Source organism: Danaus plexippus, chromosome 4 (assembly GCF_018135715.1).
Source record: "Danaus plexippus chromosome 4, MEX_DaPlex, whole genome shotgun sequence".
Classification (NCBI taxonomy): domain Eukaryota; kingdom Metazoa; phylum Arthropoda; class Insecta; order Lepidoptera; family Nymphalidae; genus Danaus; species Danaus plexippus.
In genome coordinates, this window is record NC_083538.1 from 2,284,690 (window position 1) to 2,428,868 (window position 144,179).

A 144,179-nucleotide genomic window follows, 5' to 3' on the forward strand; every position below is an offset into this window, starting at 1 on the left:
AATGTCTATATATATACATACGAATATTTATAGTATCTGGGCTTCTTACTCATTCATAAATTTATATATAAAATTTTGAAACATGAATTTTTATTTCAGTATATTCTTATATTTATATCCGCCTGCAAAGATGGCGACAAAGAAGGTGACAGCGTCTCATGATGAAGGCCTATTTACGGCTGTATCATAATTAAAACTACATGTTTTTAACAACCTTTAATATCTTTTGTCGGAGAGTGTTACGGTGGTAAGTATGAACGCGGAAAAATTATCAATCCGGATCTATTGATGAATTCGGAACACGTTTAGAATAAAAACCCCGATCAGAATCCAATGTAGCTAAATGCTCACATTTGTATTCATCCTTACTTGTGATGTGCTTGAATTTTTCACGTGAAGTTTAAGTATAGAAAAATTCTAAATAGAAATGAAAAATTGGTTAACCAGTAAAAGTTAAGAAATTATTTTCATTTATTGTAAATAACTTCAAACTAATCAAGTAGTAAAACTAATCTATTTCGATAAAACCCTCTCCTTGTGTTCGTGAGATATAATATGACAGATAATTTAATCACTCCTTTACAAGAGTTAACTTAAATATGCCACATACCCTCCATTTTAGTATTTTTAGTAAGTAAAACACATTTTTCTTAAGCACAATACGTCATGTGTCTGTGATACAGTCCTAAAAAACAACTCACAATAATGTTATTTTTCCTGAGTAAATTTGAAGAAGTTTTAAACAATATTTTAATGAAACATGAATTTTAAAGATAGCTTCAACTTTTAGCTGTTTATACTTTTATGCTTGTAAACGTCGTTAACCAACAGATTACAATTTTATTGGCTATTCTCGCACCAATTTTTAAACGCGTTTCTGGACAGAAATTGGCTACGATTTTGGTTGACTATGAACAATCAATGGTAAGAACAAGGCGTGTAGTCATGGCCCCGAAGTCTTTCATTAGATCGTCATCAACCATAAAGCGGTTGCAATATTTTATTTCTTTGCTTTTGACTAGCACTGAACCCACGACCCTCGCTCGTTTTTCTTTCTTAGTCCCTAATCTGGAAGTCAGTTTCTCCATTAAATTGTTGGCTGCTACTGTGGTAGTTATATATTTATAAATTCTGGAAGATTTAATTCTTTGATCGTTTCAGTTTCTATAGCCTTCTCGAGTTTTGGTCATTACTTCGACTTTTGGTCATGATAAAAGTTGAGCAATTAATAATTGTAAAATATCTATTCTATATTTTTGAACGTGGTAGAGCCTAGCTGTGGTCACTAATGCCCATCAAGTAGGCCGTCTGCTCGTTTGCCACCTTTTACATAAAAAAAAAGTATCATGGATATGGATGGAGATACAGCCTACCAATAAACGCATACACGGAGTCTAAGTAATAAGATCTCGTTTTACCCTTTTTAATAAACAAAGTATAAATATCTCAAACAAGACTAAAAGCTTTCAAACGAGTCACATATACGATAACATACGGTAAGTAAACATTTTAACTAGATTAAACAAATTAAAGAAGCGGTATAAATATATGAAACAAAATTCTACAAACAACGTATTTAAAATAAGCAAAAAAATAAGAAAGGTTTTATTACTGTAAAGTTTTATTTAATAAAAACCAAATAAAAGTGCAATAGACGGTGAGAGATTGATTAAAAGAAAAATATAGATACTCTCAGTGTTAAGTTGGCTTTGTATACTTTTACTAAACATACTACACAACTTTATTTTCATACAAAATTTAAACATATATGTGTGGTATTTATGGTTACGTGTATTTTAATCTGATTTACAAAACGAACGAATAGATTCGATTTAACTCAGAAGGAGGATGCACTGAAAAATAGTAATCGATGCAGGAACTAAAAATATTTCCTTTCCTCTTATCTAAATATGGTATTTGTGGTAGCGGATATAAGCATCTTGAATATAAACAGAATGAACCAAATCGATTTGAGTTGGAATGGGATACACTGAAAAATAGTAATCGCTGTACTTGATAAGAATATGTCTCAATCTCTTATCTTAATCGAGTAAGAAGTTACATTACAATTTACATTTCAAGTTTCAAATAAGATTTAAGTTTGTGCTACATTTAAATAGCATACACAATATGATTTTAACATAAGAACATTGTTATGTAGGTATAAAATTAAAATTTCATCTGCCAATGTGGAATAAAACTCTCATGGATACGTGGAAATTTTGAATTTACTATTAAAAAATCTGCTCGTCGTTGTCGCTGTCGCTGATTTGGAACCTGCTCGTGTTGAGGAATTTTTCAGTTTTTATGTTCTATTTAAATATTAATTTAGGCTATAACCTATTTTTAGTAAACATTTTGATTGTTTAAGAATATCGATAATTGTGGACTCATTAAACTAAACTTTCATATTTGAAGTTCTACATAAAACGCCGGGTCCTATTTAAGATATAGAGACTCATAATTCCCTACCACAAGTTTTTACCTGACAGCTTTTCCCAAAACATATAAATCATAATGCATAATAAAAAGAATTTATCATTCAGAATGATCTATAAATATATTATTTTTATTTAAGTCTTTAAAATCTTAAAAAAAATATATTCTTACGGACTCATTATTATGAGACTAATTTGAAATGTTGGACAGACAAGAGGTTGTAGGAAGTCATATTGTAAAGTTGTGAACGAGTATTAGAATTGTGAAGACTGGCGAATAAATAAGTCTCGAGTTTAAGATACTTCCGTGTGAGTCTATAGAGCCGATACAAGGAAGAATTTGTAATGTTAATTAAAGATCATGTCGTCTAAACTGTAATTATCTAGATTCCCCATAGATATTAGGAATCAGTTAAACAAGTTTGTTTAATGATCACACGTCAACAGCTAATTCATTATGTTAACGAGACACTGCGGACGGCAGTGATGGATTACTCTTTCCTTTATAAATATGGGAACAAGGAGAATGGCAAAAAATGCCTTATAATATATTAAAATCTTGAGCACGCCGATATAACAATAGATATATTATGAAAATTACATTTTTAAATAAGAATATATATATATATTTTGTTAATAACTAATCATCTTTTTGTATGATACTTTTTTACAATACAACGCTTCTTTAATTGTAGAGAACGTGGTTAGGTTAGTTAATTTTCTTGAGGGCTATTATTACGGTTTAAAATGAAGTCCGGATGTATGATCGTGTTTCACAAGTGGGTTAACCGATCTCAACATGTTATTAGATGCGAGCATGGAACTTTAACAACTGTATTATGTACATAAATATTAGAAACCTTAATAATTAAAATTTTTAATAAAAGCTCTAATTTCATTTAGCATATATGTATTATTATAAAAAAAGAAACTAAAATGACGTAATAAAATAAGGACATATTTTAGGAAGTTTAAATATACTTCAACTAAATGGCAGTAAAAGAGGGAAATTCATAAATAACACAACTTTGTAAGACAACACTTCAAAAAGGTTATAAATAAAATTATGTAGAATCACATTGATAAAACATAATAATATGTGTAAGGTGTAATTTTCTTTGCATTCGATTTTTGAATTTTGAATATAGAATTAACAATATTAGTTTTTCATTTACAGTCATCATTCGTGTTTTAGATGTAACATTTCATATAAAGCTCTTAATCTACTTTGGCTTAACCGGTATCTTATCCATCAGGTTTAAGCGGAACGTAATTAGGCTTATTAATATTAGTTCCTAATCTATTACAATAGCTTGAGTGTAGTAGTGTATAGAGTTCAAAATATCTTAGAACAATAGAACCTATGGGATTCTGCCAGAACTACTATATGAAACAACAGCTTTACTTGTATAATTTTTATTTATTACGTAGTATAAAGATATTTTCATAAGGGTAAAAATTGTCCAGTTACAAACCAGATTAATAAGCAATGTTATTTTATTTGGCATTGAATCACAACAAAAATTGAGACTATAAAACTTCAACCATATAAAAATTATTCAGCATTAACTTTAGAATTTTCATTAGTAACTATGGTTCTTATGCGAACACGGCATGCATAAACGGAATATATATAACGTATCAGAGGGACGTTATAGCAACTGAAGTGTTGACGTAAAACAGGAACAAGGCAATTAACTCGATCGCTACCCTATTAAAGGTTATGCCTATAATAAGAGCGCTTCAATCGATTATACCGGCAATTTTGTATACGGTTTTATGAACATTGAATATTATAGTGTAACACATTATGTCTCCGATAAATTACTTGAACCGTCCATTAGAAATGTGTTAATGAGGAAGTATACTAAAATTTTATTTGTGTTTAATTGTTCGTCGAACGCTGTTTGAGAGGTCCACATAATGTAAGAGAATAATAAAACATTTGTTCATACTGGGTAATTTATTGGGAAGTTGACGTTTTATTCTCACATAACGTATATAAAAAATAGAATGAAAAAACACGATTATTACGAAGTTATTTTATTAGGAGCCACTTTTTGTACAATCAAGGATCAAAATAAGATAATTTATGGTACAATTCCAAGTTACTTTACACGCGTAAACACACAAATACGTCTAAGTCTCCAGTTTGACATTTTCAATATCTTTATGTAATAGACTATGTTCTGTCAGTGCTTTCTTTTCATGAAAAGAACGTTCACAGTGTTCACACTTATGAGCCCGTATCCCTGTATGCACACTTTTGTGTCGTTTCAACTGTTTTCCAGTTGGAAAACCTTTCCCGCAATCTAGACATTTGTGGGGCATAAAGCCAGTGTGGATCCTCATATGCAAGTTCAATTGCCCCTTCGCTTTGTACTTGGATCCGCAAACTTCACAAGTGTAGGGCCGCTCTCCAGTGTGCCAAAACATATGCTTTTTCAATATATTTTCAGTTAAAAATCTTTTAGAGCAGACTTCACACACAAATAACTTATCTTTGACAATTTTTTTCAAATGTAAGTTCAGTTTAATATGACTTTTGTAGGTTCTCTTGCAATGGCTGCATTCCACAGGAGCATTTGGGAAGTGCATATTTGCAATGTGTTCCTGGATGAAAATGTTACATATATATAGGTTTATGATGACATATATAAAGAAGACATAATGATCCAAAAAATGGGAATACAATTTACACAAATACATTTAAATAAATCTTAAACTGCTTATTAAAAATTTGTAATTTTAAATATGTGAATGCCATATGCGATGTTTGGTTGGATATTTTTCTGAGAAAACTTCTTGAAATACAAAACTTCCAAAGTTTAGTTCCAACCCGTTGTACAATACATCTCAATAACGGGTCAATGTTAGCAACGATATTCAGTATAAAACTTAGGTTATGAATAAGTTTCTGGACACAATATATACAACCAATTTGATAATATACTTAAAAATAGAATGTTGAATATTTCTACTCACTTTCAAAGCGGACATTCTTTTAAAATCTTTTCCACATATTTCACAAACGAACTGTCTCACATTGGAATGATCAATAAGATGTGATTTGATTTCATGTCGGTACAAAAATCTGTGAGCAAGATAATTGAGGGTGACGTTATAAAGTAGGTCACGAACTTTTAGAATTATTTAGATACCTATATCGACCTATTTGGATTGAGGGTGCTATTTGCGTTGGTGACGTTTTTAGGAGGAAAGCAACGAACAACACGAGTAATTGAATTTAAATGTGATCATGCGAAGCCTAGAGTTTTATAGAATTAAAATGTTTTCCTGAAATATTCTGTTATTTTGAAATCTACATACATTTTTAATTTGATAGTAGCAGTGATCTGTTGAATTTGTTTTATCTTTCATTTAATCCACTATAACTAATAAAAAGTCGTAAGTAGATATCTTTTACACAAGAACTTTTCAGGAACTTATCACAAAATAAGTACATGCCTATAATTATAATTTGCGTACATACTAATAGCTGTACTGGTGTTGTCGATTGACAACAACAAAAAAAAAAGTCACTACAAGTCTTTTATCGCCAAATAATCAAAAGCGCAGTTTCATGACCTGATATATCATATATTAAAAGATTTATTGTACGAGGTAGTTTTATCACCCTGTATACCTGTATGAATCGTGTGTGCTGTCCGTGAAGTATTTTTAGAATTAAAAAAAAGTTAAGCTAATCAATTAAATACGAGTTTCCATTTTTATGAAATAAAAATGGAAGTAAAAAAAAAAGTAAATGTGAACATTTGTCATAGGAGTTCAATTGGGCTGTTATCTTAACTCGATAATCGGGTCATACGTGAGAATATTCGAAGGAGACAAATATAAATCTTATGGCAAGATTTATACGTACATTTCCGCTCCATCTTTTGAAAATAAAAAAAAATCAGTTATGGTAAGAAATATCACATAGAATTAAATTCATGACAAGCGTGATATACATTGGCCCCTCCCGTTTATTTCGGACGAAATGAAATCACACGCTTAAGAAAGAAAGGCCGATTTTTGGGGCTTGCTTTGTAAGGTCTAATTTGGATGTCCAAAAATATATTTTTCATATAAAAAGGAAATCACGTGTTTACATTGTATGAGATAAAAAATTATTGCAAAATGTTGGTCCCTTTGATATAAAAATATTAATCAACGAAATTATCTCGGGTTTCATTCATATCCTGTTATATTGTTGATAAGTTAATTGAAATACAAGTTTTATGGTTGGCTACTGAACCCTGTGTACCTATATTACACGTCAGAGAACTTAAAAGAGCATAATTTTAAATGTAACAAAAAGCAATCCGTTTATTTTCTTTGAAGAGTACGCTTGTAATAGATAATCATACTTTGGCTTAATATCAAAAATTATTTATAGATTATATTTTTGAACCATAGATATATAAATATTTTTCTTGCAAATGAATATGAATATAGATATAAATATATAAATATAAATATAGATAATGTCTTTCACGTCCCTCTTTTGATTTTGAATATTTTTTTTTATTTATGAAAACAAATAAGTAGCTTTCTTTGTACAAATATTATAGTGAGGAAATCCCGGAGATTTTTGTAACATAAGCTTATTTTAATAGACATAAACGATAAGTAATGGAAGGTAATAAGCCGAAATAATCTTTATGGCGGGGAAAATAAGACTAAAATTGGTATATAGTGTGTAATATTTAAAGCCTGTCAAAACCAGAGTAGCGATAAAGAATGAGTTAGTTATTTCCCCGCCAGACGTGGGCTGGTGTAACCTGAATCTGGCGCAAAGCCTGGATAAATTGCTATTTCAGAACATATACTTTAGGATCATTTCTTTAAGTCACACAAATATTTAATACAGAACACGTGTAGTAAAATATATTCCTCATATTAAATACTTTTGATTATTCAAGATTAATATAGCATCAAAATCAAATAAAAATTAAGAACATGTGACGAAAAATGTAGTTTCTGATAATTTTTACCTTTATGCTGTCCGTGACCTATATTAGACATCTTCGTATTGCCAACTTGAAAAGGAATTATTATATATAGGATATAAAACTATTTTATTACCGCGTAACTGGAACCTTTCACATATGGTGATTTCGATTGAAGTGTATTGTCAGAAGACTTATATATGAACATAGTGTAAGCTATAGTAGGATATCAATAACTGAAATTTCGACCTGCGTTTTATCTGCTACAAAACATTGCTTTAACATGCATGAGAAAATGTGAGCGAAAATGTACATACATCATATCGATCTTTCAAATTTTCTCTTATAGTTAATACACATGCGGTGAATCCTATCACATGAGTTTTTTTTTTTTGCATATATTCATTCTATGCATACTCAATAGATTTAAAATCACCTTTGTATTTTCAAGTTTGCACATTGGAGAACGCAATGAAAATATCTTCTTCCATATTAAATACGTTTAAAAAAGTTTGGGGATCATAATGACTGGTCCACTCGTAAACAAAGTTGGAACTATTTAATTAATTACATTTAATTAAATCTCGATGTCACCAACTTACTTCTTTCCGCAAATATCGCAAATGAACAGACTGTTTTCTTCATTATGCAGCCGTACGTGCTTCTTCCAAGTTTTGAATTTAGCGAAAGTTTTACTGCAAATGGAACATAAACCTCCTGTTTTGTGCAAATGTACAGATCTAAAATGGAACTGGAGAGACAATATGGACGCCTTCTTTTTATTGCAAGCATGACAATATAATTTGGTTTTCTTGCAGTGTATATGTCTGAAACAATAACTACAGATTTAGTTCCAAACTAGCAGTTGTACATACACATTCACATATTATGCTCTATAAAGTATAGACATGTGGGTATTCCAATTACAGGTGTACTGTGAACTGTACTTCAAACTAGACTGTTATACAATACTGATAAATAGTACTAAAGGAAATCAAAATAAATTAACAAGGCTATACGTAAAGGTAAAAAAATTTGTTTAGATATATAAGTTTTTCTCTAATATTTACAGTCGAGTAAAATGATTAAACTTTAGCATGACAATAGAATAACAATCTAAAAAAAAAACTAAAAATAACAAAATACGTATAATTTACGGTACTTAAGGTTACATTAAAGCTACCAGAAGTATAGCTACAATTCAACCAAAAAAAAAATTATAATGTGATCTGGGCCAGTACCACAATATTTGTCATCCGTTGTCAACAATGGATAAAGTGACGGTAGACCTTTCAATGTCGGGTATGTCGAAATATCTTTCACCATAACAGCGCTAACATTCCCATTTCATATTGGACTTTTATAAAGCTCATCAATAAAGTAGGGCAAAGACTGAAAAAATTACCACATTTGGTGCCTGTGTGCAAAGACAGATTCTTAATCAGATTAAAAATAAGTTCCTAAATTAACCTCAATTTTATGTCTTGCGTTCATATGTCCCAAGCCTGCGTAACCACCTGTGTAGTCAGTCGCCTATTCAAGTGCAGTGACAACAATGAGTGTTGGTTGGTATAAATAGAGGCGAGGGTACAGATAGAAAACATTCCCGCTCTAGCCATTGCAGGGATCGAGCCTCATCAAAATAAAGGATTCCACAAACAGTGTACAACGTTATTTTCAATAGCCTGAGAGCCTGACAATAGTCAAGAACATAGGCATATGCGACATCAGTAGTGCTGACGTCACTTTCTTAAAAACAATAAAGTGATTTGAAATCCGACATTTTTGTATTGAGTACAACATCTATTTGTCAGAAATTATGTAGGCGAGCAGAATGTCCGTTGTTGAATCTTATACAATCTCATTAATATTGAAGCGATACTCTACCCTGAGTCTTTTTATATAACAGGGCCAAACGAGCAAATGGGTCACCAGATTGAAAGAAACATGCCGTCACCTATGGACATTTGAGAATAAGAAGACTAACAAGAGTTTTGCGGCCTTTAAAGAAAAGTCTATTTTGTTTTCCGTAAGCGAGTACGCTTACATACTTTGAAAAACATATGTAACACGTATGTTTAGTCTTTTGTCTAAGTTTTTTTCATATATTGTGTGTATAGGAGTATCTTCCACCAATATCGTGTAAAATGAAATGGAATGTCCACACAATTTGTAAATGTCTCATGCTTCAACAAACGCGAACATTCATTACCAACATTTTAATGACAAATTATATATATAGAAATATTTGACTACTTTGAAATAATTTACAAATAAATTAACAGGGACAAAACCGAAGTTTACATTTCATTTTTAAAAAACAAGAAAATGCGTAAGGAAGCAAAGAATAATGAAAGAGTATAAGAAGAATAGTTTTGTACAGCTAAATATATTGGTGTTAATCCCATATAGGTAATTTAGTTACGAATAATAGACTCCATACAAATAAACAAGTATAAATATCCGTAGGTCTCAATTAGTGAGAATGGATATACTTCCAGAAATGCCAGATTCTTCGACAAGAAACGAAACCACTATTAAATTTCAGTATATTCTTAGATTTAGGAGACCAGCACTCTGTATTATGTATTACTATTTAAGGGACTTTAAATTTATGTCTATGAAGTGAAAAATGTTTGGTATTAAGTAAATTTATAAATTACGTACTTCGATTACCATGAGAGAATGATCTATGAAATATGTAAAAAACAGAAAAGTCAGCTGTAGCGGTTTTTCAAAACGGGAACTATACGGAAATATACTAGTCTTCGCCACTTTTATTTTAGTTTATACTAAAATAGAAAGTGGTAACGATCCCGCTAACTTGGAACCAATACCAAAATATTCCATTTGATTTGTAAAGTAAATGACAGAGAATAGGTGAAAATTTCGACACTTGATTCGCGATTTTATGTTTTATTTGGTTAACAATAAAGTTAGGTTTATGATTAGTTCCACCAAGAAGTAAATGACATTTTTGTCATATTAATGAAAATTGAAATATGTCATGAATTAAACTAATATTTTCGTATTACTACACTACAAGACCAACTGACAGACATTCACATCTCGTCCGCCCGTGATCACGGTTGCTGCAAAGTAACCGAAACGTCGGGAGTATGTAGTTTTAAAATAACGAAATAACCCGCAGTAATCCTAAAATACTATTTTTATTTAAATGAATACTCGCGAAAGTTTTAGATCTCATTATATATCATGAAAATTAAAGTTTCTCATATCTGCTCTACAAAGCTATTGTACAGTAAATATGAGAAGTACCTGAAGTTTCTGAACCGTAATACTAGAACATTTATCAGAATGCACTCCATATCAACATATTTCTGTATATTCCGAGTGTTTCGTAGAATTCTCGAAGCAACCAGGTTTAGATCTATAGTTGGATTTAGTGTATCCAAGCGTATATCGATATCGAGACCTAGTATCGTAGATAGATTGAACTTGTCATTAGACAATATAACTTATCAATTATACAATTAAATTGTTTCCGATTATGTTTTATTAAGACGTTTTGTTTCCTTGGAGTTTTGTCAGTATTAAAATGTCAATAAGGAGGATTTGAATACTGTATTTTTAACCAATTTCAAAAAAGGAGGAGGTTATCTATTTTTTTTTTGTTACCTAACAACTTTCGACTTGAAAAGGTTATTAGATGTTACGAAATTGCTGATATTTAGTAAGGTATATATAAGTACGAAAGTAAATAAAAATAGTGTATATTTATCTATATTACGTATTTAGATGATTGTACAGATATTTATATCATTAGATAGGGTAGGTTTGCAAGTAGTATTTAAGTCTAAAATTATTTTTGCTTCTTAATAGCTACGTTCCTATATTGTTTTTTTGCAATCAGTTCTTTTTAATTAAGAGTATTTTGTATCGAGTCACTCGTGTTTATTTGCTATATTCGGTTCACACAACATACATAATGACTTTATTCGGTTCATTGAACTTTTAATTTAAAACAATTAATTTGAATATATATGCAAAACATCCTGTTGTCGGAAATTTTTGTATTTTCAATCATGGACATTTAAAATTTAAAACCTTCTAATTTGAATATTTGTTACTTATATGGAATACTTTTTATACTTACGCATTTTCATTGTTTTATTTTAATGTGGCAATTATAATATTAAAAAAGTTATACATTTGAAAATGAAAAAATAAAATAAAAAAACAAAGATAAAAAAAAGATTAATTAGATGAAATGCTACCATTTTCCAAAATTAATAATTTAATAAACTATATTTACACTTATATATAAATATTAGGAACTCCATAAAACTCTGCTAATTTAAATAAAAATACAGATGATAATCTACAGTCACCGATTTAAATATTAATAAGTTCAAACAATTTTTTTTTACAGACGTTGGGCTAGTAATAATAAGCTATTCGATATAACAAAGGTTGTTGCTGTGTAAGAAAATATCATAAAAAAAAGGATTTATTCAAAACATTTATTTTACAGAACTTACCCGCAAAGACTATTTAAATTTGCACAGCTTCGCTCTAAAAGATTTGCTTTATAAATTAGTGTCAGAACAACCATGAGGTTCAATAAATTTACTGTCATTTTAACTAAGTTGAATGGAAGCATCGGTAATTTTATAAGGAAGCCATTCTTTTAGGTAATGGTGAAAGAGAATTGTGAAGAATAAAGTAAAAGTATAACTTGTGCTAGTTGCAGCGATGTCTAATGTTCAGCTACTTAAGTTTAAAATTAACGTATGCCTTAGACAAGCTAGGTACACAAATTCTAGAGTCGCAGCAGTTTGTTAAGCCATTCTCCCGTTAGATCACTAAGCTTAGTTTTAGTTGGTATCGTCACATACATACGGAGCGTTAAACGTTTCTAAGTCATAAATCTTAGCACATTAGAAGAATTTATATAATTAATATTGTGTTTTGCATGGAACCGGGAAAATTTTCATTTAATGAGATCGTAGACTTTCGCGAGTTTTCTTGTAAATGAAACTAATATTTTCGGATTACTACGCGTTAATTTTTTATTTTTTTTTTAACCACATACTCCCCACGTTTCGGTTACTTTGCAGCAACCGTGATCACGGACAGACGAGACATCTTGTAGTATTAGAATAAATAAATAAAATAACGCGTAGTAATTCGAAAATATTAGTTTAATTTAAACGCTTCATTTTTAATGTGCCTATATAAACTAGGATTAAGCTCAAAGCAAAAGTGTTTGGTCGACATAAATTTCTGTCTTAATAGACATAAAGTTCCTCCAACGTCTTAACTACCCAAAGAAAACAAAGATCCTTTAGAATGATGTAATAAAGAAAGGCTGAAATGGCGTTGAAATTGATTTTGCATTTGGTCGTTGTTATCGACACTAATAAGCTGCGACTTAACAGAAGTAAGACAGTTTGTATGACTTACTTCCAAAACAACTCTAAAAGCAAAAGGTAGGTTTTACCTGCAGATGTAAGTATTGCTTGATTTAATGCTGTAGGTATAACCTATAAAAATATCACTATCGACAGCGAGTCAGCCAAATGTGGCATGAACAAATAGAAGAAGGAAGAAAGGAAATGAGAAGAAATATTTGTTGTAATGGCGAGTAAGAGATATATAATATATCGCCCGTAGAACGCTGAATAAGAGACCACGGGAAACTCGAGTGGAATGGGAAGACTTCCTTCTTGAACGCACACAATGTGGTCTAACAGATAAGAAGACACGCAAGCAGCGTATCAAATCAGAGGAGATATTGAAAGACTGCCACAAAAGATCATGGACAGAAAGACAAAGACAAAGGCAACAACACTGAAAGTCTTTCTGAAGGCTTGCTAGGGTAATACTAAGTTTTTGCCCACGTAAGTCATTACTTCCTTTAACATAGTTGTAACTGTACCTACAGAAGACTAATCGGAATTGGGAAAGTTAACAGAACTTCGATTAATAGGTATTTGATTATATTGACTATACGCTGTGATGCTTTGGTTAGAAAAAAGAAAAAAGAAATTGGACCACAATCGAACGAAGTATACTAATTTGATCTGTATATCTTAATCAACTTTGTTTTTACGACATTAGCTAGTCGTTAATATGACATATTTTGATTTAAATTCTGAAATTGATATTTTTTATTCGTTTAAATGTAATTATATACATAGTGTTTGCAATTTAAAAAACACGCTGAAATTTCAAATTGAAGTTAAGTTCCAACTATTAAACACAAAAATAAAACGCAAAAATGACCAAAGTAACAAAAAATTTGTCCCAAAAATTAAATCTAATATTTTTTATTACTCCTACTGACCCACCTGTGTGTTATCATATCAGCAAAATCCCTGCCAGTGTAATTACATATTTTGCACAACAAGTCATTGTTATGCCAGTGTTCATCCAAATGACTTTTTATATCGGTCAAAGATGTTTGACATAAACCTAGAACAGTATCAGTATATATGACAGAATAGGATAGAATGATACATTTTAAATCATTGTTAGAAAAACCTTATTGAAAATAAAAACAACTGCTGTTCTAACAAATACATACCACAGTTCTGAGTTGATTCATCATCATCTCTTTTCACATTCTCTAGCGTGTCATCCTTATATTTATCTTTGTAACATACATTCCTTTTATGTGTGACTAACCATTTATTACTACCTACAAAAAATATAATGTATATATATAATAAAAAGTACTCATTTTGCATCAATTTATATATTAATAATCAATGTAATTTTAAGACTGAAGTCTGCTACCTAAGTCCTATTCGGGTAGGAGACCATTAAATTTGTTTTTTTTTATAATTTATAAAATAATTCACAATAAATTCTATGTGTAAGATAAAAATATATTAAATTAAACTTACTATACTCTTTATTACATTTAGTACAGAAGTATTTCTTTTTGTCTACACTGGAATGTTTCTCATTGTCCTTTGTGTTATTTCGGCTGTATGACTTAAAATCTTTAACAATTGTAGGAACTATGACAGATATGGAACCTTTGACTTTTGATTGCTTTATGCCATCAGCGACCAATTCATTATATACCTCCTCATTATAAGTGCCTTCACAATGTTTTGTTTCTTTCATTGCATTTGTAATGTTACATTCAATCTCATTATTATATTTCTAAACAGAAGAACAAATCACATAAATAGTATATTATTTCTTTTCTAAGTATATAGATATATTAAAGAAAATTATTATGTCCGTGATTTAAAAGATCAAAAGTTTTTTTTCAACTGCTTGTTGTTTTTAACATATGAATATTTATTGGACGAGAGACATTTTTAAAGTGACATGGAAACTCTCTATTATTTGTAAATCTGAATTTTATATCTTAAATGCTAGGGTTGCAATTTTTGTTGCACTAAAATATGTTTCTTGATTGCTGGAAATTTTTAATATTTTAATAAAGGTAACTAACTAAACTATTAGAAAATTATAAAAAATATTACGAGGAATAAGGATATACCGTGATATATTTTTCGTTAATATAATATTGTCTTTCATGAATTTTCCTTTCTTTTCTGTATATTCCAGATATTATTTTACTAAATTCACATTTACTGTATTGAGTCAAAAAAATGATTTGTTAAATATAGTAGTAGTTAGACTTCAACACTAATTAAATCTTTATATAATGAAATAAAATTTAAATACAAAGTACAGTATGAGAGAATCAACAACACGATGATCTGATATCTCAATTGTTTCAGCAAGTGGAACATTGTTCTGGAGTGTGCAAGTTCAAATCCTGCTTCTATTGATGAATTTTTCATACTATACTTTCTATTTGAAATACAGTTCGAGTATAATTTAACATTGCCTTTTATCTAAAAACATTATATCAATATAATAAAATAAACCACTATAATAACAATAACTTTCTTCATACATCGTAAACTTATTTCATACCAAATATACTATGATTTTGGTGTTCATCATTGCTTCATTCATATGAAACGTCCAAAGTGCACATATTAACAGATTGCTCGTAAACAAGCAAGTATTATTATGTAAACATGTTTTTATTAATTTGTTAAAAAAATAAATAGAAATATAGAGAAAAACGCAATATTAAAGACATAAAAATTAAATCAGTATCATGGAAATTGAATGTAAAAAAAATATTGCATACATTTGTCACTTAATAGATATAAAATAAGGAAAAACCTCATGCAGATCCTGATTTGCACAAGGAGTTATTAGTTACTTTGTTGTAGCGATTAAAATATTGATAATTAAAGTAAAACTTACATTAACAGATTTCCATAGCTCTTCAGATTCTATACACTTACGTTTAAACTTTGCAAATTTATCTATTTCTTCAACACATTTCTCGCATATTATTTTCGGCGCAAACGTAAGATCTACCTAAAAGAGCCAAAGATTTTAAATTGTATAACGAAAATAATATTGAGATCCTAATTTATTGAAATTATAAAACATACAGCGAAATCAACGCAGAATTCTAATACTTTAAGCATTTCTGAATTTTTGTCAAGTTTCACTCCTCCGACATTTGTGGTTAAACATATTCTACACGAATTACTTTTCATTTCTGTTGACATGTTTAATTAATAAATTAGAAATTTAAAAATATTTAATTATTTATTTTGTAAACACCGGACTTGAACTGCAATTATTAACTGTCATATTGACATTTGAAATTTGACTGCAACGGTAAAGATAAAAAATAGGATATTTAAACAATTAAACTAGGTTTATTCCTTTTATTATTTAATTAAATGATAACTACAAAATTATCAATTAACAAAAAAAATATCAGATTTGATAAAAATATGTCTATTATGATATTAATCTTTCTAAAGCATAGTAGCATAGGATAGTCTTGAAAAACAATGTTTTAAGGAAATATATACTTAATTTTAGACAAGGTTTTATTAAGATTCTTCTGTATACAGTACAATATAATATAATGACAAATAAACATTTTAAAAAATCTAAATTATTTTATCCCCTTGATTATAAAACTTGTGTCCGATATATAAAATTATATCTTTCTGTGTTCTCTCTCATAAATGAAATCGACTAAAAATTACTTATCTATCGATTAGGGATTTTTCCTAAATATAATTGCATTTTAAAATAGATCTAGAAATCTTTACAAGGACAAAATTGTTATTTTTCTAATCTATGTCTCGAATTAAAATTAAAGTATTTGTTCCTTAGTCTTTTGGATTGTTATAAGATTTGCAATTAAGTTTTCAAAAGTTTTTTGAGCTCCTAACTTTATTAACTAATTTTCTTGTTAGTATTACTAAGTACTTTACAAGACGCTTATATGAATACTTAATGAATTTTAAATAAGACCTAGATTTCACTTTGATCCTGAATTGGGAACTTAATTGTTACAGGTGCTACTATTAATAAAAATAAGATTCTTTCTGTTCTTTTGAAAATGTATAACTATTTATGATACATATTTTATAGATAAATTGGTGTAATAGAATAGCCCGATATTCTTACCAACTAAAAGATAAATCATATTTAAAATGCGTTGTAAGTTATACCTATTGGTATTTATAATTCTCAATGAATAGAGGAAATGATTGAATAATAGTGTTCATCTTTTCTATTAAAAACTTTAAATGATCCAAATAAAAAAAAATTGTTCCGATTTTTGTTACCATAAACAATGAAATTCTTCGGTAATTAATTTTTCATATGATGTACAAAGGGAAATAAAAAAAAAAATAGATACGTAGGCAGAAGTATTAATGTTATTATAAAAACATAATAACATGTTTTAAATAGTGGGAAATTTTGTACGAATTGAAAATTATAGATAATAAGTAAATTAAGTTTAAATCTAGAATTTTATGATATAAGCCATAAACAAACTATAAATATTCTTGCGCATGCTTGGGTATAGGTAGGTAGATTTTGGCTTAGAGTGGAACATTTATATTATAAATCATCCAGCATTTTCGACGACATGACGTTAATTTATATAATAAATTCGTGCTTCAGAAAACAGTAGCGATAAAAAGTCCCTCAAATTATAATGAATTAGATTTCGTTAAATTGTACTTTTTTATGATGCTTATGTTCTCTTTGTTGTGTTTTTTCTCAACACTTCTCCTTGGGCTATTAAAATACATTAATGTTATTTCATTGTATTGTGATTTTATAATTAATGCGAGTAAAATCTTAAGACACGGATATAAAACAGATAGTGCTGGAATTTATTAAAATCTAAATATCACTCGACCCTCTACATTTGGGTCTAGACCTGTAGGCCATTTCAATCTATCAGAGTTTTCAGTTCGCTGGTCTTATTCGAATTAATGCCCTAGGGAGGCGATAGAGAAAATGTTACTACCGTCCGATCTCCAACGTACAAATACGTATTTACAGAATGTAGAGTATTGTGACATTTTATATATACTCGTATGATGCTTATTTTCATGAAATTGTTTGGTAATATCTTTTTTGTTAAGACATTAACCGTTGTCCCACATGTTTCGATACTGTTGAAATCATTTATTAAAATATATCATTAAAAATATACCACATAGCCGATAGCTATGTATTTATAGACACAAAATTCTTTATAACAGTTTTATTTTATTTATAAAAACATGATATCTTAATTATACGCTGGGTATGATTAAAATTGTGCAATACGAGTATTTATTAAGTGATGCTTAAATATAGGCTAGCTTGATAAAAAAAAATACAAAATACTGTAATTTAAATAAAATAATAATTATTAAAATTTCTATTTAAAAACAAACATAATAAGAAACAAACATTACACTAATAAAAAGAATATAATTGGACATTTGATGTATTTTAGTACTTATTTCTTCAATAATCATGGAAGCTATTTATCCAGCAGCTCTAGCTCTTGAGATTTTACAATTTACTTGCTTCACGTACTTAATGAGCAAAATAAATTTAACTGAAAGCAAACAAATGCATTTTATATTTTTTGTTTTAATCACTACACTAAATGTAGGTATAACATAATGTTTAAATAGATGAATATTCAGAAGCATTGGAAAAATTTGCATGTAAGAATTTAGAAAGCGCGAGTATTACACAAATTAAACAAACTGCAATTAAATAAGTACAGATAGAATGAATATAGAATTTTATAATATATTTTTTTTATAAAATGTACTTAAATGTTATGGAACTTGAAAAGAAATTTATAGATGCTTTACCAGTCAATGAGTTAAGAACGATTAAGGAAATTTACTTTTAATTAAAATGCAATATTCCTCATTACGATAAACAATTCCAAAGCAATTCGAATCTGTATATTTCTATTCGAATAAATAATCGATAACTGAAAGCGATTATTGAAAAAAAAAATCGTCGTAAAAATTTTTTTTTGCTTAAAAAATTTTGTGCAACAAATAAGAAAAAAATTATTTGGAAATAATGCAACTTAGTGAAATCTCAGGCGTTAATTATAAAAATTACTCTTCAGAAAAAAAGTACCTCCAAGTAGTTAATAGTTGCGGTTGCAGGATTGACCTTTTTGCAGTGGTTAGTTTAAAAGTTAAGTTAAATAAGACAGTTCAACTTGGTTCAGTTAAATCTGCTCTTTTTAAATTTTTTTTTGTATTACTATGCTGTATCCAATCATTTTAATTTACTAACAAAATAAATTGAAATCGTATAATATTTTACACTTTGTTTTGCATGTTTCCAAATAAAACTAAACTATCAAATCTGAAAATTAATAAATTGGATTGTCATATATAAAAAAAAATATTTTTTTCTATATAACTTTCAAATCATTGTATCGCTTAACAACAATAGGTGTACTAAATTTAAGAAATATTTTTTTTTTGTATTATTAAATACGATACTAATTCTGATTTAGAATATTTAAATCTATGTAATATTTGTACTTAAGTAGATATAATATAAATATATATAGGTAGTAAATGATTTACACTTTCAAATCTATTTTTCCTCTTTTTCTTTTAGTTCCATAAGCGAAAATATCGCTAAAGTACGTAAAGCCTGTAATGGGATAACATATTAAATTTTATGCTATGACAGCAAATTCTAGAGATAAAAATGAGCGAATCCACCTGAAACGATCGTAAGATTTTCTTGCGCGTTTTACCTCAATTTATTCAATTTACTTAAAACGGCTTCTGAAGGTCTTACTTCCGCATATTAAGTTTTAAATGGCGACATATCGAATATTTTTTCTTCTACATTAATTCACCACGTTTTCTCTGGTTACTGTATTTAAAAATGTACTAAGTAGTCGTTGTCGAATACGCCATCTACTTACAATATTTAAAAAATAAACTTGAATTTGTAATTTTTTGTGACATGTAAATGTTTAAATTTTATTAAATATGTCGATAATATCTTCTTTCTCTTAGTTAATATTATTGTAATTAAAATGCATGTTATTCGTATTTTTTTTTAACTACAAGAACGATGTAAAAAATAAATGGTCGCAATATTGAAACATAACTCGTATTGTTTTCAGCAATGATTGATAATTTTAGTGGCATGAACGTAACAAGTAACATATTCAAAACTTTGCTTCTGTTTTCAATGTAGTAAAATATGAAAATTACTTTTATTTAGATTTAAATATGAAACGTCTTGAAAAATCAATGAAATGATTTTAGAATGAGACTATCGACTAAACTTATTAAAAATACGTGAGCCAAAATACATTGAATAGTCTTTATCTATCATAACATTATATTAATTGTAAATATTTGTGATGTCATAACCAATGCAGTAATGTTAAATAAATTATATAACAAAAACAGATGCTTACATAAATTTTCTCTCAGGGTTCAATATGTTATCTGGTACAGTGTTTGTGTTAGGAAAATTAGTCACTACAAGTCTCTCCGATGTGTGTGATGCTTTGACGTACTCATGTTTGACAAACTCAAATCTAATTTTACTTGATAAATAATAAATTACATTTCTTGTAAAAATTTTATAAATAGAAACCTTTTAGACGGATGTATTCCTATTCAATTTAAGCAATTATTTTAGTAATTAAAACTATTAAAAATAGTCCTCTTAAGAGATGTCCTACATAGAAAATTACAAAGGCGCACGTGTTCCGTGTTTCTTACGGGAGAAAATAGAATAAACAACTAAATTAATTAATTTATCGTTCATTAGAGGGTGGTCTTTACGTCATCTTGCTGGATGTGTCACCAAAAAATTATTATATTTCTAAGGTACATAGTGTTATGTTACAAATCTTCACTGCGTGCATAAAAATGATTAATCTACTAATGGTTTTAAATCAATTGCTTTGTAATCGAATTAAGGAAAGGAAGGTAAACGCTTCACACTTTAAAGTTGGGGCCATAAACATTAATGATTTCTTTTAGGTGATTTTTGTTGCTGTTTCTCTATCAAAAGTATTTTTATTTTCTGCAACTGTTGTGATTTATATTAATCGTAACTTAAAGGTATTTGGCAGATAAAAATAATAAAATAATTTCCATCACTTTCACAGCAAGCTCGAGTAAAACAAAAAGTTTATAGAGACGGGTCGATTTCTTTTTAATTATATTGAATTTTCCGTTATTGTTAATATTAAATTTGATTGACATTCTCATTACTTCAAATACGGCGGTGTCAAAACTTCGTAACGAACGGTTCAAACGATTAATAGGAGACGTTGAAATGACACACTTACAGCTTTGTAGTTCCGACCCGGTGGGTCCGGGGGTGTAGAATTATTATTTGGTTTATTTTTTATTTCAATCCGTTCGACATCTCTACTCCAGAGATTCATTCACAGCTCTCAATTAAAGTACAAACAATTTAGCCGGTGACCGTTTCTATTTACCGTTCCATATTCAGGCGTTTATTCTCTGTGGGCGGGCGTTCTCTTATAGATCGGAGAGCGTGCGATCAGTTTGTATCGGAGTAGCGACGCGCGCGGACGTTCCGTACTCTCACCCTTAATAAAACGAGACACACATAGACAAGTTACAGAGTAGAGCAGGACAACAGGCAGTTTTCAACAGGTCGTTATTGTTCCACTAAATGGTGATATCGTGTAATAATTCACTTCAGCTCTTTATTTTATAGCTCATCCAAAGTTTTCACTTTTTTTTTTGTAAATAATGTTAGTATTTTTTTAGTAGTAAGCCTTTTTATTGGGTGACTGCTTGCTGTTTGTGCATGTGTTTCTGAGTACACTTCGCCTTTATGATCGATATACCTCTGTGATGTAAAGTTTAAAAAAATATTTTGCGCTTGGATCCATTGTTGTTTCACAATTTTCTTTCATAATACATCATACGAAGTGTGTAGGAAGTAAACATTTTATTTTGAAATACTATTTATGTATTTATAAACCTAAATTTAAATATTTTTTAAATCATCTGAATATCATTCAATCAGCCTTTTTAAAAATACAGAATATACAATTCTGACAAAGAATAAAATAAATTTCCTTTAAATGCACTTAATTTTGAAATGTTAAAAATCATGTTAATCGTATCCAATAATATATATAATCATGATTTTATAGTAGTAGAAGTATTTTAACCTTTAGATACTAGTATAATAATATTTTAAGATAAGATATTGAATACGTTAATATTAATTACTAGTAAAGATAATTAACTTAACAAGAAATACAATTATATTATTAGTAAGTAAATTTGTACGTATAAGAATTCCATTAGACATTTATATTAAAATCGACCTCCTTTACTTACTTTTTTTTGTTTAATATTTCGCTATGTTAGTAGTTTTTTATAAGTCATTATCTTAAATTGTCGATGTAATGTGTGTCGAGATATAAATTAGTCAGTGGGTTTTGTCATGTCCATCGGTCAGTGGATCTGTGATAGTGACAGGCTGGTCATATCATACTGTCAGACGTAGCCCAACCCAATTATTAATTAGAATGTGTTGATTGCTAACAGACAACCAAGGCATAATTAACTAAAATAATACAATATTTTCAGATATTACCTTTTATTGATCATTTATGTAACTCGATGACTTAACAGCAATCGAGTTAACAGAAAGATGAGATAAAAAAGAAAATTATAGTTATTTACAATCCATTGAAATAACGTTTTCATAAAGGCACTTTATACCATTTTTTACTTCTTCGATCTTACGCTTACATGTTTTCTTTCTTTTTTTTATCTTTTGTCCTCCTAATTCAAGATGTTCTAATTCTATTGTGATGTTCTAATGTTAGAAATTCTAAGTTTCAACTTGAAGCTACTTTATGAAACTTATAATTTATGTTCATTATTTTCTTAATATTAACTAAAAACTTAATTTCTTCTGAAATGGCGAATGTCATTGAAAAAAATTGTCGGTGAAGGCTATAGGATCAGTACAATATCTGGGAAAGTCTCTTTATTTTGTGTTAAAAGTTATATAAGTGAAAAGGGCGTGAATTCAGATCTACAAGAACAAAACCTAAAAAAACACAATAAAATAGTGATTTTTTTTGCGATTAACTAGCCATCGATTTTTTAAATGTTCCACTAACACGTTTTGTTTCCTTTTATATAAAGTATTATTTACCAGCCTTTTCACTAACAAAAATATGTACGATTTTATTTATGTGAAATCTACGCGAATTCTACTGATTTTTCCGAATATATTTATATGGGGACGGAAATAAAAAAAAATACTCTTTATATCTAGTGCACGTTCAAATAATCAGAATAACTATGGGGTTGAGTTTTATACCAGATTATACATATTTTGATACAGTAACAAATTACTGGAACGGCTGATCATAATATTTTAAACAAATTTAGTAGAAAAGATTTCAAACATTTTTTTTTTAAAGAAATTAAAATGAATATGATATACAGTTTCATACTTTCTAATCTGCAACTGATATTATAATTGAATAAATAGAAAATAATATTATGGAATGTTTGGGTGACTGAGTTAATTATATAAGGTGGCAACCGGAGGTTCCAGGAAAACTACGAAACATACTTATATGTATATTATAATAAAAATTACATATTAAAACTTATAACCTATACCTAAGACTACATGATTGCCCCGATGTTAGGATAGCAATCCCATTCCATAGCTTGTGTGGTATCAGGAATCTTCTGGTTCACACGGCTTGGTGTTCGTTCCGCGGAGTCAGCGGCGTCACTCGTTATATTATATTTTATCCATACAACGATGTTGCCCCGGCGATGTTCATTTATTTTATAATATGTAGCGCGTACGTAACAAGTCGTTCACATGTGAATGTATTTCTATTACGATCCTAAGAACTATTGTTGGGTTTTCTGGCTCCGCATTAAATTATTTTTATTGCTCCTGAGTTTCTGGAAACATTGTTATAACTAGTGGGAACTCTAATAAGTCTCCATATGGAGTGATATTTTATATAGCTGGCTTATCTGACTATAGGTGTAGAGTGGCACATGGAAGTGTTTCAATGTAATCCGACTTGGTACCCGAGCATTCAATTTCCGAGCACAAATTGTAGTTTACTGATGCAAAGTGTTTTCAGGATTTATTTTTCAGCCTATCTACAGCGACTGCTTCTTTAAGATTTGTCCTTACATTGCCAAGACCTTTTATTACTACATGCCTATTTATAACCATAATTTTGTATTAACTTTTTATGCCCCTCCTTATTTTATAAAAAAAAATGTTCCCAGTTTTATTTTACTAAAATGGTTATACACAAACTTTATTAAAACGAAACTTTTATATCTGGAAGGCAGGAAATATAAAAATCGATATGTAAATTAGAAGTACATGTTAATTTTTTAGTCCTTTACATTTTACATTGGCGTCACTGAAAAAGAAACATCCAAATGGCTAAAGTAAAATGAAAATAAAGAATATTTTGTTACCAAGAGATTCCAAATATAATAAAAAAATAAAATCGGAATGATAAAATATTCTTGTTTTCATATGCAAGTTTCAGATACTAATAAAAGCGTAATTAAAACGCATTCTTGTAAAGTTGTAACAGCTTTTCTTAAGACATGAAAGCAATCAAAGTTTTATCAGCGTCGAGACTAGAAAAGAATTGTTTTGAGGATGGTTAATTGAATATAAACTTTAGATATTTCTTTTCATATATTACTTATGATATTTTTGTTTAATTGTATATTTATACTAAAAAATGTCCATCATACTACGTTTGTTTGGTTTTAGGTTTTTTTATTTCTCTTTATAAAATAAATAACAGCTGTATTTTATAAGGTTTATTATTTTGTGAGGGTTTAATAAAAAAAGGGAAGACGTACATAAAGATATTTATATTTGTTTTGAGTCACGGAGATAAAATAAAAATCATTACTTCTTATACATTTCCAAGAATGAAATTATTATTGAATATAATATTGGCACTGACTATTATTGGCCCCAAAATATGTATTCTTAAATATATTCAACGTTATATTTAACATTAAATAATAGAAAACTGGAAAGAAATTTCCATAATACATTAGCTTAATTGAGGCAGCGGTTCGGATAGGCAATCATTATAAACTATTATTGTCCACTCCCTACAAAAACGTTGTTTTTGTTCAATATCGATATTTTAAAGAGGTCCTAGTATTATTTAATCTAAGCCACGACGTAAACTACTTACAAAATTGAAGTTATTACAAATGGCCAATATAAGTGATTTACGAAAACACTTGTATGTGATCTTGGCATTTATGTGATATTATTGATGTAGGTAGGACAAGTTTAATAATAGTAATAGGTTAACTGTTCAGCTTTGATTTCTTTGGACATTAAGTGTCACAAAGTAAATTTGTATTTTAAATATGCTTTTTAGCTTTCGCTATTAGTGAGTATTCTACTTTGAGTGTTTTAATTTGTAGAACTTTTGTTGATTACATTATCTTATAATGTAATGTAAATAATTGTTTTGGATACCTGCAAAGTTTAATGTATATATATATATATATTATATATAAATATATTATATATATAATGGAGTAGATTAGTTTGTTTATAGACGAATTATGTTAATCAAAACTGTCACGCTTTAGTTAATTTTAATATTCGGAATAGATATTAAATAATAAGATTTAAACAATTTTAACAGCTTTTATGAACTGATATCCTCAAGGGAAATTGGATTGGACAGGAGTAATAGGGTCAATCCATTTTAAAATAATTACAAACGCAATAAGGGCCCATTTTCATTGGTCGATAAGGCCCGCATTCGGGGTGCGGGAGATTTCTGTAACGCATGCCATAGGGCCAGCAAAGAGTTTATCGTTTTCACTGGTCGTCAGAGCCCGCATACGGGGTGCGGGTGATTTCTATAACGTATGCGAATTCCGTTATTCCGGAATGCGGATATCACCCGCACACGTTTAATCGACCGAGTTATCGACCAGTGGATTTCATTGGTTGTTAGCTCGCATGCGGGTACTCCCCGCAATCGGGCTAACTACCGACTTATCGACCAATGAAAATGCGCCTTAAGTATAATGTCAGACAAAAAAATATTCAATAACTTATCCATTCGTTTCTTTGGCTTTGCTTTGATCCTCAAAGTCTAATACATAATATATCATCTGTGACTTGAGGTCCTTAAAATCTAATACTAAATCTGTCATCTAGTATTTTTAAACCAAACATAAATAAACCTGATTGATTATATAATAATAAAATTTGAGTCTATTGAATTAACGGAAGATGAACATATTTTGCTTATTCTGATTTCGACTTTGGTTACCAAGAGCTCGTAATTATTAGGAAAGTTCACAATTTTTACTAAATATAAGAATAATTTAAAGGTCTCCGAAACAGAAAAAGAAAACTTAACGATTTACAATTTAAAAAATAAACCATTCATATTCCAGCGTTTATTTATAATTTATACAATGAAGTTCAATATAAATTAACACCCAGATCAATATAAGAAGTAAATTAATAAAACCTCTAAAACTACGCTGGAGTAAGTTTACAAATAAATAATGGCTTTGTGGTGTATTTAATGGGTACTTTTTGGAGACAATATATTTTCATTGTATATAAAATAATATTTCTTTTTTATAATGAAATACTCGTGTATCAAATACCAGCTTAGGAAATATTATGATTAAGAAAATGTTAATAAAAACCAACGTTAACTGTACTGAAGTAAAAAAAGAAATTACAAAATCAAGTATAATATGACTGGGGATATGATAGTATTTATTATTATGTTTACTGGATTAAAAAAGAGTATTCTTAGCGATTTTTTTTAATGTACAGAAGATTTTTTTTATGCTTGTATATACCATACTCTCGATAAGTGATTGATGTAAGAGGAAAGAAGGAGGAAAAGCTTGGAGTGGAATATAAGAAGGGAATTCGCACTCCTAACATATAAAAAAAATAATTGTGCTTGAGTCCCTCCCTGAAAAAGTTAAACTTCGTAATATTGTAATGAAAACCGGAAAGGGTAGAAATTGACTTTTAAGGAATTTCTAGTGTTTCTTTAAGACAAACTTTATTAATATTACTTACAACTCACCATTAATGGCCCGCTTGTGTTCGAGCGACACGCATTCCCTCTCACTCAGTCTCTTTTTATACCCCCTCCAACTCAAAGGAGCGTCAAAAGTTTTGCGCAACCTGGTTGAAAGTCGCATAAGAAGTTTTACTACAACATTTTTTTAAATTTTATGCTATTAAGAATGAATAGTGTGACAATGACAAGAAAATTATAGAAACCTTAAAGTAATCTCGGTTTTATATTTTTTTAACGATTGTAATTTTAAGTTACCGTACTTATTATAAGTGTATCATAGGTAAGATAATAAACAGTAGATGATTTTCAAGTTTTTCGTTATATAACCTTAAACTTTCTCTGGAATTGTATTTATAAAGTAACCTCAAGCTGGTTTCTGACCTGAAGGAGCTGTTTCACACGACTTAAATAACAAAAGCCTGGCGTGAATATGTCATAATTTTTTTCTGACTATTAAATTTCATTCATTCAGAACATCTAGTGTGCTACTGCTGCTTTTTAATTTTATAACGCCGGAATTTACCAATAACAAAACACAATACCCATAAAGTGGAAAAAAATATTTGTTCTTATTTTAAGTCTTCAATTCATCACTTGCTTTATTCGTATAACATTTTTCTTTATTATCATAACCTGTGATATGTATATTGAAAATTTTAAATAATTTTCATCGATCACAGACACTCGTGTTACCTATAATTAGCTTTGCTAATTATACCTAAATTAGTTTAAAATGAAAACATGTTGGATTAGTAATTATAACTGTTATATAAAGTTTTAATTTTAACATAAACGATTTCAGCATCAATATAATATTATGTTAATTAATAATAATTATAAATTATATAATTTACAAATATTTATTTATTTTTTAACTTATTTTGAAGCTGGCAATATTTATTTGTGCGTGTTTTCTTGTCTATATTAACATAGTATTCGTACATCATCATCAATATACATATTATAAAACAAAATCCCTCACCGCGTCTGTCTGTCCGTCTGTTTGCGATAAACGGAAAAACTACTGCACCAATTGTCAAATTGTTTTCACCCCTCGAAAGCGTGATTCTCGAGAAAGGTTTTAGTATATCATTTGTGAATTTTTTGTATTTACTTGTGTGTACATTAACGATATTTGTTGAAGATGTCGAGAAAATATGAGCCTTCTGAGAGCTTTAAGCGAAAACGCTGCCTAAAGTATTTGAGATATAACAAAATTATATATGGTGGAATTGTGTATCTTATATAGGTCTACAGAAAAGGCCTCGGTGGAATATGTCTTAAAAATAGCATACTATATCCATTTTACAACTTTTAAAAATTAGCATTAATAATGAAAGCATTTATTGGAAAGCTATTTACATAAATACGGTATTTAGTTTTATCAAAATAAATTTTTAAATCATTTAAATTGGGCCTACCATTTGAAAGTTATCATAAAATATGTTTAATAATTCTCAAAATTAAATAGGTTATTTTCTATTTTTTCAAGAGCCCATGTGAAACCGGGACTGGTACCTAGTATACTGGTACATATATATACATATATATATGATACTACACCTCGGTGCTGGTAAATATTTAACGAGTATTCTTTAAAAAACTAATTAAATAAACGTTTTTATTCCATTCGAAAAACTCTTTAATGTTTTCTCCACACAATACTCAAGATTAAATATAATTCGTCAGACAAATGAAAAAGTCGACATTGGCAAAAAATTTCACAATTCCAGTGCGAATGAAGCCATAGCATGAAAAACAAGATACTGAATAGTGATTATAATTGTATCTTCGATGGTTCGTAATATTGTAGTGATTTAAAATTACGTTGGAAGAAATACCTATTAAAACCTATGTAATAATTAAATTTAGTCGTGGTATCACAGTTCTCTGGAAACCTATAAGAATTGGTTTTGCCTGTTTTTTCAACACAATCATTATTTTTCCCTGAATAGACTCCATCTTTACTTGTTATTGCGGTCACATATCAATTACGAGTGAGCTTACAATTTTAAATTGACCTGTATCTATTTCATAGACCATCTTAGCAACTACTTCTGTGACAGCTTATGACTACGAGAAAAATCAATTTTTATAAAATCCCAGTATGTCTTCGAGGTGATCATATATATGACTCTAAATTGATTTTTTTTATTGAGTAAAAGTCTTTACTATAGAAATTCATGTCAAAATATATACAAGTTCATTATTATATAATAAAAACTAATTTAAACTTATTTATATTATTTTTAGACAACTCCAGAAGTCACCTTTTTGTCAGATCGAAATCATCATCATCATCAGCCTATATTGGTCCACTGCTGGACATAGGCCTCTCCAATTGCACGCCACTGAGATCTATTTTCGGCTACTTGCATCCAGCTCCTGCCAGCTATCTTGCGCAAATCGTCACTCCACCTTGCCTGAGGACGTCCTACACTACGTTTGCCGAGATGCGGTCTCCACTCAATAACTCGTTTACCCCAACGGTTGTCGGTTCTGCGGCTAATATGGCCAGCCCACTGCCACTTCAGCTTGCTAATCCGGTGGGCTGTGTCGATGACCTTGGTTCTCTGCCGAATCACCTCATTTCTGATGCGATCCCTCAGAGAAACTCCGAGCATAGCCCTTTCCATAGCTCGCTGAGCGACTTTGAGTTGGTGAACTAGCCGTACCGTTAGTATCCACGTTTCGGCACCGTAAGTCATTACGGGTAGGACGCACTGATTGAAGACTTTCGTCTTTAGGCATTGTGGGATCGACGATGTTAAGACTCAGCGTAACTTCCCAAACGCTGCCCAACCCAGCTGAACTCTTCTACTCACCTCGTCCTCGAAATTGTTTCTCCCCAACTGCAATACTTGCCCCAGATAGACATATTTTTGAACAACTTCGAGAACGACACCGTAGACTGCAATCGGTTCCGGAGGAACATGTTCATTGAAGATGACCTTGGTTTTGTCCAAGTTGATCCGTAGGCCGATGCGTATAGAAGAGTCAGCCAGGTCATCTAGCATCTGTTGTAGGTCCTGCAACGTTTCTGCCATAATGACGATGTCGTCTGCAAATCGCAAGTCAGAGATGTGTTCGCCATTAATGTTGATACCTCGTCCTTTCCAGCGCAGCGTCTTAAACATATCCTCCATTGCATTTGTGAACAATTTCGGGGAGATAACGTCCCCTTGTCTCAATCCTCGATGCAACGGTATGGGACTTGTTTGCTGATTCTGTACTTGGACGGACATGGTGGCGGCTTCGTAGAGACATCTTATCACTTGGATATACCGCCAATCAACTTGGCAACGTTGCAGGGACTCCAGAACAGACCAAGTTTCAATCGAGTCAAAAGCTTTCTCATAGTCCATAAGTCCAGACAAAGGGGCTGATTGTACTCTTCGGTCTTCTGTATAATCTGCCGCACCGTGTGAATGTGGTCTATGGTGCCGTGTCCGCTCCGAAACCCAGCCTGTTCCGGTGGTTGGAATTCGTCGAGTCTTCGAGCAAGACGATTTGTGATCATTCTTGAAAACAGCTTATAGACGTGGCTTAGCAGGGAAATGAGTTGATAGTTCTTAGTCTTCAGCAGGGATTTGTCTCCCTTTTTGAAGAACAGGATGACCACACCCCTACTCCATGCCCCCGGAGTTCTCCCTTCGAAGAGGACAGAATTGAACAGCTTTTGGAGCTCCCTGGCATTCAACAATTCTGTTGTTATGCCGTCCTCTCCAGGGGCTTTTCCATTTTTAAGCTGCCATTTTTAGAGCGATCTCGATTTCACCAATGCTGACTTCTGGCAGGTCTTCGGAAAAGTGGCTTGTTAATGTGGCTCTAGGATCCTTACACACGGGATCAGGCCGAGATGTCTGCGATGCGTAGAGCCGGCTATAGAAGTCTTCTACTTCTGAAAGGACTGCCAGCATTGAAGCAACGACTTCTCCACTTGCTGTAGTCAACTTCGTCAGGTGGCTTCTTCCAAGATATTGTACGAATACTTTTGACCCCCGGTTCTGCTCGATCGAAAGAGTATTAGAGCACCGGAGATCGTGTCGTACGTGTCTACGGATTTTTTGGTTTAGAGTCCGCCTTGCCGCCAAAGTGACGGGTGGGTTTTCACGTCGTTCCTTCATTAGACCTAGAGTCTCCTCAGAAAGTTTGGACTTCCTGCCTCTGCGCTGCGTTGCACAGAAACTGGAACCCCCTTCCCTGAGGATCTGAACTACATTCCCGAGGTTTTGGTTAACGTCCGTTGTGGTTTCCACGGCAGCGAATCGGTTCTCCAGATTTGACTGGAATGTTTCGGATCTTATTATGGAATGGAGCAGGGTAGGTCGGAGTCTGGATTTCATCAGACGGACACGTTCAGCCTTAAAGTTGATATTCAGAGAGCCTCGTACAGTCAGTGATCACTACCGGTATTAAACCTGTTGATCACGCAGACGGCTCTGAATATGTGCTTCTTGTCCGTCATGATGAGGGCGATCTTATTTTTAGTCATAGTATCGGGGCTTTGCCACGTCCACTTCCTTTGGGGCTGTTTCTTGAAGAACGAGTTCATCAAGAAGAAATCGTTCCAGAAAGTTAACGAGCATTTGCCCCCTATGATTCCTGCTTCCAAATCCATGGGATCCTACTACCGATTCGTTGCAAGTCCGTACTCCCACTTGAGCTTTAAAGTCTCCCATAACAACGTTGTAGTGAGTCTTAGTAGTATAGTGGAGGGCCTTCGATTTATCATCGAACATTTCTTCCACTTCACTATCCGAGTATGTCGTGGTCGGAGCATACACTTACACAACCTTGAAGCTGTATCTCTCGGTGAGCTTTACTATGAGGTACGCTACCCTGTTCGACAAACTAGACATTTCCACAACGCTATCGGATAGGGACTTATTTACCAAAAACCCAACGCCACCTTGGGATTGTTGGTCTCCCTCGCGAAAGTATATTAGGTGGCCCGATTCAAGGAACTAAATTTATAATGAATGAAGATGACAATTTTAATTTAAGTACACTGTACATATAATATATTAATTTTGAAAATCCATAATGTACGAGTCTTATAAATTATTTAATTTAGATATTTTGTAACAATCCGCGATAGAAGCTGTAAAGTGACTTGAATAATGAATATAATAAACAAGTTTACGTCATAACATGTCACAGCGTTGGGGAAGCGTGAAATGAGCGGAAATTTGATGACCCGGTTTTAAAGGTGTATGAAGGAAAATTAGTTGAAATGACTGTGCTTATATCGTTATTGCTTAAAAAATTATTGCTTTATAGCAATCATTCATAAATAAATAGCGGGCTAGTGATTATGTGTTATCTCTAGGTTATCAACAATTAGCATTAAGCATTTAGTTTTAACCTTAATTGTTTGTCACGAACACAAGCATGTCGCTGTTCGAATTCATTTATGTTGCTATAAAAACATGTTAAACTCGTCGTATATTCGGCAGCAAAACCAGCTAAAAAACTATCGAAACTTCAATATGCTGTGCATTTTAATAGCTGGTACGAATAAAAAATGTAATAAAATTTAAGTGAAACGAACATCAAAGTGAATCGGAAAACGTATAACTCCAAACATTATTACTTTTCTTTGAATGTAATCAACGCCTCTACCAGAAAAATATTTCCCTTGAAAGTAATATAAACAATATAAAATAATACCCCAATATTTTTGGGAAAATATAAAATTGTGTGCGGAACTAAAGTCAAACTAAATATATGTGTAAACTAGTGGGTTCAACTTTTTTCATATAAATCTCTAGTTTGTGATATAATTACTTTGTTCTTTTACAGTAACATGTGCAAAGGACGGGTCAAAGAAATGACTAATTGTTCTCTAACGTCAGGTCACCACGACGTAAATAAAGAAGTATATAACTAGAGAAATTGATTAAAAATTATGGGCTAAATAACTTATTGTTTTATAACAATAATATTAATCATTTATTTTTAAAATACATACAATGAAACGAAACTAAGCTGTAAAAAGAGTGTGGGTCTAGTATCTCTTTAGAATAATTAGTTTAGAATATACAGAAACCACAAAAATAAGTTTTTATTTGTTAGTTTTAATAATCAATATTTCAATTCGTCAGTAAATATACATTTTTTTACCCAATGGTTAATGATTTCAATCTCAAGATTGGAATTTATATATATATATATATATATACATATGGCTGGCTGACTGGCTTACAGTGGGAGTTCTTAACAGAAGACTTACTTGAATCTGATGTAGCTACTGGCTCTGGAGCCATTAATCAATTAAATGGTCTTTCAAATAGAATGTCAAAGTTGCAAGAATTCTTAATTTGTTTCGGTAAAGTCACAAAGTAAACATTATCTGAATGCATATAATTTATTTGAAAATGTGTTTGTTGTTGTGATTGTATGTTTTCTATTTTATGCTAATTGCCCTTATATGAAGGATTGAGATTTTCGTTTACTATGTACATACATGTACTATGATACAGATTGGCATTATAAACAACTAGAAAACTTGTCAGAGGCTAAATTTTAGTAGAGAAAAATAATCTTATATAAAGTATTTATATAATTTTATATAAGTTCCAATTGTAGGTAAAAAGAAATTTTGTAAAAATTTAAGCGTTTGTTTATTCTCACATAAATAAATAAAAAATTGGTCCAAAAGTAATAACGTTCGGGAACTTGTACTCTTTTTAATCTTCAATGGTTTTATAATAAAACCATATTCCGTATCAAGATTAAGTATTATGGGCTTCCTTTTTCAATTATTAATACATTTTTGTTTTCTTTACTTTTTCAAAATCTTTGAAATCAAAACGGGATTACGTTTTTTTTATATATACTTAATTGACATTGAGCACTCATATTTTTTATTATAATAATACAACATTTCTCGATAGTATCAATCTATTTTGTTTATATGTTTATTATAGCCGGTGACAAAAAAAATATATTCTCAAATTAATTATTGGTGTCGGTATAAAAGGACGTCAATTTTTAAATAATAAATAAACAATCCCATTAAAAACTATAATTGTAGGAGAGACAAAACCTCTTAGCATTCAATGGATTCACCGTGCTGGTGCCGGGTCCATCGCGTTGCAGGGAGAGGAGCTTTAACAGTGCCTGGAACTTGCGACCCAGGTGTAGGTTTAAGGTCCCCTATCTTATTCGCGTGAAACGCTCACCTCCACCATCCAATCTTCTCTCTCTACCTAACCAAATTTGAAAAGAACCTACTAGGGCTGCCTTCGAAGTACGTTCCAAGAATGATTTCATATTAGTTCTGGACTGGGTCTTTTAGTAGGTTGTAGAGAGATTTTGCCGTTTTACCTCTCGCTCCCACTTCTACCGCCTACAAATCCACGACAAACCTATTTCGAGTGAGTTCGTTTGTGACCTCGTAATATTTATTGACTTTGATGGCATTGTCTTTGGGGATTTTGGTTTTCGAACCGTAAGCTGTATAATCACAACGCGTTTTAAATTTCGCGAAAACATAAAAATATCTGTTCTTGAGGACGACGCACAAATATCCTCTTTGATTTTGTATTGTTTCTCATACGTATCCATCATTATAGTACAATTCAAAGCCGCTTTAATGGTAGAATAAGGTTTGGAGGTTCATTTTGTAGCCCTAGTGCCTTCTCTCACGAAACCTATTGATCGCTCGTTTGTGGTTATTTCCCTCTGCGCTCTGGCTACCGAAAAACTAACCGCTTCACGTATGATTCCCAGAACCCTATCGTGACAACGCGAGTATTGACCACTATCCAGGAGTACCTTACATCCCATCAGCAAATGCTTAGCAGTTCCAACTACCTTCCCACAGATATAGCAAGTTTTTGGTACCTTTACTCCATCTTACCAAATTACTCTGATCTGGCAGAGTCATTTGGAACGCATTGAGATAAAATTTTAGTAATGCTGGCGACCAATCATAAATTAAGGTGCGCCATTTTAGTCCTAATGGGATACAAAAATCTGCTATGTCTAACCACTCGTTCTGCATCTCTAAATTCATTGTATGAATGTTATATTTCTAATTATCTGGAATTGGAGTCGTGACTCTAGCTCTGGGGCATCTTTGTCTTTTGGGAGTGATGTAACGACTTCATCCTAGGATTTCCCCAAGATATATCTCTTGGAAACTCTTAGGTGTTTATAGAGCTTCGATGGCCTTTTTAAGACTCATCCCAAAACTATTACGTTCCCTGAATAAAGCCGATGAATCAGCCGTTAGCGCGAACCCGAGCCACAACTTCAACATCTTTGTGACGCCTGCATCTAAATTAGACAAAGGGGTTTTATTAAAATCATAGACGAAGAAAGGCCAATTTAAACGTGAAGTTAGCTAATTGTCGTAGATCCAAGCTTTTTTGACGTTACTGATCTGTTGGCTATCTACCTTGTTAAGGTCGTTTAAAAAGTAATCTACTATTCCTTCTAGAGATGGAGTACGACCTCTATTATCAATCTTACGACCGAGAAATTTAAATGGTGCATTTTCCGTAACCGTAGAAACGAATTGACTGCCTAACGACAATCCCGGATCGTATGAGGTATATCTTGTATTAATCATTAACATTCGTAGCAACTGTCTAAAACATCGTCTTCTACAAATTTCAAGTATCAAGAGTAAATCTTATAAAATCGGCCTTAAAGAACTTAAAAAAACTGAAACATTACCGTTTGATAGATAATGCTAGGTATCGCTTAGTAAATTGATTGTAGGTTTTAATGGTGTCACGAACCTACATTAAACGATAATAAACAGACGATCCTTACTTTCTATAACTGGACCCCTTTTTAAAATTGATGGTATAATTTTATTGTATTGATTTTTTTTACAGTAAATATAAAATATACTTTTTGAACTTTACCTTCCCTACCTTTCAGGAGATTCAAATAAATAATATATTCATACTAAATTGATAACAAAACTAAGTTATATTAAAGATATTCATTATTTAAAGTATAGAAGTAAAATAAAAATACTTATGTTAATGTTAGAATCGGGGAATCCTAACTATCAGTAGAATGTTTCCATTTATTTGATTCTATGGCTGTTTTGAGATCATTGTATAAGATTCAATTATGCTAAATGAGATCTGAGACTTTCGTCAGTATTCGTTGAAATAAAACTAATATTTTGCCGATTTACTGCTCTTTATAACATACTCCTGAGTTTAGGTTACTTTGCAGTAACAGTGATCACGGACACACAAGATGAGAATTCTCATCTCGTCTGCCCGTATGTTGTTAAAAATAATTATGAAAGCGTAATAAATCCGAAAAACATAACTTTTATTTCAATAAAATTATACTAAGAATACAGATATGTTTATAGATATTTTTTTAATAGGCGAATGTTTTCATACATTTGGGATTTCTAAAAAAGCATTTCAATATTGATTTAAGTGTATACCTAAAATATAAATACGACTTTGTCCTACAAGTAACATTATATACTACGTATTATTTTAAATAACCCAGGTGTATAGTAGTCATTCTGCTAAAAACAGACAAGCGGCCAGTGATATAGCACCACTCATTTACATAACAGTCTAAACCTGAACTATAAACCTTTTCATTGTGTCTACTTATTTGAGTACATAAATCGTATTGTATTTTTTTATTACGTTACAAAAAAGCCTTAAAAAGTTTACATTAATTTAATATAATAAATTTTTAATAATATTTAAAAAAAAATTATATAAAAAAAATCTACTTGTGTGTGATTTTATTTTAAACGTAAATAATTTAATAAAAAGGATTCATTGCAAAATTCTGAACATCATCAACAAAAGCTCTCACTGTTTTTATACGCAATAATAAATGTGAAGTCACACAACTAGCAATTAAAATTTTTATTTGAATCGAAAAATAGAATAAAAACTGCGTAGATATTTTAATTTTGTCGGTATTTTGATGATGGAATAAAAATAAGTTAGGATTTGAAAATAATTTTGCAGTTTCTCTTCAGTCGTTTTTAATTATCTATTTAATGTTTTTCCATTTATAAGACTTATTCTATGTAAAATGGTTTGAGTAAGTTTTTATAGAACTATGTATTAAAATTTGGTTTGTAGTCGATTAAATATTAATTTAATTGTGAATGATTAAAAAGAAAATGTTGTAACCGGATTCAAATATAAAGAAGTATAAATCAATGTTAATAATAAGAAAATTTGTGTATTATTTTCAAAAGCAAACAAAAATTATTCCTACAAGTATTTTTCCATCATTACAAGTTTTGTTCTTAATACTAAATCCATTTTATTTTGTTAACTTTTTACTGTTTGATCATGACTCGAAGAATTTTTAACGTAGAATGATTTATAGTGCTATATCTATGTTCTGAAGTTAGAATAAATAACTTTTTATTTTCTTTTCGTATATGTTTATAGCAATTAAAGTCCTTTATCACTAATATCAAATTGATTGTAGTGGTCCGGACCAAAATAACTAAATTACACCCTAATTATTCCAGGCCCCATACCATAACTTATCGATTTATTGATTGATATTATAGAACTTATACATGTGATACTATTTTGAACTACAATTACCTTTACATACATATATCAAACTCTTACAAGCATGTATTTCTATTAATGTGTATTCCCTAAGCTTTTGATAATGTAAATGTTATTTTATATATCAAATATAGAGGAGACAATTTACTCGAGGTTTTATTATAATGTCAGCAAAGCAATTCTCTCTTGAGTTATATTAAGCTATATGTACGTACACGTTCGCTTACTCGTATAGGCACATGCTTTTGTAAGAATTAAGAGATTTGTAAATACGGTTATCTCTGTCAATGGATCTTTTCTTCTTATGTTTTCCTGTATGATATTTTGGGATTGGCTTTATCTGGTCTCTGTGTGTGTTTGGATTAGGACGTTTTGTTTGATGTTACAAAAACAAAGATACATTACCAGATGTATAATTGTATTGAATTAATGTGTTGTATTTATATCTTTTCAGGTTTAGCACTTGAAGAAATATGTGCTACTTTAGCATAGTCATAATAATATTCGAGTACCGAGACGTGTGAATAAACAACAATCACTATGACTTTAAGGATTCCAAAGCAGTTACTCCTTTTCCTGTCCTATGCGCTGGTTACAGGTATGTATTTATTTAACATCACCTGCATTACCTTTAAAAGGCTTTCAAAAAGATCAAGTTACTTTTTATGTGCCGTGAATTGATCTTTATCTTATTGTTGTCATTCAATATGAAAATGAGATCAATATAAATTCGTATTCATACGCGAAAATCTCACTAGACACTGCTCCGACGAATTACACATAAAAATAACAATGTTTTATATTTTATTTTAAAAGGGTTTTACAAATTATTTCGTATTCAATTCAATTGTTATAGAATACACTTTAAAACAATTTTCGAATAGTGTGAATAAATATTTATGAGTTTAATTTTGTTATTATTTTATAATGAAACCTAAATTTTTATGAAGAAAACTATCCTTTAAATTAAAAGTAAAAGAAATAGATATTGCTTTATGATAACAGACATTACTTATCTCGCAATGAAATTGATCCAGAGTAAAATAATGGGATTGAATAAAAACAAAGCTATCTATTTCTTTATAACAATTTAAAGTTAAACAAATCAATTTTCTTTTTTAAGAAACAAATTGAAGATTATTTACTTACCTTTTTGTTTTGTTGCTCTCAATTTACTTTTTTTTATTTTTGTTTTAATAAAACGGAAGCTTAACTAACACATAAACTTAAATTTTATAAAATGTAAATGTAGTGAAAAAAAAAAAATTCTTATACATGTAAATTATTTCAAACCTCAAACTATTTTGCTATCAAAAGGGCCGTAGTTTATACTCTTATGCATCATGGCTTTTATTTTTAAATTTAAGCATAAAATGACTTTTATAAATAATCTCTCAATTCTTATAAGAAGATTTAGAAAAGCAAAAAGTTGATACTAATTGAATAATTTGAAATTGTATGTAAGATATAAATTATGATTATCTTATTAAAAAAAACTTGCCTTGCTTTGTTTTATTTATAACATGAAATTGCAAGCTCCTTTTGTTTTTTATAGTTATTTTTTGTGTTATTTGCCGTACAATAAATAATTTAACAAAAATAATCTCACTGAAAACAAATTTATATAAAAAAGGAATGGGAGATAACTGAAAATATTATTTACGATGAAGTTGTTTTGTCGAAATTTGATATTACATTTTTGTATAATAACCACTATACCTGATGCTATGATTGTTAATCTCACGAGAGCTTACAGAGTCACGTTCAGCCTAGCAATATCTGATGATCGAATGAATTTACCTAGTTATGAAATAAATATAGTGTTCAATTAATATTTATTTGACAACACTATGTTTATAAGATACCTTCAGTTGTCTGTACAAGGTTATTTCCATGAAACAACATGCACGAATATTAACAATGTAAAATTTTTGGCTCTCTTATATACTTAACTTTTGTATTATATTCAAGGAAAATTATTTCTCCTAATAGTCACGATTTCAACAGGTTTCCAATATTTTCTCACTATCTTCATTGGGTCATTAGTTGAAAGGACGATGATTTGCACTCGTACTTTAGACAACTTGGTTTTTTATCTTGTCATGTATAAATCGGTTCTAAATGCGATTTAAAGTCACTGAAAGTATTTTGAACCTGTTCATTTAATGTGTTTTGTTTGCAATAGTGATATATGGCTAACAATATTTACACCACCGCCGTGTCCCTGTCTTAAACGTCAGTGTCTATATATGAGATTAAATCGTCTATTATGTAATAAAACTGTCATGCAAGCAGCATTACAGAGTCTAATTGTCAAGAAGAGAAAAAGAAAACTAATACATTTATCAAAATTGTCTATAACGATATACTATCGGGTACTATTTTAAACAAGTTATACACGTGAAAAACATAATATTTAATGAGCCAATTGTAGTCATTGGGGTTATTCTGTCCTCTTAAAAACAATATTACACTTCGTCTTCATTTACTGAACAGTGTCATAAGTAGAAAAATGGTAGTACGATAACATCATTTTTTAATGAGATCTATGACTGTCGCGAGTTTTATTCATTTTAATGAAACTAATATACTTTCGGATATACTACGCGGATAATTTACCGTGATCACGGTTGCTGAAAAGTAACCGAAACGTCGGGATTGTGTATTTCTGAAATAATAAAATCCGCGTAGTATATCCGAAAATATATTAGTTTCATTTAAATCATTATTTTAAGTTAATATAATTATTTTACCCTCTCATTTACATCATGACATTTACGTAATTGAAAACAAAACCTTTGGAAGAGCTAATAAATTCTAATATAATATCAGCTTATTTCTGTTTAATCCTCAAGTTTCCATGTTCCAATATTCCGATTTTTTACAATTGTTTTGCAGTTCGGTCACTTTATATAGCGCAATTTTAATTCCCTTAGGGCTTATTCTATTATCTGATTCCACATACGCTGTTGTGAATTCTTTACAAAACTCGACGAGTTTCTGCCTGAGAAGAAGTAATTATAAAATCCAAGATTAATTTAGTTAGAGGATATTAGAATTCCAGTAGCAAAAAGATTAAATTTCAGTATAATTTTCTGAACTGCTTTTATAGAATTATCCATTTTAAAATATTTTGGTAAAATCTACAAATGTTAAGTAATATCTTTTGTTCATATAACAAAACATTCAACATCAGAAGAAAGCATAAAATAAAAGAGTGCATGGATAGTTATAAACGATATCCTACCATCAACCATTAAGCTCTCAAATTAGTGTTGGAAGCAAGGGATCTTGGATCGTATAATCTGCTCAGATTAGAACTTGATGCTATTAAAATATCGTCAGCTTTACTGCACTACGTGCTTACGAGCTTTCGTCTCTCATTATGAATGTCTAAACGTAAAAGGTAAAACCCAATTTACAGCCTTTAGAAACAGTACATTACAAATGTAACAAAAAGCTTCAAATGACTTTATAAACTAGCATCTGTTTGCTTAAAGTGTACGTATAACATTTGTAACCAACTAAAAATGAGTCTTTCATCCAGCTCTAACTTCTTTTTCAATTAACCTGAGCCTTCGAATTGTGAACGAGGAACTATAGAATTTCAAATTGACTACTTAAAACGGAATCATGTAATTACTATATACTTCGGGATTAATAGTAGTATTGTTCAGCATTTCAAGTGAATTTTTATTACATCTAGTATCTATAACAATAAATTGGTAATGCACATGGATAAATAAACATGTATTTAGTCTTTTCTCTCTAATAATATATATTTTGATCCAACATATTTTATCAATGAAAGTTTTCTCATAGGAAAAGTTGGTACGCCTACACCACTTTGATTAATGCGACTTCACTAAAACTTTTTCTACTAATTACTCGATTGCGATAAAAACGAAATATAGAAGTTTTAATGTGCGAAAGTTAAATTGTATAACTACATACTAAATTATTTATTTCTGATTATGACAAGTGAATGGCTGTAATGAAAAACATTGATGCTCATGATATCTTGTTTCATATTCTAATGTTTATATTAAACGAAATAAAATAAGAATATTAAAATTTAATTTTCAATAGTACTGTTTTCATTTATATTTCATATAAAAAATTCATTCGTCATATTTAGTCTGTACGGTCTGTAATTAAAAGGTAATTGATATGGTAAATATAATGAACGTCTGGGCAACCGTTTATATAACCAATATATGTCTATTCAAATCAAATAAGGTTTTCCAAAAAATGTATTACCCAACAGTTATTTGACATACACTAAAGAATTAATATGGACCTAACGCCACAGACAGTGATACATTATCTTGCCACGAATAGAAAGCTGACTTAAAACTAATTTTGTTTCAAACTTTTCTCTTCAAGTAATTCAACTCAATAAAATTATAATTCCATTTTTATATTACTAGGTACATGTTTTATTTTTCGAACATCACATTGTTTAAAATATTTAAATAGAATATATACACACTTACTTTTGTATGTCTTAGTTATCACAGAATTATTTATACGAGTATAGAAGGTAGAGAATCGTGTTTATCATGAATTAAAGTTAATTATAATTTATGAAAAAAAAAATACAGAATTTTTTTTATTTGAAATTTTTTAAATAAGAAATCTATATAATTTTCCATAAAAAATATTCTAACCTATTTTAATATTCGTTCTTTATACATAAATGTAATAAAATTTGTATGAGATGCAAAAATGTTTACAAATTTATCATAATTGTAAGAATGGGGTATTAAATTTGGTTAGCCTTTCAAAATAGTACAATAAGCAACCATTTATCATTTCCTACTTCAATAGCATCTTTCGACCCTTGAAACCGGAGACTCATTTTTTTAAAGAAACTTTGCGGGTCATAGTATGAGAGAAATATCTGAACTTTGTGATATTTGTTTTGAAGAGCCTGGCTACGTCATGGAAGAAAATTTTATTTAGATTACGTGGACACTTAATTAAAATTTAAAACCCATGTAAATTTACTTATAAACAGGAATATTTTACACGTTTCCAAGTATAAATTGAAACTCGACAACGCCGTCTGTATTTATTATTTAAATGCTGACATTATATATAATTGATTGTATTGATTTATACATTTATAACTTTCTAGTTCAATATTTAATGTTTCATATATTTCCTCTCGTTTCTAATAAATATTGTTCTATTGAACAGTTTCCGTTTATACGGAACATACAACTTTAGCAAAGGGGATTCTTTATCTTTCTTATTATAAGTCGTATCTTAAAATCAATTTCTATTTAATCATGATTGTTGAAAATTTTATTAAATAGTAATAATATGTTTAGAGTATTTTTTCAGTTTATATTTATATATATATTTTTTTGAAATGTGCATTGCTGTTAGCCCTTCGGCTTCTACAGCGTCACCGGAAGAGTAGTATTTATATTTAGTCTGAAAAACATATTTTTATTTCGACGTGGTATATAAAAACTATGATAGAATTTTAAAACTAATTTTTTTTCCTTACCAAACAAAGGATAGGAAAAGGGGAATTTTAACCTACTACTCAGATACGAGTATGTCTACCCTTAAATACTCCAACTGAGAATATAGCAGCTTCTAATTAACTCTAATCACATGATTGCAGTTTCGTTTCTATTTTATATTCTCTTATTTTTGTGTATTAGAGCCCAAATCTAAACAGATGATTTTAGCTTAGTACTTACTCTTAGCTCGTAAAGGAACTGGCTTAACAAGGGTCACACCAAAACATAATATCGACTTAAAGCAGACATCTACTTTTCATTCAATTAACAATATTAAAACGTTTTTATCGTCCAATCCTAAAGGAACTTTCCCTATTCCTAAAGACCCTTAGGGGCAACACCGTTAACAAATATATATCCCGGGGCCACAGTACCATAACATTAAACATACTTACTTAAAAATAATATAAATTAATACGATTGTAATGATACGTTCTGTATGTCACTTATGTGTTATCACAGATTATAAAAGGAATTAATATGAGCAATAAGTGAAACATATCAATTGATCGTGGTTATTGTTTAGGCATAGCAGGCAAGACAATTGATGCTCACACAGATCATTTTAAAAAGATGACATTTTTGTGCCTTGGAATATTAAGCTCGTATTAATATTTATTACACATAATTCTTAACTCAGTTAGTTAACATCATATTTTTATTTATAGTAAGTATTTTTCAAAACGGAAGGTTAAACACATCTAAAAAATACTTATTAAAATTCCCAAACGTAGCTATCGCACTTTTGATGGCAGTTTTAAAATGAAATTCCCCATCGCAGCTGCCTCCGTCTTAGGTAAAATCGGAAATCTTTGAAATGTAACACGCACCCGGTGTTGCAAATGGCCGGTCTGAAAATAAATTGGCCTTTATTTTATGGAGTCCCTCTGCAAGACGGTGCAATACCTATCGAAATTGAACCAAATGAATTTCCTATCTAACCCAATTAATATTATTATAAACAAATATTTTCTTTGTTAACTAATTCATTTTGTTGTTCAAAACACTTAAGGGCTTTTGTAAGAAGTCTTACAATTTAAGTGTGAGAGCTAACTTTTTAACGTGAATTAGAGGGGATTAAATTTTTTTATTATATTAAAACAACAAATAAAAATCAGTAAAGAACCCTTGTCCTTATTTAAAATAAGTATTTCAATTTAATTTTTATTTCATACAGTTTTCCATCCAATAAATAAGAAAAAGCTTCCTTGCGCTTTAATGAACGCATAATTTTAGAGCGCTTTTGTGTCTGTAGCCTGAAGGATACTTTGTCGAACTTATTAGTCTTCATTTTTCTTACTTTAGATATCAAAAGAGGCAAAATGCAATTTTTAAAGCTTTGTCTAAAAGAAAGATATGATAGTTCGGAGTTGTTAGGACTCGTTAATGCTCGTTCAAACATTTATCTATTTACTAAACTAGTACCAGTACCAATTGGTATCGAATAAATTTGCTAAGGTATTAATAGTAACAAAGTTTGTACAAATGAGTTATAATTTTAGGTATTCACTAGCGTAATCATCAATTAGTTAAATTATACATTTATTGAATTATTCATGTAGTAAATCTGTTTTAATTTATAATAATTCGATTCTGTATAAAATTTTAACACCTATTCACATTATCATACAATTAGAAAATACATTACCTAAGGAGCGTAATCTGTAAATTCGGTCACCAAGTTGTTGTCACGAATTAAGAAGATTATACTTGTCCCGAGAAAGCTGCTAATGGTGGAGGCGAACGAATAAATTTCGTTATAAAAACGACCAAGTTTGTAAATGAACCTGAAGAAAGTTACCAGTTTCTCGGCACGAACATAACTTTAATATAACCGAAATAGTTTTTTCATCAACGGTTTTCTATTTTAATAAAAATAAATAAATTAAATATAATAATCATTATGAACTCGTAATATAATCATCAATCGATTTTTAATCAGACTAAGTGGTTTATGGCCGCTTATTATTGAATATTAATTCTAAAACAGCGTCTGCCTCGTATTTTCATTAAAACTTTGTCCCGCGGCATATACCTTAACGTGATCGTTTCTGCGTAATACAATAGCTGCTTTTCATCCAACTTCTTCCTCCTGAACAATAAGTTTTAACGTATAAAGACAATATGATAAAAACCTACTTCATCTTTAAAAATCATACACATAGTAATGCACCCTTTTTCATACAAGTTATATATATATGTAGTTATATACACATGCATATTTATTAAGGAGTCTTGATGTTCTTTCGGTTAATTTTTATGTTTGTGACAATGTCACGAAGTTATTTAGAATTTCTATAGAAATAGAGATGACTTTGGCAAATAATGCATTGTTTTTTACATTGAAAAATATAATAATAATTTTCGTCGTTTCGTTTCTAAAGAACTTATTGCTGTATAAATATATGTTCATATATTCCATAATAAATAATATTTGGAAAGTAATAATGGCGAGTTAGTATTAACAAATACTTATAAACATTATAATATATTCAAATAATAAGTTGCGTTGAAAAGAACATTATCATCAGGGTTTTCTACAAGGGATTTGTAAATAGCATCCAGAGTATTAAATTTACATACGACTTAGAAAATTAAAACCTGATAAGATTTGATAAGCTACTTAAGGGCATGTTGTAGGTACGTTATACTGGTTTAATGTAACTAACTCACGAAATTTCTGCGACCTCTAAAACATTCCTTTTCATACTAAGCTCACTGAAATAGACCGTAATTAGACACGAATTCAAAATGCTAAGGATAAAAAAAATATTAATAGAATAATTTTATTTCAATGACGAAGTATCAGTTAAAATATTTAACTATAAACAGCATGTCTAACGTTTATACAGTTTTGGGATTTTAAAAATATTCTCACTTAAATGTTTTTTTTTTTATATTTAATAATATCGTAGTAAAATTGAGCCATAGCTGATATGGAGCGTCGTTTTTCTACGTCACATCGATCTCAGTGTTTCTTCGTATATTTTTTGCATAAAATTAACCTGTTAAACAAAAATTAGTAGGTCACTTAACAGAATAAAATCTTAGGTGTTTTGTTGTATTAACTAATATTAATTTTCGTAATGACAGCGAAAACAAGTGGTTGAAGTTTATTCTAGAGAAGTAATGTTTTTCTCATTTTCTAATGCATAGCAATATTATTTTATATACAAAATAGTTCAGTAGAACTAGGTCATAGTCAAAAATTTATTAACACAGTAAAAAATGTATAATACTAACAACTTTACGAGAGTCTATAAAAAAAGTATATATTATAATACTAATAACTGTAACATAAAAGTTAAACTATTCAACAAGGAAAATTATGAATATAAGAATGAAAAACAAAAATATTATAGTAGCAATATAATAAATAATAATCCCGAAAATAAACTGTTTTCTCGTAATTTTAACTATTGAAATATGAGTCGGAGTCACGTAAAAATTATGAATAGAGTTTACATTTCATGTTTATTATATAGAGCTGTTTCAATAATGAAATTATCAGATAAAGTGGTTAAATAATGTGATAACGCTTTTAACATAAGTTGAATGTTTAAAAAAGTTTTTTTTTCTTTATTGAAGGTTTACTTTCAAGTGTAGATGTTGAAAATCAAATTGAGTATTCATTTTAATGATCTCGAATTTAATAATTACTAATTAAATTGGAATAGAGGTCAACATTATAGTAAATTAGTATATTTCATAAATATAAAATCCGTTACAAATAATAAGCATGCAGTTATCATCATCATCATCGGCCTATCAGAGCCCACTGCTGAACAAAGGCCATGGCCATGGCCTCACCACGCTTGCTCAAGACGGGTTGGCGATTTCAATCTTCTAATTTGAATATAAAACCAGGTTTCCTCATGATGTTTTCCTTCACCGTCCGTCAGTGGTGTCTAAATACTCTTAGAAAGTACATATGACTCGGAAAAAATTACATTGGTACTTGCCGGGTTTCGAACCAGCGCCTTCACGTATGATGATTTAACCTCCAGGCCACCACGAGTTCATGCAGTTATATGAGAGTAAAAAATAAACTACCTGATACTGTGCTAGTATTATATAATGATTTAAAGAATGTTTATTTCTGCTCTTTATTATAAAAATAAACTGAGTCTTGTGAAAGTGAAATATATTTCATGATACTTTACTTATTTTTCGTGTTTTATTATTAAAAATAGTTACTCATAACTTGTATGTGGTAAACGTCATCAGTAGCTCTACAGGATTGTTAGTTTATACATATTTAAATAAGACACACCTACATACATACACGTGAGCATGTGTAATGGTGTCATCTCATGACAATTACGAGTATGTAGGTGTTCATACTGTGTCCTATAAATTAATGCTTACTTAAAAATAAATATAAGCCATATGTTTAAATAAATTTAAATGTTACACAGTCCTTATGTTATGCTACTCGTAAATAAATGTTTGATTTACCTTCAAAAACAATAGATAAAGACAATAACTTCGACTAAGTTTCTCCTTATAACCTGACAAATTGCATTCAATTTGAATGATATGGAAATTGCATAACAGTCTGGAATTCATAAATAATTTATCATTATGTATATTAATATGTTTCCGTAACAAAATCTAAATGTTAATATTTGAGCAATCTTGCTATTTTTCTGTAGGCCTAGTAAGTAATGTAAAAGATTTTCTGTGTTTGGGAAATCAAACATCATCTTATTCAACAATATAATTGTAATTAAAATGCAAAATATATAAATAACTCGACTACTTTTGGTTTGTCGTTCCGCGAGCAAAAAACTTTCTGAGAACTATTCAACATACATTTGTCTCAGTAGGATCTGTAAAAAATTTTAAACATGGATTTTAATAAAAAAAAGGAAACAATGATCGACTTCAAAACAGTTCACAATCTCTGAACATAAACTAGTTCTGTAATTCTTACTTCTTGGCATCTTATACCAATGTTCTTTATATGCTTGTTTAAATTTTTTTTACTTAGTTGTATATATTTTTTCTATTTGCTTTAATTGTTCAGTATATGCTTGGGACGAAATAAATACATGAAAGCTAATCGGTTGTAAAGGTTTAATAGCGACCGCTCATTAGGTTACGGTTGACGGAACATCGGAAATATGAAAATTGGTTCCGGAGACGAAATAGTTGGATGGCCGGTTTAGGCACTTTAAATTTTATTCAAAACAAATAAATCTTCTGCGGCCACGTGTTGATTGGTCGGTTGTAATTCGTTTAAGAGATTTAAGACCTTGATATTTTCTTCAACATATTTTTATTGCAGTCTATTAATCTAAGCCGCCTGAATCTAAGTAGATCGGTGACTATTATATTATTTTGGTGTGCTATATTTATAATGGTTTAAAATAGATGACAAATTCGAGATCAACTAGCTTTTTAATTATTTGCACGTTTAGTTACATAACATTTAATGAGTTTAACGGAAAACATTTATGTACATAAAATGTCTCGCCTTCTTAACTTTGTCATGTGTGTGTAGCAAAAGCTACTTTTACGTAATTTAAGTATAAAGTTTCGCAGACCTCAAGGTAACTTTTCAAATTAATATCAAACACCGCTCCGAACTCAAAATATTCACTCGCTAAATTGTTAAGTAACTAAAAACTATATTGTTGATTTATTATAAAAGATTGTATGTTTGTTTTTGTTATCATTAAATTGATGGTGTTACGCTGTTGTTTTATTTCATTGGTAAATGAAATAAGATCAAATCGTGTTTTCTTTTACGTTTACTATTCCCATCATTAGTATTAATAAAATTGTTAACAATATCTTAAATATATAATGCATGAATAAATAAAAACGGCTCCCAAACATTAAACAAATAGACCGCGCGAACCAATTTTGATTACATATTTGTGTCCCAATTTTAAGTATATTTTTGTTTTAAGAATAAAATGTCCAAATATTAAAATTAGCTAGAAGCCATCGTCACTTTATTATTACTCTCCTCTGTTATATCGAATATTTTAAGCACGGCGAAGCATACTTAATTGCGACCCAAGTATTTTTCACTATTTTTGTCTCGTAAAAATTTGTCTTATTAAGAAATTTTTTAATTTATTTATTGTGGCTTTTGAAATTAAAAACAAACTACTTATAGTCATTGTACTGGATCTGCACTCATTTTTATTATTATGTTGGAAGTTGTAATTGGAAGTTGTCATAATATACGAACTAAGCTTACAAGTATCTAGGACTTATCTTAGGAACAGACAGGCAGACATATTGGCCTCTGTGATGTTTTTAATATTTGATGTACAGTGTAAATACTGCTTCTGTGTTTCAGCAGTTTTGGTATGAGAGCAGCTTTAAATCTCAGAGGGATGCTGACTATGAGGTCAGCCTAGATATGTACTTATATTTTGAGTGGTTTTTAAAACGATATCTAATTGTCTTGGATTTTGATCATTTCTGCTTTTTCATAAAATAGTATGTATGAGTTAAAAAAAAGGAATTTTAACACTTTAAGTGTCTTAAATTATCTGTGGGAAAAATTCTAGATGACGTAAAATTTTCATAATTATCGAAAATAAAAATGAGATTTCGGGAGAGTTGAAGTATATTAAGGAATAATATAATAATGAGACGAAACCTCTTAGCATTCAATGGATTCACCGTGCGGGTGCCGGGTCCATTGCGTTGCAGGGAGTGGAGCTTCAACAGTGCCTGGGACTTGCGACCCAGGTGTAGGTTTAAGGGGCCCCTAACTAACGCGCGTTAAACGCTCACCTCCACTGTCCAAGCTCCTCTCCCTACCTAACCATATTTGAAAAGAACCTACTAGGGCTGCCTTCGAAGTACGTTCCAAGAACGAATTGATGTGAGTTCTGGACAGGCCCAAGTCTTTTAGTAGGTTGTAGAGAGATTTAGCCGTTATACCTCTCGCTCCCACTTCTACCGCATATAAATCCACGACGAACCTATTTCGAGTGAGTTCGTTTGTGAGCTCGTAATATTTGTTGACCTTGATGGTATGGTCTTTGGGGATGTTGGTTTCCCAAGGAACCGTAAGCTCTATCATGACAACGCGCTTTAAGATTCGCGAATACATGAATATGTCCGGTCTGGAGGCCGACGTACAAATATCCTCGGGGATTTTGTATTGTTTTTCACACGTATCCATCATTATAGTCCAATCCGTAGCCGCTTTAAGGATGGAGTAAGGCTTGACATTTGTTTTTATAGCCCTAGTGTCCTCTCTCACAAAACCTACTGATCGCTCGTTTGTGGTTATTTCCTTTTGCGCTCTGGCTACCGAAAGTATAGTCACAATGTATTAATAGACAAAACGAAAAATGTTCGATATGAAGCTTGTTCACGCTTAGATTCTATGAAGCGTTGATTGTTTTAAAGATTTCGAGAAAAAATTACAGTAATAAACCGATTAATTTCAAAATAGGAGTTTTGTCTGAAAATTTTAAAGATCTCTCTATATCTTAGTATTAAAAGTGGTTAAGTATCTTGGTGTCCATACAACGTATAGTGATATTGAATTTGTGAATTAAAGCAAACGAATAATAAATAAATCAGACAGACCTAAAGCATCGATAGTAAAAATAAGGTGTTAGTGATTTAAATGATTGCATGTTATGAGGTTTGAGAAAGTAAAGTGGTATTCCTTCGGAAGATGTTGACTCGCACCGAATATTCTTTATTAATGAAATTTTCACAACTTTATTGCAAACTTACTAAAGAACAAAGTTCGAGCTTCTGAGAATGCCTATATATTCGCCTAGACTATAAATACCACTTTTTTTAAAGTTCGAGTGGAAGTAACAATAGTTCCTACCACATATCACCCCACGTATCAAAATTAAACGACCATATTTTTGACAAATCTTAATGATTTCAATTTCATTTCTAGTGATTTCAACTAAAGGTATTTGTTTCTTTCTAAAACTCTACAAGCGACTATGAATACTTGTGGCTATTAATATTTAAATCAATTTTATAAGGTTAGAAATTATTTTTATTTTATACTTGGTCATCTAGTTATAATGGTAGGAGTCTGTTGAAAATATACTTTCAGCAGATCAATAGCTTCTAGCTTTAAAGTCAATGCATAAGATATTAAAAAAAAATTATATTGATCCCATTACTGAAATGATTTTTCTTTTATCCGACTATACTGATAGTAATGATGATTTAGAAGATATAAATTGTAAGGATACTTTAAATAGCTCAAATATAGATGGAATTGTTAATATATTTTTTAAAACAATAAAAATACTATTTTATTGTAAAGGGTTTTTAAAAAGTAGAGAAGAAAATAAAGATTCTTTGTTGACATGGTGCGTAAATTCTTACGTATGTAATGTATTGCTCATTACAAATGAAAATTACATAACAATCTAAAAGATTATGTCGATCTTTCCCATTTAGGGAAAAAAAGTTATATTTTGATGATACAAACAATTCAATAAATATAAAAATAAAAAAGTGTTTTTTTTTTTTAAAGTGCCTAACTATATAGTGTAAGCTATCCAAACCATATTTCCAGAGGAATTTGTAAAACAGATTTTATATACGAAATTATTCATATGAAAAACTATTGGACTAATAAGTTGGAAGTGAACAGCTACAACCACAGGCTTACTTTTTCAGACATCTTTAAATGCATTTACCCAATTTTCAACTGCATAGAAAAACCCTGAAATACTACACGAAATAATGATATATTTTTCTCCTCCAATTTCTAAATATCTACCACCAAAACTGCATGGATTTATGAAAAAATAGGTTCTACAAAAAACAATAAAAAAAATCAAAGTTTCCGAATTCGTGGGTTTTCTGAAGATTTCATTTTTAAATGTATGCATCATAAATACAGGTCTGCATAATACGTACAGATTTTGAAAAAGGTTTTGATAGAGTTGGTACTATTATTCTTTTGTAAAAATTACTATAATTTTCTAAGATAGTTTAATTCCTATCTCACAATGAGAGGCCTAGCAGTTTTATTGACACACCACCTGGCATTTTACAGATTTTAAATTTGGATGTATTTTCACCCGTCATATAATCGCGGTACTTTAGTTCACTGATGATAAATAATACCTCCTTTCTACAAAATGAAAACATAATTGTTAGATAAGTGCAGAAAATTAAGGAATTTGAAGCATCTCTCAAACTGAATGAAGTTAGTTTAGAGATAATTCTGTTCGAGATCTGGGAGTCTAGACAAACAAAAAATTTACATTGCTAGACCAAATTAATATAACAACACACAAATTGTACAAGTATCTATGAAGTTTGTGACGTAATTTGTGTAGATGCTGTTAATAATTATCATGTATGAAGTATTTTAGGATTCTCCAAAAGTATCTGACCTCACTGTCAGTCTAATTTCAAGAATAGACCGGCGGCAAATGAGAATAAATTTGTATACTTTTAATACTTTACAGATTAAAGTTTTTAGGCATTACAATATAATACCGTTTAAGCAATAGATGTCGATATCACAATGTACCTTAATTACCAACATATGGGTAGGTGACATCAAATGTAGTCGATTGCTCTAAGCCTTCTCTTTCTGTTTTCGCAGTCATCAGTCTATCAGTAAACAGTCAATATGCTTCTAATTAAGTATCAAATCGTCAACCTTCCACGTTCATTAATATAGATTAAGAGACTGTTGATTGTTTAAATATTAACAAATGTGAATTCGGAAAGCCATTAACTAACTAAAACATTCATAAACTTACGCACACACAGACAATAATACGAACGCACACATTCACGCATGCACGCGTGCACGTATGCTCGCAGGCATTCGTGCATTCACGCGCACTCACAAGCGACAGCAAAAATTATTTAGCACAATATTTATTCCGACTTTGTTTTCTATTTAGACACAATAAACGGTATTTTAAGGAAATGTCGACCCTTTTCGGTCCTATTTTATATCATTCATAAACTTATGTATCTACTGTTAAGTTACTTAATGAAAATAACATAAAAAGTGAATCCATAATGACGTGGCAGCGTGGCACATATTGACAAAGGGCGGCCCCTTTGAAGGAATATAATTTCCAAACGCCTCAATAATATTAATTGTGCGGCATCATAGGCTTGTCGCGCCATACTGATTTTGTTATTTGATATTTGTATACATTTTTCGAGAGCATAAGAAAAAGTATGCAATATTTTTTTTAGCTTTGTTGTGCACTTTCGTAAATTGTAATTGGTATGAGTAAATAATATTAACATATAATGTAACGAGAGATTTAGTGTCAAGGATTTGAAACGTTTACAGTGAAATAGTCTGACATTGTAAGCCCTCAACTATTTATATGTGGAATACATTAAGAATGAATAGTGTTTATAGTCCTCAGGTTAATTCTAGTCACCCCCTGAGGTATTGAGTGGTAGGACTGGGGAGGCAAACACATGTCAATCTAACTCAGTCTGAACTCTGCCGTCTACTATCGCAACGCGTGACGGTTATATTATTTGGTTTTTTGCTCTAGTTTTGTAAGCCACAAGAAATAAATATCCTAGGATGGTTCTGACAATAGCGTGCAAAGTAATAATTTTATTTTATCTATATTTGAAATACAAATACAAAAAATCAGTTATATTACAGCTAAAATACTCTTTTTCTTAATGTGTTTGGTATATTTTTATATACTTTATAAATATTTAGTAATTGATATGTTAGTATAAAATAATTTCAATCGATTTTTTCCTTATTTTTCAATACTATTCTATTCCAATTTGTGAAATTATTATAAGGCCGCATTAAAAAAAAACACCAAAAAAGAACTCTTTAACTTTTTATTAAAATCAGTTTAATAAATAATAAGGAAAATAATATTATTAGCCATTTCGCATAATTCGCTTATTTAAAACTATTTTCCTACCTCATTTCACCACTGACATACTCGTACTTTACGAGATAATTACCAATAGATGCGAAACATTTTGTTTTTTCGTATTCAATTTATATTAACATTTATAAAAAGAGTTTCACTTTTATAAATACTCGATTCCTGGAATATGTCTTAATCTAAAACCTTTTATTCTTCCCTCTGTACAAATTGCAAAAGGTGAGTACTACACATTTTTGGAAAATTTGAGTAGATTACTTTCCGACCTTCGTTTGAAGGTCCAAATGAAAGTGGACAAGAAGGAATAAAATTTTTTCAGATTCCATTAACGTACTTTCGCAACTTATTTTTTTTTTCAGTTGCTTTTTGAATATTATTAAAAATACTTTAAGATGCTTAATTCTAATTATTAATGAAAGTAAAATAAAAAATCTTTCCCTTAATTTAAAAGTTGCAAGGGATTTTTATGAAAATGTTTTTCTTTGTTGCTACTAAAATCGTTTTGAAAAATGATTAGATTCAATAAAATTGATAGTGAAACACTACTTTCTTAATCTTTTTTTATAAATTTTGTATTATCAAATTACATACATTAATAAATTTTTTTCTTTAAATCATCGACATATGCCAATTTAGGAGGAAATTTTTTGCATTTTATATAAATTTTCCTTAGAAACCTTTTTTCGAATGAAATTCGTCAAAGATTTTTATTTAAATAAAATTTCCTTAGAATTCCTAACTACGACAATAGAATAATGATGTTTGCTCACATTTATTCACAATAGAATTACTCGAAGATCAATTATACAAAAGAATTCAGAAATGGTATTCCGATTTTTTTCTTATTCAGTAAGCCGTAAGAATATGTAAATAGCCATATCAAGTGCTTGTTATAATTTGATTACAGTATTTATGGTATCTTATTCGGACCAATTTTAAAATCTTTTAAATAATGCATTTTTTATTAAAACTATATTTGACGCTTTAAACGTTTATTGGAGAATGTATTATCATACATCATTGGACGATATTTTTAGTTCTATTTCAAGTAACTATTACATATTAAACTGAACTTAGTGTATTGTGCTTACTTTCTTATACCTGTATATTTAACGGACTGTTTTGTTCCGAATGTATGCCACGCCCTGAAACTATGGAAGCCGTTGAAAATTCATTTGCTAGCTATGAAAATGGATCAGACGATTGAAATTATTAGCGTTAACAAAAAGTAACCTCTTTATAATTTCATAATTGCTTGCTTTGCGCACCTTTTGATTTAAACACTTTATATTTCATATAGAACGAAAGGAAGAAGAGTATTTGAAACATTTTAAAATCATTTACGATGTATATATTCGGTATTAAAATTAAGTTACGTCAACAAAATAAAAAAATAAATTTAAAATTTGATAAATAGTATATATATATATAAATAATTAAAAGTATCTATTTATTTAAAGAGAAACTTTGAAAGAGTTGAATCGATGGAATGCAAATTCAAATCGCTTTGACGTAAGAAGGACTTATGGCCGAATTGTAACAGGCATTGAATGAGATTCTACTTAGTCTAGAATTCCTTTGTCTCTCGGATTTCCAATCAGATGTTTCCTGTTCTATTAAGCAATGATATTTTAATCCTAAGTGGTACCTTTAATAATGAAAGCGAACGGTTCTATACTTATAATGTATTTACTGAAAAGTTTTGAAATGCCTGGAGTTACTCGTACATATTTAAATATTTCAGAATTTAGTCTTGTCTTATAAATCATAACACAAATTATGCGACAGTTAATTAAATATCAGAATACAATGTAAGATCCACCATTTTCAATAAAATCTATTCTGGCTGTGCTGGCTAGTCATTGTAGCACTACTTAACCGCAACTTCAGCCCACAAAGCGAGAGATTTGTTTAAAAGTCTGTCATTTTAGTGATTTTCAGTGCATATGATTTTATTTACGTTTTTTTTTTAAACATAACTCTGTATAAATTAACATAAATAAATAAAGAAAAGTGCTGTAGTCTGCACTGTTTTCTAATTTCCGATTGAATTTTGATTTATTTGGTTGCAATAAATACTGTTTATAGTTATTATAATTACACAGATAATTAATATAAATAACATGGGAAATAAAAAAGTTGTTTTCGTAAATTGGAAAAAAGAGTTTACAACCTGCGTGTTGTATTTCACGGCTCTGAAAATAAATAAAATACACCTCAACTACACGAACGGGGTGGTAATTGAGAGTTTAGTCTGTTAATGGACAGTTTCATACGATCTTCAAAAGAAGAAGTAGCAGTTTAAAGATATAAAAAGGTTTTAGAAATATTAATTTATTTGACATGAAATTAAAACCTAAAGAGGAATCAATAGCGAGCAATTTCAATTAACATGTTTTTACAGAGTGTAAACAGTAACATGAAGGTTTACAAAATGCATGTATTTTTTCATTTATTTATCATAAAGAGATTAAATAACTCATATTCCCTGTAAATTACATACGTCAAGTAATATATTTAATAATATACTAATATTTCAATTCAAATGTGAATAGAACTTAATTCAACTAAGCCGGCATCATTACACATCCTTGTAGGGATTCCTTAAACTGAATACAGTTTATGACGGCAGAAACATGGAGATTACGTAATAAAACAAAAACAATTTCCCCAAGACTACATATATTACGTTTGTAAACCCTTCTCAGAAAACATTAATTTCTGGTAGATTCGTCGTATATCTGAAATATATAATTTTCAGAGGTTCAACAATGATGATATCAAGTCTCGATAACAAACTATTTTGTGTCTTACTTACCTATTTATTACTTTTTGTTTGCACCTTACTTATTACTTTTATTTATTTTAATTCTAATCAGCCTAATAACTTATTGATTATAATGGACTTAATATTTTGTCGTTATAATTTGATAATTTCAAAAGTGTTGATTGGAATGTTTGATTGAGACGGTATTTATAAAGAGGGAATAACTGTTAACACTACAACAGGTATAAACTTTAGTGTGATAATATTACTGAACTTATTGAAATTACTTGTTAACAAGTAAAATTTAAACGTATGCAAGGCTTCAATGAAATGTGAACTGTAGATTATACTTTTAAAATATCCACATAAAAAAATATCAGAGTATTTTTTGTGTTTGAAGCTATGTTGAAGTCTTTATAAACATAATGTTTTTATTTTATTCTTTTACCTACTGCTAAACAAGCTGGTCGTTTGCCAGCTGTTTTATTGACAGACATGAGAGGAATTATTCAAATACTTAAAGGTGTAACGAGTGAAGTTTTTCATAATAGATATATTAGTTGCGTACCGTACCGTGTGCAGTTGCGGTTAAGTGGCAATATTACGAGTGTTAATTATTGCCTATTATTTTTCATAACTAGCCGACATTATAGTAATAGGTTACAATAAAGGACATGTACATTAAATATCCCAACATAAATTCACATGTCAGAATTCTAATTAAAACAATTGAGTTATGTGTTGTTAGAGCCTATACATGTTTTTGTTTTCATTTTTAAATTCCTACTATTTCCAGTATTTTAAGTTTGTAAATTTTCATACAAATTTATTGCTACATTGAATGGTACGGTTTCATAGTGTTTGCGGTTATCGTAGAACGTTAAAAACGGGTGTTAAAATCATTATTATGCTTTAGTTAGTCGGATCATAATGTTTATGGTTAGAAAAGCAATCATATTATATATTTTGTACTTCCAACCTAAATCACACCTAAAACATTATAATCTCTTTAAAATTTATATATGTATATTAATTTATTGAAATAATTTATTGTATTGTTGACGAATAAGGTGAGATTAGAAGTAACTAGTTTAATAGTAATTGTAGTAGATTCATATTGACAATGTCTATGATTCTTTTTTATTTGGCCAAAGGACATCATCGCGATTTCATACATTTTTGGTCCAAATATGAAAGTGCCGGCCAATGAAAAATTATGCTGTATTCAGTTAGCACTTGTCACTCTTGGTATTTATTATTAAGACACCAAAGCTGTAGGACCATTGTCCTTGATTTTATTGGAGTTCAAAAATTTAATATCTTCATATATTTTCAGTGAGTTTAATAAACAAAAACAAATGATTTGTTCTACAATATTTTTATTTTGAACATCGTTTACTAATATATATTCCTTCTTGACCTATTTCTGACAAGATAAAATATTACACCTCATTTAAACCACTAATGTTACTGCATAATTGGCTGGGATGCCGGGAGTTTTTCCTAAGAAATGGCAATAACAATGGCCGCGCAGGTAAATACTTACGCGAACAATGGAATACGGTGCAGCAAGCAGATACCCGTCTCTTTACCATCATCGTATTACCGCCATCGTGCCATACTCAACCGTTTGCTCGCATTCGAAAGTAACGCTGTCGTGTGTGTCCGTGTGATGTCCAATAGTTGTGGTCCTTTGCTTTGTTTTGTTTTCGTTATTTCCGTTGTTAAGTTTAAACATTGCTGCGAGTCATGGCAGAGTTGTGTATCTCGTGCCGAGTGTTGACAGAGAATCGGCGAAGATATGATTGGGTTTCCAGAGAAATGCAACATCTTGATATCGCCCAAATAGTGATAGAAGATATAGTAGCTCGACAGTTGGAGCCTACTGAGTGCATTTGTCGACCCTGTTGGCAAAGAACGGAACGAACGCACTAGCGACTTATTTGGGAGGCTGAACAGCAAGCTGATCATGACCGTGATCCATCGGAAGTTCCAAATCCAAGATCAATTTCACTGATTTTGCCAAGTCTTCTTCGTGCTCCAAACACCGCAAACAGTTGCATTTTCCAACATTGTACGAATGAATCTCGCTGTCGTTCTCCAGCGAACATAATTTTTCACATGGTATGTCGCTACACCTATTTCGTGCCAGAAAGCGCACGTGTCCGTAATGAACAAGTGGAGCAAAATCTGTGGCATTTACTTCCTGTACGAGACAACTCTTCTAAGGAATTCACTGCAGCTCAAATAATGACTATTGTGTCGATGTTACAAAGTCATATTACGGAGGAAATACTTGATTTTGAGCAGTTTGAAAATATAGCACCGGCCGAGTTCATTCTTGGACAGGACTAATTCAAGATCAGTTTACTGAATTATTAGACAATTTACCAAGCCTGAGAACTAAAAAGAATAAAAGAACCGTACTGGAGGCAGTATTAGTCAATTTAAGAACAGGTGACTCGAACGCGCAGCTGTCTAATATTTTTAAACGTAGCGAAACAGCGCTTCGCTTCGCTTCATACGTGGTTAAAAATCGGACGCAACGCTCTGTTACAAGATTTTGTGCCCTTAAATGTTGGGTTTGACCATATTTTCCGTGAGGATGTAGCACACAGGAACCTTTTACCCTGCATATATATTTTATTTATAATCCTTAAAAACACAAAACAAGATCAACATGGCCAAAACAGGTCAAGAAGCAATATATCTTACTAAACATTGTTCAAAATAAAAATATGGTAGAACAAATCATTTGTTTTTGTTTATTAAACTCACTGAAAATGTATGAATCCAAGGACAATCGCCCTACAGCTTTAGTGTCATAATAATAAATATTCAGGGGGACAAGTTCTAACTGAATACAGCATAATTTTTTATTGACCGGCACTTTTATATTTGGACAAAAAAAGATGATGTCCTTTGTCATCTGTAGTTACTTATATATATAATTTCTATTACTTTAAAATATATTAAAAGAACACCGTGTCAACATGAGATCCTTTATTAGATCGGGATCTAGACGCTTGAGTTATAAAATATGAGTACCTAAAATACCGAGTATAATTTAATCGAAAAAATATAATTTAAGCTCTGCGTCCGGGACCAGTTCAGAAGCTACAAAAAGTAAACAGAAAACCATAATCATATACGGTTTACACTCTGGTAGAGAAATATTTTGTAAATAAAACAAAAAGTTAAAAACTTTTCAGATTTCGTTAAAAATCTCTTTTTATTACACATTTTTATACAAATCAGATATTTCCACTTGTTGAATGTTTTTTACTTATTATTTTTTGTTTATTTCTAGATAGCGCTCGGCTAATATTTTCATAATTTTATGTGAAAGCTTATTTACTCTTATCTACCCTTAAAGATCTCCAAATCGTAAGTGGATGGAAATAAGGACCTAAACAATATATTCAAATCTGTTTTGTGGGTATGAAGAAGCGGAAATGTATCGTTTAGTCTGAATGCAAAAGATCCTTATACTGTAAAAAAAAACCCTAGGCACACTCTCCGAACACTATAAAATTCCGAGAAGAGAGCTCCATCACACATGTTCTCAAGTCTTAGATTTTTTTAACGAAATACTGGTCAACCTTAATCCTTTTTTACTTTTCTCCAGGGATTCTAAAGTCACGAGATGTCTTTTTGCAGGTCCTGCCTAAAACTTACAAGCGGTTTTTCGTACACCGCAGAACCTATGTTTAGACGTAGACATTTAAGAATTAACATTCTCACAATATATCTAAAGAAACGATAAGTATCCATAAGACAAGGAGATGTAATTTAAAAAAAATAAATTTATAACAATAAAATTATTTGTTATTCGACCTTGATATTAAAGTTTCGTCATTATTTATGAAAATTCTGTAACTCCTTAAATTATGGTTTGGCAAGAAGGGTTGACAAACCTAATATGTATGTTGTCTTGGGATCATTGTACTTGCTTTATGAAGTAATTTCCACGTTACGGCCGTAATAAATTGTTCCTACAGTTTAAGGAATCCCTCCTTTATATTGTGATACCAGCTTAGAAAAAAAATAATTAAGGTGTTTAAATTGAAATTTTGTATAATATGATTACAACACTAAAAATCCTGGATACACGGTTAAGGACCAATAATAATAAACAATAATTTCAGAATGAAGATAACCTCTTAAAAATATAATAAATAATAAAAGACATACATTGTATACTTCTTCTTCTTCATTGCCTCTTCTCACATTAGGTGGGGTCGGCTCTACTTGTCTTTTTGCGTCAGGACAATCTACACATTGTATACAAAACTAAAAAAAAGTAATGAGACCTTAAACATAACATTTCAAAACACAGCAACTCAGTAATGAATAACTGCATTTGTCAGCCAATTTACTAATTATTATAAGAACAATGGAAAAGCCTAGTATCGACATCTACTGTGACCATCACATAGCACCCGGAATAGCCAACAATGGAAAATCTATATTGGGTAATTTGTACTCACTTATTCGATGAATTAAAATTAATATTGAATGAGACTGTTTCGGGGCAGACTAATTGATCGCTGGTTATTGGAATAAAATTTTTAATTAAATATACTTTTCTATATAGTACGTAGAGTAATAAAAACTTTTTATATACAACGAAAGTTAATATTTAATGAGTTTTGGCTGACTATAAATCGATTAAAGGACTCAAATTTACCACTTCCATGTATTTAATAGAGATATATGTTATTTATTTTCAGTCGTTAAACACAATACGCAGGCTGTAAATTCTTTTTCCCGGTTTATGAGGAAAAGACTTTTTTAAATTCCATGTAATTCCATTTTATTTAAGTTATATTGTATGCAATTATAGGAAATGCTAACAAAGCCTGTTAAATCCAATTTAATTGAAATTTAATCAATGATTGGCGTATATGATATCGTTGGTCGATATACGGTATAAATAATGGTTTGTATGCACATATTTTTTGCCTTATAAAACTTGAGCAATGAAGAATTTGTTTTAGTATATCCATTGTAAATGAATTAAAAATTAAATTACTCTCATAGACACATACAAATTTAAAATATATTTTTTTAAATAGTAAAATTTTAAACAGTTTTGCTTTGACTCTGGTGAAAACATATGTTATTTATTCACTTAAGAAATATGAGATTTTAAATAAAAGCACTGTTTGAAATATAGGACTTCTTTTTTGCGCTTATTTCAGCCAAATTTGAGGTTTCCAGGTCAATAGGAAGCCGTCATAGGCCTTTTTAAGAGGGCACAGTCTTACACGAAATAACATAATGATAAATTATATAAATTACGTAATATTTTGTTAGTGTTTAGACTCCTGAGTTATTTTGGTTGTTTTCATACTTTTTTGTTTATAATAAGTATTAAAAGGAGGCACTCTATCGATATTTTTTTTCTTTACACAAAGGTCTTATGTTATTATAATAAAGGACTATCACTTGTTCATTGTAACATATAAATAATAAAGTTATGTCTTCAAACCCACATTTAGTCTAATATATTTATTTTTCTAGTTGCCGGTATGGAAGACGTATGGGTGGAGCTGCGAGCTCCAAGGTTTGTCGTACATGGTCACAGTGCTGTGTTTAGATGTGAGCATAACGTCGACCCTCAAACACTCTACAAGGTAATTCTTTTAATTTTTAAACTTCGATATTTATTATGTTTAAACAAACATTATATATTTTAATGATATCTATAACGATGGACTTAAAATAGACTTAATATAGTTGTAATAATTTGTTGTGGGGAGACGTCATAAATGATAAATCATTGTCAGCGTTTTTTTATTTGCCTTATTGGAGTTTGTTTTTGAAAATAATTATCATAGGCTGGGTTAATTAGACTAAACAGACATATAAACAGACCGGAAGAAGCTTGAGTACTCTAAAAGTTGATAAACAGTTACATGCATTTATTTCAATATACTCTCACCATATAAAGCTGTGTATTCACCTAGCTAGGAAAGTAAGTTAAAAAAATTTAAGAATTTTATAAAATTTACGAGATTCGACTACGAAGAACATTTTTCGGTTCAATTGTCTATGAAAATATCCTGTCATTAAATGCATGTTCGCTATAAGATTTTAGAGCTTCAGATTCATCATCTCCATCCTCATCGTTCTAAAGAAAAACCTTAAACCGATCTTATTTCATTAGAATCAGAACCATTCAATACCAGATACTTTTTTATTTTTAGATTTCTGACAAAGTAATTCAATCCAATGGAAATAAAACCTGCTGTTAATCAAATTGTATCCATGGTGGTATTGTAGATTATTAGTGCCGTCTTGTTACTCGGTTTTTGCTAACATGGTTTGCCTCAAGAAGAAATAGTTCAAAGAAATATTCGTGGAACTTAACAGTATTTTTCGTGTTTATAGTACTTATAGAAACACTACTGGTTTAAACAGTAGATAAAAATTATTTTCGAGTGTATTTGGTGAAATGATTCATATCTCGTCATGAACTTTTGGAACGTCGAACCTAATGGTTGGGATCTAACTTCTATTTCACTGCTAGCTCCTTTGAGACCAGAATAGTCATGAAAAACGATTTGCTCAGGGCTAGCACATTCAGCGTCTTATCTTTCACTATTCTTACAGCTAATAACTTGGAAAACTGTGGTAGAATAAACAGTGAATAAAGGAACTACACAATAATATAGGAGAAGTGAATATTTAATAAAGATTTCCTTATAGAATAACATTTAGAACTTCATCAGGGCAGACATAATAAAAAGCTTCACATAATCGTATTTATTATACCCAGCCGAAGAACGTGGCAGCCCATAGTAATAAATGCTTATTAAAAAAATCACTATCCTGTTAGCAAAAAACTATATTTTTGTTGGCAAGTAAAATAAATTATGCAGATTATATATAAATGAATATATCAATCAAATTTTCCATAAATGCATAGAAATTTCAAGATTTAAAAAACAAAGTCATAATGAGTCAGGTTTAATTAAATCTTCCTTATTCCATTAAAAAGCTTATGGCGTTATTACAACTTTAACAACGCTAATTCTCGGTAAACTGTATTAAAGCAAAACAGCCGAGAATAAATGCTATCGGCATAGCCACTGAAGCAAGATAAGCGGAACGCGAAGTACATATATAAGCTGTCAAACACAGTTAGTAGCTTCGTAGCATTATTGGAATCTCAGGCCTTGGCTCATAGATCTCACGAATGTTTCAAGTATCGTGACCTCTAACTTGCTTTATCTTATTTTTCACTCATACTTCAAAAACATATTTGACGCTATTTTCTGCCTTCTAACATTGGTCTTTAAAGAAATGAACCTCTTGAAAATCTTTTTTTTTTTCTTTATATCTTTTGATGATTTGCCATTTTTACTATGCAGGCAACCAATAATAAATTATTTTTGTTGTTCATATGAAACATAATGTTATGAATGATAAATACAAAAGTGTGCGAAAATTTCATGACAGTTAATTACAAAGTCTACTGTAAACACGGCGCGTGTTACAATATTACCAAAATGTTCAATCAATCACTTAAATGCATTTTCCATAAATACGTACATATTTAAAATCAAAGAAAAAATGTTTGTATACTTTTTACTTGGGGTGTTAATTAAACAAAATTGTGATACAAAATTAAACTGTAGTGTAATCGCATTTGACGCAAAATTATTCATACATGTAATTAGTCAATTACAGTAAAGGTAATTAATTGATCAACGTTCAATTATTTTATTACATCACTGAAATAAACCCTCCATTATTTCACTGCGTACGACTTTTTTTCTCTTCCGCTGGATTTATACATTTTCATTCTTCACTTGTGTAACTTCAATCGTGTGATTTTTATACAGGTGGTGTTTTTTAAGAGCGGTCAGAGGATAATGCAGTACGTACAAGGACGAGACCCACAGTTTGAACGATATAACTTCACAGGAGCAGATATAAATGTAAGTAACGCATTTAAATTTTAAAGATAATAATTATTATTTAACATATTATATGAGTTTTCTGAAGAACTGAATAGCGGGGATATTTTACAATTCCAAAAAATTTTGCGTACCAATGATATTTAATATATTTCTTTTTGAAGTCAATGAATATTAAAACAATAGTCCTGATTCACAAGATCGGAAACATCAATCAGTATCGAATTGGAATTTTATAAATTCTTAGGTTTTCATTGTCTTCCTTTATTCCGAGTATTTAAATAAATAGTTACAGTGTTATTTGTATTTAAATTGTTTATCCCTTACAAAGAAATTGTATTGTTATTTTTAACGAAATAGTTATATCCCGGTTTAGTTACAAAACAATAGGATTTTAACGATCAACTTACATATTGTGACAATGCAAGTACTAAAAATTTATTAACATATCAAGACCTCTTCTCGGCGAAACTTGATAATTATGTGTGTTAAAATTAAAATAGCAGTAGATTTAAATATTAAACAATACGAAAATATAATTTAAGCCTGTAACTTCTGTGATATCGCATCCCAGTTGTTAGGCTAATAAAGTTATAACGTTTTCAGACTAGAGTCGGAAAATATGAAAAATAGAATTTATAATTTCTATTTAAATATTAATTTAAGCGTGAATCGAAATTAATTGATATTTGAAACATAATTATTAGCCCATACTATTTACCCAAATTTCATAATATTTACATTATACATTATTTAGCCAAATTTCATAAGCAAACATTTAGTGGCCAAAGTGCTTTTATCTGCACTATGTGTATTTTTTTTAGTTACCTAGTTTTGTTACAGTTAATAATTATTATTTTATTTATATGATATTCAGGAAAGTCATAAATAGTACAAAAGATTTGTATATAAATCAAAATATTTAGTAGATAGACGCATTACCTTATCTTAAATTGAAATATCTTCTCGGTCGTGGCAAAATCTATGTTCTTATTTCCACCGTCTGTGCATTCTTATCTCGTTCTTATAATCTATGATGACTTCTTACATTTGAATTGTATCTCGTATTACATGAACTCGGCGAACAGTTCGCTTACTTACAGGAACATCTTGTTTATCAAAAAGCTGGTGAAGTAAATTAAATAAATATTTAGCGAAAAGATATCAAATACACTTTCATTTCTTTTTGGTTTAGTTTCTACTCTTGTTGTTTTGTAATTGATTTGATACTCCGACATAAAATGAGAACAGTGTGGAGGCGGTGTTATTTTAAAACTGTATCTCGAGTAGGCTTGAGCCAAGGTCGTTTTCTTAATCATATAATTATTTTGTCTATGGTCTCTATGTAAAAGACCACTAAAGCCAAGGATCTGGTTGATCTTCCTTAAAAATGTTTGAGAGAGAACCGGAGAGAGCAGTTTAAACGTCATTAGGTAGCTGTAAATGTATTTAATGTACATTATACACACGGCTTCTATTTACAGGTCATACGTGTATTTTAGAATGTAATCTAGAAATATCACCTTCATGTTTGATATTAGATTTAATAGCATTTATTAATTTTTAATATTTTTTAGTACAAGGAAATAATTCGACATATCTTTGGATTCAAACTACTTACCTTATAATGTAAAAAATAATAATTAAGATTTACGAGAAATTATGAAGAAATTTTACAACTCATTAATTGTCATTTAACGATTTTAAAGGCACTTTGTTTCACTTAAACGAGTATCAAAACCCAAAATTACCTTACATAATTTTGGAAAACAGCTGTTAGACCTATATTCCTTTTTTTTTTTTTTTGTAACGAGGGGAAATCTTCTGAAAGACTTCCGACCGAGGGGGAACCCGGTCGGGGTATGTGGGATTTTTACCCACTAAAACCACCTCGACGTTCTCGGCGCAGTGCGTAAGCTAGTGTAACGGGGACGGCCTGCCATTCATCCGTTCACTACGCACGAGCCCCTAAAAGGGGACTCCGCCTTCGGTAGGAGAGGTGGGCTCCACCCACACCCCCCTTCCTTCTCCAAGAACTGCCTGCCAGAACGTAAGGCCTGCAGCTCTCCATTTGCCTGGATCATCGGGCATCGGATTACCCCTCCGACACCCGCAGGCTCCTCTCACTGGGGAGGCATTCGGCGGGCATAAGCCCGCTGCCTACGACCCAGCCTACGTCGGCGCATCGGCGCCGAGGAGGGATCATCTTCCCTCCCCCTTTCGGCAGTCTCCTTCCGCGAGATGACAACCTCACAGAAAGAGACCACCGCCGCCCAGGCCCTCTCACTACCTACCATAGCCTTGACTACGGCCGGCAGCGAAAGGTCCGCGCCAACTTCGGTGATTAGTTGGCGACGCTCCGCTTCCCACGAAGGGCACTCCGCTAATGTATGGTCGGGCGTATCATCCACGCAACTGCAATGGTGACACGCCGCCGTCGGCTCTCTTCCGACTATGTAGCACAGATACCGCCCGAAGCTACCGTGCCCCGAGAGGATCTGCACCAGCCGGAAGGTCAAGGAACCGTGTCGGCGATCCACCCACTCCTTAAGGAGCGGTCGAATCGCCTCCACAGTGCGCAACCCGGCCACTGGCTCGGAGAGCCGCCGCCTCCTAGACCTATATTCCTAATCTAACCTAACCTAAGCTATAAACCACCACAAGGAAACTGGCTTTCAAATAAAAATACAGCATCAAAATCGGTAGACCCATTTGGGAGCTGCGAGCTACAACACAGACGCACGCACACAAACTCGCCCAGACACACGCACACGCATGCATGGACACACGGGAAACTATATGGACGGAGTCGTCAGACACCTCACTTTTTGTGTCGAGGATTAAAATTTTATTCACCTACCAAAATAGAAAAGTTGATGATATTTCGGAAGATTAAAATTTTGATAAAATTTAAAATAATATGTAAATTATTTTGATATTTGTTTTGTCTCTGCTGAAATTAAATAAGTTATAACATGAGAATTTTCCTTAAACGTTTCAACGTTTATCATAATTATTTTTATAATGTTAGTTTGGAATCAAATAAAGATATTCTTGGTTATTAAATATTTCATTATCACTAACTTGAAATCAACAGCTACTAATCATTAATAAACGATGACCAGAATTACTAACAAACTAATTGTAAACATTCAAATGTTTTGTAAAACTTTACATATTATAACGGAACGGAAATTCTAAAAGTAAAGATGTAAATAATGTGTTCGTGTTACCAAACACAGGGATTGTTAAAGGTCACGTCGCGTCGTTTACATCACCTTTGTTATAACCTTTTATGTCTCCTTAACATTAGTGCTTCTTCAAAAAGCAACAGCATCGTTTAGTGTTTACAATGCATGTTAAAATGTATATTTTACGTAGTAGATAACAACCAATTTTACAGACATAAAGATGAAAACTGCTGCTAGCTTTGCTACCATTATAACGTTATTTATATTTATATATGCGTACTGTTTCTACTAAGACAATCTTATATTTTATTTTTATTTAAGGAAGTACATTTTTAAGAAAAGCATTGGACAAAAAGTGTTCATTTTTTAAAATAATTCTTTGCATTGGTAAGTCATTGTGACTGTATGGATTATATGTATATGGACTATTCCAATATTAAATTTATTTTTAATATCAATTTTTTTATCTTTGATTTGGAAAATAAAGTGAAAATTATATATTTTGAACTTTTTATTATTTGATTGTAGGAAGCGAGTTAATTTATAAAGTTACTTTCCATGCAATTGATTGATTTCAATCAAACAGTTAATATCAAATACATTATATAAAATTACAAATTTTCGCAGTATATGTTTTTGCTTTTTTAAAATGACTTTTAAATTTATTTTTTTTATATATTTAGCTGTAGATAACGCAATACTAATTTTCAAATTGTTTTTTTAATAGTCTCATGACCTAAACTTGCGATTATAGCTAGTACGAACTGCGATGCCATACTAACAATAAGAAGTGGAAAACTTTCCAGTTCAAAGTTTTTTGTAGTTGATATGATGTCACTACAATTTGGGTCATGATAGTAAAATATGTAATATTCTAATCTCCTTTCTTTCACAAGTCCATTAAAGGCCATCAAGAGGACCATGTGAGTGCATTAACGGTAATTCATATCCCAATGATTCACACTCCATAGGGTGACAGGCTTTGACAGTTAAAATCATAATTCATGGTATGTTATTCTTTAAAACCGTGAGCAACTACTCTACGGATTGCAAGCTTAAAAATTAAAAGTGATTAAAGGTGAGTGTATTGATAAATAAGCTCACTGTAACCCCTAATTGATCAGGCCCCGGATCAAGTGGAAGTCACAGCTAAAGCAACTACATGCCCAACTGAACTGTTATATCAACGCAACCAAGAACAGTCCTTCAAAACCAGTGAAGTTCTGTCAGGATAAATAGACTTCGTGAACTTTTCCGACCTGTCAGGCTTGGGGATACGATTTTTATGAGTGCAAATATTTTACAGAGTAGTTACTGTTCGGTTATCTCAAGAATACGACACTGCACTTAATTGCAGTTCCTGGCTTCATCTTCTTAATTGGACGGTTCCACTTTTATAGTTCAGTCTATTCTTGCTTCTTACACAGAAAAAAACGATGATTAGACGTACTGGGTATTCCGTTGCTGTATTTATGTCTTCACTATTAAAGTTGAGTTAAGAGTTAATCAAAATGATAATCTTGTCTCATGACTATAATTCTATAGGATATTCGTTAGTTATTTGTGTTATCATCACTAAAAAATGTTACACTAATAAATAAATAATAATAATTCACAATATAATATTTAAATATAAATTAATTTAATTCTCTAATAACCACTGGTCATTGAAATACATTGATTAAATACGAAAGCAAAACTAAGAAACACATAAACAGGAATTCATTAAAACTATAAAGCACAAAATCTTTAAGTTCGGCGCATTACCTTTGAAATGACTATTTTTATAATGGATAAAAAAATATTGTGATATAAATTTAATAGTTGTATGCTATTAATAAATATTTTTTTCAAAGTAATTTCAATCATATGAGTTTCGAATAAAATTTAAAGTAACGTCAAATATGCAACCAGCACGTGTTTTTCCGGCAACATTTTTTGACAACATAAATCGTTCTGAGCTCAAAATAAAATCTGCCGTTATATGTTTTATTTTTTTGTTAATTTAAGCTTGTTTTATATTAAATTACAGAAATGAATTTCCATCGCATTATTCTACAGTATAAATTAAGAAGACGACGGCTTTATGTAAATTAAGATAAAAAATACTTTCAAATTATTGTTAATTATGAATAACTAAAATTTGATTCATATTTAAAAATATATATGAGGAATTCTTTATTCAGGACTAAAGAAAGTTTTCCATAGCTGTGTGTGAATTTAAATACTAAACAAATCAACTGTTAATAATAATTATTATACTCAATTATGTTATACTGATAGGTGACGTATAGATTTAAATATTTCATGATATGAAATGATGATATAGTTAATGCCAAGTGGAAATATCCTTCAATAAAATACGAAAGTAAGACAGCAAACTGAAATATGTTTCAAAGTGCTTTGAGAACAAGAATACAAATAAGACATTTCGAACTACAATGAAATTCCATTACATTTCAATGCGCAAAATAGAATGGAGACAGAAAACTATTTATAACATATTGTGAACTTGAGATATATAAAACATTTAGCGTCCTATAATCCTTTGTATTTTATAAATCCATATACCAAAAGCATGTAGATATTTACGCATACTGTTACCCTTGCACATTGCACATAATGGCATTTTATTAAACATGAAAAAAATATATATAGATTAATAAATAATTAATTATATATCCTCCATTAAAGCCAGATAGGATAAGACCCAAAACAAATATTTATTTTTTAAGGAAATTAAAATTTATATAAAATAATCCTTCATATTAAAACCCTTCATATTATGGCATAATCTAAAAAATACCTACTACGATTATTATAATTAATTGTTAGAGAATGATAATAAAACGATCTTTTAGAAAATTCCCGAACATAAGATAAATTGTCCTTTGGGGCCTAAATTCCATGTTCTGAAATTAACTCCTTGTTATTTTGAGATTTACAACTTAAATTGAATTTTGTCACAGGAAAGGTGTCGGTATCCTCTGATTATATTTCAGATTCCTTTTCGATTTAACGAATTTGTTCGACATGGTTATTAAAATCAAAGTACTTTTTATAACTTATAATTAAATTGTGTATATAAGCGAAGACGGTGGATAATACATCTCCACAACATATAAAATAAATTAAAGATATTTTTCTTTAAATAAAGTTATAATGCACTAAAATGAAAAATAAATTAAATACTTCAACTACATAAATAATAGTTATGTAATTACTGTGTCTTTCCATGAAAGTAAATCTCAAGAAAAGCTTTTAAATAATGAGATCTAAGACTTTCGCGAGTCTTATTCATTTAAATGAAAGTAATATTTTTCGGATATGCTACGCGTGCTTTATTTTTTGTTAAAACTACATAATCCCGACGTTTCGGTTACTTTTCAGTAACCGTGATCACGGTGTAGTTTTAACTAAAAATAAAGCTCGTGTAGTATATCCGAAAATTATTAGCTTCATTTAAAAGCTTTTAAATGATGTATATGTTTTAATATACATGTAAGAGCTTTAAAGTCAAAATTTCCGTTTTTTAAGTTTTGCAGATTTTTGTATAAGCCAGTTTCTTATAAGGTTTTTTATTATTAATTTATTTTTATTTTTTTAGTTATCGTTTTTATTCTTAGCAGGCCCTTTCATTTTCTCCCTATATTGTAAAAGTATATGAAAAAGGAGTCGTCTGTCATCTCGACTATTATGTGGGATTAAGCATGACACAAAGTTAAATAAGCATTTTAGTTCAACTGGTTGAAGATATTTATGTTTAAAATTGAGTTACAAGATTTCGTTGGAACAAATAAAATGCAAGCGTATATTTATACTCAAATGAAGCCGAAACTAAATTTATACTTGCAAGTTAATAAGAGCTTGTAAAAAATATGGTTAGGTACATTAGAATACTATTCGTCATGAGGACACTTAAATTTTTTGGTTCTGTTCCTTCTTTGAAAAAGTTGCTAAGACATATTTTGTGTATTTTTTATTTTTGGTATGGTTCTTTTTCTTCATGTTAAATGTAAGAGGAAATTCATAAACGCCAGGATTTTGCCATCTCACTCATAATGTCAATTTGTTTACTGGGTAATCTCTTTGTTTCAGCTACTGACAATGACCCCAACATCAATAACTCTGGAGAAGATGGATTTTCCAGCTTCCGGTCCCTACGCCTGCGAAATTGCATTAGAAATACCGCTGTATTCAAAAGCCTCGAAAATACACGAAGTGAGCGTGATTGGTAAGAAAGGCCCACCTTAAATCAAAGTAATTTTGCACGTAACGTTTTATTAGGTAGGGTACAGTTGTCTTTCATGTTTAAATGGATGATAATAATAAAATGATTTTGATAGCTTTAACTTCTTATAACCATTCTTTTAGTAAATATATAATATAATATATAATTATTAATCATTTTTTTAGTAAAACTTAAAGAAAAATGAGGAGTAAAAGTTTACTTAACCTTTTTACCCATATGAATACATCGTGTGTCCGGAGATTATATGGGTATCTGTACAAAATAATTCAAGTTTATCTTCGTAATTATGGAACCGCTTCACAGGTTTAATCCTTCTAAGCAATCGAGTTACCATGAGATTCCCACAAAATGATATTACCCTCGTTTTAAATATTATAGAGGTTTTTTTTGTTTACATATTAATTTAACATCTGCAGGAAATATTTACAGTTTAAATTATATTCAATTTATTACCATAAAACAGTAAGCAGCCTTTCTTCGGCATTTTTTATAAAGGCTTAGTTAAATTGACGACAAAAATTCTATTATAGTTTAAAAACGATAAATTTTTCTTGCAAATATTCTTGTTGGATAAATTATGTTAAGTAGACATATACAGTTAGTTAAATTGTATCAAGTGAATAGCCGTCAAATTTTGAGAGGAAACTAACAAATTCAACCAGGAGTGCTTTCGCCGCAACTGTATTAAACCCAGGGTAATCCATAATAATGTTGGATATTGTGAAAAGACCAAAAAATAAGAACCACAACCCGTTTTTTGAGTATGAAGGCGGTTGAATTTTGACTAAGATTAATTTCATTTCGTGAAAAATTCCCAATAGTTTTATCTGCGTGGAAAGCTGATATAGAGGGCTTTTCAGGAAAATAGAAAATTTAAGATTTCACGTTTTCTTTGTCAATTACATAAACAAACTCCAACTTATTATAAATCCTTATCTTCCAGGATATTATAGAGAATATTACGTTCAAATTGTGGAACAAAAAGATAAGCTACAAAAATTTATCGGTCGAGAGAGAAAAATAAATGTGACATTATCAAAAGCTACAAATTTATTACAATTTTATTGATTTAAGAAAAAAAGAACTTTTATAAAAAAATATTATTTTTCCAACTATTAAGTAACGTTTATAATTTTTTTTAGACTACAGCTTTTAAAATAGACAGACAAATTTACAACGGCTTACAAAAAGAAATTGTTTTTAGAAAGTATCAAAATAAATTGAGAAATAAAAGTAAGGCAGAATGACTATGACTTATTGAACAACTTGCAATGCTGCAAGGGTTTCAGCAGTGTCTGGCACAACTAGGGAATTATTAAAAAATAATTAGATAATTATAAATCTAAAGGTGTATGAATTCATTGTAGTCATAATCAAAATTTGTATTTTTTATGCCAATAAAAAGTGGCGTAACAAAATTTATCCGAAAAATAACCATATCCTACATGAAAATCCCTTATTTTTATACTTACATTTAGGAATATGGTCAGTTAATGCTACAATATGCGAATGTTTTTGAGTGATAAACGCACAGCCTCAGTTTTTTTTTGCATTTAACGGGACCAGGTACGTTATAATTTAGACAGAAACGTGTTCAAAGAAAGGTATTGGCTATAAATTTCTTTCTAGTACTTTTACTCTTAGTCTATTTTTTTTTGCGTGCTCGTCAGTGAATGTTTTTGCTATATAATATGTATGTTGCTACGCAGACTCAACAGCTTAGGTGATATTGATCGTTAGGGCATGTCAGTGTTATTAGTCTGGTGTGAAGCAAAAGTCATTGACGCCGACCTTTATGCTACGATTCAAAAGGAGGTAGGCTAACAACCTGATTAATTCTTCAGGTATGAAAGTAACATTAATAAAAGTGGTCTTTTAGCTCACTTGAAATTCTCCACATAGCGAGACATTCCAGGTGGAGTTTATTGGTTTTCCATTTCAAACTATGACTTGGTTTTGCTGTCTCACTAAAAACTAAATGTAAATTCAACTGCCTGGTTTTTCTACTTCTGTTACTTATTCTGTTACTTCTGTTATTTGCTTAGCACTTTTTATATTAAATACTCTATGGTTATTATTAAGATTTATCAAAAACTTGTATATTAAACTCCTTTTTGTAATATTCGAAACAAATTGAAAAGTCAAAAAACTTTTGATGAGATCTAAGACTTTCGCGAGTTTTATTCTTTTAAATTAAAAAACTATTGATAACTATAAAAGTATTAGAATACCCCATAAAGTATGAACATTGAGTAATATAAAGGAATAGTACAATAGTAATATAAGAGTTACCACGATCATTGGGCAATTGAAATCAAACATTTCAAAGATATAACCAAAAATTATGACGTCATAAATTCTACCGCAATGTCTCAAGTACAATATTTATTTCAAAATCTACAGACACTTCAACGGAACCGCTGGATCTGCATAACCAATAGGATGCTATAAATGATTTGATTCTCTTCTTTACATAGCCATAAATATAAAAGGAACTCTGATTAATAAATATTATTACTTACAATTAAATTTAATGCCATGTTTCTTACTGATTAAAATTGAAATCTAAAGCATTACAAAAAAAAAAGAATATCTTTTGCTCTGTTTGTATATTTTCGAATATCAACTTGAATATTTTGTAGACTTTTAAAGAAACTGACTTCCATCCAGTTTGATGGAATGGTGACCAAATCTATATATGATTAACAAAAGGTTCTAATAGGCGCGAAGCTCCTAAAGGTTGTTAATTTTTTTAATATATAAACAACAGAATATTAAACCATTTAAGTGACACAATTTATACTACCTGCGGCATCGGATGTGGCATAAAAATAATGTTTTTTTATCTTTAGGGGAAAAGAAATTCACTACTTCATTTTAGGATCTCAATAAAATCTTTGAAACTATCTTTTTTCTACTCCTATTACTGAAACCCGTATTTCTCAGAAGACGCAAAATGTAGAATGATAAATTGTATAAAGCAAAAGTAGCGGAATCGGTTTTGAGTTTTGATCTCATTTTTTTCTAAAATGAACTCAAAATTGTGCTAATAAAAAAAAAACACACCCTTTTATTAACAGAAACTTTATGTCTACAAAAGGTAAAAAATAGTCTTCACGTCGTTGTGAAGAGCGTTTACCGTCCATGTTTCATCAGCTGCTACATTTTTTAATACTTGGTGTCGCGCTCTTTGTACATTTTCGTTTGTTTTGATTTTGATAGAGAGTGCATAAAAGGTTTTCATTACTGCTATAACGATGACAACATTAATCAGAATATGTTACTTCAATTTAGTTTAAGTTATGGTGATTGTATTATTTATTCTTAAACCATATACATATTCCTGGAAATAGTTTAAATACGCGTAACTTTTCGAGTATTTTTTGTATTAATTTACATTATTTCGTACAGATATGTCAAAATAAGAACTGAATCCAATAAGTATAGCAGAATATATTTTTATGTTTCATACTTTTTTACACATACAATAAATCTTGTTTACAGTACGACAGAAATATCGGCCAAAAATAAAAATCAAACACAAAAAGCTATCCTCTAGTAACGATCTGGAAGCCACATGTCAAAGCGGACCTGCTTACCCCGCACCCCACCTTACCTGGCTCATAAATAATGTTAAGGTAAGAAATCTCTTTAAGGTCAATTTAAATTCGTTCCAAGCGAAATCCAACAGAGAGCAGTTTTAGAGCGTACCAATATATTATACGACTCTATAAGTTACAAGTGTGCTTCGTTAAAATCATTTCATTCGTAGTATTCTTTCATAAAAATTTATCTAGTACGAATAACTAAGATATGAATGAAATAAATTCATACTAAAGATTGAATTATATGTAATTAAAATACTGAAATATCATATTGTTTTTTTATTTATTGAACATATATTTTTAAATGAGCTTGCTTTATCATAATATGAAGGATGTAATAAATTTTCATTATTTGATTTAATGCATCTTGAAGGGGAATTTAAAAAAATTATTTATAAATCATTGACACAGAAAGTTTGAATATAATTTCTGTTTTTTATTATTTCACCGTACAGTGCATTATTAAATAGATTTTATGTAAAACCACGTTTAATGCCATGTAGTATGCTCAATTTAAATAACAAAACCGCATTTGTTCCACCAACAGGTTCTTTTAAAAAAAATCAATCCAGGTATTATCATTTCCTTTTAAACTATTAGTTTTCTGTGTAACGACTCATAAGCTTAAACAACTTTTAATTTGAATTACCGTTAACATAATAAGATAATTTATGTAAATATTTATTTAAACCTGAATATGTTGGAAAAAAATATATTTATATTTCATAATAAAATATTATAAATATATAAAAATGCCTTAATATTTTTACCTCTATTGTTGATTACCTTTAGCTATTTTCATTTAGTTACCAAAATAGTAAATTACATTAGGATTTAAAATTCATGGCAGTTTTAAATTTTCTGTATAAAAATGATAGCAAAAATAATGTTTGCTTGCTATTAACACAGAGTGTACGAGTTAATAATTATCAATCGCCTCTAAGCGTATTACAAGCATCGTTGGATGGTGTACATTTTTTATATCCCTAAATCCCGCGTAGATTTAATCTGTCGGATAACGAAAAAAAAATGCTATGACTAAAAAATTTTTTAAAATGGTAATTTGGATAACAATATGAAATAGCTTTAATGATTTTTTTTTTGATAAAAAGTTTTAAATAAAATTTAAGGCTTCAACTGTGTTCAACACAATATTATATCAAATATTAGCAAAAAACTAACTACTAATACTAAATGTTTTACCTTAAATATAGGTCTGCGTACGGCTTAATTAATATACAAATATTTCTGTTTTCAATAGGTCGATGAAAGGTTGACTATTCCTCATGGTACAGTCAACGTACATCGCCACCACCATGGAATGCCCTTATCTGTAACAAACTCTTCACTCCGGTTTCCATTAACAAGTCTGCAGCTTCACCCGAACCAAACTGTTGATATCACCTGCTTGAGTACTATCCCTAGCTATCCTAGTACAGGAGAGGGCTTTGCGGACGTTCAAAATCACACTGTAACAGGTACACTATATATATAACCTACTTATTAAAGTTATACGTATATGTATATACTGTTTAAACGATACCTATTTTCAGTAAACGTTATACGTATGGAACCTGCACCCGTGCCAACACAATTGCCGGTGAAAATAATAAGTGCTGAACAAAATCGATCCACTTACTTGAAGATTGGTAATTATTGGGTTGGTATACTTTTATTCAATACAATTCTGAACGTTGTAGTAAATACGAGAGACTAGAGTACATATTGAGTTTTCCGATGCTTTTGATGTTCGATCACGTTTAAGAGTAAATGTTAGTGTTAAAATTAATATTAATATGTTTGATATCATTGAATTGTTTTTTATTTATTAGCAAAATAAATGTTTTCGAATTCAAATATTATCAGAACTAAATTTATATATCCGGTACAAGAATTGCTAAAGAATAAGTTTATAACATGAAACTCTGTACAGTATTCATATTGAGTATGATAATTTATACGAAAACTTTGAAGCAATTTGGATAAAGTGATGTAATAATTTTGTATGAATTAATTTTAACAGGTTCAGAATTCTTCTCATAAATTATAATTTTGTAAATGGATACGATGACATAATTATCAATCTTAATTATTATCCTCATTCAGTGTAATTTAATTTTTGGATAGAATTGTTCAGTTTATAAAGTTTCATATTTAACATTCCATGTTATTAACTTATTATGGTAATTTTAAATCTAGCATATTCTCTTGTACCTACCTCCTATAAAAAATTGTTCAGGTTAAAAAGATACAGTTTTAAGAGAAAATTAATATCAGATAGATATCAAACATATAGATAGCGATTGTGAAAAAACATATGTTGAACTACATATGTGTATTATATAACTTGTAAGATACGTGTCTATAGTCTCATAAAATAATGACTCGTGTTTACTGTTCGTTGTAAATATATTTTTTTCATATTAAAAAAGAGGAACGCCTCTACCGTTACACTTTGAACTTGTTGAAGTAAAACATAAATCGACTTAGTTTTGATTTAATTTGAATTTGATGGCGAAAGAAATATTTTGAAATAGCAGAGAGAAATTATAATATTATCTTTGAATTGGAACAGTAATCACAAGTCAATTTAGATTCTGTTTTCGGATTCGAAACAGTAATTATACGGTAGAGTTACGGTTTTTTACTCCTAATTTTTACATCCTAATGCGAGCGCTTCTTCTACCTTTGTATATTCACCCTTTATTGTGTACGCAAATATGAGACTGACTTGACTGTTGTCTGTAATAACTAAAGATATCTCCATCGCCGTTCTTTGAAATACCCGCTAAAAATATAAGAGACACTGCGTGTACTGAGAAAGGAATAATTGGATTTCTAATGCTTGTTTTTTTTTATTATGAAATAAAAATAATAAGTTTGCTTCATTTTTTATTAGTTACTTTTTATTAGTGTTTAATAATTAAAGTAAATTAAAAGTCATCATAATTGTTTAGGATTAAAATATATCGTATGGTTAGAATTCGACCTTCTTATTGTTCGGTTAATTGAAGCAGAAAAATATGGCGATAACAAAACATATCATGGAGATGAGTGAGTTTATATAAATATATAATTGTTGTGTGAGGCTTTAAGCTATGTGGTTCCAGGGTGGTCCAGGTGTGTGTGCAAGTTTTTTAGTGAGTAGTACATATGCTTAGTTTGAAAAGCTACACCTTTATTTCACGCAGTTACAAGAAAATAAAATATTAATTTGCATTTCGAGATGTATTCAAAAGTATCCCCTTGGAGTGTGATAGACCTATAAGGATCTACAATAATCCAGGAACGCAGTAAAATATCACATTCGAGGAAACTCTCCAAGACGACACAATCTTCTTTAGAAGAAACATGTTGTCTCTATGTTTTTCTTCATTTTTTTGGTTTTTGTCTTAGAAGACGTAATATTATAGCGCATTAAATCAATATTTTGATTAAATTTTCATATCATATATTATTGTAATTATTTAGGTAACATTGTACAACATTAAAGTTACGATATTTTCTATATTGTGAAATAATTCATGCAGGCTATCGATGTCTTCCTTATTGCTATACTCTTTTATATAAGTAATGGTCTTATAAACGAGTGCATAACTAAATGTATTGACCTTGTCTCGCAGATTTTTGTGAATGCGAGAAAAGGACAAAACGAAATATAAGTTAGATTATATTATAAATGGTTGTTAACTAATGTGAATTGCTAAATGTAATTATTTACGAAAGCTTTTCGTGCATTGGCTCGTTGACATAAAATATTTGAAATAAACCCCCAAAAAAATACTGCATTAGTTAACTCGCAATTAAATTTATGGAGAGAATATTTCAAAGAAGTTGTAATGTTTATCATTAGCATTATTATTAAACATATTTCGTTCGTGATTTATTTAAAAACACCATTAATTTCAAAATTGCCATAGTTTTTATATAAAAACTTGTTATAATTATATTTTTATTGATTGTAATATTAACACTTAAATCACTTTAGGCTGGATATTGTAATAAAAGGATATTATGTTCAGATTATTTTGAACTGTGTTTGAATTTGAATTTTTGTTTTTATGTCAACAAAGTAAACATATTTAGTTTAGAAACGTTGTTGTAATAAAGATAAAAATATATGTATGTAAACAAAAATGAACTACGAAAATATAATGTATCTGTAAAAAAATTATATCTAAATTTTCCCGGCTGACAGTAGTTGTTTAAATAAATAAATGTTTTTAGCAATGTTTGAATGTACACAGCCGCAACTGAATTTCTATAAAAAATGTATGATATTTACAAAATGTGAAAAATTTATCTCTTTATAATATAAATGTATTACACGTTCAATTTACACGGAAGGTTGTTTTATTTACTTTAATTTGTGATATGTTTTATTTTGGGTCTAAGATTTGTGCTTCATGTAATTCCGCATATGAACCTTTTAAATAAATGCTAAAGCAAAGAGCAGCTTGGAAGTTTGGTACATTCTGACAAAATTAAACTGTCGTCCTGTTATTATAAAAGACGATGGACCTCAATCCTTTCCGGAAGAAGAAATGCGAATTTTCCTTCCCAATGTAGACAGTATAAGGATTCCAATAGTTTGCCTGTCTGTGTTTCTTTAGAATTATAATTTGGAAGTCTTCAAAAAAATACTGAATAGGCTGTTACTGAGTTAGTACGTTCACCACTTATCACTTCATTATAACCTACCAGCGAGTGAAATTACCGTGAAGCGCCATCCAGTCCAAATTAATATATAAACGTTAACAAATAACACATAATCAAATTATTTAAAACTTATATCTATTTAGTTCCAACAACATCGTATTAGTTTCAAAAATAATATCAGGTTTAAAGTGAAACGCAGTGGTCCTTGTTAATCAAGACCCACTGTTTCTCACTTTTGAAATAAGATAAATAATAAACTAAATAAGATAGATGCATAATAAATAGAAAAAAAAACAACAAAAGTATAGTATCAATTATTATCAATGTTCGCTATATTAAAATCTTTTTTTTTATTTTTTAAATTTAGTTTCAAAAACTTATGATAAGACAAGAATCTACTTCAGAATAGCGCAGATACAGCAAAGTCATATTATCTTTATAAGTAGGTATGTTAACGACGTCGTAGTGTGACATTCCAAATTTTTAAATTTTGTATAATTACGTATATTATATTACTTATTACTAAGTAACGGTTTTATTATGCTATGTTTTTAAAAAGAAATACAACAAAGTGTTTTAAGGTCAAACCTTTTTTTGTTAATTCCACCTTTGTCAGACTCGTCCCCTCAGATTTGAAGTGATGTAAACACTCGGATACCCACACTTTATAGGATAACCCGTGGATCAGAGAGGCGTTGCGGGGACAAATTGATCTCTTTGTTTCTAACCCACGCCCGCTGAAAATCTCATTACGTTCAGCCTTGTGCGTATAAATATATATCATGGGAAGTCGAAGAAAAAAGTTTGTTTAATATCGTCATTATATTTGAATGTATCAAAAAATTTAGTCAAAACTATAATATTACGATAGTATTATGAAATTGCAACAATAACAACAATAATTTCTTTGTCCCAGTATCACTTTAGCCAAGTACAGGCCATCGTTTAACATGTCAATACTAATTCCTCTTTAATCATCTGGGACAATAAGCGATCATTACAACACTAATAAATACAGTTACATTTTATGATCATAATCGCAAAGATTGCAACAAATGTTAAGTTTTGCAGTATATAGCCTGCAGGTAATTTAGGTAATATTCAAGCTACGACGGGTGTTGTGGAAAAATATGGCACTTTGTCAATAATTTGTGATTCGATGTTCCTTGCACATATCAGCATCAACGAGGTTCCTTAATTACATTTGAGGGCAGTGAATGATGCAATAAAAATCAATTAAACTTATAAAAATTATATTCCGATAAATATAGGGTTTTCCATTAAGGGCGCTTGATCTTTGAAATGCAAAAAAAAATACATGTAGGAAAGATATTTGCAAATTTTTTTTTTATTTGGAAGGTCTATCGACCCCATTATGTATGGAATATGACATCATTCAAATGACCGCCATGGCTTCGGTTGGTGGCGCGCACACGAAAGGTCCAATTTTCGATGACTCTGGCGCACAAATCGGGCTGTATTTGATCGATGGCGTGGCGTATGTTGACTTTGAGGGCATCGGTGGTTTGCGGCTTGTTGGCATAGACCTGCGACTTAAGAAAACCCCACAAGAAAAAGTCCAGCGGGGTCAAATCGCACGATCTCGGTGGCCAGTTCACGTCGCCTCCGCGCGAGATGACCATGTCCAGAAATTGCTCGTGCAGAACTTCCATCGTAGCGTGTGCTGTGTGGCACGTAGCGCCGTCCTGTTGAAACCACATGTTGTCCAGATCCATATTCTCGATTTCAGGCCAAAAGAAGTTGGTTATCATCGACCGGTATCGCTCACCATTGACGGTGACGGCCACACCATTATCGTTTTCGAAAAAATACGGACCAATCACGCCTCCGGCCCAAAATCCGCACCAAACAGTCACTTTCTGCGGATGCATTGCCACTTGGTGAACCTCGTGTGGATTGGTCTCGTCCCAAATACGGCAATTTTGCTTGTTGACATAGCCATTCATCCAAAAATGCGCCTCGTCGCTGAAGATGATTTTTTTGCCAAAATCGGCGTCAACTTCCAACTGCTCTAATACCCAGTCAGCGAACAAACGGCGCTGTCTATGGTCATTAACCTTGAGCTCTTGGGTCAGCTGGATCTTGTACGGGTGCAGGCTCAAGTCACAACGCAAAATTCGCCAAGTTGTCGTCTGCGAAAGGCCGAGTTCCTGTGAATTGACTGCCGCGGGTTTTCGAGGACACTGTCGCGCACAGCGGCGATATTCTCGGCAGATCTCGCGTTACGTTGACGCACGGGAACCGGCTGATTGTTAACTGACCCGGTTGACTCGAATTTGTCCACCAATCGACGGATAGTCGACTCGGCAGGACGATCATCGCGACCGTAAAACGGGCGAAGTGCGCGGAAAGTTGCTCGAACTGAAGACCCATTTTCATAAAACAATTTTATGATTTGCACGTGCTGCTCGACACTGTAACCTGCCATGGTGATTTGGGAGGACGGAATGAATATAACACACTGCATTTGACAGCTGTCACTAAACAACATGGCCGCAATCAGCTGTCAAAGTTCAAGCGTCCCTATTGGAAAACCCCATATTATGCACTCGTACCTTATTAATTATGATTTTAGTTTAAACCAAGGACATCATACTAAGCCTCGTGAAAGCTAGAATGATCTGTAACTTAGTTATTTCTTGTGATAAAAGATCAACATTATCGCTAACTATGACAATAATTTGCCCTGAATGAGGGTATTAATATTTTCTAGTTTTCTTTTCATTTCACGAATATTTGTAAGTAAAGCTAATAGATTGTTGTGATCTACTGTTTTACCCTATGTTTGGTCAGGTTAACACGATTTTTAAATTACGTTAATTATTTTTAACATAACCATACTTCAGTGGAATCAAGTTTTAAGGTTATTATACTTTTCATTGAGGACTCGAGTTCATTAACGAGACCTTATAGTATGGCTAACTTCAAAAGTCTGCAATTGTTCGAGAACGATTTCAAGCTTATGTTTAAAATATTCGATGTGTGGTATAAATAGAATTATATTGTTAACATGAGAGATTTTAATGTCTAACAGGATATGAACTGCATTCACTGTATATTGCAGCTCTTGGATATCGATATATTTTAAAAAGTTTGAGATAGGTACTATAGAACAGACACCAAGTTTAAAAGGTACTGGGGTAAGATTAATATTGGGACTATCTGGCAGATTATCAAATTTTATTTCCAATGTTAGAGAGCTGGATACAGGAGCACTTGGAGTTATTACTCCTATTGGATAGGCCTGCAACGATTAAACACTTTTAAAGATTTTCTTTGGTCTATATTTAGCTACTGGCTCGAGCGTTTTGTTTATATATGAAACTTTTTTTAGAAGACATACCAAGGTTTTTAAAAAAAAAGACTTGTTGCTCGGTAGAGTGCTACTTTTCAGTCTTTCTAAACTCATTATATGTTAACTTTCTCTTATGCATTAAAGTATATTGATGAATTTAATTGTAAGTCTTATTAATTTAATCTTTATGTTCTACCGTATACTGTTAGTACAAATAGGCAGGCTTAAATAGGTCTAGGTATAAAGTAGGAATGTCCAGTAATAGTGTCAAATTCTCTCTATTTCATAAAACTATCTATTGAACTATTATAGGCTAAGGCATAATCTATTAAATTAAGAATAGGTTTATTCTGTAATACCAATATTGATTTACCTAAATGATCTAAAAGTTTTAAGTGAAATCCTTTAATTAATTTCGTTAGGAGTGTGGGGAGCTACTTTATTAAGTCGAGTTTTATGTAATCCTACAAATTCAGCTAAATAAGTGTTTTGTCAACTCAGGGCCGTAATCTGTCGCTTCAATATAATGTATACCAAGACGAGTACAGTATTTTAGAAATCTCTGCACTATATTTACTGCTGGAAATCTCTGCACTATATGTGCTTTATATAATATGTTGTCAAAAGTGTATCACCGATTAAAAAACTTTTCACTATGAGTGGTTAATAAATCCAAACGAACAATTCCGAATCGCTTACACGGTGTAGAGCCTACACAGAATTGTTGTTTTAAAGGATTATGGTTATATCTGGCATAACTGCATAATTAATTAATTTTGTTATGTTATTTTAATTGTACAAGGATTTGAACTTGAAGTTTTAGAAGTTTTTTATTTGGAATAACAAAGTACAATGCTAATCAAGGATTTGTAAGTTAGACTGTCTTAATTTTTTGATGAACATTTGCTTTGATATCGTTGATGACAATTTTAATTAAGTTTACTTGAATTTAGGGTTCTACAGGTGCAAGCAACAGGTTTATCTGAACAATTAAGTCTCTCACATAAGCGACATCTATTGGAACGTTAAATACTTTAGCCGTCGGTAAAAATTCTTTGTTAGTCTGGGTCTTGTAAAATCGATTGTTTGTCAGTAAGGTCCTTAGTATTTGGAACAGTTAATGAAATTTGGATCGCAAACTACTTAAAAGTGCTTTTAGTGGTCTGAGTTTAAGATTTTGAACACAAGAATGCGTTTAACTTCAATAGTAATTTAAAGCTATGGAAAGTTGTCTAAGACATTTATTTTATTTGATATCAGTTCAACTCCATTCTTATATACTGTTTGCTCTAACAACTGTGTCTCTAATTTGAAGAACTCCAACTTATCTATTTAGATCTTAAAATTAGATTCAAGAAATCGTTTCAATATCTTTTCCTAATTAATCGCATATTCCTGTAGGGAAGGACTAACTACAGAAAATTATGCAACAATAACGCAAAACTCTTTGAAAAGTTGCATTCTTAAAATTTCAGAATGTCCATTTTCAACATTTAAAGCAGTTTCTGTATGTCATCAAGGTTTAACTCTACTTGATTAAAACCACTAGCAAGGTTAAGAGTTTATAGTATTGGCATGTTCGTAATTTATTTAATATGTCAACATAATTGGGTAGGGGATATTTTTGGACATTATTTATTTTTCGTTAACTTTTAAATTCTATGATTAAGTGCTGTTTGATTTTACTGAAATGGTTTTAATAAGGAACTACCCAGATAGGGTAGCTCCAAAGGGAGGCCGAATACCTAGTGATATTATATCTTTTATCCCCTATAACTGTATAGTATGAAAGGGTACAGCATCTGTCATTTTGATTTTATTTTTGTTTTGTTCGTAATGTTAGTTCTCTTTCGAGGCAAAACACATCCGAATAAAGTGCATATTTGGTTTACAAATTAACTCGTTCCACCCTGTTCAAATAGTCTGTACGGTCACGATATAAATTTTCTTTAATAGTATTATATACTAAATGTTTATTTTCAGTTTTTAATATTTTAGCTATAAAAGAATGATTCCTGAAGAAAATCACATAATTATTTGAATTACTTGAAAGTTGTACCCAGCTCCGAATGTTTTGTATGTTGAAACAACCAAATATTAAACACTTGCATATTATCTGGTTAGGAAAAATTATGTCCTCATATTATAAATTAATAGGCAATTTGAATTATTTAGATGTTGGAGCTGCTATTATCTCTTCGTAAAGATAAGTAAGTATTTTGAGCGTCATACGTCATTGGTATTTTGATATTTCTAGTAATGAATTTCTTATTTCTAAAATTAATGTCAGAATCGTGTTGAAGAGAACAATAACAATAACAGCTTATTCACTTAATACAAAAACATTAAAACATTAAGATTAGAATTCATAAAGTCATAAACAAAAATAAGGTAAAAATTTCATTTACCAAACTGTTTCAGAGACAAAATTTTAAAATAAAATTCACTATTCTTTTTTAGTTCCAAATAAAAATTTTTGTCGTGAAAAACAAGTATCATTAAAGCAGTAGTAAAAAAGATTAAAATAGGTTTAAGGTCTTTCTATCTCCTGTTTGTATTATCTAAATTGATTTAAAGAGTTGTTAACTGGTAGATGATCTCTTCCTTTGAACAGAGTAATTTGATTTCTCAACAGAAGTCTGAATTTAATAAATATAAGAGTAAGAAATTACTAAACGTCAAGGATCTCATTCAGTCATAACTTTATTTTCAATTTATATTCATTACCTTACGTTAGCTATGATAATTTTCACCACGTATAATAGGTGTGATAATTCTCTTATAATTTAATAGAATGTATGAAAATCCTCAAATAGTCAACTGATAGGAAAGTGGTGTACGTTTTAAAACAGAACCTCTTATCTTTTGTATAGGCGTGCAGAGAACGTTTCTTTCGTAATATCATTCATAATAAATTTACAGATTATTGCTAAAAATTTATACCAACCAAACAAATAATGTCAATCAGGATATAAGTAGTATTTTACTTCCCAGAATTCAAGATTACTTGCTCTATTAATTTTAATATATATTATTAAGGTATAAAAGAAGAACTTATTGGTATTAGTTATGAGGGAGAAAATTATGTGAAAAAAAAGAAACTATTTAATACTTCCTATTGCTGAAATGAAAAATAATAATAATGAAAAAAACACTTTGTAACAAGAATTAAGTAAAATTAATGTTTTTGTAAATATTGATAAATTTACCTACTATTACTAAATAAATCACCTCTGGAAACCTGTAAATTGGATTTAATATCTGAAATGAACAATAATTAATGTTTGGGTTTCAACTTCACCTTTAGCTTTAGTGATTATTCATTACTCGTCAATATCTATACTATGAAAATTAATAAGTCTTAAACTGTATTTAGCATAAAAATAATATTTTTATAAAACAAAGTTTCTGGTTTTACTCAAATTTTCGTTCTATAATTTCGTTACCATTAACTAGAAATTTCATTAATTTATTAGAACGGGAAGAAGATAAAATTCTAAGAATTTATTCAGAAAATTTTGTAACCTTAATTTAACATCATAATGTAAACTTAATTTAAGTCCCCCTTTCCATCTTCAACATTACATCTATTTAAAATCCTGACTAACCACAACTCTTAATATTTTTTACTTGAATTATTTGGAATTTATTTTCAGATATGTTTGAAACAACATGAATAAAATAAGTGTTGAAAAGACTTCAGAAGACAAAGTAAGCTGGTATATAAATTGTATAATAAAACATGCAACAGCAAAATAGAAATCGAAAATCGAATAGTCAAACCTTTGAAGTCATAATCAAAAAAAAATATATAGGCAGATTAAGTCAGATTATACAAGAATGGGAAATGAAAAAATTAACACCACCTCAGACTAGTATAATGCTGCTCCTATTTCTTATAGTGCAAAACAAAATAAAAACTAATTAACTAAAAAAGTATTGGTCCAACATTTGGGCATAATGGGTAAGTAATAATAGTAAAGCAGATACTACAAAACTTCTGAACATATGGTTCTTCAGCAAATGTCTTTATAACTATTTAGTACTGTTCAGAACATAGCTTAAATGAAACACGTCTCTTTATTCGTAGCATTATAAATTATTGATATAACATGTTTACATATTTTCAGGCTTTAAACAAACACGTTAATAATTAGTTTAAAATTCTAATTTAAAAGCCACACACGCAGTAAATAGTATACAGACTACTAAAATATGCCAATCATTAAATTAAATAAGTCGATTAAATGAAAAAAAAAAAGATTTCAAAATTATTACACCATACACGACACGTTTTATTTCCATAAGTTAAAAAAAGAATAAAATGGAGAATTCCAATAAAAAAAAAAACAGAATAAGGAGTCAAAAAGTTAAACCATGGACGTAGAACTCAACTTAAAATAGATGCTACAATATTTCGGAAAAAGGTTTAAATAATATTTAGGTTCATTCGGAGCAGCATGATTTCGTATTGTTTCTCACATATTTTTATTTAAGTCACTATATATCTGCATATATGCTCATCCGCGGCACTGATGTCTTTGTGTTTTAGTCTCAAAAGAATAATCTGAGTCTAGTTTGAGTCACTGGATAAAATAACATTGGTGTAACGTTATTTAGATTTTCGCGTGTATTCATTTAAATAAAACTAAGATTTTCGGATATATTACATGTTTTTTTATTATTTTAAAACTGCATAATCCAGATATTTTGGTTCTTTTGCATCAAACGTGATCACGTAGAGACGAGATAACATTTCAAAAATTATAAAAATCGGGTAGCACATCCGAAAATCTTTGTTTTTTTTAAACATTGGTGTGGGTGATGTTGACAATGTTTTTACATTAAGGAGATGATACGAATTGATGATTAATTTGCATAAATTCTTATATATTTATATTAAACATTATAGGTGTACGATAAATTTTACTTAGTATGTTTTTGTGGACCTCATTAAAGCTGTTGGCGCGCTGTTATAAATTGCTTATATAATTTTGATAAACGATATTCAGACACGTATTTTATTTCAATAGAATTTAACAATCTTGTAAACAAACGTGATTAGCTGATATTGACAGAAACTGGTCTAGCTCCTAATGATGTCAGTACTTTTTAAGATACTTTAATCTTAATTCATATATTGAAGTATTTATATTTAAAAAATACTTATTTTATTCATATATTGTTAAGTATTTAGTAGTGAGCTTTTTTAATGAGTTTTGAAATGCAGAACGAGTTACACAGTTTACACATAGGAGATTTTTGCTTCCCAATAGCACTAAAATTGCGGATTTTAATTAATGAATGGTCCCCAGCACTGCAAAACTTTTATCTAATGCGTTCCAACTGACTCTTACAGATCAGACTAATTTAGCAAGATGGGGTAAGATACCAAAAAACTTACTACATCTGTGGGAAGGCAGTTGGAACACTTAACCATTATGTGGTGGAATGTAAGGTATTCCTAGATATAGGTCAATACTCGCGTCGTCACGAAAGGGTTTAAGATATCATATGTAAAGCGCTTAGTCTTTCGGTAGCCAGAGAGTAAAACTAAATAACCACAAACGATTGATCAGTAGGTTTTGTGAAAGAAGGTACTAGGGCTATAAAATCAAACGTCCAGTCTTACTCCGTTCTTAAAACGGCTCAGGAATGGACTATAATAATGTATGAGTTTGAGAAATAATATAAAATACCACAGGATATTTGTGGGGTAATTTCGAGACCAGACATAATGACGTATTCGCGAATTTTAAAGCCCGTTGGGTCAATGGAGCTGATGGTTCCTTAAGAAAAAAACATCCCCACAGACCATGCCATCAAGGTCAGCAAGTATAACGAGGTCATTAACGATTTAAAAAAATCGATTTATTTGTTCCTTTCCTAGTTCCGCCTGCTAAATAACAGGAAAAAAAATGCAATTTTACTGTTCAGTTTTATCTGATTATCATCACAGCCTGTTGAATAAGCTTTCGTGTTGGCTATTATCAGATTTTTTAATATTTGTGAGTTGGTTAAAGTTCAAATAATAATGATTGTAAATATCTTTATATATATAAGAAAGTTGTGTTAATTACACTATTTATAACTCAAGATCGGCTTTACGGGTGATGCTGAAAATAGGTGGAGAGATAATTTAGAACCAGGTAAAGGATCGAAAAAAAATTATAAAATCTTATTTACTGCCTTTAAGGAGGAATAGAGTTCGCCCGTTTCTAAGTTTGAAAGTAACGCCGACGAAGTCTCGGGCAAAAACTAGTTCATTATATATTTATCATATACAACACTCACCTTTCAAAGACAAATAGACTTTGTTGAGTAAAAAATGATAGTGTCTTTTGACAAATGCAATAAATTTTCGTGTTTAAAATAATTTTAGGATTAAGGCCATATTTAAAACAACCTAACCTTAAATTATTTATAAAATAAACATATATACACAGTTGTTTAATGATGAAAAGATTGTTAAGACCAGTGGTGGGTTCATTGAGATGTGATTATTATCAGGACTGTCATTCAATTGTACGTAAAAAGGGAGTAATCGTGTTCAATTCCTTTGTTTACAAAATTGTCAAATTCTATTGAAATGAACTATAGAAACTCTCATACCCTTATATATCGAATATCGTTAAGGAGTATATTAAGTTTAATTGAAAACATATGATTATTATTTACTCCCACTATAACAGCAGATTAAGTAATAGTTGTAGCAGAAGTAGGTACTTTAAATTATCAGATATATGCAATTAAGGTATTGGAACATATCGAACTTAAAAAAGATGGTTCATAAAAAAGATACGAGTACATTACGAACAAGAAAAAAAATATTTTTATTTATTTAACTTTTTTTTCATCCACAGGAATAGCCTTTAATGATATAATATAAATGTCGGTTAGAATATGTTATTATTTGAATAACTAATAATTGAGGGTAGTTACTATTATCATGTGTCACCCGCATAACCACGTGCGTAACCACCTGTGCAAGTGTAGTCACAACAATGTTGGTTTAAATAGAGACGAGAGTACAGATTACAGGGAGTCTCGCTCGAGCCGTTGCAGGATACGGATCTCTTCAAAGTATTCGTCAAATCGTCTATGGGATAATTTTCAAAAGCCTGAGATCCTGACGATATTAAAGAATAAAGTCATCGGTGACGTCAGTTATACTGACGTCAATGTTTTCAAAAACGACTAAATGCTTCCTACTCCGATAAATACATATATTTTTAATCTTTAAAACGATTAAACGATTACTAGCGTAAAAGTTTGTTTAATGTTTGTAATAATAAAAAGCTTTTTATTCAACTAATTTTGAATCCGGGAGACTGATCTGAATATTTTAGATTTTTAAAAGAACAAAAGGCTCATAACTTAAACAAGTTTCAGTCGTTGACATTTCAAAATCTCGTTTGACATATAATTAAAAGAGCGCAATGTGCTGAAACTATTTTAAAAAAGCAATCCAAGCAAGTCTCTTGTGTAAATTCTGGTTTTAAAACTTAAACATAGTAGGTAAGCGATCTAGTAATCCTCTATGCTTTGCCATTTATATTCCTTTAATTGACAAGTACCATCTATTATAAATGTTATAATTTCTGTTTCTTAAGTATATAAGAAGTAAATAAGAATTCAAGGTACTTATATAATATGTGATTTATATGTATATATGCATGTAGTTGTTATATGGCACATAAATTTAGAAAATCGTATGAGCTCACGTATAAGATAAAGTCATAAAATGTTAAATTGATTCGGGGATTTATGTCACCGATGGGATGGCACTGCGAGCAGTGGTTCAAGAATAATTACTGTGAGATTCTTATTCATGTACGTTTTATGAAAGATTTTACATGATGAACATACGACCGAATTTATTCAAGAAAATTTTGTCGGAATTCTCATCAGACGGCTCATAAAATAATTCTATGAAATTATAATAAAGAAAATGTAGATTTCTTTATCTCATTCTTGACTAATCTTACTTCTTCATTTTTTTTTCCTGTAGGCTGCAATATCTGTGTTTAACAACTGGCATCTTATTTGACTTGTGAAACCAACGGTTGAGATCCTGTATAACCAAAATTTAGATCTTGTATTTTATATTTTGAAGCAGAAACAGTTCTCTTCCCTAGTCTAATAAAATATTGACAAACAGATAGACACGCTTATTGTTTTAGTGGTGGTTAGGCTTTAACTTCATGAAATATTTGAAATAAGTTTTACCTTTCATTTGAAATAAGTTTTATTTCATACATTTGGAAGATATGTGTGTTTTGATATTAAAGAAATCTGTACCTGTTTATTTCTTCAATTTAAATGTATTTTAAATCATCAAAAATGTCAACAAATTTCAATTACGAATTAAAACAATGAGCTTTAAGTAAAAATTTTATGATAAAATTAATTTAAGTTTCATATTTTTTCTTATCAAGGGTTTTCATACAAAATTTTATTATTCACTAAAATTATGTTTATGTAATCTAGAGCAATTTCTATAGGTCCTGGGGCAATTCTCCTCGACCTTATATTTTCTAAAAGGGTCTTGAACTTTATACGTATCCAAAGGACACGCATAAAATTGCCGGGATTGTGTGCTGCGCTCGCTGGATGAGTATTGACTTTATGTTTCACATTGACTGCCAGTTTTATGAGCCCCGTGTGTTAAGACCTCTATAAATAGCAGAAGCTAATAGAATAGTGCTTAAGTAAAACTAAAGTTTAATCAAAAGATAAGAAAAATCTAAAAGTATTTCGTTTTTTAAAAATATTGTAGATTCTGTATCCAGCCTGTTTTATATTTTCAATGACAGCTAGTGCCTTACTATATGTGTATGATTTCAAATTAAATTAAAAAGTAATGTAGTCTTCTAACAAGGTTTGATTAGCAAAATCCCATAAATAGTTGCGAAAGTTATACTTGACTTGCAAAATGTACACCTATTTAAAAATGTAAGGCTTAAAACATTTTTTATATGTAGGTGTTTTTCTATAACAAAAAATATGCAAAAATTAAATTAAAGTGTTTACTTTAAAAATAAATAATTTAAAAATAAACCTTACAATTTTATTTACCCTTGTGATTGTTAAAGTTATTCGATTCCGGAAAGTCGATATGTGAAAGAAGTCCCCTTAAATGTTATGTTCCAAGTTGAGGAATAATAGCCAACTGTTTCCTGAAGTAGTTGTTTGTGTCTTAGTTTCTCTGAATCTTAGCTTATATTCTTTACATTTCAGTAAGGAGAGAACCAACTAAGAATATTACAAAAACCTATGAAATTTAATAACTTATACGTATGAAATCCCCGTATGATTGTTTGTTACATACGAGGAGTAATGAATTTCAACATTGACATTACATACAGACACAATATTGTCACTCATATCTCGATGATTTCAAATATTAATTATCAACACTTGTATTTAAAAATCCTATCTTAATTTGACACATTACATATAAATATATGACAAAAAGGTTTATGCGTTTCAACACAATATGAGAGGAAGAGTGCAATTGTAACGTGATGAGAATGTTAACCTTAAATATTTATTGTCCTGTAATACTGTAGCCTCTTTTCATAATTTCCAGAATAAGCAAATATTTTTAATTAAATCAAAGTTTTTTTAAATACCTGAAACAGGGAAACAGATGCTGAAAATCAAAAATATATAGTTATTTAATTTTTATATAGATGACAGGTTTTATGAAACATAGCGTTGTTATACTTACAGCAAAACATTAAAGAAAACTAAAGTTCCATATATCTAAATTTATGAAAGTAAGTAAAAACCATTTATTAAATAATTTTCACCTTCAAACATCTTAAATGCCAGCATAATTTAAAATAAATAAACTAAAGGATCCTTTGGTCTCAGGTCCTTGCCCCTGGGGTTGATCAACAACATTGTAAATTATGCTTAGTCAACGAGGCGACTAGAATTTCAATGAGGGGTCTGTTTATTTATTCGTAGTTCAATCATGAAAATTTTCAAAACATATAGGTACCATTTTATTTATATCAATAATAAAAACATCAGACTTTTATTGTTTTTTTTCTAAAAAGTTATTCGATATTATTATTGAATAACTTTTTTGTGTGGTTATAGAGAAGAAGCAGGATGTAAGTATGTAAAATACTTTTGGTATTATTTTTTAATAAAAAAGGATGTTATAGACTTTCACATACACACACGTACGATTCCTTATTTACAAACGTACACGATACTACCCATCTACTAAATCAGACAGATTCATTATATTTACGTGTTAAAACAAAAATAACATATTATACCCTTAAAAAAATATAAACTTTGTATTGTGATAAGGAGTAAAACATAATTTTGTTTTTATATTGCCAGGTATAAAATTAATAAACTATAGATAAAGTAGATAATCTACTTACTACATAAATGTAAATGTGAGAGCAAAAACAGAGAGGTGAAAAGTCAATCACCTAAATTGAATAATAGTTATTATGAGTCGAAAAATCAAATCAAATAACCTCAAATTAATTTATAGATTATATTAATTTGTTACGTAAGTATTAGCTGTTCTTGGATCCACTATTATCTTTTTATATTATCAGTAAAACTAAATAACAGTTGTGTATTGGAAAACATAAAGTAAGGAATATAATTTTTTGCAAAGTTGAGAACTGGAGTCCAAGAACGAAATAGAGTCATAAAATATTATAATGATTTAGGATTTATGTCAACAATACAACCCTTATAAAGTGTTTTTGGAATTATTATATTGAAAATATAAAGGTAACTGATGCAACATATTTCTTTCGGAAACATTAATTTTCAGGCCATTTTTGGAAGTGTTTTAAAAAAACGCGCAACTAGCAGACAATATAATGAATGGATTGAATGAATTGTTTAATCATCACCAGCCTATCGGAGCCCACTGCTGAGCAAAGGCCACTTCTCACATGGAGAAGTTTTGAGCATTAATCACCACGCTTGCTCAAGACGGGTTGGCGATTTCAAACTTATAATTTGAAATTATAAGTCTAGGTTTCCCCACGATGTTTTCCTCCAGCGTCTATCAGTGGTGTCTAAATACTGTTAGAAAGTACATATGACTATGAAAAACAATATTGGTACATGCCTGGTTTCGAACCCGCGTCCTCACGCATGAGAGGCGGTCCTTTAACCTCCAGGCCACCACGACTTCCTATTGTTTAATTGAATGTTTTTAAAAGACTAGCTTTGAGACTTGGGTAAAAACAATTTTTCTTTAAAAAAAAAATAGTTTTCTGAAAACCTCTTACAATATGTTTAATCTTATCTTAGATAATTAAATAAGCGACATTGAGTACAAATATAAAATATAATTCGAATATTTCAGTATTTTACTTCGACTACTTGAAAATAGCTTATATTGTTAACACCTTAATGATTTATCAAAATGACTTCCCGTAAACCTGCTACGCCTTTTTAGAATGGACATTAATAAATATGAATTATTTTACTCAAATAAAACTTACTGCAAAATATCGCTAAAAACTATCACTGTCATCTTTCCTTTATAATGTGCATATTGAATTTAACCAATAGACAAGAAAATTAAATTAAAAACCCATAAAATATTCCTGTAGATAATTTAGTAAAATTTGAATAAATAATCATATTTTGGAGAGCAAAGTGACATTTCAATTCAGATGCTTAGAAAAATAGGACAAAAGGCTCTTCAATTTATACCTCAAGGTGTGCGCCAAAATAACACATTTTCAATTTGTCGCAAAAATACTATTTATATCTATATCTATACTAGCTTTTGCCCGCGACTTTGTCCGCTTTAGTTTCATAATTATAAATAAATAGCTAACTAAACGAAGTGTTTCGATTTAGAGGCAGTTAATAAACAGATTTTATTAGCAAATTTTTTTTTTTTTTGGTGGAACGAATTCAAAAGTATCTTATGTTCGTCTTTTGATTCCAACCTAACTCCCCACAAATTTTCAGCCAAATCCGTACAGCCGTTCTTGAGTTATAAATAGTGTAACTAACACAACTTCCTTTTATATATATAATTTTAAATTGTCACTTTTGTATTTATGTTTAGTAAAGCATCATCCATAAATAATACTGAATGAAAATTTTGTAAGAAATTTTAATTCTATATATTTAGACTATTATAGTAGATAATAATTATTATGATATGGATAATTGTTTTCAATCATGTCATGTAAAAGTTATGAATATTGTAGTACTATATTAGATAGAGTCCAATAAATAAAGGAACCCCAATGAACAAGCGATCATTTAAATGGAAGTTGTAAATGTATACAAATTTGAATGAACCAGATCAACTTAATTATAAGAAAATAGTTCTTTAAACGATCCTTTTGAAGCATCCAAACAAAGAAATCGGCTTTGCCGAGAACAAGCTGTGATAAAGATCATACAAGATTTTTTAGTTTGAAGTAGAAGAAAATTTCTCAAATATTACAGTGAAAAGGGATTTATTATGACTTGTTCAACGACCCATTCAGATATTGCAATATATCATAGGATGGAGAAATGCAGCTGTCTTTGAAGATACAGATATGAAATATAACATATTTATATTATTGTAGTTTTATTTTAAGCTAATATCAAAAGGTTTTATATAGAAACGATAACTGGGAGATCAAACTCTTTTCTTAATATTTTATGCGATGTAGGTAACTGTTAATAGCCTTAATTTCAGAGGCTTAATATTTCTAACCTCTATATCTTTTTTCACTAAGTTTTATTACATTAAAATAAAACCACAATTTATTACATTGCTAATGATATTTTTCACAGTTTAAGCCAAAGTATTTGTCTTGAAAAGATTCATATGCAGAAAACAATAAATAACTTATGATTAATCCTCTCGACGTCACCGTTTTTAAAAATTCCTACGACCTTTTACAAAACTGTCTTTTGTTTTCCTTTCATCCATCAAGACGTCGATACTAAAAACTTAAAAGTGACAAAAGTTGTCTTCCATAATAACTTTAAAGTCCTTTCCAATCATCATCATCATCATCATCATCAGCCTATACTGGTCCACTGCTGAACATAGGCCTCTCAAATTGCACGCCACTGAGATCTATTTTCGACTACTCGCATCCAGCTCCTGCCAGCTATCTTGCGCAAATCGTCACTCCACCTTGCCTGAGGACGTCCTACACTACGTTTGCAGAGACGCGGTCTCCACTCAAGAACTCGTTTACCCCAACGGTTGTCGGTTCTGCGGCTAATATGGTCAGCCCACTGCCACTTCAGCTTGCTAATCCGGTGGGCTATGTCGATGATCTTGGTTCTCTGCCTTTCCAATACAATAATTAATTTCCTTTGACATGTACAGGTTTTCCAAAATGTTATGTGCAATGATGTCAAAGTGTTAAACTTGAATGTTTTATTTTTTTTACATAGAAATAATTCGTTAATTCAAATTATTCTGGTTTGTAAACTAACCTTGTTATAAATTAATCTATTATAAAATATACTAAGCGAGTTATTGTTAATGTATTACATACATTGTATTAGGGACAGACAGTTACGTGTGACAATATTATTTAGATTCTTATATTTCATTTGAAAAAAGAAAAATAATTTATTTTACATGTATGGATAACACGGCTAATGGTTTCCAGATCGACGTTCCATACATCACTCTGTCAGTTTGTCTTAAGAGACAAATTGAGCACACTGAAAATATGGACTTGTGTGAAAAATCTCCAAACAACGTGACAATTATTCAAAACTAGATACATATATTTGCATTTCATTCCACAACAAAATAAAACTTCCAGATATGATTACTATTAATAGCTACCGATAGTATTACAAGCTAAATGATGACACTGTGTATGAGGGCAAAAGTAGTTGGCTAAGAGATACTCCTACATTGCCATTGCTTCAAATTAAAAACAGAAAGATTAAAAAAAAAAACAAATATATTTTATGCCTTAACGAAGATGGAAAGGTTTTCATATATTTTTTAAATATAAAATTAATTTAATGTAAAGAATCATAATATAATAAAATAACTTGAGTTTTGCTTAGCAGTTTTCACATTTACCAGACTGGAAAGATAATGTTTTCATGAAATAAGCAACAGATTCCTTTTACCTGTTAAGGTAGTATGTTTAATTTGATATATTTTATTCCTAAGAGTATACTAATTCATGCCGGAAACTGCTATACTTTGGGTGTCTTTAGCGCCATCTAGCTATTAGAAGTTTAACTGACAATACACGTATATTTACTTCTAAGTTTGCCTTAACTCTAGTTAAACCATAAAATCTTGCACAGATGTCACTTATTCAATTTTAATTAGATAGTTTTCAATTTCAACTTATTTTTGTGATTTGCTATTATATCGATATGTTTTACATATCATATTATCAATAACTATAAAGAGTAATATTTTTATATTTTATAGTTATTCATTATAAGTAAATTACTATTGTTCGAATAGCATAATGGTAAGCAAAACAGAATGATAAAGTTTTACCTCAAGTCAGTAAAACAGCGTATCAAGGTGAATGATGGAAAATTATATATAACTGTTTCTGAACACCTAAACGTCTGAAGCGATTTAAATGATATTCTTTATATGTACTTCAGTGGCGCACCATATGGTTTAGGTTTACAATTTATTCCGGCGGATGGCGCTGCAGTCGGTATCTAGGTTATTTAAAATGAAAAGGTTGCAACGTAGGCTACTATGGATATTGTTAAAACACACTATACATTTCTCTTTGAGCACAATTCTGACATATTCATGCGGACGGAGTAGCGTCCAAAAACTGGTTAAAATGTATATTTCTATAAAAAAAATATTTTGTTCTGAATAAAAAAATGTATATATTTGTGTAAAGCTACAAATTGAAAACAAAACTTCGTTTCCATGAAGCTATCTATTCTCGATATTAAAAAAGTCCTATAAAAGTATGCCATTAAGTAACTTTTTGTATATCGTTAATGTTCTGGGTGTTTTTAAATGATTCTTCCATATAATTTATCAATATTTTATTTCAAGTGAAGAATCATTTATATCGGTAAATAGAAATAATAAGATTTGAAATGTATCTGTAGATTCTAATCTTCCTTTTATAGCATTGTATTGCACTTCAATAATGTTGAAGATAGGAACTTTAAGTAATGTTCCTGTTTTCATTCCCACTGAAAGAGGTAAGATTTCGTAAACATATGTATCTTTGGAAAGATTACTATATTTTTCGTAATACTGATGTTAAAATTAATAAATTCCAAATATTGTGGGACTGAATTTATATGTTTCTTAAACTTTTGTTTCGCTTTCAATACTTATAATAATTTAAATTTGGGTTGATAACGAAATAAAATAATTTACTAATAGCAGTAATGTAGACAATTTTCTTATAAATGTATGGACAGACAGGTTTTATTGTAATATTATACTGTAGTTTTAAATATTATCACTTATACATACATATTTTTTTTTATTATCTGTTTATAGCAAAAAGTTATCACTATTAACCAACCAAAGTAAGTAATCGAGTTGAGGGTAATAGTTCATATATACATAAATTTAAAACCAGCCTTATGATAGTTTCGACGGTATATATTTTCCTTGTACTAAGTGAAATTTCTCATGAATTTATACATTTTAAATTTATACGCATAACCCATTTCTTTGACTCGCAAAATGTAAGGGTAGCAAGTAAAATGATAGACTGTGTAATAACTCAGTTGAGCTGTAACTGGAACGGAATCAAGACATATCTAAATAAAATGGTTTTTAAAATACTTTTTATATCAACTTTCCGTTGAATTAAATTTTTGAACCAACGTAAAAAAACTTAAACTCCGAAACCGGTTAAAAAGATAAGATTTATTGACATCACAATGTGTGCATTATGTCATACACAATTACGTAATTTTATTTAATTCAGTATGCAGGAAACATGTGCGGTTCATCTCAGTACGTAAATGTTACGCATTTGCAAGTTGCCATTTATGTGAAAATCTCAAATACTAGTACCGCATATATAGAAAACTATGAGTTGAATTTTTTGTCAACAAAACACATTTAAATATCTTTTTATATTTTAAAAAATTAAATTACATATATGGAAAAATAATTAAAAATTACATATACGATCTAATGTTATAAACAGAAATATTTAAACTGTCTATTCACTTAAGAGGTACATTCGCTAACAGTTATAAATACATTAAAAAAATTAAGATGTATGATTAATTCAATGAATAATAAGTTTAGTAAATTCTTGTTACATGTTTCGTATCTAAAGGAAACAAAATGATAACCCGTTGAGTGAGATTACCTCGACCAGACCTCTTATCCCCACAAACGTTGAAATTTAACCAACCATTTAGAAAATCTGTTTTTACACTGAGATTTGTTCTACAAAAGAGCATTTGAATTTGTAAACTTTATACCGACTATATTTCGTTAGGATATGCACAAAAACCTTATTTACAAATGTTCTGTCTTGAATATTTTTAGTCTGGTTGAGGAGTTAACGCTGTGTGTTTTAAAGTTACAAATAACATGGGAATTAAGTAAGTTTTGTAATTATATGAATCATTATTCAATGTAATTATAATTTTTTAAAATATATTTTTTGTACGCTCTTTATAAAAAAAAATCCAATACATTTTTAGATATTTTTTTCAAACCCTTATAATAATAATTGTTTTAGTTTTAGTTGTATTAGGATATAAGATTAAACTTTTGCGGACATACATGTTTGTATTTGTCTGTGTGATTAATTTTTTTTTATATCTTAATTTTAAATTAATATTAGACACTTTTAAAGGTTGATTAATTTTTCATTATATTACTAAATATTCCTTGCTTTGTATTTTAGGTTGCTGCTATTGCTGGGCCTTCTTATCGGAGTGTTGTATTGCTTGCACATTTTAGCAAAAGATTATCAAGCAATATTTAAACCAAAATTTTTTAGGCTTACGAAGAGAAATGTCAACACTTTTGGTGAAAATGTACGTACGACTTTTGGTTGCAAATTTTTTTTTAATAGGTACAGGCCATCAAACTCGTGGTAACTCCCACCGTTAGATCTTTTATAAGGAAAGGTTTTTTATTTCATTCATTATTATTAAAAATTCATGTTGAATACAAGAATTACATTTAAAAAATTTATTACCTCAAAATAAGACTACTATTTCAAGTGTGTTCATGAATGTATAAGCCTTAGGGACGTCGTACTATAAATACCAAAAACATCCGAAACGAAATACATACAACTTTAGCTAATTTAAACTTTCATATGTAAAACCGTTGTTTTACATATATTTTTTTAAATAAGTAGACTCTTTATTTTATAAAACTGCGTCTCGGACACTTTAATAATTTGTGACATATATGGATATATATAACTTATATAACTTATAAAAAATGTAAAATTTATTTAAAGTAGAATTCGATTTATTTCATTTTATTAAAAAAGTAAATAATATAATCGTTTAACAATTATTCAGAAAATAAATATGTCACTCAAGATGTTTTCAACATGTTATCTGTAAAATAAATTGAATACATACGTACATTAAATGTAAACCTCGTTACGTTTGATAGGTAAACCTAGAGATAAATTTGCAAATAACACGAGGCCTAAACGTACTGTTGATTGGGACGCAAACCTTTTAGCTATGTATCTCTTATGTAATTTAGTTTAAAATCAATACTAGAACATTTAATTCACAAAGTTTGTTAGCTTAATAAATACATTTTTATTGAAATACTATACTATAAAGTAAAACATCACTCGTTTTGTCTTGTACTTTAATATTAGGAAATTTTTGCTTTAATTTGTTAACTTAGAAACTAAATTTACCCACACCTGTCGTCAAATATAAAGTCGACAGTTAAGATATAGCGATATCCGTAAATCAATGGCAATCCTAACATATACAAAATATCCTAATTTGTTTACCCAATCTTAATCTATTTCAATTCCATGAACAATATATTTTACCTCTCACTATAATAAATATACAGAAAGCGCCTTTTATGCAATATTCATGTGAATGCACAAACACATCAACTGAAATTGTAATGTCAAAAGTACACAATAAATTAATCTTTCAGGGACCCACGGTGAGATGGAGGAAAATATTATTACATGATCATATACAATGCGCTCGCTATCTGTATTGTAATCTGGGTGCTCATTCACCGGACAATGAAATGCAACGCAGTTTCATCTACATGCTAAAGTAAGTTTCATCATATCAACTTGACAAAATATAGTTATATTATACTGTAATTTAATTTAAAATAGATAGTGTTTGGCTATAATCCAAAGTGATGCTAAGTAGAAATTTAGCCTTAGTTGGAAAGTACAATATTTCAGAAAAAGACTTTTAATCGTAAGTAGGAGGGAACGCAGACACCCAAAACTATTAAAATGCTTTTGTCTGCTATCGTTTTTTTTGTATGCAAGGAGGATCTATAACAAAAGGTACGGACTTTTATATTAATTAGTAGGTGTATATTTTTAATCCCTGCTTACAGTACCAGTAGCATTTATACGTTCTGTCGTTCACTTATTTCTAATGCAACAGAGAAATAAACCAAAAATTACCATAAACGGAAAACATTAAAGTTAATATTAACATATTTATGATCTAAAAACAACATAAATAAGGACATTTTAAAGTTATCTCTGAATATAAAAATATATAGTTGTTTCAATTTGTAATAGCGTTTAGAAAAAGTTTTGATGTTTTTACTTCAAATAAACTACGTATATATTACAATCATTAATAACAAGATAATAAAAAAGGGTTTGGTGAAAAGAAGAGATCAATAATTTTGTATGTCCATATTATAAAGAAAAACATCATTCAGGTTTAATTAGATAAAATGGAGTTTTCTCAAAAAAACAGCGAAAACACAACAAGTATTATTTTTTAAAATATACAAATTATTTATCAAAGGGACTTAATGTGAACGAGACGTGTACCGTGCATGGAATAAACACTTTCACATATTACCTCATGTTCGAGTAATACAAGTTCTTTATGAGAAACAACGTGACAGAAAAATTAACTTAGAGAGCCAAAACAATGCTTTGTTTTTTCAATGTTATCAAATTAATTCACATTGCAATGAAGACGTGCATTTTGTATTGAACGAATAATTAACGTCCATTGAAAAAGAGAACTAATTGAATATTCGACTAAATAAATTCATTCCAAATTATTGTGTGATGTTATTAAAAAAATGGCAAAGATTAAAAGGAGGGAAATTAGAATTAATTAATAGTTATTTTAGATGAAATTAATCATTTTTATTACTTTTTATTGACAAAACGTCTCTATGAGTACCTAACACAACCTATTTATTAAATATCTCAAAAAAAAATTAGTCTACCTATTCTTTATCTAAATACTATCTGTGGAATGCTGTATAAAAATAATTACACTTACTTTTTTTGAGCTTTTTTTAACAAACGCATTCAAAAATCCAAGCGTATTTCTTTTTTCAAAAACTCTTATCCGGAGAGCACATAATTAAGTCTCGAAATATTAACTACAAATTTCTATCGAGATTAATAAAAAGAAAGTATTATAGATAAATATTGCACCAGATGAAATGATATGAAATCGTAATTAGAGCTGGGAGCTGATATGGCAATTTGTCAAATTATTACTCGTGTGGCTAATTTCGTCCTTACAGTCGCTATTTTTATCACAAATTTATACATGAAAACTTTGAAAACCATCGACTTGTTATATAAAATTTAATTATTTTGTAAAGTATATGTATATTAAATATGTATATTAAATTGTAAAAGATATCTTGTGGCTTATAACAATATACTTACATTAATGATACCTAGAACTTTTAGAATATTTAAAGAATTACTTATTCGAACAATATGAATTACATTTTTTATTGATCTGTTATTATTATATTATATTATAGACACTAATGCATCCAGCTACAAACTTTTCCTTGTAATGAAATAAAGCTTTTATAAAACTGACTATTATATTATGGTAACAATACTTAACATATCACTGTTATGAAAATTTTCATCGAATAGGTACGTTACGTCAAAAGATGATTTGATAATCAGTTTCAGTGAGTTCCCAGAAATATGTTAATTTACTACTGAATATCAAATTCTGTTATTCCTAATAATTAAGTTTATAAAAAATTTTAAAATATTTAGTTCACAAAACAAGATTACTAATAAGTTTTTATAATAAACTAGAAGTTTGTTATAATTTGCTTCCACAGTAAGAAGTGGTAACTTTGTAATTGTATGTTATTTAATTTTTGATTTAAAAATATAATACTTAATTTTGCACTAAAACAATTATTCCCTTGATTACTCTAGTATTATTTAGTGATTGTAAATTTATACTTTTATTTATTTGTATTTAATTCATTATTTATCTGAGATAGTTCTAAATTTCGTCTCATTTTTACTAAAAACGTTAAAGTTATAAATTAAAATGAAAGGGAAAAGTAACAGCGAAATTATTTTTTTTTGGAATAAGCAATTGGGACACTGTCATTAGACGACGAAAATCTTACTGAATAAGTAACTAATCCATATGTTTTACATATCTTATATAGACGGCCTCAAGAGGCTTCTTTTGTTTTAATATTTTGTTTTAAAAAATTGATGTAAAAAAATCTCATGTTTAACCATTTCTTTTTGTAGCCTACAAACCAAAGAAGAAGATAGATCGGCAGCAGAAGAGTTTAAAGCAGCCTATCTGCATGGGAAGCTTCATGTTAACCCTAAAAGCTGTAATGAAAAATACCCAATGTGTCCGTTTCAGACAAACTTATTATTTGAATTAATACGATACGTTATAAATAAACCCCCAATTAGTTTTTATGTTCGTGTAACTTAATTTCATAATTATAGTACTTTTAATATCTTTTTACCTGAAATAATAATTAGTTTAACCGTACGTTTTTCGATCGATTTGAAAGATTATAATATATTTCAATTAATACAACAAAAGTCCTTAAGCTTTTGGAAAAACTATTTGATAAGAAAATCTTAATATAGCAAATACACTAAGTCACTCGCCAGTCCATAGTACAAAATTACTTTGCAGAAAATAAGCGTTTTGATAATTATCGTGTAAATGTTTTCGGCTAAGAGTCGTGTAATAGACTTAATATTTCTATCTGAAGAACAAATGAATCTTTGACTGGGAAAGTGATCTAGCGCTTTAGATTTAAAGTTAGTATGAAATAGGCGATTAATAACTATTAACGCACCCTTATTTTCATTTTTTTTTCACATAAACTACGAAGCATTTGCAATGTGAAATACTCCAAGAAGAATATTTCCCAATGCTATGGCTATTCATAACCATCAACCGAATGTGTCTGCTCTGAATACTATATCTTTCTGACCCAACCTTTAGTTAGGTTATCAATATTACCTAATCTATATTATAACAAATCTTTCAAAAGTTCAGTACAAGACAAGTTTAATACGGAACCGTATCTAACCTTGAAATGTTAAGAAATAAAAAATAAAAATGGAATTTAGAAGATTAAGGTTTTACACTTACAACAATATTTAAGAAAGAAGATCTTCAATTAATCATACAATAGTAGATGAAATAACTTTATTTTGTCATGTTAATATAACAAGCCACGTTAATTCCATTGGCCATTAATAAACCAAATTGTAATAATTTATATTTTATTATAGTTTTTTTATAAATAGTCACTTATGGAAGAAAAAAAATTATATATACGAATCCCACGTAACTATGAACATGAACAGCTGCAAAAAATTTATTAATACTGTTATTACTCGTTCTAAGTTAAAATTAAGTGTTCGAAATTATTATACTCACATATATCATATAACACAAGTAAAATGAACATCGTTATTATATTTACTTAGGACGCCTTTAAAATAAATAATTTATGAATTGAAGGATCTAATAACTTTTATACATAATTTGAATTTCGTTAAGGAATAAAATTTCGTTATGTAATAAGAATTTTGTTATTGACTGTTTATCATCATTAGAAAATGATAGAAAAATGACTTTCATAATATTTTTTAATATAAATATTATTCCAATCAAAATAGACGAAAAAGTCATAACTTACCCAAAATTAGCATAGAGGTGAACATCGAGAGAGACTGAATACATCATAATAAATTACTCCTACTTCAGTAAAAACATTATTGAAGGTAAAAAGTGAAAATTAAGTTTTTTTTTCCATTTTCTCAATAGCTGTAAGTATTATCGTAAAAATGTGTTAAAAAAGATGTGGATGCAATTCTGACAAAAAATATTCCCATCACTTTTTTTCTTAAGACTCACAATTCATGAAATATCAATGTTTTAATCATTAGAATATTCATATGTTACATGATATGCACATATTTCCGCACCACCTAAGAGATATTGTACTGGGAGTATTTTAAGCGTGTTTTCACTGTTGGTCTACTCTACAATCTATTGTAATAAAGAAATTTTGATCAGACCGAATCATATTGTTTGAAATAATATGATCAAAATGGGTTGGTTGTTTTCTTCCACATGTTATAGTCGATAACTGTCTAAGTCTAATCCTTTTCGGTGCAGAATTTCTTTTCGCAGTTCTAGGAATTAAGACCATAAATATCTTCATCTGTTGTGTTTGTTTTAACATTTGAATAAGTCTGAAGTTAATGTATTCTGGCGAGTAAAAAAATCCCACTTTTTAACAGACACAATTCTCACTACAATTCGTCTTGCATGTACAAAAAATATTATAGTAGTGTAAGGAGTTTATCTGGAGCAGGCGGATGTAAAGTTTGAATGGGATCGATATAATTATATGTTAATTTTCAACCCCATCTTTTTGGGTCCATCTCATTGCCTAGTCACAATTGAATTTGATAAAACAAATGATACAAGTTTTGAAACGCAGAAGCAGATGTTGGAGGCGGCCAAGACAACTGTGCTGGGTTATTTTTCCATGCAGATTTTTCAAATCTCAATATCTATATTTGGCTATGAAGTCGTGTGCGGAATCAATCTTTGTAAATATTTCTACTCAATCAATTAAATCGTGATGTTTTCGGAACAATGTAAATACTAGAATTATATCTTTTCAAAAAATTTCCGATGTAATATCGCATCCAGTTATTTCAAGGAAAAATAAAATATCAGCTTGACAATCCGGATATTATATGAAGTTTTTGGTAAATATATTGAGTATATTATTTACAATATGGATTTTCTTATGATTAAAATGGTGAGTATTAAGAGAAAAAGTGATGGAACCATTTTTGCAGATTACCGTTAATAATATAAGTATTATGTAACGGTAAGCCATTATCGTTAAATGTATATTAAAAAAACTTATTTTTGTACTGTCATCCTTTATTATATTTTATTGCCAAAGTAGAGTCGAAGAGGATTTTTGGCTTTTAATTTATTATGATGTAGTAAGTCGTGGTGGCCTGGAGGTTAAAGGCCCGCCCTTCATACGTGAGGGCGCAGGTTCGAAACCTGGCAACTCATATGTGAGGGCGCGGGTTCGAAACCTGGCAACTACCAATGTGATCTTTTCCGAGTCATATGGACTTTCTAAGAGTTATTAGATAGACCACTGACGGACGGTGAAGGAAAACATCGTGAGGAAACCTGGTGTTATAATTTCAAATTATTAGATTGAAATCGCCAACCCGTCTTGAGCAAGCGTGTTTATTAATGCTCTAACCTTCTCCATGTGAGAAGAGGCCTTTGCTGAGCAATGGGCTCCGATAGGCTGATGATGATGATGATAATGTTGTAGTCAAAGTTCTCCCATTTTTCAGGTCTATACGAATTTTGGCTTTAACAAATGTTTACTTTGACTGGACTTATATAAACTGTGGTTAGAGAGTTAAGAACATCCCTGTCACCTAAATTAAGAACTCAGACACACGCAGCTTCCTGCCACAGCGAAGAGGTTCTCGCATTGTATCACATATTATAAGTGAGAAATAAACGTGAAAACAGGAATACATTTTAAAATTATGCAAAGTGCCATTAATTACTTTTAACAATAATTACTTTTAACAAATTGATAAAGCCTGTGACTGCCAATACCGAATGCTTATCTGACTATTCTCAAACGCTCAATCTGTTATAAAGTTGAAAGCGATGCTGATGCTTCTCACGAAACATCGCTGCTGACTTAAGACCTTGAACACAAAAACTATTATTCGAAACGTTGCTTGTTCAATATGAAAAGCTTCAAAATATATGAGTTTGAGTCCTGGTGGAAATTTAGAAACTGAAAGCAAGTAGCAGCCAAAATAAATGTTCTCTGAATTTCACTAAGGGAATTAAGAACGCAATTCCATTTTTAAACAAACTATTGTATTATTTAGTAACTCAATAGTTAATCTTACTTAGTTAATCTTAACACCATAAAATTTTTGTTTTTCTACGACAAATTTCTTTGTCTTTGGTCATTCTTTTACCTTATCATATAATAATGTGTGTTAACCAAATTTAAATTAAATGTTCACACACAATGAGCAAGTATACAACATTCTGTACTTTTACTCATAGAAAATATAAAATTTTCATCAAATACAACTGTTTGAAACAGATAAACCCATGAATAAATTACGTGAAATCCGATATTTTGTTGTTGAATCCCACACTGACCACCAATAACATGGAATTGTAATATCAGTATTATGACAATAAATTGTGTCGATTTAAATAATTATTATGCATAATACATATATATTTTTAACTTTATAAATTTTTTTAGATATACTTAATTGAGAATCGGCTCTTGAGTTTATATTTGTAAAGCAAAATTTTTATGCCAATAGCAGCCAATATTATAATGACTGACCTACTTTACTTTTATTCTTTTTCTCAGTAGTTCACACTTCCATTTTGGGGTTTTCAAACTCTGGTTTATTTATACTGTTTCTTTATTCATTATTAGCCCTGTACGCTCTTCAATAAAATTATAATGTATAAATATCAATATATTTTTCATTTGTTTTTGTTGTCGTAGTTGGTTTCTTTGACTATGTACACATTACGTGAAAATTCAACATAATCATTTTAAAATATGTAATATGGGGTTTTCCAATAGGGACGCTTGAACTTTGACAGCTGATTGCGGCCATGTTGCAAACAACATGGCCGCAATCAGCTGTCACTCAAAAGTGACAGCTGTCAAATGCAGTGTGTTATATTCATTCCGTCCTCCCAAACCACCATGGCAGGTTACAGTGTCGAGCAGCACGTGCAAATCATAAAATTGTTTTATGAAAATGGGTCTTCAGTTCGAGCAACGTTCCGCGCACTTCGCCCGTTTTACGGTCGCGATGATCGTCCTGCCGAGTCGACTATCCGTCGATTGGTGGACAAATTCGAGTCAACCGGGTCAGTTAACAATCAGCCGGTTCCCGTGCGTCAACGTAACGCGAGATCTGCCGAGAATATCGCCGCTGTGCGCGACAGTGTCCTCGAAAACCCGCGGCAGTCAATTCCGCGTCGCGCACAGGAACTCGGCCTTTCGCAGACGACAACTTGGCGAATTTTGCGTTGTGACTTGAGCCTGCACCCGTACAAGATCCAGCTGACCCAAGAGCTCAAAGTTAATGACCATAGACAGCGCCGTGTGTTCGCTGACTGGGCATGCTTGATTTGCTACATGCCGTTGTTTAATATTTACGTATAACATAATTTCGAACAATTTTTATTTGTACTTATGTATGAATGTCATCATATTTAAATAAAACCAATATTTTTGGGATTATTACGCGTATTTTATTATTTTAAAAAACTACATACTCCCGACGTTTCGGTTACTTTTCAGCAACCGTGATCACGGGCAGACGAGATGTGAATGTCTGTTAGTTGGTCTTGTTAACAAGACGGCGGGAGTATGAAGTTTTTTAAAATTATTAAATTCGCGTAGTAATCCGAAAAATATTAGTTTCATTTAAATGAATACTTCAATTATTCCGCGCTATCGAGAGGTTATAACTGTTTGATAATTGGTGTAGTAGTTTTTCCGTTTATCGCGAACAGACAGACAGACGCGGCGAGGGACTTGGCTTTATAGTATGTTTTGATGATATTGATGATTGACTTATATTTTTTCGGATTTACTACGTGAATTTTTATTATTTTAATAACTACATAATCCCGATGTTTCGATTACATTTCAAATGTTATTTAAATAGATTACTCGCGAAAGTCTTTGATCTCATTATTTTCAATATTATTTTCTTTGATTCTTAATTACTTATCAAATAATTAGGTCTGTTTTTTAAATGTGTATTTGTTGCTTAAATTAAATTTGAAATAGTGTAAAATTCAGGTAGATTTTAGTAATGAATTGGTTATGAAAGTTGCTGGAGACGAAACCTCTCAGCATTCCATGGTTTCATCGTGCGGGTGCCGGGTCCATCACGTCATAGGGTGAGGAGCTTAAAAAGTACCTGGGACATTTTCTTCTATTTGTTTATAATTTTATCAACAAAAGATAAAATGATATACATACATATAACTTAAAAACAAAGAAAGAATCTGATTAGTTTTTTAAACTCGTTTTGTTTGTTTTTAAGCATTAACGTTATTAAAGTATAATTATCGTGCCTAGCATGCTGAAGTTAGACATGCTCCAAAGTGAGAATAATTAAATTGATCTTTGTTAAAGCATAGATCATCACCGATTTTTCCTAATTAATAAACAAATCGTTTATTCAAATTCTAATTAACGTAAAAGTAATATCGTGTTTGTAAAAATTTTACTTGAGAAACGTTTTCATTATAATCGAAAGGAAATTAAATGTCAAAAATTGTAGCAAATTTTAACCCTATTTACGTGTTTGACATATAAAAAGATTAAAATTTTTTTACTCATTAATTATAAGTAACTGGTAAATGTTGAATTGTAGGTAAATGAGCTATAAATTATAAATTCAAAAATAGACATCTAGGTTATTTTGTAACTACATAAGTTATCTTAGTTATTTAGTAACTACATAAGTTATATAGCTGAATGTCTAATAGGCTAATACCGAGATTAAAAATATTTCAATCACAATGCCAGTGTCATAAGTTTAAACAGAGCCTTCGCCTTAAGCGAGAGAGGATGTGTTAACATATAAATGAAATATTATAATTAAATATGTGAAATAGACGTGGAATGATAAGAAAACATTTCATAATTATAAATGTGATCAACGTTCTCAATTGAATTATATTAATTAAAATTATATATGGTAAGATGGTAGCGAAATGACTTTGTTTATTCTTAAAATTTTATAATAAAAATGTGACTTGCAATCCATTTCTTTCACTCGTCTTCCAAACCATGCACACCAATGCCTCCCTCGGGAATCACTGCACAACAATAAGCTGAATATCAATAACGGCATTGGGAACATCAAAAGAATACATAATCCCTATAGTCAGATTGAACTTGGAGCACTGAACCTTAGAATTGTAAAGACACATCATGTATAGTCTCTCGCTTTGGGTGCGGTTGGTCTAAGGACGCGAGTGTTTCTTTAGATATATAACTTTCACCTTTCAACTAGCAAGGAAACTCTTTTGAGCTTAACGTTGGTGTACGCATGGTTTTCCTTTTGTCCCAATTTATACTTGTAATTCAAACACACAAGTCCAACATCCCAGACGGCATATGGAAGGTTTAATAGACTTTTTTTTATCAAAAGTGCAATAAATATTTTTAGAAACGTATCCGGAATGAAACGTTATTATGAACTTTTATAAATAATGTTATAATGAACTAACAACTTAACTTCCTAAGCTTTTATGACAAGTAATATATAGATGGTTCTTATGTATGGTTTTATTCCAAAAACCTATTTTTTTTAAAAGACAAAAGCATTCAGTAAAAAAGGCACTTAGTTGCAATTGTATATCATGAATAACCTTGTTTCGTTATAATATGAAAGATTTTTTTTTTTACGAATAATTTCAGGGATTTTCTACCTAACTATATTTTGAAACGCATTTTTGGTAACCATAAGTAAGATAAAATTATTTGTTTTGATAGTTAACATGCAAAAAGGTTCAATTATTATTGCTTACATATCAATATGCGTGATAGATATCTTACTGTCAACTTATAATTTAGCAATAAAATCTGTTTAGCTTTCATAAACGGCCACACAACTTAAACTGGCATCTTTGAATCCATCAGAGAATTTTTCTAATATCCAAACTAGGAATCCATCTTTTTACTCGGCTTTCACGGCACATTTTTAAAAGAACTTTTAGGTTTATCAAGGGCATTAAATGATAATATAAGGTACTATTTTTATTTTTATATTGTATTGATTATTTTCATATTATTCCTAGTATCCAGGAATTCAGAGAAAACATCTCCAGTTGTGAACAAACATCGGCTTTAATATTTCTCTAGAAATTGTGAACAAATGGAAGTAAGGGACTTTTATTCCTTTTCCTCGTCTGTTTATTTCTGGCAAAATAACAAAAGTTGCTCAAAGAGGTGTAAAATAAGGAAAGAATTCAAGATTACAAGAGAAGTAAAAGAAAACATAACTTGAATAGGAGAACTTTTACAAACTAACTGTGGATTGTGAAATTTCAAATAAATTAACGTTGTGGAAATAAATGCATAGGCACAAAAATATATCGATAGCGATTGTGAGCTAAGTTAGAAGATCATCACCTGACCGCCCCCGAAGAAAGTTTTAATATTTTCGTTGATCATTTATCGATCATTAAAAAGCTTATATTTCTCTAAGTACGGAAAAAGGTGGCCGGTAATAAAAGTTCTATTATTTTGAAGAACAAAAATGTCAAAGCTATGAGCCGATACTTGCTTGCATTACCGTAATAGTCATTTAGATATATTTCTAACCATTCTAACCAGTCAAACCATTAAAAGGCACAAAAACTTAAAATTCAAACGAACGTACTAGAAATACCGAATCCATCCTTTGTGATTTGTGACTATTGAGCTTTTAAACATCAGAAAGCAAATTAATCATTGAATTTTTGAGAAAATAGATTCAAGTGTCAGTGTTAAGTGAGTCAGGTGAGAATGTTTGTCAAAGACAAGGCTCTTTTGCTTATTTTATTACCCTTACAATTAAAGCGTCAACATTTAAAACTTTTTTCTATGATATTATTTTAATACGTGTCATTCTCCAAGTAAATTAAACATGTCAAAACAAAAGAACGCTACGTTAGAAATATAAATTACCATGGCTTCATTAATAAGTTTTAACTCATAACTGTGCATTTGACAGCTTTATTAGTGGAACAATTTCATGTCTATAAGGAAGTAGTTTCATAATTTTCGTTTACAATATTATTATTAAGTTTGTAATATATTCCAAATTATTCATTTAATTTAGCTATTTATTTTGCCTTAGAACCTCTGTTGAAACTTTTTTATATATTTGAGTTTGATTTCTTGAACCTGATACATTTGAGTAAATATAAGGATTACCCAATTCCTTCACAGACCGCTATCGGGTCCTCTAGACAGATGACTCACCATCATCGGTTTGAGGCATGGCATGTTCTGATGGATGATGATTAATCCTAGGTCAGATGTTATGGGCAAGGAAAATCACAATAACTTAATGGTAGAAAAACACTGAGCCCGCAATGCAACGTACACAATGCATTATGAGATCTAGACTAATGAATTTGTATTTGTAGAAACACGCTTTCATACGCAGCGTTGTCACACGCATCCCACGTAACGCATGATCTGTCGGATCCTGATCTGCATGGGAAGGTTAGAGGGGATAATCACACGGCATCCCACGCGTAAGATCAGTGTGTTTCTAAATCTTACGTTGGTTACGCGTCAGTCAGTCAAGCGTTAGCATAAAACAAACTCTATGTGAAAAATAATATAAGTATTCCGCAGCTTAAATTTTTATAAAACTATTAAATTTTTTGAATCAAATTCCGGCAAAGTCAAAAAACTACATAAAGTAAGAACATTCAACGATGTATTTAAATAATTGAATTATAATCGTAAGTATTTTAACCCTTATGAAAAAGAACACATTAATATTGAATTTATTATTAGTTATAAGGGGTATTATCTAAAAAACTTACTACATCGATATTGCTATAAAATAAATTCACTTTATTGTAATTTTATATTTACTGTCAATTTTATGTCAAAAAATATAAAGAACATTGCTCAAACGAAACGATGAAAGGTCATGTATTTTTTTTTTGTTCATATTTCCCATCGACATCATGAATCATTGAAAAACTAAGAGGAACAATTTTTTAGAGTGCCTCAAAAGTGAACATGAAATAATGTAAGAAAAAAAAGTAATAGAAACATTGTTCAAAATTGATGAGATTGGGGTGTTGAGGTAAAGAGAAATAATAAAAAAGATTAAATAGTAGTAATAAAGATTGCTTTTTATAATTTTAATATCTCTAAGTTAAATAATAGACAGATATTAATGAAATATTTCATAAACGCGTATTCTGTTTATTAAACGGTCGAAGAGGATGCTTTGCTAAAATGTGAGAGCTATATAAATCAATTTTATTTGCATATTTTAATGATATAGCGGATATATACACACTTTCAAATTTTCAGACAAGAAGATAAGGTTTTTTGGGTAATTTCAATACATTTGTATGTAAAGCCAAATCATATATTTAGTTTTTTTCCATTACAATAATATTAAATGCCGATTCTTATTTTATTTTTTAAATCATCAAAATTAAAGTATTGAGACAGTGCAGAAAAGTAATTAATAATACTTTCAGAGGTATGCCTAAGGTTTATTTAATATTTGGAACCTTAACCCAAAATACAACAATGTGATATCTGTCTGCCATTCTGTGATATTAATTATTCATATAACGATATGATTTAAGTTATAAATTATTTAAATATTCGTCTCTCCAAATACAGTGTAGGAAAATTTGGGTGTCAAAAATGACACCTTCATCTGAGTGTCTGTATTATTATGCTTGAAACAATTTAAGAATTCTATTATCCATCATTTTTCATTTAGACATTTAAATTGAAGCGTATCTCTGTCTTTTTGTCAACTTTTGATTTTCCATTTAAATTACCATTACCATTTTCGTGTTTCAATTATTCAAAGTTTAAAAACGTGGTTGTACTGAGTAGAATTTCTGAAAGATTTTCCATTTGATACCTATAATCAGAAAATTAAATTAAGCGAAATTATTGTTAGTATAAAATATATTTTTTTTATTATTTTATCCTATTTTTATAATTAATAACATAAAATTTTCCAAGACCAGTTAATATGCTAGAAAATTATCTTTACATACTTTTTAATACTTAACTATTACTTCCTTAAGTGATGTCTGCTACTGCGTCTGACCTACGCTTTTCATCATTTTTGATTAGTTTTCAGATAAAACACGTAGAATCCAAAAACATTTCTTCTACGGTTAAAGTGTATAGTTTTCTTGTTAGGATGCTATAATATTATCAACCGGCATAGTAACAATCCATCAGACAATGTCATGGCGCCAAGCGATAGGTCGAGTTTTGCAATGTTTTCTGATGTGGCCGTATGGAGTAAGGGCCTGAACAAGATTTGAGCCATGTACAAAACCCAAAGATTGCCATTGTTTCAGGTACTTGGTCATAGAGCTAAAGGAAACCGAAGAGGGAGACTCTGCTGGCTTGTCGTAATCAATAGAAGGTCCAGTTAGTGTTCTAGCCAGCCATGCAAGGTTGCGCCACTAATTGTGTACCATTATCGTGCTAGTTAACAGCCGGATGACAGGACTATATGGAAATATCAGGGGAAACCCTTCACTTTCAAGATTAAGGTGAGGCCAGTTAGCTTATAAATATAAAGCTGCGTTCAATTTCTGTCCTCCATATTCATCTTATAAAAAAAAAATCAAGATTCCAAAAAGACAACTAAGTTTTAATAGCGGCTGCTCTTTTTCTCTCTAAAAGTGTCCATCAGGGGTGTGCTGTCTAATTTAGTAATTAGAGGCTCATAACCTGCACTTGATTTCTTTAACAGAAACTATGATACTACGTCCTCTAGATGGGGCCTGGTTGACATAAACTGATTACTCTAAATTATAACATTCAGTGCATCAAGGAATACGTGTATATCCGCAATGACATTTGCTATCAATTGTTTCAACTATAGTAATCATGAGTCGGATGTGTGCGCGCAAAACATTGGCTCCGGAAATATTGCAATTGAATTAAATATAGGTAAATATCTTAAATATCAGTATTTGTCCAATCATCAGCTGTAGCCATATTATATCTTTCGAAAAATCGGAGCGTAATTCACTAAGTTCTTCGTCGTAGATAATAGGAAGATTGTTTTTTTGATTTATTAATTCTTTAGAAATTATCGAATAAGCACGATAACATACATAGCCACTTCGTTGTCTGTACGAAGTGGACCTGTCGGCAACACAAAACATCCCACTTACCAAGAATACTGAATACTGAAATAAGCACCCTAATTTAAAAGTATGCAAAAGGCAAGTGTACATATGCGTACCGGAAAATATTATCAGTTTTTTTGTAAAAAAAATTTACGTTATTTTCAAGAAAATGGAAAAATTATTATAAATTAAATATATTCTATCTGTCCACTTTTCCTTCAATTTATGAATGCCATGATGAAAAAATATAGCTTTGATGACAGTACAATGAAATGCATATGTTTCAAATTATAACATTGCATATTTAAGCGTAGCGATATGTATAGAAAAACCAGTATAGACTTTCCGGTACGCCTGGTATATAATCCAGTATTTAATAAAAAACTAGAGGTGGGCGATTATAAGAGATACTAACGAAATCATTTGATTATGAAAATGTCTCGAGATATCTCGATTATAAAAGTAAGTAGTCAGTCACAAGTCGACAGTCAATTCACACTATTTATCTACAGCTAAGACGCGTAGGGTGAGGACAAGGACAAAGGACAACACGATGCGATTTCCACTCGCATGGACGTTGCTTGCGAGACCACGCCATACATAATAGTGTACGAGGTCTAGTCAACAAGTGCTTTTTCAGTCAAAAGTTGTTAAAACATTCGGAAAAATGTGGTTGAGGTCTCATTCGATTCGGGATCGCATCTAGAAAGTTTTTGAAAAAATTTAATGAGCCCTCAACCATATTTTTCCAAAACTTTTTAAAAGTTTTGACTAAAACAGCACTTGTTGATTAGACTACAGCGTGTCTTGTATAATGTTGTATCTGACTATTTTATTTTTTAATATAAGCAAATTCTACTGCAATAAAGTGTAATAACAATAACACTACTAATATTCAAATTGTTTTATTTGTTGCTTTAGTGTTTGGTTTGACGTACACAAATGAATATACTTTTTTAATGAAACAAAATTTACTTAATATTTATGTGAAAAAATCTATATATATATTTGAACCTTATATGGGTCATAATGTAAATGTATTCATATAACATAACAATTAACAACACTCATTTTAGATCAAAGACTACATAAAACACGATTACTTGTTAATAACATCATTCGATTATCAAAACATACTAGCTACTAATTCCATAATCGATTATCAACATTAGTAAAACAAAATGAATAGATTATGCCGATATCTCATAATCGCCCACCCCTGATAAAAACGAAACTAAAAGTTTTTTTACTAAATTGAACAATTTTAATCTAATATTGGATTTTAAATAAATTCTTGAAATCTTACTACTTAGCTATTGTCTACTAATAAAAAAAAATCTCAAAATTTTATAAGTTATTAAACAAATCCTAGCATAAAAACTACTTCATTTATTAATTCATAATATTTATACTAAGCAATAATATTCTGATTTCTTTTCTGTCTAGACGATACAGATTATATAATATATTTTTAATCAAAGCAAAGCAAACAGAACAGTAGTTTAAATAATATTAAATATTTCAAGAAATTTCCATACTAATAGATTGCAGGAGTAGTATAGGTGATTTTTCGTCTTAGAGTAAAATAAAGGCGGACGTGTGCAGTTAGCAAGTGCTGTTTTAATAATAATAATAGCACTCAGTCCTTTTCTTATTGTTCTAGTAAGAAATTTTATGTTTTAACCGTTTTAGGTAAATAATTAATTTTTAGGAGCCGATATAAAAAATTTCATGGATATAAGAGTATTTCTTAAATATTTTTGTACAAACGATGAATCCTCATTTTACTACCCCTGGGAGGTATTTTTCAAAGAACCATAGAATACTCGAATAAAAGTACTGAGGATTTCATTTAGAAGAAGGATGAAAAAATCCCTAAAGGAGATTTTTTTCACATTCCTTTTTAATGACATCGGCATTTGTAATTAAATTAACTTTCCGAATGTCACGTATGTACCATTAGCAACAACGGCTGTGCGTGCTTCTTTGTCTTTGGAAAGTTGTCATTTTATTCATATTGATATTCGATAGCTTATAAGAAGTATCATGATAGGAAAATCATTCAGACATTTTGGCTAAAAATAAAAGTATTTCTGGACTTCTTCAAAAAGGCAACCTTTAAGTATCTTCTTGTTTTCATATGCATTTGTAAACGGGAGGATGTTAATTGTACTTAAATTTTTCTGTCAAATTGTCTTCAATGTGAGTCAAGAACAACCTTTTTTTTGTAATGATATATAAAAGTTTTGGATGTATACATTTTAATGAAAGTCGGTTTTTGGGATAACTATTTTTATTATTTTATTTCTACATGTTTCCGACATTTAGATTACTTTTCTTAAACCGTGATCAGGGGCAAACTAGATCTGTCAAATACTAATAAAAACCGTGCAGATATGCGAAAAACTTAGTTTCATTTAAACCTTTCTTTGTGTCTCTAGGATGAAAAGGTGTCCTACCCTAACTGCTTTAGAAATAAGGATGATAATATTTAAGAAGTTATTTTTAGTACACAATGAGAAATTGTACATGGATACAATTTTGCTCTTTTTATTGATGAGGCTAATATTTATGTTATTTATATCACGTATAGTTACTATTTCTTTTTCAGAAGATAAAATGAGTTGCTACTGAATTAAATATTTATTTCCCCTGTCATACAAAACGCTAAAAAACTAAATATTCGGCTTAGGCCAAGAACTTTTAAAAATATAAGTACGTCAATTTTAATTCATCTGTATTATCTGGACAACATCAAAATTATTTATGAGGGTAACTTATTGAAAATAAATATCCAGATACATTGAACTTTTCACGAAAAACATACGACGATGTTAACTAACAATATTTTTTAAATCTAAAACGGCTAAAAGGTTCTCGTTCAAAAAGGACAAAAATTAGATAATGGAGACATAATATAACGAAAAATTGTGAAATTTATCAACGATAAAATGTCAAAAGGATTATTTGATTACTATTAGTTAAATTACTGTGACGAGCATTCAAAATACTGAAATAAAAATAATGAATGAATAAATTATAAATGATGGTAATATGCAATTTAGAGGCAACAATTCAGATTAAATACTAAATAGTCAGAATTGGAATATGATAGAATTTAAAGTATATTGATGTTATGCTTCTGGTTCTTTTTGAAGTACCGATGAAAAATCTTTTCATTACTTTTATGTTTAAACTAAATATAGTTTATAATTATTGGTTACCTAACAATATTTTTGTGTTATCTTGTTTCACTAAAAGTCCATGGAATAGTTTAATTGTATATTATTTACAAATAATTTAATCTGCAATACAATTTGACTATGCCCTCGCTAATGGTTAGTAGGTAGTAGGCAATTGTATCAGAGAAATATTAAACCATGTAATACATTACCGACTCTATAAAACAAAATATTCGCATCATAGAAATTATAGTTGCTGTAAATAGAAAAAAATTGTTATTAGATTTTGATTGAAAAATGTTGAGCTGTTTTTTAAAATAAAGCGTGCTCTTGGGATAAGAAATAAAAAGACTGGAATTTCCTTTCTCTTAAAACGATGTTATTTAATAATATCAATATTTCAAGACGTATCTTTACTGATCTCTTAATCATGTAAACCGGAAATTATAATTGTCTCGGAGATTTGTAATTATAAAACAAAATAGTCATTTAAAACTATTTATCAATTATTGATTAATAAAAAAACAAGAAGACAATTTTTTTATGCCTACAGTAAATATTTTTAGAGGCTATATTAAGTGACATTATTGACTTGTTTAAAATTTCAAAGGATAATTATTAGGAGAGCTGTTACATATTAATAACTAACCTGAAAATATAGTGTAAATAAAAATATATAAATTATTATGTAGAACTTAAAGCAAAAAAAAATATGATCCTACATATTTTGGCCTAAAAGAAAAAAGTTAATTTATTGTACATTTTTCATTTTTATTGGTCCTGGATTCTTATAGAATCATAGAAGAAATATTGACAATGAAAGATAAAGATAATGATATCAGAAATAAAACAGAAGTAAAATTATTTATATAAAACAAATTATTTATATAAAAAAGAAGTAAAATTTTTATGTAGCCATTATAAATGAATCTATACTATTATATAAAGTCACGGAGATATAAAAAAAACTAACTCATTTACCGTTTTTTCCACAGTGAATTATTGAACTCAATGCATCTGAATATCCCTTTTTAACACGCTTTTATTAGCTTCACCTGTATGTTTGTATGTTTGTAACCGACTCCTTTGAGCTCGATTTTGCCATACTTTGACCGATCAGATTTAATTGAAACTTTGCACACCTGTCAAAGACCGATGACAATGCAATAATTCGATTAAAAAATCCGATTATCTCAATTAGATTCGCCAGGATTAATTAATTCCTTTCCGCATCCTTTGCATGCGAGTAAGAGAGATAGAGCTAGTGTGCGAACTACGTATGCGTGCAGCTCCACAGTTACTCTTTGATCGTACACTCAGTTTGGCACAACCTCTGAGAGACTTGTAAAATAGTTGCGTTTGGTTCTTTATACATGATCCTATAAATCTTATACGTATACTGTCATCATTTTGTAATGTCCATAATATAATGATAACCGTGATTTAGGAAAAAACTTTTTATTTACAACAAAACAAAATATTTAGGATAGAAATTTCAATTTATTTATTTGGCGGAATAAAATTCGGTAACCAGCATAACCTTTGATTTACAGTCGATAAAGTCACTAACTTTAATTAAGATGAAATTTTCGGAGAGGGAACTGAGAAACGTCTACCTCATCGGAGGAAGGTAGTAGGCACTCGATTTACCCATTCCCAGATAGTTCACGGCATCTTGTTCCGTATGCATACAGTCAAAGCACATTAATGTCTGGCCCGGTTCATGTTCAGAGTGTCAATAGTTATAAACATTTAATTGACAGATGAGTAGAATGATCTTTACTTTGATAATATCATAAAAAAGCACTGTAAATGCACCCCACGCTTTTTTACAATAATGTACATTTATTTTTTATTTACACTATTCTTAATCTAAATTTATTAAATTTTATTTTCTGTTTTTTAATTGGATTTTTTATAAAAGCGTGTTTTTTAGTTTTTTTAAACTATTATTTATTCTATTACTTCCCTATTTACTTGCTGAATATTTTGAGATTTCCTAAAAATTATTAAAAAAGTTATTTAGAAATATATGTTATTTTCCAATTGAATAAATTTATTTTAGAAAATAATTAAATTACTATCATGAAACCATAGATTAGTTCTAAACAAACGAACTCGTTATGCAGCAGTAATGGTCTAAGGAGAAATCAGTATAGTGGATTAATAACTACTTAATTTTTTTATATATAGTTACCCTATTTATTGAGGTTTTTGCAAATGAACGTTAAATATTTTATTGAATCCAGATTATGTCAAAGCGAATATATATAATATGAGAAGAAATCTTCATAAATTGCTTTTCTTTTCCATTTCCTACTCATCGTGAAGGAAATAATACGTTTATTTGACCTTTGTCGGAGATACTCTTTATAACGTAGATTATAGAGATCACTAAAATAGAATATGACTAGAAGATCAGTTATGTTGAACAATAAGTTATAATGTGTCTACGATATGACACTTGATATATTACCTCAGGTTTGTTTGCCTTATCAATTACTTTAAAACTTGTGTATTTTTTTCCACGACAACAGGAAGAAAATTCTTCTATTCATTATTCTCTCTGAATAATATATAAACTTAATTACTGAAAAACAATACAAATCATGTAAACATAACAAAAGAGCGTTTATGTTTCATTGTCACGACTCGTGTGACATTGTGCAAGTGACGTCACAGCGTTATTAAAATAGGGATTTATTTTGAGGACCATTTTTTTTCCTGATACATCTAGTGACTAAAACGCCTATGTTTATTTATTTGAATTCTTTTTGTTTTTTATACATGGCATTTCGAATTATTTAAAGTCACAATAAAATGTTCCTAATTATCCTTAAATAAATAAGCCACATGTATATTTCCTTTAATTGATCAGATGTTTTGTGGTAATTTTATACCAAACACATATAACTTTATTTCTCTTTAAAAATATTGTTAAAAATAAAGCATAATATTCTATACGGTAAATTACCTAAGACGTATACTTACTTACGGAACAAAGACATAGTCTATACAACTAATTATAATATGCTTTCACGGACAATGAAACATTATATTTATATATTGTATCCAGTAAAGTCACGGAAACTTCGTTTGTTTGTACATTGTGAGGTGACACTGGAACGCGTCATACGACACGTCTTAATGTGATTGATATACGGTGTGTTTGATTTTGAATAGCTTTATGCAATATATTAACAATAATTTTTGTTACTAACGTTTTAAATGAACTATTTCAATTTACTCATTTCGCTTACTATCAATCACAATTATAGAAGTCGTTTAAATCATTATAAACATATTTTTTTCAACATAAAATTAATTACTAAATAAACTATAGCACTCAAATACCAATTAACCTTATTTCTTAAGTAATATCTTTAGTAATTTAAACGATAAACAGCCAAATTTTTCTTTCTATATCAGGGTATTTTTATTATATGAGTTGTTTACTTTCATACGTTTACATAAATATAATTTATGAAAAGCTTTTAATATTAATATACTTTACGTTGTTTTTATTTAAATCATTAATAAATTAAAATAAAAAAATAATAGTTAAAAAAAACAGCAGTTATCTTGTTATTTATTTTATATTTGTATTCGAGTGAAAACAATATTTTTCGTAATTGCATATCTAGTGTCTTGAGTATTAGAAAATATAATTTAAATAGTTTAAAAACTATATTATATATAAAATGTTTATTGCTGTTTCACTCTCGAATAAAACCATTGTTTTCTATAAAATAAAACAAGTCCTTATCAGCGGGTTAGTACGAAACGAACGAACCCATGCAACATGCGTGTTTTAACTTTGTTGTCTCTCCTTTGCGTGATTGCTGCTGGCTATAGTCAGAGCCACGATTTAGCTGTGGGTCAGGCTACCTATGGTGACGTCATAGTTTACAGAGTTAACGAATATAAATACGGCTTTCCTCTCGTTGTACGCACCAGCATACTTGAATATCCTGAACCAGGGCAGCACAACTACGCTTATATTCGAGCGATATATATCAAAGATCACTATAATGATGGAAATGGTGGCTATCCAACAATATCTTCTGGTGGTATAGGACAGAGATTCGTAAAAATCAAGTTGAAGAGCCAAAGAAGTCACGGATTCAACTTCACTGTGACCATCTACGGGAGATACTAAAAATGTTTCTTCAGTAATCAGGTTTTTTCCATGGTTATTACAACTTCAATATACAATATGTTAAGGAATTTTGTAAATATTTCACTTATTTATTACAACACATGATAACAAATATTTGTTTTTTATTGCTCGTTTCATATGAACCATTTTCAACATCAAATAATATTCTATAGATTTTATAAAAGAGGAAATGAAATATCATACTATTCATTTAAAACTGTAATAAGGTCATTATTTTTATTTTATTTTCTTGAAATCAGGTTATGGAAATGTATTTAAAGAGTTGATAATTTTATTTGCATTTTGATATAAACATCATGATAAACGAGGTATCAGTATTTCTATAATAGTGTTTTAACACAAAGCATGTTTGAGCTAAATATTTGAAATTAAAGGCCAAAATATGATTTATGAGTATCAAACACGAAATATTTATATATCTATTTTTTATATACATAGAAATACATATTTTTTTAAATATGAATGTGAGTTCTTTTACATTTGGTATGAGCTAGTAAAAGTTCTTGTAAAATCGATCCAGCTTTAGTTTGACCAAACAAATAGGCGATAATATTTTTTTATATGTACCCTACTTACATCCATATAAATTGAGTAAAAGTTTTTTAATTATATATTACAAAGGGACACTTAAATTTATTTAGGTGTTATCATAGACTTCCTAACTTAAGTATATATATTTCAATAGAGTTAAACAGACGGAACCTCTCAGAATTCCATGGATTCACCATGCGGGTGCCGGGTCCATCGCGTTGCAGGGAGAGCAGCTTCAACAGTGCCTGGTACTTGCGACCCAGGTGAAGGTTTAAGGGGCCCCTATCTAACGCGCGTTAAACGCTCACCTCCACTGTCCAAGCTCCTCTCTTTACCTAAGCAAATTTGAAACAAACCTACTAGGGCTGACTTCGAAGCACGTTCTAAAGGCCCAAGTCTTTTAGCAGGTTTTAGAGGAATTTGGCTGTTATACCCATCGCTCCTACTTCTACCGCGTACAAATTGACAAGGAACTTATTCTCAGTGAGTTCGTTAGTGAGCTCATAATATTTGTTGACCTTGATGGCATGGTCTTTGAGGATGTTGGTATCCCAGGAACCGTAAGCTCTATTATCACAACGCGCTTTAATATTCTCGAATATAAAAATATTTCGGGTCTGGACGCAGTCGCACAAATATACTCTGGGATATTATATTGCTTCACATACGTATCCATCATCATAGTCCAATAAGAAGCCGTTTTAATAATAGAGTAAAACCTATTGATTACTGGTTTGTGGTTATTTCTTTTTGCGCTCTCTCTACCGAAAGACTAACCTCTTAGCGTACGATTTCCAAGACCCTATCGTGACGACGCGAGTATTGAATACTATCCAGGACTACCCTACATCCCACCAGCAAGTGCTTAGCAGTTTCAACTGCCTCCCCGCAGATGTAACAAGTTTTTCTGTACCTTTACCCCATCTTACTAAATTACTCTGACTGGCAGACTCTGATCTGGCATCTGGAACTCATTAAGATAAAATTTTAGCTTTGCTGGCGGTACAATCAAAAAACAAAATTATGTTGTAAAATATAATAAAATGTTGTTTACAGCTACGAAGGGAATCAAAAATCCGTTTTATCAAACTAAGTTTAGGTAAAAGGTTACAAATATATGGATAAATATACAGGCTAATAAATACATAATACATAAACACATAATAATTATATATAAACTTATTTTCTTGTTGGAAACTGTTGAGAATACTTAAATTAAAAAAAATGAAAAAAACATTAATATACGAGTAATTGGAGAGTAATTGTATTGTATTAAAATACTCTTTGGTACATTTTTATTACATAAGACACACAACATTAACATTAGGTATTAAGAGGTCTAGCTGAAGGAGACAAGCTAAGAAAGAATGAAGCACTGCAAAAGCTAGTATGAGGTTAGATACAAATGGTTCTAGACGTGACCTGCAAGTAATGAAGACATGGTGATAATGAGAATGAGGACAACAAGGACTTAATCTTAAGGAGGATTAAAAATCTTTTAGTATCTGACATAAATGAGCAAAGACTATTAAAATAAATAAATGCCTGTTCCCCGTCAAGAAGAGTGAATTAAAGGAAAGAGAGAGTAAAGAAGTTCAACTTTCTCTTTTTCAGAATGTCGCAAAATTCTTGTTGGCGTGAGTCACATGTGGATCCTTCGCGGCAAATTTTGCAACTTAGGGATCATATTGAAGCTGTTTTAAGCCTGATTCTCTTGTATAGTACTTCTGAAACTAGATTTGAGACTGATCGCTGATAGGGTCAAAAGTACTGAGAATGAAACAATTCATGTTCTGCATATCTTCCTCCATCGAGAGAATATGTAATATTTTCGTTATCTATCCTACAAGGAAGCTAAGTTTAAAATAATTTTAGGAAGCATTATATGAAAATTCAGCAAAGTCTAGTTTTGGAAATCCTGAACACTAGTGATCCTGGTGCCTTTACACCTTAAAAAAAAGAATAAAATTAATTGAATACTAAAATAAATTTATTTATATTGCGTCCATCGGTGAGATTGATTTCCTTTATTTGTAATATAATTTCATATCACTTTTTTGATATTTATCTTGATTGTATTTATTATGTAAGTAGACATTACTTACACCAATCAATAAATTGGAAATCATTTATTATTTCCTACTATTATTTATTTAATAATTTTCAGCTGCGGTCACACTGACTCTTAATATACGAAACCTTAAACCTTATTTAAACATTTTCTCTATGTGTTAGTCACTAATATTTACGTTAAAAACTATAAAAAGTAGTTTTGCTTCATTCAATGTAACGTTTAAAGTATAAATTACAAAATGTTTTACTAAAATTATATTTTCAACGCTAGTTTTTAAAGTAACGTGTAACATTGCTTGTAAGGTGACGGTAAGTAGATACTTTAGTAGTTATAAAACTAGCTTTACAAACTGTATAACATAATTCATCTGACTACAAACTTATAATGGCTCTGATTTCCATAATATAAAGTTTAGAAGTTGTCTTAAATTTTTTTCGCTTTGTTAATTTGTTGTGAAGTTAAGTCACAGATTTTATTAATAATAATTAACTTTAGATAAAATCAGGAAAAACGTATTTATTTCGATTCGTCGATGAAATTAATATTTGTTAATGTCTTTTCACAGTACATAAAATTTTCTTTTTAAGTTATCTCAAAAAGCATAATTTTAATAATTTCATGAATACTGATTCCACTAGGTACTTTAATTATACGATCAGAAGGAGGTGATGTTGCATGTGCTTGACTAAAATAAAATATCACCCTGTACACAACTTGGGATAGAGTTACTATAATGGCGGCTATGCTGGATTTTTTCATTGGTTACCCAAAACTTGAAGGATTTTTTTCACGTTCATAATTATACAAGACGCATAAAATATATTAGTTACATTGATTAATTAAACTTAAATTGTATAGGTAGATGAATTTACTCTCGAAAAAGGCTGCCCAAATGTAAGTAATACTCTCCCCATTCCATAGCACTATACATTTCGCCGCTCGGATAACCATGATACCTTGTTAGAAAGTGCGCTGAAAGCGGATGTAATGGGTGTAAAAAATATTCATAAAGAAACGCTTGAAAATATGTACCTATAACTAGTACTCCTTTTTTTGAATAGGTCTTAAATCTTTAGAGGAAACAGCGTGTAGCAGGAAAAAAAACATGAAGTACATAAACTTTTGTACATTACGTCTTACGTCTCTTTAATATAAATAGTAAACATATTGTTTTTCTACATTACCATAATATCATTGGTTGAAACTAAATATTTTATTTAGTTTGTTTTGTTTATTATCTACAGTTATAATATTTTTGCCCGATGTATTTTAGGGTTGATACAGATTTTGCTAAATTTACTAATCTGCTCATAAGGACAATTTTTTATTCATGTCACGAATATTGATTAGGTATTATGTGTCATCATCTACAGCAGTGTCTTTGTGGATACCTTTGTACGTTTTGTTTTTAATATGGCTGTGATTATTATACTCTAAGAATGAATAAATCTTAAAACATAATTTACATAACCAATAGATAGTATTTCTCTAACACGTAAATATCCATTTAAACTAAATACTTCTACTCTATTCAAACGTTGATGTTTGTAAAATGATAAAATGCTAACATCCTTCGTGATATATAAACACAGATTTTAACTCCTTTTATATAATTACATTGCAAATATATATATGTAAGAATGTATGTATGTATGTATGTACGTACGTGTGTATGTATGTATGTATATATGTATGAATGTATGTATGTAATAACTTGATTTTTATGATTTTTATTAAAATTTTGTTATATAAAAAGTATTTTCTTATAATACAGACCTTAAAGTACTGAAACAATTTATTAGTTGCTTCATTTACAAGAATATGTTTGCATCAGATTTAGAGAGAAGATGGTGTAGAGTGACAGAAGATTGTGTCAATCGCTTTGGGTTGAGAACGTTTAGTTATTCTGCCAAGATGATGGATAGTGGACTTCACATTATTATTTTTAGGTTCAAGATAAGACAACTCTAAGGCCATGCAGGGTTTGGTAGGTAATGATTTTCTATTTGGGACTAACGTCTCTAACTACACAGTTTTCGGTATTTACGTAAGTTTACAAAGCATGGTTTTGACTTCCAGACTGATCTCATTCAGCCTTGACCCCTGAAGAGCTCTGCAACCAACGAAACATCAGTGAAAGGAATAAAGTATTCCCTTGAATTACTTCAGCTATGTCTAAGGTCATCTCGAGGGATCTCCAGTAGAGAAGGTAACCTGAAACCCATGGGAAAAAATATAAAAATAAGTCATACGATCCTAACTTTCTAACTTGCACTGTCACATTCGCCCTTCAGAGTAAGTCTTGTAATAAGAAAGATATTTCGGTATACACTTAACCAGACAGTTACAAAGATCCCAATATGGATGAGACTTTTATGGTGAAAATTAGAGAAATGTTACAAATGTAGCTTCCTCTATGGTAAGTGTCCAAATGTAATATATCATAACAGAGCAGCTTTTGGGTAACACATAAAATAATGTTATAATACAGGTAATCAAATAAAAGAAAAATCATTTACTGTCAGCTATCGTATTATCTAGTTATATGCGCTCCATATATACAAATAAGCTCTGCATAGCCTACACATGAAATACCTAAACTTATGTATAAAATTCTTTATTATAAATTTATGTCATACATTTCTTTGTCGCCTTTCAAGCAATGTGAGTGTAAGCCAACTACTGCTACTACTCAATACAAATACGTCACGCTAAAACTCGCGTAAGCTACATAAACACACTCCCATAGAGATAGCTGATAATGATTTCCGTCGATAAAATCGAATGTTAATTTATTTAAGTATGATTAATTGACACTAGGAATGAAGTTCCTGTTTCTCAAGTGAAAGAATGTTGAATTGAATATCAAAGAAGGATGCCCATTGATCGGGAACTTTGAATAGGACTTAACATCACACATTGTTCAAGCTTTTATCGAGTAGGTCGTATATTAAGTTAGATTGTAAGACTTATCTATACTAATATTATAAAGCTGCAGAGTTTGTTTGAAAGCGCTAATCTCAGGAACTAATAGACCGATTTGAATAATTCTTTCAATGTTAGATAAACCATTTATCGTAAAAGGCTATTAGCTATATATTACTTTCAAAAATTTAAATATCCTTAAGAAAATTGTTACTTAGTGACCCAAGGTGTAAAATCTAAAACCATTTTATGCGTGTACTGACAAAACCTATTGACAATAAAACATAATAATGTACTACGGGTTTACTGGTTCCATTAAGATCTAGAAAATTTTTTGCTAAAGCATATATCTAACTATCATAGTTTAGTCACAATATCCATTTTTTCTGTTAAAAAAAATATTACATCGTCTGAAGAAAGAAACTACGTTACATCTTTATCATATTATTTATCCTTACCCAAATGAAGCATTATGTTTTCAAAAGCATTTATATAGAAGTAAAATACTTTTTATTTCATCCCAATCGGGCATTTCGTTTAGAAGTTATTAGGAGTAAAAGACGCTTGGAATTGGTAACTGATAATAAATTATTCACCAAAGAGTCTTATTAACACAATATACCTAATATTAATCTTTAATATTCCATTGTGAACAAAATTGTCATTGAAGTCATCAAATCATTAATTTCCATTAGATCTTAGAATATTATCCCTACTAATATTATAATAGCAAAAATAACTCTGTCTGTCTGTTACGTGTTCAGACCTAAACCACAAAACCGATTTGATGAATATTAGTATAGATATAGATGGAGCTCTGGAAATGGACATTGACTACTTTTTATCCCTATTCCGAATTTCAAATCCCAAACCCAAACCCAAGGGTGGAACCATGAACTGCAGTTTGGATTTAGTGGCCGAGAACAAATCTGATTTACACGCGGACGGAGTCGCTGGCAAATAAAATAGAATTAGTTTTAAATAATCTTTAGTTTTCTTGCGCCTTCCATCTGTAGTTAATGTAACTTGTAAGTTAATAATTATACATGGGTACGTTTAAAAATGTGTGTACAAAACCCTAGTCATATGTAAGATTTTAAAAGGTACCCTTTCTTGCAATCCGATTCGTTTAAAAAGTTGTGTAAGTAAGTTAGTTGTAAAGGTACTATCTAATTTGATTGTTTGACCGGTTCAAGATTCCTGTAACCATTTTGTTTTGTTTCCTTTTCTGAGGGCAAGTAAATAAATTGTTATTTTCTAACAAGACTTGTAATTTTTAAATTATGGAAAATAAGCACTACGTTCTGTGCCGGTGATGTGTATGTAAGTCAATTAAATACGAACATAAGGTATGCCTACTCTTCCTCAAAACTCTGTGTACGCCCCTGGCTATATCTTTGATCTAACATAGCTCTAAAGTCTTGAGTCAGAGATAATTTCAAACTTTGTCTTTAAGTCCAGACAGGTCAAGCATGGTTTTTAAGCCCTTTTACGTTGGTTAACCCAAGGTCGTTGCCTGTTTTCTTGTAAATGAATAAAAGACATGTTGCTGACAACATTCTTCTTAAGATGAAGTACACTTAAAGCCTTATTCATCGGCTGCAAAAACATCTCTCGAGAACAAATGAAAGTTGATAGAACCAAAATTGTTTTTAAACGGGGACTTTAATAAATCAGGTTTCAGATTGGGAAAACCTCAACTTTTTCCATTGAAAATACTGTTATTAATATTGCCTTTTACATATTTACTTTTAAAAGTCTACTTCACAAGCACCTAATTAATCTATTCAAAAGATCAGTAAAGCAGTTTTTATTGCTAAGCAATAACAAGCATTTACCATAAGCAATGATAACTAGTTTCCATACGAATGACTATTCTTTTACATGCAAAAGCATTTAAAAAATTAGCTATATGATTAAATAAAGAACTTTAATATTGTTTTTATATTTTACTCTTTCTACCTTACCAAATGATGGAACTTTATTATATTTTTTTATGAAATAATAACATTAAAAACGTATTAAAAGCAATTTAGTCTTTTTCTTTTTGTAAATTTGGCAAACAAGCAGACGGCCTACTTGATGGGCAGTGGAGACCGCCTCCCATAGACATCCGCAACATAGATGTTGCGGATACGTTGCTAGCCTTGATAGTTGAGAAAAAAGGAGGGGTGGCATAAGGATATGACAGGAAAGGGTGGGAACAGGGAAAGAGCAACCAGCTCTCTCACTCATCTAAAGAAACGCAGCTCTTAAAGGCTACTTCACGCAGATCTTCTGTGAGCGTGGGGTGGTACTTCCCCGGTTGAGCGAGCCCATGTTCGAGCTGTAGTAACTTGACCACAGTTAGGTTCTGAACATCATCATCGTCGCTTTGCAAACTCGTCGTGGTCATCACGTATCAGTGAACCGTAGTCATGAAGACTTTGATGGGAAGAGATAGTAGCAGTGGTTTCCTCTTGCCTTCTGCACCAGCACCTTTTTGGGGCTATTTAGACCCCAAGGCTTGCTATAGCCTGTTCCAGCCAGTGGTGTCTAAAGAACTAGTACTCTTAGAAAGTACATATGACTCGGAAAAGATCACATTGGTACTTGCCAGGTTTCCAACCCGCACCCTCACGTATGAGAGGCGGGCCTTTTAACCTCCAGACCACCACTGTATGTTAGTTAGGTTCTACCACCTACAAAAGAGAACTTCTCAAGATAATAACAACAAAATCATTTTATATCTGCACGTACTGGAGTATTATTTAGAAGCTCTTGTGAATTAAAGGTTTATATAAATTTATTTTACGTTTAAGACAATTATTATCATTCTTTTAGAGAAAAAAATAAAACCGACGCAAATAGATATTTTTAGCTAAACACAATAACCGAGCTAAATAAAACAGAGTACGTGTAATTTATGTGAAATTATTTATTGAAATTTTATAACCTCACGAGGGGTTTTCTTGTTAAATGTTAAAAATAGCAGAAAATCCTTTTTGACATGGATTAGAAATCCAGATTTACAAATATTCAATTAAAAAATCAATGGAAAAATAACTTCATACTGCATATTACCGCGACAACATTTTGCAATTCAAAATATTTTATTTTTATATTCTATTGAAAATACATATTAATAACTTTTTGTACATTACCTTAATCGCGGCTACTACTATTTACGTTAGTCTATTGTCGATAATTTCACTACATCCTTTTTTAATAATAATACATTGTGAGTTAAAAATTAAAGTTTAGAATATAAATGCCATTGCTATTTAAAAATCTCCGAGTACCTAGTGTAAAGTATTAAAATTATTGTAAAAAGACAAAATCTTGTTGGTTTAACAATTAACTAAGTGGCTATTTGACCCCTTAAAAGCTGCCAGGAATAAAAAAGTTAGTAATCATACCCTTAATTGTATATATTTAATGTCTAAGAAACATAAATAAAAGATCTCTTAGTTATTCACCTTAAATAAAATAACAAAAAACAATACAGCAAGTCCTTCCAAGAAGAAGACGTCAAAGAGAGTACTTTCTTCGTCAGTTAATATTAATGAACAGTAAAATATAACAAAGAAATAGGTCTTAAAGGTTTTGTATAGAACTATTAAATAAATAAAATTACTGGGAAAACTCACAAGTTAGATAAATAAAATATTCGCACAAGTGAATTCTTTTGTACAATGAATTGTAAAAGTTCAAGAATATAAAACAGGAACTGCTGCCGTTGCTTTCAAGTGGGATAATAATTATGAGATAAGAATTAGGTTGTCGTATTAGTTAGCCAACTCAATAACATATGACTAACAAAAAAGTGATTTTTTCTAGTTGCTTTTATAGATGTAATAGTAATAGATATAGAATAAGACGTTAAATGGCACACACTCAAAAGTTTGTTCAAATAAAATGAAAGAGAGCTCTCAAATCTACTTTCTCATTAGGTAAAGGTTTTTAAGAGTATTTAGTTATGAAATACGCCAGTGAAAATCCAAACCAACTTAGACAAAACCATGCAACCAGGCAGCCCTACGAAATGGGCGAGTTGAAAGTATAAATTGCTCAACATTAAATGTTTCAGGAGATACAGAACCTAGTTACAGATTTTTTATGTAATAAACAAAACCTAAATACAACTTTTTAGGAAATTGAAAATTTTACTAAATGACTCATATCATAGACCATCATGGATATCATAAAGTTTCTTCGAAAAAAAAAAATTATGTTACAATAGCAAATACGGTTCCGTAACAATTTTATTATGTAAAAAAAAATAAACCTAGTATTTTGTGTAACACAAAAAATCAATGTGCTGTTATTAGAATCTATTATTTTATGCACAATCATATTTAATTTAACCAAAATAACATGGTAAGATTAATTTAATCAATACACTTAAAATTTATATACATAAATGTATATATACGTTTTTAACCGTATAGTATGTAGGAATGAAAATAAATTATCCTCAAACAGTAATAAATATTGAAGTGGATTGTTAAAACCATACACGCTACTTGTGCCAGTCACATTACCTACCCAATTAATATTGTGTCGTCGGTTGCGTTATTGCTCTGTATTCAAGTAAGAACTGCAGCGGTCGTTAAATCCAATAATGATCAATTTATAGCTATACGTAAACTGAAATAAAAAAATTTTAACACAAACACACAAGAAAATTTTGAAAGTAATTATAAATGAGACGGAAAATCTCAGCACTCCGTGTATTCACCGTGCGGGTGCCGGGTCCATCGCGTTGCAGGGAGAGGAGCTTCAACAGTGCGTAGGGACCTACGACCCCGGTGTAGGTTTAAGAGGTCCCTCTCTTCATAGTAAAAGCTCCTTTCTCTGCCCAACCAAAATTGAAACGAACCTACTAGGGCTGCTTTTGATTTCTATGACCGTATCGTGACGAGAAGAGTATTGACTGCTATCCAGGAGTACCCTACATCCCACCAGCGAAATGCTTAGCAGTTCCAACTGCCTCTCCGTAGATGTAGCAAGTTTTTTGGCACTTTACCCAATCTTACTAAATTACTCTGATCTAGAAGAGTCATCTGGAGTGCATTTAAATAAAATTTTAAAACTACAGTGCATTTAAATAAAATTTTAGGCGACCAGTAATGAAGTAAGGTGCGCCATTTTAGTGCTAATTGGATGCAAAAATCTCTCTTGTCTGACCACTTGTTCTACATTTCTAAACTCACTGCATAGATCTTATATATAATATTCTTGTCTTGCCGAGTTGAAGACTTTAATGTATTCGCATGTTTGGCCTTCTTACTTGATACTAACCCTACTCTGTTATTTGTGCTCCTATCATAAATTATTTATGGAATTGAAGTCTTGTTTCTAGGTTTAGGGCATCTTTGTCTTTTAGGAATGACGTAACTACGTCATCATGGAATTTCAACAGGATATGACTTTTACTTAGGTGTTCATAAAGCTCTGATGGCCTTTTTAGATTCATAACAAAACTATTGCGATCCCTGAATAACGCTGACGAATCAGCTGACAGCGCAAACCTGAGCCACAACCTCGACACCTTTATGATGGTTGGATTTAATTTTAATTAAAGGCTTTTATAAAAATCATAGACGAGGAAAGGCCAATTCAAACGTGATATTAGATAATGATCGTAGATCCAACCTTTTTGGACATTACTTACCGATTGGTTAGACCTTGTTAAGATCGTTGAAAGCTATCTACTATTCCCTTTAGGGATGGAGTTAGAAATATATTATCTATCTTACGACTGAGAAATTTAAAAGGAGCATTTTCCGTGTCCGTAGAAACACATTTAACGCCTAATGATAATCCGGGATCTTGTGAAGTATATCTTGTATTCCGCCTACCGACGCACGGACATTTATTTGGTTCTATCGTCGATCCATCCATCCACTCACAGAATTTGTCCATTTCATCCATTAGTATTTGACAGTGTTTGGGGTTATGTTTTAGTATTGCGAGATCGTCAGCGAAGGCTAAAATGGAATCCGAGAATTTATTATTAAACTTGAATAGATAAAACCATTTTTTCTCGTTACTTATTAGTTTAGCTACTAAAATATTAATTACGATAATTAATACTTTTGGAGATAAACAACAGCCTAAAAATAGTCCTACATTGTAACTCAAAGTTTTTGAAGGTCCTTTAGTTATTATAGAAAACTTTAATTTTGAGTAATATGACGCAATCATATCACTAACTAGTGTTTGAAAGTTATGCATACCTTTTTGCGTGAATAGCATTAATTTATGTTGTATTGACCCGAGCGCATTGTCTAAGTCTATCCAATAGACTGTAATTTGCCTCTAGCTTTTTCTAGCATACTTTAAGCTTTCCGACTACAAAGTGTTGTGTTGTATGTATCCAGAAATTCCGGGTGAAAACCCTTTCTGGTGATTGGGCCTAAATTACCTGTTGCTGAGCATGAATCATGTCATTCTTGTTTGTAGAAATGAGAAAAAGATTTTAGATATAATATTTGTTAAGGTATCGGTCTAGTATCTTTTGGATTCGTAACGCGGTCTTTTTTGGGAATGAGGACAAACATTTCTTTCCTGAAGGACTACAGAATTTGCTTTCTTGATCAGATCTTACCGTATATATTTATAAGATGTTTACGCACTGTTGAAAATTTTTTAACCACTATATCTGGGATACCATCGGGTCCTGGTGTAGATTTAGACAATTTTCTCTTAATCTGCCATGCTATTTCCTCCGTGGAATGCTGTGGAAGTCGACTTGAGTAATTTCAGGTTTTTCTCCGTCAAGATCCCTATAGAGATACTTTTGGGCACTTCATATGTGCTTTTAAAATGGTCGTAAATTTGTTCATTTGTCAAACGAAGCTTTCCGCGTTCTTTCTTAAAAATGGTTTTTGAATACTCAAAAAGGTTTTTATCAAAATCTACTTCATGTTTTGCCCGGTCAAAATTATTGTAGTATTGTGCGGTTTGCGCTGATATTTCTTGAATTAGTTTTAGAATTGACCTTAACGCCCTAGCTTGTTGGTCACTAAGATTATTGTCGCCAAGGGCTTTGGCTATACGTAGATGTATTATTAATTCCGGTTTTCTCCTTCTCATTTTTACTTTGAACAAATTTTCTTTGTTTTTATGCGCATAACGATTTTCAGGTGGATATTGCTCGTGAAAGTAGTCATAAACAGTGTTTTGAAAAGTTCCTATTTGCGAGTTCAATTCCTGTTTCGAGCCCGGATGCTAAATTATCCGAAATTATCCGTATATATGGGACCGCTAAATTAACGTCGTGAACTTTCCATGTCAATTGTTTCATGTTTGGAATGCTTAGACGTTTCCGGATGTCAATGGATTCCTGGTAGTTTTCAGTCAATGGTTCATTATAGGATACATAAGGGTCAACTTTATCCGAAATGAAAGTCGAAGAACAATATTCTAGGAATATTCTTTTCTCATTTTGTCTTAATTTATGAAGCCTCAAGTTTTATTTTTTTATTCTCAACAGAATTAAAATCTTACTTATTTTACGACATTTAAATAAAATTTCTACATTCATAAACTGTTAATCACTGCTATTATAAAATGATTTCCTAAAATTCTGTTATAATTATTTTGATAAAACTTTAATTTACAGTAAGTTTTTTTTTTAAATTAATAATTGCAAATCCTGATCAAGATTAACATAGTTAGTTTTAATCGGATTTAAATTACATTTTCATAACCACCTTAACCATTAAATAATTAATATTTAGTTGGTCTACCTTTTGCTATTGTGGCGTTGGCTTAAAGATCGGATTAGTGAATATAGTATAATATCCTCAATATTAAGGCGGCGACGCCATCTTGTGACGGGTGGACGAAAGTTTTAGATATACGTATACTAGAATTTTACTATTGTTAATGTATGTAAACAAGATTCAAGTGATACAAGCGATATTTCCTGCGATTTTAATAAGGTAAATATTCATATACATAATTTCTGTATAATACCATGTTTAAATTGCTAATTAAACCACAGCCCGTAACAACGTAACGACGGCAGCTACGCTTTTCGACTCTGAATCTATCAGCTTTGAGCAAGCACTTAGTTATATCGCCATTAGTAGTGTATATTTATAACTCATAGAGTGTCGTCAGATAATTTTCTGTATGTGTTTGTGGCGACCAGACCAAGAGATTTTTAATTGTGAACAAGTGAGATACCTTCTGTATATGCTGATTTGTAGTAGGAGGCGATGTTCTTAAGAAATTTTTAATTTTCAGTGTTTCTATCGGTCAACAATTGAGTTCTATAAGACGATTCATTCGCTTTTTATATTTTGCTAATTCCACTGGTGGCCATTCATTTTGTTATCACTATAGTGCCTTGAGAGTGACAAACAGCTGGGAAGTACGCTTCACTCACTTGCCGCCTGACACAAGTAACACTGTGCACCTAAAAGTTTTATAAAAAAAGTATTTACAATTTTCTCTTCACAATATGGTTTCGAAAATATAAACATACCTGTACAACCGTTTATGCATTTGTGTATACAACCGTATAACTTTGAGATTGATTCGAAATCTGAATTTGTAAGAGAAAACAATCCAAAGGCATAGTTACAGTGCTATCTATTCTTCTAAACAAATACAACAAACCATCAACGTCGACTGACATTTATTTTTGGAACATAACGTCACTATTAACAAGACTTTAGTTATATAATTTGAATTGAAAACGCAAGCGTAATTCAAAATTACATTTCTAATCTAACCAAAAAAAAAATCCATAGGGCGCCATTTTAGAAACACTTTTTTTATATTAGGCAGAAGTAAAAATACGTAAGCCTGAAATCATTTTTACATCAATATTTAAATTAACCTAAAACCAGGAAAGGTAAATACGTTCATAAGATAAGAATATAAACATATTTAACTCATCCATGTAATATGTGAATGATATTGTTGGTTCTCTATAAAATATATTCAAAATATGGCCCGTAGTTTAGCCTTATAAATTTCCATATTCTTGTCATTGTATATAATTCCGTAATAGTTTGAAGTTTTGCGCTTTAAAAAAAATGGTCGGTTAAACGTGTTAATGTTGTTGAGGTGACGAAGAATTGAAAAGTGATACACTGAATTAGCTCCTTAGACAAAAAATAACTGCAATATTAAAACTCTTCATATATTTTTAATTAAAATTGTATAAATATAAAAAATGAAATTTATCTGTAGACGACATAGTTTAGAAGTAGTAGTAACATAGAGGCCTCGCACTATTTTAATAAGTCACCTAGTCTGTATATAGTAATATTTTACGTTTTTGTAGTTTAGGTGCTGTTTTTTATATTAATATAAAAAGCGGAGATTCAACAATTGAACTAGTAGTTTAATCAAAAACAATATCTTATAGTCTACGTCCCGTTGTATTATAAACAGTATTATTTAAACATTATAATTATTGATAAATTTAGACGTAGCTCAGCTCAGGTAAACTATTAACCCAATTATGGAAGGCATGACTTTGTTGGGAAGCTCCTTAGGCATTTAATATGTTGAGAATCCTCGTAAATGTGCAACTTGCTCATTTCATATGGCACGTGGTTTGTTTACTAAATTGGCTTGGATTTTGATTGGCGTAAGTCACAAATAGATACTCGCAAAAACTTTTACATAATCAGAAACTATATTTGGAAGCTTTCATTATATTTTTTTAAGGACATATCTTAACATACCTTAATTACCACGAGTCTGTTTAGCAATTGCAAATTCTTTGAAGGCTATGTTTATAATAATCGTGTATAGATAAACCTGACCTTAATAAGTTCGAATAGAAGATCCTAAATGGTTTATGGACACCAAAAGCTCATAATATTTTTCATCAACCTTTGAGTTTGAGTTTGAGGACGTTTGAGTTTGTGCCATTTTACGTCTAATGATATATGTATAGGACATATATGATATATTCATGGAAGCTCTTTATTTATGTATATCGAAGTCATTCCACTTATGTTTTGTAAATCGATAAGATATCAATATTATCGATTAATATATTATAATAAGCATAATCTAAACTAATATTATAGAATATTTAGAGGAGAGCGATTTGAACGCATATGATTTTTATTGTTACGAAAACCAACTTATAAGAAATAGATGAATTATATTTTTATAAAGATATACATTTCTTGTTTTTGTATGAAATTATTTTTCAGATGTTTTGTTTAAAATCGTATTTTATGAATTTTACTTATTAATAGAAATCTATGACCAAAATCTGTGATATTATAAATTTATTAATTGCATCTTACTTAGATATTTTGGGTTTTGCTGTCTCAGTTATAAAAGTGCTGAAATTACATCATTCGACTATTTTATACTAGAAAAGTACTTAGTTATGATAATATTTTTAATACCAACATAGACTTGGCTGATATAAATTACCGAACCTTTTTATTTTTAACACAACTTTTAAAACTAATTTTATTTTTATTATAATACAAAATGTGGGAATAATTAATTCTGAAAAAAAAAACAAGAAACGTAAACGAAACCAAGCATTTTAAAAAACATTTTTTTTTCCTTGTAATCATGTAGGAATTTTTTTTTAATTAGTACTAGTACAATAAATCAATTACACATAATTATTATTAGTGAACTATTAAACTAATGACCTATAGTTAAAGTTTCAAAAACATATAAAATCAATGGAAAAAAAATTGTAGACAAATAAAAAATCCGAACAAAAAAATTGTGACTTACGTTAAGCTATATTAATTAATAATTATAAAAATGGATTCCCCAAAAGGGAAGCGTATTCTAATGCTTTTAATAAAAGGAATAAAACAATGGTTTAACAACTAAAAATCAGTATGAATCGTTGTCATCTCCAATAGGGTTAAAATAAAATTATTGAAATATAATATTAAACTATTTTATCATTTTATTTTATTTGAGAACATATTTTTTACCAGGAATCGTCCAGTTGTCTGTAAATTTCGCTTTAAGTTGAAATGTTTTAGAAAATCCTAGCCACTTTGTATAGTATGCTATGAATGTAATGTAATGTAATATTTTTTTATTTTATAACTTAAAAGATATCAATAGACTGAATGACTTATTCCACCTGTAGCGGACTTTTGACGTATCTGGCAATATGTTAAAATATTGCGGCTTTTGTGTGGTAATGTGGTTGTAAAATATAATTATAGTTAAAGCAAAGAGAAGCAACCGTGAAAACTGCCATCAATATCGAACACATTTATATAAATTTGCAATACAAAAATTTTAAACAATTACTTGTTATTCAAAGAAAATGGGTCAGTGTTTTAATTTATGTGTTGTTACCTGCCTAAGTAGCATAACCTAAATTTTATAGTTAACGACCGTTGTTAGATGTGTTGAAAATATAAAGAGAAAAACTTTGAACTTTTATGAAATAACGAAGTGCCCGTCGAGGACTGTAGCTCTACTAGAATTTCACTGACAAAAACTCACAAAATCGATTTTTAGTTAGTCAACATCGCCCATGGATATCTGTAACATACCTTATGTTGCAGATGCATTGACAATCTTGAATTTGGTAGAGGGAGAGGAAAGGGTTGGAAAAGCGAAATGGCTAATGTTTGCGACCAATCACACTTTATGAAAATAAAAAACAGATGAGGTGAAACATGGAAAGCTTTTAAAATAAAAAGAAAAAGCTAAAGTAATATCTCCAATACAAGTATTGTAATCCTTAAAATAGTACAAATTTTTTTAAAGTACCTGAATAGCTTCCGCGGGAACATGCAAGTGGAAGCTTTTATTATAAACCAAACTTATTTGTCACGGCATCAACAGGCAGCTAAACAAAATGCAAATGAAATATCGAACCGTGATTTTGAGTTATAGAGAATAAGGTGGAAGTTTAGTATATATATTAGTATCACTTTCTTATGTAATCCCAATCAAAATAAAGGCGATAGTGCAGTTGTCATAGTAGAGGGAAAGACGAAAGATTATTTGTTTCACACGCCTAATCAATTGTATACAGCTCTTTGTATAAAATGACTACACATTCTACTAGATGTTGAATATAAGATTGTAGATGTGCGGAGAAGTGCCAAAGAAAGACACATGTTCTACTAGATGTTGTTGAATTTGTGAGTATTATTAAAATTGACTTAACAATAACAATTAACAAATGATATGTAACAAGAATTGTTCAGTTTTGACAGCCTACCTAATTTTGTAAATGAAACTAATATTTTTTCAGATTACTACGAATATTTTATTAGTTTACAGAAGTAAATACTCCCGAGGTTTGGTTACTTTGCAGTAATCGTGATCACACATTTACATCTCGTCTGCCTGTTATAATATTAGTTTCATTTAAATGAATACTCGCGAAAGTCTTATATCTCACTACCTAATTGTGGTTCTCACTACTCAAAAGTGGTATATTTCTGATAATTAATGCTCCAAATACCAACTCTTAGTTAAAAGATCTCTAGATGTCACAAGTCTAGATATATTTTAAATAAAACTACATACAGAAAATACTACAGTACAGTGTACTAAGAAGACAGTACGGATTCTATTCTTTATTTATCTGCAACTACTGTTGCATATTCTAAAATAGAAAAACAATGCTTTAAAGGATAAAAAGTCCTTTGCTCCAAGCTATTGTAAACGTAAATATCCAGCAAGTCACACAGAATAAGTAATTCCTAATGGCATAAATAGGGTCATGAATGAAGACCCTAAATATGCCATAATTTTTTTACTAATATTATTAAATAATAAAACGTTTATAAAAAATACCATTTATTATATTGAATGGAAATTTTCAATATACATATATATTATCTCTCTCTTTGGTTTTCTCTTGGTCTTTACAAAAAAAAAAGAAAATTTTTTGACCATCCATAATCTTATACTTGAAAATCATTAATTGATTCCTCCACAATAAATTCAAGACTCGAAATCACACATTAGGGTCTAGTATACTCATAGGACTGGAAACAACAGTTTGATAACAAGTGTACATTATATTTATTCCCACCTAAGAAATATTGAATATTAAGAAATAATATAAAAGTAATGAAAAAAATATTTTCATATAAAAACAGTTTCTACAACGTGGGGATATGAATACGTAATTTTAAATAAATTTTATTCATTGTGGTATCAAAGGACTACGAACACATGCTGCACCTTTTTATACTGGAAAAAGAAATCATTGCGAATAGATTACTTCTAGTACATAATTGCTACTTCGTTTATACATATATAATAACTTTTAGCATTCAGTTGAGTTAATATTTAAAAGCTATTTACATTTACAACTCTTTAATATCTTTTACAAAATATGTTCTTACAGGTACCCCTTATTTTATGTTGTTTGATTATTGTTCGCTTGTTTCTTTTACAGATCAGTGCTTTTGTGGCGATGTCTTATTTTTTTTTTAATATTTTTATTTTTATCAATATGACGACGAAGAAAATATTTTTTTAAAAGAATTTTATTTGCCTCACTAATCATTGAATTTAATTCTAATAAAATTTTCAAACCTGTTTTTTTCTATATATTAATTTACGTAATCGAAATATACAACGTGATATTTTGTATAGTGCAAACCACAAAGTAGTTTGCTCAGAATGAGTAACATAATGGACTGGTTTTCAAATGATGTTAAATTTTATCCCAAAATTCAATTAAAAATTAAACAAATGGGGCAATCTACTTTGCAGTAAAATAAAAGATATTATTATCACGTCTACTCGACCGACTGCGTGTCTGCGCGCGGCCAAACATGCCCCCTGCCCGTGCTCGCAGTGTTGTCTACCCCTTGCACACCTTTCCAACAGCCCACGCGATACCCCCGCACCCCCGGCCAGCGTCGCACGCGCCACTCGGACCTCAGTAATCGATAAAAAGTGTGCGGAGTCGTATATGTCACCACCCGTATCCCTATAACCGCCGAAACATGTGATTGTAACGGTGTCATTTAATACACCGAAATGGTGCGTTATCTGGCGTTGTCTAGTGATAGCGTTTCTGCTGCAGTAAGGTGTTTCGAAGAGCAGTTCAATATTAGAGTGTCGTGGCACACAATGCTTCCTGCAACCCAGCGCTTGAGAGATTACGGACAAATTCGACCTCCAACTGCTGTAGATAGAGGTATACCTCGTATCCCTACTACAGTGCAGGACGGGATACTGGATTACGTAGCGATGAATCCCGGATGCAGCACCCGACATCGGGCAAGGGTATATAACGTTAGTCAAACGTTTGCGTGGCATATCCTAAGGGATGATAACCAGCATCCTTACCATTACCGAAGGACACAAGAGATTACTGAAGCAGACAGAGTGCAGCAAATGAGCTTTTGTGATTTGGGGCTGAATAATCGTAGTGTAATTATTTTGTGGACAGATGAATGTACTTTTACACGCCAAGGGTTATATAATATTCACAATGCATACTACTGGAGCCATACAAATCCACATTTCAAAATACAAAATACACATACAAAACCACCTATACCACGAATATTTATTTAAAAATACTTACTTAAATGCGTTGCTAATGTAATAAATACTTAATTACGGTTAAATTATTACTCTGACTGTCAAAAGCCTGTTAGTAGTGTGATGGAAAATGTATTCACAAATTATCCATTGAACATGGTTTCTTGTTATTAATATCAATGCGACACGAACCGGCTGTTTGTGAAATCGGGAAATTTGTAAGTGCTTTTAATTTTGTCAGTTTTTAATGATTTGTAATTTTTTTTTTATACTATATTTTTTTCAGTGAAGTTCTTTTTGGGGTTTCTGAGGTTTGCACTATACGAAAAATCGCATTGTTAAAGAATTTACTCGTGTATGATAAATTTATCAGAATATTAAAATTACTACATTTTATATAACATGTAAATATGTCACATAAAATATTTTTTCATTTTCTGTTCAACATTCTAATTTGAGTGTATTAGAAGAACGAATGTGCCTTTTTATTATTAATAGTATTCATGTATGTGAGAGCGTCTGTAGAGCTTTTAAAGAAGTAGTACGCAAAAATATTTAACATAGTAAGTCTAAACTAATTTTTATAAAACGATACACAGACTAAGGACAAAACTGTTAGTTAATAAATATTAACAATTCAACATATATTATTATTTTTTTGTCTGACGACCATGAATCCATTCACAAAACCGTATTTCCATAATGTTTGGTACATACGTTCACATACATAATATATACCTGTGCATAATTTTACTTTTTATAAGTAGGCAAGAGCATTTGTAGAATATTTTTTCTGTCAAGCCTTTATTGGGATTATTTCACATATAACCAAATAATAATAATAATATATATCGGCGCAAGCAGGTTCAATGACGGATGCAACATGA

At 30.2% G+C, this 144,179-nt stretch overlaps 4 protein-coding genes across 5 annotated transcripts; 3 read left to right on the forward strand and 1 right to left on the reverse strand.

Moving 5' to 3' along the window:
* Positions 1 to 4,465: 4,465 nt before the first annotated feature.
* On the reverse strand, positions 4,466 to 16,047 carry LOC116768669 (gastrula zinc finger protein XlCGF46.1-like). 2 transcript variants are annotated; one of them, XM_032659447.2, is made up of 8 exons: positions 15,853 to 16,045; positions 15,659 to 15,775; positions 14,263 to 14,527; positions 13,941 to 14,054; positions 13,705 to 13,828; positions 7,993 to 8,217; positions 5,424 to 5,532; positions 4,466 to 5,051 (listed from the first exon to the last, which is right to left on the reverse strand). In XM_032659447.2, exons 1-8 carry the CDS (start codon positions 15,970 to 15,972, stop codon positions 4,578 to 4,580), a joined length of 1,548 nt encoding a protein of 515 aa, XP_032515338.2. In that variant the 5' UTR covers positions 15,973 to 16,045; the 3' UTR covers positions 4,466 to 4,577. The 2 variants fall into 2 exon arrangements, with proteins under 2 accessions (XP_032515338.2, XP_061382521.1); XM_061526537.1 differs by lacking the exon at positions 5,424 to 5,532 and having other exon boundaries at positions 4,815 to 5,051; positions 15,853 to 16,047.
* A 5,255-nt stretch (positions 16,048 to 21,302) lies between these two features.
* Positions 21,303 to 77,368, forward strand: LOC133320004 (uncharacterized). Its single transcript, XM_061526525.1, has 8 exons — positions 21,303 to 21,408; positions 37,869 to 38,012; positions 62,104 to 62,216; positions 64,431 to 64,526; positions 71,795 to 71,930; positions 75,453 to 75,586; positions 76,815 to 77,031; positions 77,107 to 77,368. Exons 2-8 carry the CDS (start codon positions 37,955 to 37,957, stop codon positions 77,268 to 77,270), a joined length of 918 nt encoding a protein of 305 aa, XP_061382509.1. The 5' UTR covers positions 21,303 to 21,408; positions 37,869 to 37,954; the 3' UTR covers positions 77,271 to 77,368.
* Positions 77,369 to 99,990: 22,622 nt separating this feature from the next.
* On the forward strand, positions 99,991 to 105,706 carry LOC116768731 (uncharacterized). The gene is made up of 4 exons (XM_061526093.1): positions 99,991 to 100,079; positions 100,388 to 100,520; positions 101,629 to 101,756; positions 104,219 to 105,706. Exons 1-4 carry the CDS (start codon positions 100,069 to 100,071, stop codon positions 104,412 to 104,414), a joined length of 468 nt encoding a protein of 155 aa, XP_061382077.1. The 5' UTR covers positions 99,991 to 100,068; the 3' UTR covers positions 104,415 to 105,706.
* Positions 105,707 to 122,866: 17,160 nt separating this feature from the next.
* LOC116768688 (probable salivary secreted peptide) lies at positions 122,867 to 123,381 on the forward strand. Its single transcript, XM_032659476.2, has one exon. It carries the CDS (start codon positions 122,913 to 122,915, stop codon positions 123,267 to 123,269), a length of 357 nt encoding a protein of 118 aa, XP_032515367.1. The 5' UTR covers positions 122,867 to 122,912; the 3' UTR covers positions 123,270 to 123,381.
* The last annotated feature ends 20,798 nt before the right edge of the window (positions 123,382 to 144,179 follow it).

What these genes read in the sequence shown, in the direction of transcription:
- LOC116768669 (XM_032659447.2), bottom strand. Translation starts at nt 15,972, where the DNA reads ATGTCAACAGAAATGAAAAGTAATTCGTGTAGAATATGTTTAACCACA. An exon ending in TGAATCAACTCAGAACTGTG is followed by an intron (nt 13,829 to 13,940) that starts GTATGTATTTGT and finishes ATACTGTTCTAG; the next exon opens with GTTTATGTCAAACATCTTTG. An exon ending in GCTGATATGATAACACACAG is followed by an intron (nt 8,218 to 13,704) that starts GTGGGTCAGTAG and finishes TTATTGTTTCAG; the next exon opens with ACATATACACTGCAAGAAAA.
- LOC116768688 (XM_032659476.2), top strand. Translation starts at nt 122,913, where the DNA reads ATGCGTGTTTTAACTTTGTTGTCTCTCCTTTGCGTGATTGCTGCTGGC.
- LOC116768731 (XM_061526093.1), top strand. An exon ending in TCAACACTTTTGGTGAAAAT is followed by an intron (nt 100,521 to 101,628) that starts GTACGTACGACT and finishes TTAATCTTTCAG; the next exon opens with GGACCCACGGTGAGATGGAG. An exon ending in AGTTTCATCTACATGCTAAA is followed by an intron (nt 101,757 to 104,218) that starts GTAAGTTTCATC and finishes TTCTTTTTGTAG; the next exon opens with CCTACAAACCAAAGAAGAAG.
- LOC133320004 (XM_061526525.1), top strand. Translation starts at nt 37,955, where the DNA reads ATGACTTTAAGGATTCCAAAGCAGTTACTCCTTTTCCTGTCCTATGCG. An exon ending in ACCCTCAAACACTCTACAAG is followed by an intron (nt 62,217 to 64,430) that starts GTAATTCTTTTA and finishes ATTTTTATACAG; the next exon opens with GTGGTGTTTTTTAAGAGCGG. An exon ending in TCACAGGAGCAGATATAAAT is followed by an intron (nt 64,527 to 71,794) that starts GTAAGTAACGCA and finishes TCTTTGTTTCAG; the next exon opens with CTACTGACAATGACCCCAAC.